A 144,179-nucleotide genomic window follows, 5' to 3' on the forward strand; every position below is an offset into this window, starting at 1 on the left:
ACGATTTGTACTGCTTAGTTATAAACTCTATTTATTTATTTACCAAACTAAACACAGCATGAAAATAACAGTTATATATTGCTAGACTAGATTGTCAAGGAGAAGGTTTGAGTTTCAGAAAACATAATAAAGAACTAAATTCAGTACTCCATACACAACTGCCTCAAGGTTAGAAGCAGGACAGGAACAGCTGGATTAATTACTACTAGGGTTATGGATCTGCATAGGAGGGGCTGTAAAGACAGAATTATTATTGGATGAGTCTTTTATTTTGGACAAAATTTACTTGGCTAGCTACCTAGAGAATCAGGTTTGTATCACCGGCTAGGCTTATGTCCTGGGTTCAGCAGTAGCAGTCATTTTTTCCTCCTTCTTAGTAGCTGGTGCAGTGCTGTGTTTTTGACTTTCGGTCTGGGAACAGCACTGATAACACCGATGTTTGGTCTGACCAAGGACTTTCTGAGCCTTATGCTCTGCCAGGGAGGAGGGGAAGCTCGGAGGAAGCAGGGACAGGACACTTGACCCAACCTAGCCAAAGAGGTATTCCATACCACAGCATGTCATGCCCAGGATGTAACTGAGAGTTACCCAGAAGGGCTAGTTCGTTGCTGGGTGGGGGCGAGGTATCGATCAACGGGACGTGAGGTGTTGTATTCTCTTCCGTTGTTATTTCCTTTATCATTATTGGTGGCAGCAGTAGTGGTTTGCGTTATACCTTAGTTACTGGACAGCTCTTATCTCAACCCGTGGGAGTTACATTCTTTTTGATTCTCCTTCCCGTCCCTCTGGCAGTAGGGGGAGGGAAAGAAGGGGGGGAGTGAGAGAGAGACTGCGTGGCTAACTTGATGACAGGGTTTAAACCACAACAGCTTATTGTTTGAAATAAGGCTCAGACCAAGCTATGAACAGGAATTAGGAAAGCACAGGCTAAAGACCTACAACAATGCTTGATGCTAGCAACGATAAATGGAAATTCCTTTGTATAGGAATCTGAAGTATGCTTAATCTAGACTCATTGCTGCAGCTGGATATCTTCCAGAGAACAATGTTCCAAAATGTAACTCTAATTCCAGTTCCAACCTGAGTAAGAGATACAGTTTTCTTCCATCTGATACATTTATGGTGAAAGCACAAGTTAATGATTTATAATATAAATGGGAAGTGGTCATATGGCCAGGGATCTGTTCAGGGATGAGGGAGAAAGAATCTTTAGTGCTAGATTTTCGAAACAGTTACATAGCATTATTACAGAATCATAGAAGGGTTCGGGTTGACAAGGATCGTAGGATTATTGTCGTGGTTTAAGTCCAGCCATTAACTCAAAACCACTCAGCTGCTTGCTCACTCACTCCACCCTCGCTCCCGGATGGATGGGGAGGAGAATCAAAAGAATGTAAATCCCATTGGGTGAGATAAGAACAGTCCAGTAACTAAGGTATAACACAAAACTACTACTGCTACCATAATAATAATGATAAGGGCAATAAAAAGGAGAGAGAATATTAAAGGGGAAAATGAAAAAAAAACAATAAACCCAAATGATGCACAATGCAATTGCTATGACCAGCTGACAGATACCCACCCCAACCTGAGCAGCAGTCTGGGCCTTCTGGGTAATTCCCCCCTGTTTATATGCTGGGCATGACGTGCTGTGGTATGGAATACCCCTTTAACTAGTTTGGGTCAGGTGTCCTGTCTCTGCTTCCTCCCAGCTTCTTGTGCCCCTCCTCACTGGCAGAACATGAGACTGAAAAAGTCCTTGGTCAAGGTGAACATTACTTAGCAACAACTAAAAACATTTGTGTGTTATCAGCACTGTTCTCAGGCTAAAGTCAAAAATGTAGCACTGCACCATCTACTAAGAAGGAGAAAAGCAACTGTTACAGCTGAACCCAGGACAATTATCTAGTTTCAACCCCCTGCCATGATCACACCTTCCACTAGACCAGGTCTCTCCAAGCCCCATCCAACCTGGCCTTGAACATTGCCAGGGATGGGGCAGCCACAGCTTTTCTGGGCACCCTGTGTCAGGGCCTCACCACCCTTACAGGGAAGAATTTCTTCCTAAAATCTCATCTCAGTCTCCTCTCTGTCAGGGTAAAGCCGTTCCCGCTTGTCCTGTCACTACAGGCCCTTGTAAAAAGCTTGTCTCCAGATTTCTTGTCAGCCCCTTTAGGCACAGGAAGCTGCTCTAAGGTCTCCCCAGAGCTTTCTCTTCTCCAGGCTGAACAAGCCCAGCTCTCTCAGCCTGTCTCCAGAGCAGAGCTGCTCCAGACCTCAGAACATCTCCATGGCCTCCTCTGGACTTGCTCCAAGAGGTCTACGTCTCTCTTGTGTTGGGGGCCCCACAGCTGGATGCAGCACTGTGAGAGAGTCTTATCAGAGCTGAGCAGAGGTGGAGAATCCCCTCCCTCAACTTGCTGGTCACGTTGCTGGCGATGCAGCCCAGTACAGGGTTGGCTTTCTGGTCTGCAAGAGCAAACTGCCAGGTCATGCTGAGCTTCTCATCACCAAATATCCTCCAGTCCTAGAAAGTTAAGTTTCTAGTATGGGAAGACAATTAACAGCCCAACAGTCATGACTTAGACTGTAGCTAGGGACTGCTCAAGAAAGGAGAACCTATGAAGCTGACATGGGCGTCAGATCACTAAATACAAGCAAAACCACAGGTAAAAGGATAATAAAAATGTATTAATAAGGTTGGAAGTTAAACCAGATGTATACCTGCTCCATTTTAGCCCTTTAGATCTTTAAATACCCAGCACACGTTTCACCTTCTCCCAAGTCCTGCAAACTGTATTGTATTTTCCTCTCCTGTCCATAGAACTCACTTCAGACCTCCAAGCCCTTCAAGATTCAGCACTACCTTCAGTTCTGCAGATGCTCCCAAAATGAGAGTTGGAGGAAGCACGGCTAAATGAGCTGTCACTCCAGTTAAGGCAAGTACTAACTAGCCTGCAAGCCTACATTCAGAGTTAGCTTACAGGAAAGTAGAGAAGCAGGAGTGAAATGAATGCTGCAGGTTAAGAGCCTTCAGGGTGATGTGAGGACTGTGGAACAGAGGTGTAAACATGCTGCCACTGGCTGTCGGGTATGTCAAGTCCCACTGCATTGCTGAAAAATGGGATTAAGGTTAAGGCCAGAGCTTGAAAAAGGAGAGCATATGCAGCTGAGCGATAGAACTTGACATGCTCACACAGCTAAAATAAGAGCTTGAAGAAATAGGAAGAAATGTAATGTCACTCCTTCTAAAACCTGCATAAGACTCATGGGTACAGTTCAGGCTGTGACTAGTCAGGAAAAGAAAAACTCTAGAGGTGAAACTAGTCATGGATCACGTACGACTTAAAATGAAGACACATGGAAGAAACTGTAAAGGAGTTACTACTCCTGCTAAAGCAGGCAACAATCCAGAGGAGAGGCTGAGTTGGTGTAAAATTGGAAATGGGTAGCTGGAATGCCAAAATTAATGGTGCTCCTTTAAAACCTCACAGGGATAAAATGACGCATGGAAGAAGCAGAGGGAATTAAGCTACCACTCCTTCTAAGACAGATACCAGTTCATGCTTGGGATAAGACTGGATTTTGGAATTAAATCTAAGGAAATAAGAGCCCACTGAGGGCTGATTGAGTGCTAAGCAAGGCATAAGGCCTGTTCAGTCAGCATTTGTCCAACAGCATAGGCCCTGCCTTCTCGAAGATCAGCTAGACTGGGAAAATTCTAAAGGGCTGTCAGAAATATCTGCCATAAAATACTGAAACTTTAAATTCAAGTAATGCTGCACATGAACATCACACACACTGAAATATGTATCTGTGCTTCAAACCTCCAGTAATCATCAATAGCCTTCAATAGAGTGCTCTTGCTTTTACCATTTAACAGATGTCTTAATACATCTTAAGTAGTGTAGATGGTAGAAAAAATACTGGCCTCAGATTTCAAGTACTACCTCTCTATAATGCGTAAGCCTTTCTTGAAAGGCAGAGTTTTAAGTTTTGCAAGGGCAGGTTTTGGCTTAGATGGAAGAAAACCTCCCTCTCATAGCAGCCTTGAACCATTTTTTCTTTTAAACACTGCTAAAAGATGGTTGACATCAAGATCTGCAGATGGTCATACAGTACATGAGAATTGCCTGTAATCTTAGGATTCTATGAACTCATGAAGATGATTGATGAATGCTTTTGTTCAGGTAGAGACTAAAGAGTAAGTTAGCTATAATTTGGCTAAAATCAGGTTAGTGGTTATGGTTACATCCCTCACAATTTAGTAAAGTTAATGGTAAGAAAACATAATGTAAAGGCCCAGCTGTTCTCTGAAAATGCATGATAGACTATTTTTGGTGCTTCCTAATGAGGAAAAAAAAAAACAACCAACAGAGCATTTGTATCACCTTACATCTCAGCAAGAGAATTTATATTAATGGGGAAAATATAGGAGTTAAAGAATCTTCTTTAAAAGTGCATATTACGAAGTCTTGTCAGAATCCATTAGCTTTCTGCATACAGAAGCAGATACACAGTGACAATTCCCATTCTAAGGTTTCACACTTTTATCTGACCCCACATGAGGGTATTACAGTACCATGATGTTTTAAGTCTTTTCTCTTGGCATTCACAGTTCTAGTGATGATCTACACCTTCTCCTTCCACAGCTTCTATGTACCAGTGCTCACATCGGGTTATAATCCAGTCTACTGTTTTTAATTTCACTGTTTTTAATTTCATAACAGTTTCTTTCATACTTTCAATGCTTTTAGACTTACAGTACTTCCTCCACATTGCTTTGCGTTGCCCCGCACACTCTCTGTTGTTACTGATTTTATTCAGAGTTGATGCTCACCATCTTTCAGAACATTACCTTATTTTATAGACATAGGCTGTAATACTTCCTTAGGGCTTGTCTGGTCATTGCTATGTTCCTTGGTTGACATGAACATAAAATGCTCAAAAAGTCAATGATGTGGCACCCCTGAGCCTCTCCTGCAGCAGGTATAATCAGAACCTAGGATAGGTGAACTGTGACAGTAACTGAAGGTTAAGCAGTTTGTCACCCCCCTCATCCTGTCACACAGAAAATCTGCTGAATCTGCTGAACTGGACATTAATGGCAATTAGCCCTTCAGTGCCTCCTGAAGGAGATTACAAATCTTCCAGTTCAACCATAATTCCAATTACCTTAACTGTGGGCAAAGTAGAACTATTTTACCCCAGATACCCCAGCCTCTTTGAGTTCAAGTCATCCTGAGTTAAGGAACCTCTCCCACTTCTGCAAATACAACCTTTTTCAAAGCAGCTAGAGTGCCATTTTTCCTAACCTCTATTGATTAAGCTGGTTTGGACCACTCGGGGGAATATCAGAGATGGCTTTCAAAGACTAAATTACAGTGTTGAAAGATTGTGCAGACTTGAGATGGACAACCACATTTTCGGGAACAAGAACAACATTGCATAATCCTGCCCTCAAGTATTCTTTCAGGTAAGACTGTGACATCATCTGGCTGGGAAAAGAGAATTCTGTACACTACTCAATTGAAATGAGATATATTGGCATTGTTATGCTTACAACATAAGTAAACTATTTTACGATTGTCCATAGGCAAGCATGAAATGCATCGGTAAGTCTGGAAATACTACAAAATGTGATCAATGAAAGACAAAATACTGTATCTAAATTCCACCCTGTAAAAGCCATCAACTTTCTGAGGCTGTGTAAAGGTATTATCAACTATACAAAGAATGCTAGAAACTATAAAAACGGTTAAAAAATATATTTGAAACTGCTTTGTGTGGAACCCTGATTAATTTTTTTTTTTTCCCATGACATAAACAAATATTAGGACATTTCAGGACTTCAGTTTAAAACAAACAAACAAAAAACTACAAACTGCACAATACTTATTATGTTGCCTTAGATCTACAGGGTATATCAAAAAGCCACAAACTCCACAAGGCAATTAAAGTTTAAGGTAAGATGGAGATGTAGAAGCATGATGCATACCGAACTGAATCTTCACTAGTACTTGCTAAATTAAACCAAGGTGTATTGGAAGAGGCCTACCTGTTATGTTTGATTTTTTGCCCTGACAACAATAATGAAGGTGTTATTCCATTCACTTATGGAATTATAAAGAATTGGTCTGGCTGGTGTTTTAGAATATTTAATCTGTTTACATCAGCAGAGGGATTCATTGGCAAAGAAAGCAGGCAGCAGAATGAATGCTGTAATCTTTTTCTTTAAAAATGCAGTTGGCACAGAAATTGTCCGTTTTACTCAGGAGGATGCAATTACATTTCAGCCTTCATGCAAAGCTGGCTTCATGAAATTGAAAAGCCTGTGTATGAAAAGAAACATAACAGCAGGGGAAAAAACAAAGACTATAGCTGGCTATGGATCATTTCTCCTTCTCCACATGGCTTGAGGGAAAAAATAGCTGGAAGCACTGGGTGAAGCCAATCTGCAGTAAGCAAGCTTGTACCAGCCCTGCCGACCTAATGGCAACAAGGAGTTGAGGACTGAAGAGTACAGACTCCTGGGGAAAGCAGATAATCAGCCCTTCGTATCTTTAAGAAAAGATTTTATGAGCTGCACAAGAGAAAAAAACAAACAAAAAACCAAAACCAAAAACCCCAACAAACAACAATCTGAAAACCCAACCCACAAAAACCACCAACAAAAAGACACAGAAATGGAAAGTCATCCTAGGTCTCAAGAGAGGAAGAAGAATCTTGCTAATCAACTCAAGTCTAGCAGCTGAGGCCAGAATAGAGAAGCCCCCCACTTATCCCTCACTCTGCCAAAGCCTTTGAGAAACTGCAACACAAATTGCAGGAATGCTTGAACAGAACATGTTTCCGTAAGGAAGTGCCAATATGTTTCTTTGGTTTAGGAATGTTAATAAGAAAAATCAACTTTCTGAGCAAGCGGGGAAGACAAAAAATGTATAAGGTAGATTTTCTTCCTTCCTTTCAGCTGGATATAGCAAAACTGACTGTGAGAAAACTCACAGAGAAGGAGGTATTAGGCATTTGATTCAGGGTGCTCTGTTCCCAAGATGTGCTCCTACCACCAAAGTCTTTGGCTAAATGAAGACAGTCCCAATTTTATTAGCAAAACAAAACAAACAAACAAAAAAAACAACCACGCTCCAAAACACTCTGAAAAAAGCACGTTCTCTGCACACACCGGAACAGAAGTTACTATGAAATTCCTCAAAATTTCAAAAAACTGGAAAGACATTTCTCATCCAACTCTGGCTCTACCATAATGAACAGAAGGAAAGTTTGGACTCAGATACAAACTATAAATACAACTTTTAGGTCCGAAACTGTCAGCTTAAGAAGTTGCACTCCAATTACGTAAGGCTACAGTAAGTTAATTGACATTTATTAAGCAATGTTAGTTCCCAAAGTGAGAAGCAGCAAATCCAGTCAGAAGACTGCTTCTACATTCACACAGATACAGCTTATGCGGTGAGACAAGAACTGAATGCAAATATTGGCCTGTAAATTACTGAGGTCATTACCGCATGGATTTAGATACTTTGATTAATGTTAAGGACTATGACAGATAGATGCGCACTGAGAAATGTGCTCACATTTTATCAGCATTTATCCTTTTTTTATGAGCATGAAGTTGTTGGACAGAAGAAAAAGTTTGAAGACCCTTTTGATGAGCACCTTAAAAGTGTCTACTTGCTATCAATAGTAAGACTAAAATTCCGTACCCTTGATAATTTGGCATGCCTGTCAAGAAAAAGGCAAGTTATTAATAATAACCTCTTTAAGTGAAGAAATTTAAGTCACCTTTGACAGTTCAGTGAGGAAAACTACCAAAAAAAAATCATATCACACATTTCATAGTTTGTGCACATTCATACTGGCATAAAATATACACTGAAAAGTTGGCATATCTGTCTGCTGTAACAACTTTGTATTTTTTAAATAAAAACAAAAGATGAAGTGTGATAAATTAAGATTGTCCACTGTGTGATTCAGGAGGAACTGTAAAAGTTTCATATCCCAATCCTTTCATTCAATGCAACACTGCAGTACTAAAATAATCCCCTAATTATCCATGCTTATACTACACCAGGACAGTTCAAACATCATGTGAATGAAATAAATTTGTTTCTGAGGGAAGTGAAATATGCTCCAGCTACCCATTAAATGCTCTTCAACCCCAGTGGGAGTTTGAAACCATGACTGGTTCATTGGTCAGCTTTGAATTGCATTTACAATTGGAAACCTGTAAATAGATAAACTAAACCTTGAACTAAGATCCCACACACAAACAAATTTCAGAACCAATTCTGCAAGATACTGAAATGTTCCTATTGTACCAAATCAGATCAAACACCCATACAGATTACTTTGGTTTTATCAAATTTTATGAGTAAAGGCCGTTCTTCAGTATAAATATACTCACCATAGTCTTCACAATGACTTTGGTGGGAATTTCACTGGATGTTAAATGGTCTGAGGTGGGCTGCTTTTGAAATAAGACAAGCTTTTATGTTCTATCTAAGCTTAATATTAAACAGCAACTGCAAAGGTATACTTATTTACTTCAGAAAAAATATTTTAAATCAAATTTTTTTTTTGTTTAAACCACTTCTAAGACAACAAGACAAAATGCTTTTGCATGACTTGCATTAAAGATAAAAATTCATTGCTCACTTGAATTTCTTCCTTATCCAGCTAGATACCCTACTGTTCCATAAAAACTTTATTTTCTTTACTATTTGTAGAGTTGATTATATTCTGTCCCACTTTTCTATGTAATCATACTCACCTTCTATTTAAACAAGCCAGAAAACCTAACAAACTTTTCCACAGTCACAAGATCATTCTCTTCCTTTAGAAAAGCTTATGCAAACGTTTATTTCTTTTAGCATTTGCTTACAGGTCATGCTTACAAAACATAGTTTTCTAAGACTTTTTTTTTTTTTTTTTTTTCTTTGGTTTCTCTTTTATGGAGACCCTTCAGCTTGTCTATATCTGAGACTGCAGTATCCAAAACTTGCATGAGATGAAGCCTCAACAATTTAAAACCAGGAAAATTCTATCCTTAGGGTGGATAATTCATTCTTCACCTTCCACTTCCTAATGTGGGGGGAAGGTGTAATCTACTTTCACACATAATCCTTGGGGACAGGCAGATGCCTCAACAAAATTCAAAACAGCTCAGTTACTGACCAAGGAGCTTGCTGGAGTCAGCCCCCTCCAAGTACAGCCCAGGGGAATGTTGAGACCAGCACAGTATTTTACCTTTTCCCTGTGTCCTGCGGACTGAAAGGTGGATACTATCATCAACCTGCAGTACTGCTTAGAATCCTACTCCAAAGATAGACACTCTTCCAGGAGGTTAGCATCTAAAGATACAGCAGATAAAATGACAGAACCTCAGTATAAGAGCATCTCATTTAGATCACATTCCAAAAAGGCAAGACTAGGAATCAATTCTTCACAGAAAAGATTTTTGTCCACAGGTTCTGGCTCACAGGAAAACTTAATAGCCAAGTTACAGACACCCTGTGCCCTCTGCCTTACTGAAGCAACCTTAACCCTTCTATCTGAAAAGATAATGCTCTATTGAAAAGAATTGAAAATTCACAGTGCCAAAAGAATGCACATGACGCTTAAGGCTAAAAGTAGCTGACATAGGATGGGGAACATTTCTGTGACAGCTTCAATACTTAAGAAGAAAAGCATGGAAAATTGAATCTCAATTTCCTATATAGTGGTCTACAGTGGATTTTTCTTCCTGCAGTAACTAATAGCAAAAGCAAACCCTTCTCACATAGCAAACTAGGTGCTTACCATCCTTTGTTTCTTAGCAAACAACCCATATGTTCTCCAGACAGTGATAATTTGTAAGAGTTTATTTTTTTAACATGAACTCTGGCACAATATGAAAGTTCAACTGCTAGCAATTGCCAATCTTCCCTACATTTAGGCAACAATGTATTTTGGGAGTATGACTCAATGAAGCATTCACATGAGCAAGTAAAGCAGGTGGCCAGGACCTAGCACATAGCATCAGCTTCATCAGAACATCCTCAGAGAAGGAAAATAGCTCTTAACTCTTTGGGGAGATGATCAGAGGGTGGAAGAAAAACTGGTCTATATTGTAACTATTACCAATTACACAAACAATAAATCAAACTTCAAAGTCTATTGCCTCAGGATTGAAAAAAGATATATAAAAGCCCAAACTCTACTCTTCTGATCAAAGTGTTTATCATGCTGTTGCCATTAAGTCTCAAAGAAACTCATTTACACACAGGGCCTCAGTCATAAGTTATGCCTGCACCAAAGGAACAGCTTTCCTGAGTTTCTGTCAGAAGTATCTCATACAGCCGCACAATTCATTTATTCACCTGTTTCAGCTGCAGTAGAAGAAATTGTTTGTTAGTCTGTTGGGAAGGGAGATGTCCAAGCTAGCCATAAAACTCCTGCTGTCTTTATGCAGATTTACGCTGAGCACTGGGTCCTGTGGTTGCAGAGGACAGAAGACCAGCAGTCACTGCACTGAAGTACCGCAAGTCACACTGCAGTCAAAATGGCACGTTCAGCTGGGATTCCTTAACCTCCTTCTTCAAGTGAATTAAACAGAAGAGGAAATTGAACAATGTTATTTCTGTCATTTGTTTGCTTAGTAACAAGGCTGTGACCAAGTTATAAAAGCTGGGTAGTTTCAGGATAAAGTTTTTCATCTCTAGCCAGAGATTTGAGAAAAGAATCCTACCATCTTTACTCACACAAGCAGTCCAGGAACATTATTGGAGGCAGTTCTGATTCAGAGTGAAAAATTGGGAAGTGTCTAACTTTAGGGATATGGATTGTCCCATTTAATTAAAACCAGAAGTATTCTGGTGGTTGAATCAAAAATGTACGTACATGTGCTTCAACCCTGATTTGAGTTCACGCCTGTGGGAAAAAGGATTACATGCCCAAACCCTGCCTTGAGCCCAGAACAACAATGCATATGACACATGCTCCAGAGGGATTACGAAAAGAGCCAAGGCAATGTAACTTCCAGAAAGAAGTTGCCATTCTGACCTCCAACACAAGGGCTTGATCCCAAAGGTCCAACATGACTGTTGGGACACCATACTTGCAACAACATTACTGCTGTGGTAAGACTTTCTCCAAAATTTAGTTAACATATAAAAATAACAGGTACAAGTGATACACAGATATTCACTGTCAGAACCCAAATTCGTAACTTCCTCTCCCCTTACTTTTCCAGATTTTTTCCCTTTTTAGGCATGTCAAATAAAATACAGAAAGAAGGCAACAAATTTATGTCAAAAAAATTGAAGCATTCCAATGAGACTGAAATTAAATGATCATAAAGTCTTCCTGTTTAAAATAAAAAGATAGGAATAATTTGAGAAAGAAAATGCTGCTCTTAACAGACCTGAAGAGGAAGAGATCAACATTTGACCTCTATCCCTGTATTTTCTATAGCATCAATCCACATCTGTTCATGAGTGTACTAGCTAGAAACCACAGAGCTGAAGCAGAATGTGACAAATGAGGCCAACTGGACTTTTCAGATTTTTGCAATACAAAAGTTGAACTTTCTGACCAAGTGAATCCTCAATTCTGTTGAGGATGTATACTATTATTTCAGTTAGCATTTCTGACTTCCCACTTCAAGAACACCTAGCAGAAAGGATATTCTTGTTGCAATTAATTTACTATTTTTAACCAATACTGCCTTCTGCATGGCCTCTACCTTATCTGATTATATGTTAACCAAAAGTAAAGACAGATCTAAAAGGAATAAAACTTTTTATCAATCTACAAGGGCACTTGTGAATTTATTTTACTTGCAAGAAGATCCCATCTGATCTATCATTTAATTAAAAATGTTTTACAGACCTAATGACTTTTCAAAGAAGGCCATGACTATAGAAACACTAGTGATAATTATAATTTATAAGGCCTCAAATCACCAGGAATCAAAAAAGGATTTTCTTCTGCGTGTTTGGGTTTTTTTGGTCTTCTTGTTTAGCTGAAGGTTTTGTAACCTTTTAAGATTCAAAGATAAGGTACTATATCGTCCTCACCAAAAGGTACTTTCTTAGCATTCTCTTACATATTCATCAAATTGTAAAGCATAAAACCACAAAATATTTTTATTCCTTCTTTTGGTTAGGAAATAGTAACATGCAGCTGTAAGCAGCTGAGTGGAAATACATTAGCAGAACCTTCCTGCAGTCCACATTATGATTGAGGTCTTATATATTTATTTACATGAACTGAGAGAGACCATCGATTATATAAAGGTTCTTCCAGACAGTATGACACCAATTTTCAGATTAATTTTTATCACAGATGATTCTTGAACTAGAGAAAAAACAAAGCTTTGGAGGTAATAACATTTACATTATTCAGTGCCTTTAAGATTTGCTAAGCCTGGTCCAGGTTTTATATGCAGTCCTGCATATTAGCTAGGTTCTTATCTTTCTCTGTTTCTCTTTTCCTGACAAGCTACTTTCAGTGACATTTACCACATCATCATTACACCTTGCAGAAAATGGGATCTATTTTTCTATGTGTTTACAAATGCTCAAACGATACAAAGATTTTAATTTTTTTGTTTGATTTTTGTTTTGGGGTGGGGTTTTTTTTTGTGTGGGTTTTTTTTTTTTTTTTTTTGTGGTTTTTTTTTTGTTACTTGTTGGCTATAGATGCATAAAGTACAGGACCAATTCCTATCTCATCTGGCTCCCATTAGCATGTTAACATAAACAACAAACTTCATGGCTATATCTGGAATGAGCAACACATCCCATTTTCAGGAGGTTCTTTTTCGATACGAAGCTTCCATCTTCCTTAATCTTCAGCACGTGAGAGGAGGATAGTAGGAACAGTGCCTCAGAAAAGAACAGAGTGATGGTTGTCCAGGTTAATGTAGGAACACTTTTCAGCATATTCCCTTTTTCTAAAAAACAGTCCACCAAGCAATGTAAAGGTCGACACTACTCCTCTTTAACCAAGAATGACTAGCTATTAGAGAGGAAAACAGGGCTTTGCCTTCAACCTAGCTACAGCCATAGCACAGCTTAGGGGACACACTGTAGCAGTAAAAGACATCACAGATGATGCTTTGGTTATTGGATCATCCTTTTCTTGCAAGGTAAAACTAAAGTGATCATTTGATTGTTTCTGTCTGAGATGTCAATTTCCTTCTTTCACACCATGCCTTCATGTGTATTTGTAAGATTAAAACTTCAGTAATAAAAGCAGCATCAGCTAACAGGCAAACATTAGGGGAAAGTGTGATAATACCCAATAGCACAGGAACAAAACCACCAGAACTCAGAAAAGATGGCTTCATACTCAGCATGTTGACTCCATCAACTTCCACTTGACTTTCTTCAACATTTGGGTCCAGTGTCAAATTCTGATTTACAGTTGCATAGATAAATGCAGAACTTCAGCTAGAGAGGAGCTCAGCGTAGCTCATGCCATGGCTATGGCTCCTCTTGGTAGCAGGAAGCTTTTTTGACAGTTCTCCATATGTTTATTCACAATATCAGATTGCTGGCAGTAAGGGATGGAAAGCTGGACAAAATTGCAAAGGGGAGATAAAAACCACTGACTGTGGAGACAAGACTTTAAATCCATGTGAGCAGTCAATAACAAAAACCACAGACCACAGGCTTGGGAATTCAACAGTTCTCAAGCTCAATTCACTCTCAAGACTGAATTATTCAGTAAACTTTCTTTTTTTTTTTTTTTTTTTGTTTATTCCCCAGTAGTGTTTGCAAAAGCTGCTAAAGAAGAGATTGTCAAATTAGAATTAAAGTTAAATCAGAAGAGGTGTTTGCCTCCCTCTTTCTCTAGTTTTGAGGAAGCTTTCTTAAGATAGATGAAAATAGCAGGTGACAAGTTACAGCACCTATAGTCCTCTCTTAACAATGTGAGGTGTATGAAGATCAAGAAAAAAAACAACCTGGCTATCTGCTATAAAGGGGACATGAAAATGATTCATCATCTGAAATAGCTTGTCTTCACGTTACACTGTTTACAGTCTTCTGGGCAGTGTCTTCTACTTCGAGTTTGCATCTCTTTCTCTTCCCTAGGCAATAAAGCTTTGTCCAACAGCAACATGGGAAAAAAACCCTTCCCCTAAAATCCCGTTGATGAGCTACAGTAGACGCAAAGTAGCTGTCTTGCTTTTTCTCATAACCTTCATTCAAGCAACGTATTCACTATCCACATCCCTTCAACTCACTTCATAAAATCTAGCTGAGCCCCAGTTGTATCAGGACACTGGCTGTCAGATGGATATTCCTAATCCTCTAATGCAGATTCTAGTGACGCTTGATGGTATCTAAGAGATCTGGCATACTTTTTTTCTGCTCAGTGAAGGACAGACATTTTGCTGTTCCTCCAGGACCTGCTGTGAGAAAGCAACCAACCTACCTACCATAATTCAGAATACTCTGTAATGACATTTTACCAATTCTGACTTAGAAACAGCTTACAGGCCTCCTGCAGAGGAAAGAACAAAGCTGTGTACTATCCAGTGTTTAACACTGTTTTTATGCATTATGTTTTAAAAATCTGAACAGATGTCAATAAAAGACATGTGACTCTACATAAAAAGCCTTAAGATTTTATAAATACCATAATGAAAATACACCACCATCTCTTCTTATGTTCCTGTAACACAGTATTGAATATTGATCTCAGAATCTTTAAACGTCTCCATATTATTACCTCTATGCAAGAACAGATATGAAGGTTTCATAAGACATTCCCTCTAGTTAAACACTAACCGGTGTCCATATGACCTCTAGCAGTCAATGAGTCAAAAGCCCAAAGGGGGGGCATACCTATTTTCTAACTACCCCCTCCCCCTTAAAAGCATTCCTAAAACCTTCTGTGAAGAATAACTAATGAACCTTAAGAATAAAGCTGCCCAGAAAAGCACCAGCTCACAAACACTCGGTAGTCATTACTCATGTTACTATTTCTTGTATGTTCACCTAAGCATTTTTTACTTTCAAGAAGTATAAAATGTTATATCCATTAAGAACAGAAGGTAAAGATTATATGCATGTATTAAGGACAGTGAGGCAGAAAGTCTGGTGCAGCCAATAACAAAGATTTGATAGGTGTATCAATCTTTGGTCCTAGAATGGCATTTCCCTTCTTCAGCACAAGGGCATCCTTTAACCATAGCAATGTCCTCCTTGATTTCTGCCTTTTCTGTAATCACAGAGTTCATCCACTTTTATTTCTGGAAAAAAAACAAAACCAACCTTGTTTGTTGTGTTGTATTTAGTAAGTCGATTGCTCTACATGTTTCCCTGATTTCCCGGCATACACTGGCCTCTTTCTTTCCTTTTGTTAAAGAAAAAAGTATTAACATGATGAGCTATATCCACGTATTTGTGGCCAAATGTCATTCAACCAGTTATGAATAGTTGATACTAATCTTTGATATGTTCTGGTTGCAGCATAGCCATAATAAAAATTCTGATGCAAGTTGCCTCACTTTCTTCCAGAAAGGCATTTGTTTCATCAACACCTTAGCTTTGAAGACGATTTCATTGCCAAGCAACCCCTGTGTGACTGCCAAATACTGGGGGAAAGCTTTATTTCAAGAAAAGAAATTAGAACATGTCAATTGATGATGACAGAACTGTTGCAGGTCAAACAGTTAAACTTATTCTGACTTCATTGTAGCAGTCTTGGGGATTCTTTCTTTTCTAACTTCTGAGTACACTGTACTGTGTGAGGGCTGCTTTGAGCTAAACAGCAAAAAATAGACTTATGGTCAGTACAAGCTGTAACTTGCAAGATAAAGTTAACAGGAGGGATCCACTGCAATGCCCTTCTAGAACAAAAGTTAATTAGTACTACATTCAGTAGGAGTCTCAAACATAACACAAGCCCCTGAATCGGCAAAATCTGCAGCTGACCCAGGAGAAAACTCACCACAGCTAGGAGTGCCTGCAAGAACAGAAACATGCAATCGATGACAACAAAATGGCAGATAAGATCCAGCTCTCAGAACAGGAAGGAAAAGTTGCACTTGCTTTGAGACACAGCAGATTGCATTTGCTGCTTTTATCTCCAGAGAGAGACATGGGAAATTGCTTAGAAAGTACACTTAATACCTGCTCAGAGCTTTTGAGAATAGACGCCTTTGGTTACTAGCAGTAATGTCCAAACAATTGAATGGTCTTTCCTCCACCAGATTAAAAAATTTCCAACCCTCACCATCTGTATTACAAGCATCTCAGCATCTTCAAATTCCTGCTATTTAAAAAATTATGCAAGATATTTTAGTTAAAGGAGAAAGATACAGAAATTACTGCTTCATCATCAGCCTGTCCAGAGCTCATTCTGCCGCAAGCCAGATTCCCAAGCTAGTGATGGGCTTGTGGTCCCACAGGATAAAAACCACAGTCTAGTAAATGCATTAATATCACATTGTAGTTGATCTATTGTCTATCCTGGATAGAGTACAAGCTATATAGAACAGCACAGCCACCTAGATCAGGGCCAAACTACCAAAATATAGCCAAATAAGCTACATGAATAAGTCAGAATGCACAAATTGTACAGTAATTCCAAACCTGGTCACATGTGCTTGCTGGACGACTTGGACTGTAATTCACTAATGTCTCTGTCTGTGGCCTTTGATAGCTCCTCTGTCTTTCCTCCTCTTTATTAGGCATTACCCGCACTGTCCAAGACTTAGATTTTGTGCTACAGATGAAAATGTTCCTATTCCTAGAAAACTTACATATGCACAAGTAATTCACCAGCCCTCTTGAAACTGGTTTTTCCAAAAATGTATTCTGGTATCTTTGGTTCTACCAAGTTCTCTAAATTTTACCCTTTCTTCACTGAAGCAGGAAGAGCAGCAGTACTGCTAAAGCCCGCTCCTTAGTTTCAGAGAAAGAGCTGTGGTTGACAACACCTTTGCAGAACTGTACCTGCTCATGCTCAGAGAAGTAAGCATACTGAGAGAAGTAAGCCAATCACACAGGTATTTCCAGCACCAAATAAATATTTGTGCAGTACTTATTGAGACTAATAGGGATTTCCTCATGTCTAGATGTGAAAACATATACTTAACATTATAATAATCTCTCAGCTTCAGAAATATGACAGCAACAATTTTAACAGCTACACACCATTTTATTACCTATTTTCTTCCCTAATAACAAGCCAGTGTGAAAGAGTTGACTGTTGACTGATGGAACTATACCTGGCTTATACAATCAAGTTTTACAGACATAATTTTTCTGTTAAAACTAAGGAAAAAAGTAATGGTTTTAAGACAGAAGCAGTGCTGCCGTATCACTAAGAGACAACAAGCTATACCAATATACAACTTCCATTAACATTTACTCCACTCACAGAATACACCTTAACTTATTTCAATGATGTACTTTTTCCTTAAAAGAAGGGAGAAAATAAAAAAAAAAGTTTCTACTAGAAGATGTTGCTGTCTACACACTTTCTAGAACTGTTATTCACCAGCCTTCAAACAGTAGGCTGAACATCCATACCAGTCTGAACTTTCCAAGCTCATCATGGCCTCTGACATTTGCTTAAACTATGACAAAAAAGTGTGTGTGGGGGGGAAATCACGTTTAATGGAGCAGCCATTTCTCAGCTTTTCCCCTCATGACACCCCCCAGCCTCCCTCCCTACAAACCCAGAAAGCCAAGCAGCACCTTACAAATCTCCTGCTTGTCAGGATAAACATGCTTAATGGCAGACAAGATTCTCGCCTTCAGCTCCTCCAGAAGGCTCTCCTGCCTTTCCCCTCAGGCTATGGCCGGTTGGCAGGTGCCTGAGATTTCTCATCGGTGCTTTAACTCTTTCTAACCCATCACCCAGGCCAAACTATGAACTCGCTTAAGAGCACCCTCCCGTCCAGAGTAAATTTCTAACGCTTTCCCCTCTTCTAGGTTCCCGACAGTGAGGACACGCATTATTTATCAACTGTAATTTCAAGACAATTAGCTGAGTGAATGGAATAAATTCTGAACAGGCAGTGGGACGCAAAGAACATACGGTATTTACCAGACTGTTAACATTAAACGCCCACCAGCAAGGCTGAGATCTGGGACTGGCCGGCAATGGAGGGGAGAATGCTGAGGATCCGCCTACAGGACCTGCGCTCAGGACCATCTTCCATCAGACCCTGCGCCGCTTCTCAAGTTTTCCTCCGCACCCCTTTCCAGACACGGCTGGGTCGCGGCTCGTGGGGTGCCGCGACCGGACCCCGTCGCAGACAGGGCTCCCAGGCAGAGCGCGTCTAGGGCTGGGGGCCGTGGGCCGGGGCAGCCCTGCCCTTGGGGGCGGAGGGGCGCGGCGCAGCCGGGCCGGGCGGAGGCACTGCCCGTCCCCGCCCGCTCCCGCCGCGGGGAAAAGCTGCGCCACCGTGGTCGCGGCCCTCCCCACCCTCGCGTTCAACTGGTGGGACCCTATCGTCGTCCCCCCCCCGCCCGCCTCCACCCCCGGCAGCGGCGCGCAGGAGGCGGCGGGACGAAGCCGGCGGCGCGGACGGGGACAAGCGACGGGCGGCCCGACTCGGCCCGGCAGGGCGGGCGCCGCTGGCTAAGGATGCGGGCGGCGGCCCGGCGGCGCGGGCGGCTGCAGACGGGCGGCGGGCAGCGGCGCAGCGCCTGACCGCAGGACTCGGCTCCGCTCCGCTCCCGAGGATGCTGCGGGGCGATGCCCGGCGACAGGGAGGACGAGATTTGCGAGAAAGCGCTGCAGCTCCTGGCCGAGCTATGCTCCGTCGGGGCGGTGGAGAACGAGAACTGCCGGGATTTCATCTACTACCTGCGGGACAGAGCCCGGCCCCGCCTCACCGATTCAGGTACGGCCGCCGCCGTTGGCCTGCAGGCACTGGCGGCCTTCCCCGTCCCCTGGATACCGGAGGACGGTGAACATCCCCCGGAGTCCCGTGGAGGCCGGGTGCTTCGGGGCGAGGCCTGCCGCGGGGTGCGAGCGAGCGGCAGGGGAGGGGGGCTCCCGGGAGTGTGTGGGGGGATTTGCCCCGGTCTGGCCGGCGGCGGATGCTCCTCCCGGCTCGGCTGCTTGCCGCTACGCCCTAAGCTGCCGGGTCTCCGTTAGGGGCGTCCGGCGAGCAGCTGTTGGAGGAGATGCAGAGCCCTCCTTTGGCAGCTCTCCCCGCCGCATCCCGATGCCGGCCGTGTGGGCTAGCCGGCAACTTTGTCCCGGCGCTGGGGTCGGCTCAGCTCCGCCTGGCCCGGAGCGGGCCCGTCCTCCCTGCCCAGCGCCGCCTCCTCGGAGCTTGCTGCAGTGCCACAAGCCCGGGTCTCTGCCTGGGTTCCTGCGGCCCTCCCCGCTACGCCGGGTTCAGTTGTAAAGACCATGGGGGGGGGTGGTGGTGGTGTTGGGAGTGGGTGTTATAGCTCAGTTTAGATGCAGCACAGTTTAACCGAACTTTCTAATTCTGTGTATTTCACAAGGAGAAAAAGACTGTTTCTTGGTTTCTGTAGCAGATGTGGGGTTGTAGGTCTGGTACGATGTACACCGAGTGCTTCTGGGTGTGTGCTTGGATTGCGATTGCCTTTTCATGTCTTGGTATAACGCAGAAACTTTAACTTAAGGAAGCTATATAACAAGAAAGCTGAGCTCCAGCTGCATGGAAATATTGAAAGATTGCTGATGTTCTGTACATCTCTGGCTGTAAGGAAAAGGCAAATGGCAATTTGAAGTAGGAGTTTGTTATATTTCTTTTTATACCGTCAGGTTGAGTTCGCTCAATTTGAGGAGAAATCTAGAGAGTGAAAGGCGAAGTTGATAAACATTTGCAGTGCTGGAAAGCCTGGCTCAGCTCAGCTGATCCTCACAGCATGGTATTAATTTATTTAATATTCTCTAACAAAAATTAGGTCATTTAGCATGGGGCAGTCTGATGACACACTAGTCTTAAATACTTTTTCTGTAATTTGTTGAGTCTGAACTAACCGTGCAGTTTACTGACAAATGCTTGGATGTGCTGAAAGACCTGGAAGAAACAAGTAAAATTAAGAAAAAATTGGTGACAAAATGATCTGCTATGACAATAAATGAATAAGGAATTTTCTGGCATTCAGTTTGCTTGTATCCAAAGCTATTGGCAACCATTCTGGTTTGTTTGGGTTTTTTTGGTTTGTTTTTTTTTTTTCAAAGTAAAGTGATTTATGCAATGTTTTATAAGGATTCTATAGAATTTGGTACATTTGTTTTGTTCATATAGGCAGATTGAATTGCTTTGTTCACATAAGCAGTCATTTTTGTGACAGACACCTGTGATTTTCTGTAATTTTCATTTATCAAGGGATCAATCATGTATTTGTATGTCAGGTGATGAGTCCAGAAATGTTTTAAATCAGTGCTGACTTTGAATACTAAATTACTTGAAATGTGGATGGAGACTTTAACCTCAGCTACTTGGATAACAGCTCTTCAGTTTTCTTTCAGAAACTCCTAGCCTTTTTTCTATCAACCTTGGGCAAAAAGTCTGCCCGGCATCTGTTTGGGAGCATGTTTAAAACACAGGCTGCTCAGTAAAAATTTATTACCTCTACCTAAAGATTACAGAAAAAAAAAAATAAAAAATCTGTGTTTATTTCTACCTGTTTTGCTTCAGCCACTATTATACAACAGCCTTCTGGTATTGTTGCAAACCTGCTCAATTACACAGAGCAGCGGTCCCTAACCTCTGCCAGCCAATGTGCAGCAACAGGGAGCAATTACGCTGCAGGCAGCATCTTCCTGTTGGCCTGAATTTTAACGTTTTTATTTTTTGCAGCTGCAGCCAGTCTCAGAGGGTCTAGCAGGCAACATGTTATCAGGAAGCCCTGACTGGCAACCACTTCTGTAGGGAAGCAATGTCAGGAATTTATTAATTTACCTTATCTTCTGTTTCTTTGATTAAAATACATAGATTGTCCCAGTAAACTGGCTGCCCATTGGTTTGTTTATCTGGTCCTTGGATATGATGGTATGGGCTGCAAGAAGGCAGTGTACGTGACTTCCAAAATGAAGTAATGCGATTCACAATCAAAGGGTAGTACATTGATCCATCTAAATTTACTTAGTGACTTTCATTGACTTAATGATGGCATTAAAAAACCCTGACAGCTAATCTGTTTGCTTTCCAGCCAGTAGTGGTCTAAACACAGGGGGATGAAGAAAATCTTCCCTGAAAGACAGCGTCTTCTTGTTAGAATTAGACAAAAGATGAAGCTAGCCTTGTCATAACTTTTTCCCCTTTGTGAAGGTGATGCGTGCTTGCCAAACTGAGCAACTTCCTCTTAGGCCAGCCAAAAGAGCTATCAAAAAATTTTTGGGCAACTTTGTTAGGGTTGAAAAAAGTGCAGCTAGAAAACACACACAATCAGCTTTTGTACAGGAATTAAAGCCTGTCCTTATGGGAGTTTTTCTGCAATAAGGTGGCTTAACCCAGCTATGTGATGGATACAGATGATTTTACAGCACATTTGGTTTGAGCCATTCCTGTATAGAGTTTCTCTTATGTGAGTGGAAAGGGGGCTGTACAAGTGCAGTAGTTATTGGAAAAATCAAACTCTGGTTGAAGGAGGGAGAGAGCTGAGGGGTTGCTGGGCCTTATACCAGGGTTCATCTACAAGCTCAACCTCCTGGCACCCCTCGGTCCCAGCATGAAGCAGCCAGATCCCTGGAGATCCACTCACTTCTTGCCTGACATCTGATGCAGTTGGCTGTGTGGCTCCCCAGCATCTGGTCTGAGTATTTGGTGTGTGACTGCCTGGGAGAGCAACAGAAGGGAACTAGGTGGTTGTGGTATGCACAGCATCTTCAGGTTTTGTAATTTGCCCTGTTATGGGAACTGCTGCACAGTGCTTAGAACGTAAGTTTAAGGGCTGATGATTTCTAGGTTTAATGTGCTGATCTGCTGGATTTACAGGGTGACCTGGGGAGTCAGATTTTAAAGGTTTTTGGAAAACTAAAAATGCTAATCAGGCATTTGGTGAAAAATCTTAACTTAGTTCCATAAGAGTTGTATGTCAGAGCACCCTTGAAAATCCCAAGAGGCATCCTAAGCATTTACATACCTTAATAAGCTGCTTCTTTTTCTGTTCCATTCCTCCATTCCCTATTTGTAAAACATTCATAATATTTCTATATTCTACCATTCTAGTCATACTGGTGTTTGAAAACCGTCACTCAAGATCGTGTAATATCACCCCATGGCGCTGGATAAAGCCAGTACTTGAGATGAGGAACAGAAGTTGCTTGACTAGAAGGATTATACTAATGTGTTAAAAGAAAAAAAAAAACAAAAACAAAAAAAAAAAAAAAAAAAAAAACAAAACCAAAATCAAACAACAAAACCAGCAAACAGGAAAAACAAAAGAACCCCAAACAAACAAAAACCCAAACAACAAACCAGAAGCAAATAAACTTACCCATGAAGGCAGAAAATCTTAATGGAGACTCTGACTATTAGAAGAAGTATTAAGAGCAAAACCAGTTGCATTTCTCTGTGGACCATTTGTCTAATAGATTGATCTTACAACTTCTTAACTGAAAAACTTGGTGTGGCATGAATCAAGCCTAACAGAAAAGGTGCATACTTGTTATTGCTGTTGTAGTTAGTCTGTGTTTATGAAACACCAGCTTCCTAGCAATTGCAGTGGGAGACTGGTATTGCTCTTTGTAGACCTGATGAATTTCTACGCTGCCTGTTGTTGTAGTGTTTTGCCAACTTTGCAGCAACTTGTGCTTCCTGCATACCTTCCAGTGACTGCTAGATAGGGCAATAAAATGTTCAAGCCATAGTTGCATGTTTGCTGGCATTTGCTGAATATCAGTAAAATTAAGTTATATATAGGAAAAGTATATGAGTTGCACACTGTGGTGCTTTGCACAAGACTTCATCGCCTTAGCACATTCTGCAGATTGAATTTTTCTTCCTTTAGTTAAAAAGCATGCAACCCTTGAAAACCCGGAATAAAAAATATAAAAAGATAAGAGGAAGCTGTTAGAAGCCCAATACTTACGAAGATAAGGAATATAAAAAAAGTCTAGGCCATTAATCATAATGAATTTTCATTAATTTCATAGCAGAAAAATTAATAGAAATAAAAGGTAAGCTAGGAAAAAAAAAGCTCTCCTTTTCTGTTGTGTTGGATTGCATGTCTTGAGGATAAGCCAGTAAGTCTTAAAATGTTCTTAATTATGTGCTTATAGATACTAAAACATGGTGAATCTTGTGGGCATAGTGATGGCCATTAGGCATAAAGAATGCTACGAGTTATAAGATCAGTACTGTACAGTGACAGAAAGTCAGCATTTAGTACTTGATGGAGGGTAAAGATAGTTGACAATCCAGAAACTTAAAAATGTGGGAATGGAAATGTGATGGATATTGAAGAAAATGTATGAGAAGGTGCAGTTATGGCCTTGCAATAGGATTAAAGAATCATAGTAATCAGTGCTGTATTTTTAAATATATACTTTTAACTACAGGAGAGAGAAGCATAAAGAAACAGAAAGGTCTGCCTGGCATAAATGTAGCCTCAGTCCAGCGGTGGAGTGCAAGAGCCAAGGCTGTAGCGAGTGTCGTTCCAGCAGACTTGTCATTCCCTAGGAAGCTAACAGTTGCAATTAAGAAGCATCCAAGCAAGCTTGTCTTTAATTCAGAGCTGAGTTTAAAAGAAAACCTTTTTTTCAAAGGTTTTCAGAAAGTGATCTAATTTCTTAAGAATTTTTTGTAACTCAGATGACTTAGTGATTTATTCCCCCCACAGCTTTCGGCAACATATCAAGCTGCAGTTTCATCAAGATGATAAGCACATCTAGATTTATCTAGATAAATGCAAGAAGCATTTTTGGGTTATAAAGACATGAAAAAGATCTGAGTGGGTGAAACAGCTTTCAGTATGTTTTTATTTTTATTTTACTCGTGATGAGCTCACTGTATTTTTAAATCTATTTTCCCCCTGCAAAATTAATGTAAAATGCTGCCACTTCAAATTGATAGTATTCTATATGTCGTGCTAGTGCAAAACTCTACAAGATAGAGGAGAAGCGTGAATTGTATTCACTGACATGATGTCAAATGAACAAAGGAGTGTGAGGCCCAAGTTCCTTTGGGTTTCAGGAACCAAAGTACTGTCAAGAGTTTAAAAAAAGTACAGTGATGTTATATATTTTAGGCTGAAAGTATGTATTCTTGTAAAGTCAAGAACATGTTTGCAGAAGGTAAAAATGATCTCCTATTGCTCTGCTAGTGTAATTCCCATCAAAGAAACAGGCTCTCAGAGGTTTTCCTGTCATATTGGAAGAGCTTTGTTTTTTCCCTGCAAATCTGTTTTCAGCAGATAACTAAACTTAGAAACGAAGTGTAGAAAAGAGCCAATTATGTTCAAAGAAAAGGGACTACCTGTGGGCTTAATAACAGTTTGAAGCTGTAGTTAAAATAAATTAATTTAAATATAAGTAAATTAAAGATTTTACTTTAACATCATTGCATATAACAGCTAACTTAAAGATGTATAGATCATTAAGTTATAATTGACACTTCAGAACCGGAGAAAAGGAAGGCTACAAAGATCATTCTTATAATAAAACTGATGGTGGGCTTTGATCAGGTTGGATCATAGTCATATTAAATACTGTTTAAATATGAAAGGAGCCTTGCACTACTGAAATCACTTTACAATTTTCAGTGATGCAGAACAACTTTAGTGTAGTAGTACTTTCCTCTGACTTGAGAAGACAAACATGAGTACGTTTTCTGTAGTTCCTCTGACCAAGACTCAGGCCACTGCTGTTCTGTGGCTGCTCTTGAATGTTGTGTGATGGAGAGCAAGTGTAACTATGAGAAAAAGACAAGAGGAAGGTGGCCTCCAGCCCTGCTTGGCCTCTGCATTTATACTCAGTATAGGCGTGGAAGCCAAGAACATCCTAGGGCTTCCATTTCCATTTTGGTTTCACTTCTTACCCATATGGGAATTGTACCAGATGTCTGTTGTTTAACAGTGTGTTCTTAGGCACTATAGCATGACATTTTATTATGCTTGTGTTAAATAGACTGATGCCAACTACACCACTTTGTATTTAGTAAAAAAGAGTATGTTTGCTCATATGCTATATTCATTATATATATATAAAAATAGTATGTATTTACTGAAGTGATTGCAAGCAGTTTTGTGAAATCATCCTAAAAGTCTGAATAACATAATTGACTTCTGGTTCAGTTGGTACCACAGTTTCTGGAAGTCTCATCCAATGTGCAGTGAACGTTCAAGGAAATGGTTATTTTGGACTGTAACAAAAATAGATATAGTTGAAAATAATGAGTAATGATAAAAACATAAACCTTTTAAGAATCAGGATAGCTAAATGGCATACAGTCTGTCTTACTCCTGAATTCTCATCTGAAATGCCAGTTTTGTAATGAAAAACATTAGGGTAAATGTAGCCCTTATACATGTGACTTTACTTGCCAGTAAAAGTTTATTCCTGCATTTATCATAGCTCTTATTTCAGTGGGATTTGTGCATTCCTTCTAGATAGAGGGGAGAGGGGAAAGAGTTTGCTAATTGTAGGTCCCTAAGAAATATGCCTAAGCTTTCCACAGGCAACAGTTTGTGTTTGAGGACCCAAAGCTCTGATCACTGAAGTAGAGGTGCTACTGTAATGGATTTATGGGTCATTAATTCCTAAAAAAACCATGAGCCTGTGTTACAATAATGCCATTTTTAGGAAGGGTGGAATTCTGTTGTTACATTTTTGTGATTCATTCCTTTAGTGACCCAAGTAGAGATGATTTGCCTTACTTCCACCCAGATAGCTTTCTGGAATTTTCCTTTATAAACTAATTAGTGAGAGTTTAATTACACTGACGATTCAGAGACCTAGATATGTAAGTCCAAAATGGTTGCTGTCGTAACAGCAGATGCGTTTAAATTCGGTCTTGAGGCTTTGCAGCTCTATGTCATCTTTGTAAAAAGTAGAGGTTGAACATAAACTGCAACTTACATATTTGTGTTTAAAACCACATTTTTAGGTTTCAGTTCTTCCTTCACTGAAAGTAATGATCGCTGTTGGTTTAGCGCTAAGCTGTACTTAAGAACATTGTATCGTGCATCTTACGCTATATTTTGTAATTAATTTAGGCGCTTCTGTGGTTTTATTTAGACCAAAGAGATAAAGAGGGATTATTTTGGTCTAAAGCTTTATGTCCGTTATCTGTTGCTAACAAAATTTTAGTTCAAAGGGTAGGAATTTATAATAATTAATTACAAATGGAAGGATTTTGCATAAAATGCTGTACATTGCAAGTTAAAGAATCTAATTCCTAAAATCTATCATTTTACAAGATAAGTCTTTTTTGCATGTTCCATAGGCTGTTAAGTAGTGAGTACTTGATCCAGTTATTGGAGAGTAGAGAAAAAATTCTGTCCCATTAAGAAAATGTTACATAGAACAGCTGATGGCTTGCACATTTGTTACATCAGCTGTTGTAATCACCCTGAATCTTTGATGCTCTAAGTTGCTTAGTATGTTCAGCTGCGTTTTTCTTTTTTGATTTGAGACATTCATTAGCCAAGTAAAATCAATTTGGCTTCCTTTGGCAGAAATGTACACTTCAGGATTTTATCTTGAATACTTCCTATGGTTAGTTGGAATTCGGAAAGACAGTAGATGCAGTTGAAACTGGCACATGCATTTGTGTGTCTCGAACCAATTTACAGTTGATGTGTGTCTACCAAAGATGAATGTTAGAATAGTTAGAATAGAATAGTTAGAATACATAATCAGTCAGAAAATGCTTTTAGACTATAGATGTAAATCCACAAAAAAAAAAAAAAAAAAATCAGACACTAATGATTTTGGAGCTAAAACTTTCAAAGGACATGTAAAATCATAAGAAATAGGATTTGAAGTAGGGTCATGCCAATGGAGTTAATGGTTTCACTAATACATATTAAGATATTACAAAAGGTGCTTATCGTATCAAAGTATATAAATAATTACAACCTGTAATTCAGTAAGAATTATCCTACTATAATATGTAGAAAGAAATGTACAATGCTAATTAAAAAATGATCAATGAGGTCTTGTGATCTGTTTCCATTTGTAGCAGATTTTTTTATCCACTTAAAAGAAGTTTATTCGTTTGGCTAAGGTCTCTCTGCACAGCATAAAAGAAGAGAGTGTTTCCTGAGTCTGGCTAGAAGGAAATAAAGCAGGTATTGAGTTTTTTCTCGGTGAGTGCTATTCTATTCCCTATAGTAGGGCTGATGTAGGATGTGTAGCAGTGGCATTATGGCAATTGTTACCTGCTGAAAAAAGCTTTTAGGTCCATTAGCAACCAAATACAAGAGAAAACAGATCTGATATTGCTTAAGAAAATATGGAAAGCACTGAACAGAAAATTCTCGTATCGGTACTGCTTGTTTTTTTAAGCTTTACCAATTTGTTTGGGGTAACATAAGACACAAGTCTAGACTAATAGCTCCAATTTTGTTTAATTTTATGATTGTCCTCTCTTTGCAGTAGATCATGCTATCAGAAAAGGCTCCTATTTCTGCAGTTGTCACTAAGGCAGCCATGGTATCAAAAGTCTAACTTCTCAAATTTTTTTGTTTACATTTACAGTTACTAATGATGATTAGTGTTTGTTCTGAATTTTCTAGCTGTTGCACAAAGAAAGAGGTGAGAGACCTCATGGTGCAGCAGGCATAAGCATGAAGCCTGTCACTTGTGCGACATAGGAGATGGGCATGAGGAGCAGGACAGGCAGCCAAGCCTCTGACAAGGGAAAAGTCACTCATGTTCCTAAGGGACCAAAGAGCACCAAGCAGATTTGCTGTCACTCAGAAATTAGTTAACAGAGTTGAAGCCTGGGATTTTGAGGACCTGGCTAAAGAGATTTAATAGTCAGGGAAAGTTGTAGATACTCCTTGTTATACCTTTGTGTGAAGTTACATTTCTGTCTTATATTGCACTAAAATTTGCCAGTTTTCTGAATTTCAAAGCCTTTTGAGCTTCTTCTATAGAAAAAAGTAAAAGCATATCTGTCCAAGTGCTTTGACTGTCTCAAAGTCATATCAGATGCTCAGTGCTTTTTTTGTTTGCTTGGTGGTTTGGGATTTTGTGAGGATTGGATAGTTTGGTAAGCCTGCCTGAGGAAGCATGATTTGACAGTGACAGCAGGGCTGTAGCTAGGCAGGAAAGAAAAAGCTTGGCCATTGTGTCTTCACCTCATAAGGAAAACCTGTCACCTTGGCTCTTCCTTGTGCAGCAGCATCACTGTTCCCACCAGCTTCTGTTAACTGCAGAAGGTGTAACATTTTTATACCTGCTCCTGTTCTCAAGTTAATGTCTTGTTACTGCCTACCTTTTTCATTCTCTACATGTCTTGTGTTGTAGTTATGTTACAAAAAATTATTTGACTAGTCAAGATGATTTCTTTCATACTGCTGTATTTCATATACTGCTTCTATGACCAGTGATGATAAAATAGCTAAAAGCAGTACCCAAAATAGCACTGCACAGGTACAGGTTTGCCAGAGTGATTTGATAGTAATTATTATATCTGTCCTGTGGTGTAGTGTTACAAGTGAGACTCAGCACTGTGAACAAAACCTGCTCTTTCTTCCTTCAGTGTATTTTTCTTCTTTCTTTTCTGTTTTTCTTGGGAGTTGGAAACCAGAACAGACCTTAATATCAAGAGAACCAGAAATATCTTCAGACACCTCAACTTTTTTGCTTTCCCAAATTGGGGGAAAGCAATTTTTCACCTTAAGGAACATCTAAATTCAGTCCTAGGATTCACTTCTCATCCTAAAGGCTCTGTGCACCAAGAGAAGAAGGAACAGATATTTTGTTAAAATGGAATCCTTGGGATTTGACATTTTCAGTGTTTTGGCTGTTTTGCCTCCTTTTTTTCTGTACCCCTTTTTATGAGGAAAATTTCTTGTAGGAGTTGTTGCCATAGTACTAAGCGAGGTGTCATGTTTTACTAAACAAGGTGTCTACTCCAATCTTAAAACTGTGTTTATGGTCATATTGTGAAAAATTATCTCTTCTGACAAGTCAGGCTTGTTTACGCAGAATTAATGCAGCACCACTTCTCTTATTCCAAAGTGGAGGAAGGTTCTTCAGGTCATTCCCTGTGTGTCAAGGCAAACGCGAGCTTCAGCAGTGCTGGAAAAGCCTTAGAATTAGCTCTGTCCTTCCACTCCCTCGTTAGCTGTTCAAATGAACAACCGCTTCACGCCCTGCTGAGCAGCTGATTGGCCTTGGAGGGAAGAAGCATCTGAAGCAGTATTAATGTTTCATTCAAAATCATGACAGTCAGGGAGGAGAGAAAGGGAATTAGAGAATTCAAACCCCCAAATCAGTACTGCTTTTTATTTCACCAGGCTCTTTTCTCTTAAGCAGCATCTCTAATTGTCTCCCACAATGGATTTCCTTTCGTGACAGTCCTGCTGACTTTGTGAGATTTTTTTGCCAGAGGTAAATTTAACAGTGCACAGGGAGGAGTTCAGCCCTCTCTCTTCCCTTTGCTTGTCTCTCTCCATTCTGTGTTCCTTCTCCCCAACCCTGTTAACAGTACCTAGTATGAGGTATGCTGTAGCAAAGGAGCTGTGCAGTCTGTCCATCCTCTGCTATTTTCCTTTCTCAAATCATCACTGTTGCATCAAGACCTAGTATGTTTGCCATTTAAAAATCCCTTTTTATTTCGTCAGAAAGCAAAGCAGATCAGAAATCGTAAAATTAGTGTCTTAAAATGCTATCTCAAAGATACAGAAGCAAGCTAGATGTGATAGAGCAATTAGTAAAGGAATGCATGACAGCAAGATCAGCCAGCTGCATCTGGGAAATATACAAGTCGTTGGACTCCAACAGTAAAAAATGTCCAGAACTGTAAAAGAGGAGCAATTCTTACTTTTCTGTAGCAGTCCCAGCAGTTTGAAACATTGTTGTCAGCTATTCCAGTGTATTTATTGCAGTCATAATATCATTGATGTTAAAATAAACATCACCTCAAACTGAGTTTTCACATAAGATCTTGGATTAATTGTAAATAATAGACCAGGTGCCAGGGTTATTAAATCGGGAAATGTTGCTAATAGATAAAAGCAGTTGTCTTAGGACAGGAGTAGAAAAAGTGTTAGATACGTAAGTGTTGCATCACTATCCCTTGATTAACAAGGGTGGACCACTTTTACAATGTTTTGAGCACTACTCTTGCCAATAAATGACAGCAAATAGATGCTAAATCCTTAAGTACTTCTGAAATAAACATTAATATTGTTGAGTTTAAAAGTCTAAACGTTGCTTTTTTTGTTTACTTATTAGTATTTGGAGAAAAGAAGGGACAAAAGCAAGCTTTTAGTGAGTATTTCCAGACTCAGCAATTAAATGAAAGGAATGATGCTGACACACTTTATTCAAGGTAATGGGAGGACTTAGCCCCAGCTAAGAGGAAATAGAGACATACAAGACTGCACAGGAGATGTCTGCCTGTAAGCCCTGCAAATCAGTTATTACTCTATAGTATGTTACTACTAAACTTGTTTGATTCAAGAATGTTGTCTAGACACAGTGTGGTTTAGTTGACTGGAAAAGATTACTAGTTGGGACTGTGAAAACTTAGGCTCTCTTTTCAACTGTGCCAGTCACTTGGGGTGTGATCTTGGAGGAATCTCTCAGTGCTGTTTTTCCCGTCCTTTCAGTTGCCTTTTCAGCACTGATACGCAGTTAAAATTCCAGCTAATCCTCTGTGATCATTGGTGAAAGCAGGGCACGTCTCAAGCATGATGTCAGTAAAGTACTGAGCAGAAAACTGTCTAAAAGACAGGCAAGAGAAAAGAGTGGGTCCAAGGACTTAGGTGGAAAGTAGTCTTCCTGAATATGACGTGCTCTGTTTTCAGAGTGAACAGGTAGCGAGAGCCTGTACTATGCTGGGGCCTCTCAGCACTTTACTCTTATAAATAATAGACAGAATATATTTTCCTCCTGTGTAGTTTAGCAAATAGAAATGTGCCTCTCTTATCAGCAAGGAAGCCATTATTGAGAGGCAGAAATTTGATGGAATGCACATTCAGCTGGAAATAAATAAAAGCATAAGAAGGATTTCAAAACTTCTGTTTCTGTGCCACCAGGCTTAATCTGAATGCTTAGCTATAGAATTTATTCATGATGTCTGTTTGCAAGCTTAGATTTATGTTTCAGACCTAAATCCCACCCCACACTGTAGCTTGCTTCTGTCTGTGCGACAGTACTAAAAGGGTAACTTTTAGTTATCTTTCACGTAGCCCAGCATTTTGCCATTTACTACCTCTTTTTCAGCATGAGAGTTTCAGACATTTTCTTTCCTGGCCTGTGTTGGACTGCAAATTCACATATCAGCATGATACCATTTGAGACTGAAAGTAAAAGGACTGCTATGCTGGTAATCCTGTTTACATTATTGTAGCAGAAATGCACAATACAAAGTATGTTTCTTGAAGGGAGAAGCCTTTTAATGTGCCCCCATTCTCCAGTTTCACAGACACACATGCACGCACGCTTGGGATTAAACAATGTATTTTTACTGACTCAGTTTACTTGTCATTAAGGATATATATTTGTTTACTAATGTCAGTATACCTCAACAAGCAGGTTTTGCTCATGTTAGGAAACTTATAAAACTAATCACCCACCCCTTACATGTAAGTCTGCGACAGAAATCGTTTAACAGTGGGGTAGCTCTACTCAGAAACCCGCTAATAGCCTCACTTGCACAAGTCTGGAAGCTTGGAACATGCAGCTCTTCAAAGTGCGTGGTCCTTTTCTCTTTTTCTTCCTTTCCTCCCCTTTTTAGTTCCTTTTTGACAGTTGTTTGTTTTTTTTTTTCCTGAAGTGAATGTAATCTTACCCTTACAAGTGAAATGTTTCATGGTCTTAGCATTCACATTTTAGTCATTCAAAAAGTTATTCCTTTTTCCTACATTGTCCTGGGTTCAGCAGTAGCAGTCAGTTTTTCTCCTTCTTAGTAGCTGGTGCAGTGCTGTGTTTTGACTTTCGGCCTGGGGATAATACTGATAAAGCCGATGTTTTCAGTTGCTGGTCAGAATGTTTACCCTGACCAAGGACTTTGTGAGTCTCATGCTCTGCCAGGGAGGAGGAGAAGCCGGGAGGAAGCAGAGACAGGACACCTGACCCAAACTAGCCAAAGAGGTATTCCATACCACAGCACGTCATGGCCAGGATGTAGAACGGAGAGTTCCCGGAAGGGCTGGAACGCTGTGGGGTGGGGGCGAGGTACCGGTTGGTGAGCGGTTCTATTCTCTTCCCTTGTTATTTCCTTTATCATTATTATTATTGGTGGTAGCAGTAGTGATTTGTGTTATACCTTAGTTATTAAACTGTTCTTATCTCAACCCGTGGGAGTTGCATTCTTTCGATTCTCCTCCCCATCCCTCTGGGAGGGGTGGGGGGGGAAGTGGACTGCGTGGTTCTAATTTACGGCCTGGGCTTAAACCACGACAGTTCTTTTCGGCGCCCAACGTGGGGCATGAAGGGTTGAGATAACAACAGATCAGACCAAGGCACAATGCTGATTTATTGGCTCTCAAAGTTGTTTCTCTTGATGTCACAGTTTCAGTATGCTGTAGCTTACTTAGAGCCGGTATTTGCTGTGTTAGTGTTTATCAAGTGTGGGCCTTGGGCTAAGGTTCTTGTTTCATTGTATTTTATGGTAATGACTTGCAATATGGGTGGGCTCCGGCAGCAGGGCGGGATGGACGTGGCCGTGGACTTGTACCTGCCCGTCCCGCTGCTCTTCGCTGTCTTGGCCCTCGTCCTCGCCTCCGTCTTCGTGAGGCTGTGGGGAGCCGAGGGGGAGCGGCCCTGGGAGCAGGCAGCGGCCGAAGCGGCCCGGGAGAGGGGCCCCGGGGACCAAGCGGCGGCGGGAGCGGGGCCGGAGGCCGGGAAGGAGGCGGCTGCCGAGCAGCGGGAGGAGGCGGCGGAGGAGCCGAGCCCCACGGCCGAGCCCAGCCCCGCGGAGGCCGAGAGCATCCCCCAGCAGCCTCCTGCTGAGCCTTGCGAGCCCGAGCCCCAGGAGGATGCAGGAGACCCCGCAGCACTTTCCAGCAAGGCAGAGGAGGAAGATCTGGACTCAGAAAAAGGGAAGCTGGTGGTGAGAGAGCCGGCAAGCACAGCAGCTACACCAGCCCCAGTGACAAGTACAGCAGCAGCATTTGAGAGTTCTGAAGGTTTTGAATGGCCTTTGGGTACCCTTGGGACCTGCCTGCTGATTGTGATGGGGATCACCATGTTGGCACACACACAGAGTGTGTTCTACCCACGACCATTTTGTCTGATTCCAAGAGTTAAGCAGAGTCAGGTTTGGGTCTTGTCTGGGGTTAGACGGCAATATAGGGAAACCAAGAGGTTTTCCCCAAGGCTGGACAGTCATGAGTGTCACGGTGTGTGGGACAGTATGGGCGAGTATCTAGTCCACTGGGCCCCTCCAGTGCTTTGGAAGCACCGGATATGGAAGGCAGCCGTATGAAGTCCTCAACAACAAGTTGCAGAAACTGCTGAAGGGGAGGGTGAATTATTTTGAGCCTAGTGGGCCAGTGACACTTCAGGCCATCAGGGCAGAGATGCAACATAGAGATGGACTCATGATCGAGGGGTGGACTTAGCAATGGACACTATTGCCCAGGTTATACATGAGTGTGAACACTGCACACAGCCTCTCCTGCTCTGAAAGACTATTACAAGAGATGGAGCCCAACATCATGGACAGAATGGACTCAGCAGCTTTATAGGGATTGGTCCGTGCACTAAGATAAGAGTGCACTGAGATGAGACTGATGGTATATTGAAAATGTGGGATCTGAGCATGACGTGAATGGTATGGAATAAGGGGTGGATACTGTCCTGGGTTCAGCAGTAGCAGTCAGTTTTTCTTCTTCTTAGTAGCTGGTGCAGCACTGTGGTTTTGACTTTCGGCCTGGGAATAATACTGATAAAACTGATGTTTTCAGTTGCTGGTCAGAATGTTTACCCTGACCAAGGACTTTGTGAGTCTCATGCTCTGCCAGGGAGGAGGAGAAGCCGGGAGGAAGCAGGGACAGGACACCTGACCCAAACTAGCCAAAGAGGTATTCCATACCACAGCACGTCATGCCCAGGATGTAGAACTGAGAGTGGCCCGGAAGGGCTGGAACGCTGCGGGGTGGGGGCGAGGTACCGATCGGTGAGCAGTTGTATTCTCTTCCCTTGTTATTTCCCTTATTATTATTATTATTGGTGGTAGCAGTAGTGATTTGTGTTATACCTTAGTTATTAAACTGTTCTTATCTCAACCCATGGGAGTTGCATTCTTTTGATTCTCCTCACCAACCCCCCGGGGGGGGTGGGGGGGGAGGTAGACTGCGTGGTTCTAATGTACGGCCTGGGCTTAAACCACAACATACATTCATCTGAGTTTCTATAATTTGGGGGTAAAACTTGATCCAGCTGTCAGATTTCAAAACCAGCTAAACTAAACTTGACCTCATGGCTTCTGTAGCACTACTTTCACTCAAAATAATCTCTGAGAATAAAATTTTCAAAGAAATATCTGTGAGTATAACTGCTCATGCCCCACTGAAACTGAGTGGGAATTTGATGTATAAGCCCTTCACATATTTTTTAAAATCCAAGCCCCATAGTTTGTGGTTGCATAAAATAAGAAAGGACTGCTGTTCGAAATACTTTACCCAGTGTTATAGCAATCCATTTTGAATGATCATGTATTCCATGTCATCTGACTTAAATAATAAATGTATGCTATAGCAAGCATAATGGCAGTAATTGACAAATTGTTCCTTAAAAATATAAGAATGTGACCAGCTTTCACCTCAGTGCTATGAAATATCAGCAAAAGTTAGAAATCTGCAGTGTGAAAGGTAATCTTTGCAAACTTAGTGAGGCAAATACAGGTTGTTAAATGTCAGATTAATGATAGGAAGAGTGTTAATTTAAGGGAAATAGGACTGCAGACACTTCCTGAGAGAAGGATGTATACAAGCACCTGATTCCAGAGAGAGGTTTTAAAATAATGTTCATGTAACATTATGTAACATTAAAATAATGTTCATGTACAGTTTTAGGTAATTTTTTTTCCTAATATAGTCAAACGATCAGAAGTGTGGGGTTGGGTTTGGTTTTTGGCCATATGGGACCACGATAAGCAGCAGAAATTGATGAGTGCGTTATCTACCTACAGATGTTGGATGACAAAGAAAAAAGTACCCAATGTTCAAAAAAAATATCCTGAAATCATTGAGCTGAAGTAGCTGAAAAATTAGCAAGTCCCATCAGTGCATTCCAGTTAGCAAGGAAAGTGGGCTGTAGCTGTCTCTGGGGAGCTGAGAAGAAACCCCAATTACTATTTTTAGTTGCACTTTTTTTCTAGGCAAGAATAAAAACTGTAGAGATGAGAAGATGGAAAAACAGTGACTAGAAATTTACCATCAGTTTAGTCGGTTACGTATGTTCTTTTTTCCCTTAGAAGTGGGAGAATTCTTGGAGTTCTTCAAAACCCAAGAAGTTCCCCAGATCTGAGAGCAGTCCAGCTGAGCAATGCCTCGGTGAGAAGACATGAAAGCTGTGGCTCAATGTTTCCAAACTGTTTTCTTAAGTGTCCCACTGCTGTGGTGTTAATGGTTCCTGGGAACAAGGGGCTGCTGCCAACATTTTCTTCTTCACACTGTTTTTGTAATTCTGAGGGGGAAGTCAGGAGAGGAGCTGTTTTCCCCTTGGAACAGGCCTGAGGAAGAGCAGCTGGGAGTCTGCAAGAAGAATGCTGAAAAGTTGATAGTCCCTTCTCTACATCCCATTTGTTTATGTGCACCCACCTGGAAAGGCCAGTGTGCAACGGGGAGGGTATATCAATGATTGTAATTGAAGTATTCTTAAAAAACCCCTGTACTGTATACCGTGATTATAATTTCTCTCTCTGGTAAGGTGGTTTTTCCTCTGTTTCTTATTTATTGCTTGAGTGAATCTAATACATTTGAAATTATGTTTCGAAAGAAGTAAGATAGTATGCAACTGGTGGTATTTCACTGCAGAATAACTCCCGAAGGGATTTGTAATCTCTTGGCACTAACGTCATCTAACAGTGAGCCAAATTGAATAATAAGCTCAGCTCTATGAACACAGGTTTGTAATCAGCCTCATTCTGTGCCAGCTAGCGTTGCCTAGTAATTAATTATTCCATATTTATGCTATCAATGACACGCAGAGGCTGGCCTAAGCATGCTCAAGCCACTGGCAGCAGCTGCAGCAGTGTATGTACATAAGGATATGTTGTTCTTCCACTGTAAACGTATGCTGTAGACAGTCTCGTAAAAGATTTGTCAGTAAGTCTTCCCTGTAGCTAAACATGAGACAGTACATGCTGGACATCAGTCAGAGATGCACAGTGACATGTAGTTTACTAATTACTATTAATGTTTACAGGATTTGGAATGTCCTAATTGGTTTTGGCACAGAAAGTGCAGTCTACTAAATTGCTTGTCACCTTTGTTTCATTCTAGGGCTCACTGAGAATCTCATAGGCAATTAACTGTAATTGCTATACTGTATTTATTCTAAAGTACACAATAGTTTATTATTTTGTTGTTTGGATCTCAAAATTGGGGAGTTAATGGCTTATAAAGATACAACTCAAAATAAGGGGATCTTTGTGGTGAGGGATTTTTTTTCTGATTAGAAGCTCATAGTCCTCCTGTACTTGAAATCTCATTGACTTCAGGGAGAGTAACTTGTGCATAAAGACATGTCAGGTGACTCTTTTTACCAACTTGTGTGGCATAAGGAGAGGAGTTTGATGTGCTGCACACCATTCTGGTTATAGTACTGAACGTTCCCGTTGTGCTGCTACCGGGAGTGGAATTTGATCCAGTTGAAGGACACACCAGGTGGGCCTAGAACACTAACAGCAAAGAGGATGCTGAACTTGCTGAACCCTTGCTGAACCCTGTTGTCTAGCTTCAGCCTTGATTGTACTGGGAAGAAAACTACTTAAAACATACCCACCTGTGGTGTGTCTCACTCAAATGAGTACTACCAGGCTCCAAGGATAGATATAAGGCAAAACTGCAGCAAAAAGAATCCTTCCCTCTCCTCCAGTGCTGTGTTACTAACGTGGACATATCCTATATTATTTAGAAAGACTCCAGCTAAAGACGCTGGAACAAACTGTTATGCTGTCTGTAAGACAGAGAAGTTGTTTTCTGCATATAGAACTGTGCTGTAAGTCTTGAAAGGAATGCATTTCCTCCACATATTCTAGGTTACAAGGTGCAAGAAGCACTGAATTGCTCACATGAATATAGCTGCCAGCTTAGGCTGGCAGCGTTTTCTATTTAAACTGCCAGAGCTCCAAAATGAACATGGACTGCCTAGAAACCTCAATAAAAGAGGGAGCTTTGCCAAGAAGTAGTCCAGCAAAAAAAGTGAAGCCCTTCATACAGATAAAGGACAGGAATTTGAAAAAGTTTCCTTTACAGGAATGGAAAGCTGCATAGTCTTCTGGTGTCACACAGGGTTTGAATGGTGGAACACAGGTCTGGTTTTCAAGTTCAGACTGACAGCACCTGCTCTTTTCATTTCATAGTGGGTTGTTCAAGGACTAGCTAATCATAAGTTTCCTTGCTGTCCTTGTTAGAACAGAGGATAGATACCCTTTAGTTCCTCATATTAAGAAACTAGCTGTTCTCATTTTTCTGGGGAAAATAATTTCAGAAGATACAGATCTATCTAAATTAATTAAAGAAAATGCAAATCCAGTAGAATGAGAATGCAGGATCTACTTGCTGCAAGCACAAAATTTCTCCAAGAGTCTGAATATGACAAGTAATGACAATAGTTTTACATCTAAAATATTAGAAATATCTTCTATCAGGATGCAGGATGAAAACAGAGACTGTGATTCCAATTTGCTTTACCTGCTGCAAGTGGAAAGGTAAGCCTAAATATGGACTGATTTCCAGCACCCTCAAACTACTTTAGAGCTTATTTTTAATCCAGTTAATTATTTTGCTATTCCCCATTCAATTAGTTATCAGATTAAACATTTTCTATAATATGTAAAATGGTGTTTTGATAATAAAAATTATAAAAGCCGTACTGCTGAGTTTGCATAAGAAGAAAGCATAGCAAGATTGGGATATGCAGAATTCCAAGTTTAAAGAGGCTATTAACTTTGGTAGTAATTACATATATATGTATATACCACAAGAATCATAGAATCATAGAATAGTTAGGGTTGGAAAGGACCTTAAGATCATCTAGTTCCAACACCCCTGCCATGGGCAGGGACACCTCACACTAAACCATGCCACCCAAGGCCTCATCCAACCTGGCCTTGAACACCGCCAGAGGCAGAACATTCACAGCATCCCTAGGCAACCCATTCCAGTGCCTCACCACCCTAACAGTAAAGAATTTCTTCCTTATATCCAATCTAAACTTCCCCTGTTTAAGTTTTAACCCGTTACCCCTTGCCCTATCACTACAGTCACTGATGAAGAGTCCATCCCCAGCATCCCTATAGCCCCCCTTCAGATGCTGGAAGGCTGCTATGAGGTCTCCATGCAGCCTTCTCTTCTCCAGGCTGAACAGCCCCAACTTTCTCAGCCTATCTTCATAGGGGAGGTGCTCCAGTCCCCTGATCATCCTTGTGCCCCTCCTCTGGACTTGTTCCAACAGTTCCATGTCCTTTTTATGTTGAGAACACCAGAACTGCACACAATACTCCAAGTGAGGTCTCACGAGAGCAGAGCAGAGGGGCAGGATCACCTCCTTCAACCTGCTGGTCACGCTCCTTTTGATGCAGCCCAGGATACGGTTGGCTTTCTGGGCTGTGAGCACACACTGAAGCCGGCTCATGTTCATTTTCTCATCGACCAACACCCCCAAGTCCTTCTCTGCAGGGCTGCTCTGAATCACTCCTCTGCCCAACCTGTAGCTGTGCCTGGGATTGCTCCGACCCAGGTGTAGGACCTTGCACTTGGCATGGTTAAACTTCATGAGGTTGGCATCAGCCCACCTCACAAGCGTGTCAAGGTCCCTCTGGATGGCATCCCTTCCCTCCGGCGTATCAACCAAACCACACAGCTTGGTGTCATCGGCAAACTTGCTGAGGGCGCACTCAATCCCACTGTCCATGTCACCGACAAAGACGTTGAACAAGACCGGTCCCTACACCGATCCTTGAGGGACACCACTCGTTACCGGTCTCCAGCTGGACATTGAGCCATTGACCACAACTCTTTGTGTGCGTGTGGCCATCCAGCCAGTTCTTTATCCACTGAGTGGTCCACCCATCAAATTGATGTCTCTCCAATTTAGAGACAAGGATGTCATGGCAGGGGGGTTGGAACTAGATGATCTCAAGGTCCTTTCCAACTCTAACTATTCTATGATTCTGTGTCGTATGGGACAGTGTCAAATGCTTTGCACAAGTCCAGGTAGATGACATCAACTGCTCTACCCCGTCCATCAGTTCTGTAGCCCCATCATAGAAGGCCACCACATTGGTCAGGCAGGACTTCCCCTTAGTGAAGCCATGCTGGCTGTCACCAAGCACCTTGTTGTTTTTCATGTGCCTTAGCATGCCTTCCAGGAGAATGTGCTCCAAGATTTTGCCAGGCACAGAGGTGAGACTGACTGGTCTGTAATTCCCCAGGTCATCCATTTTCCCCTTCTTGAAGAAGGTGGGATTATATTACATGGGGTATGAAAGACTGCTACAAATCTTTAGGAATCATTTAGCATTTTCCATGAATACCATTGCTTGGATTATCTGCTCGGATCTTCCAGCATATTGACATTTACGAAAGCCTATATTTCTTTTTGGTTTTTATTACAGATGTTGACTGTAGTTGCTTTTTGTGATATTTCAGGCTTTCTGGGATCTACTCTGAAAAAAATATGTTTTTATTTACAATCAAAGTATTTATGCTTGGCAGTCCGTATGTGCTGCAGAGCACAGTGACATGGCTCTCAGTTATCTGTACCACTTCGTTTCTGCACAGGTCTGTTCGTTGTGGGTTGGTACTTTATGTGTTGGCAGTATGCCTGCTGCCTCACAGAGAGCAGGTGCAGTGGGAGAGATGACAGCTTTCTCAGAACTCAGTTATTTAATTAACTCATTTATAACTAGATTATTTGAAAAAGCCATACCATCTGTCTAGTGGTCAAAATCTTGCTTGTGTGCTAAGTAATGCTTATTAAACTCTTTGCATCCCTTCTATATAGTCACATGTTGTTTCACTAGAAGCAACTGGAAAGTTGCTAGACTCAATATTAGAAGTGAGAAAATCCAGGTTCCATTTTCAACTTTTCAACTGATTTACCTAATTTCGCCTTGTATCTGTGCTGCATCTTGGTTTCTGTTGCCTGCTTATAAAAAGACATTTAAATAACATTGACATTTATAGAAGGAGGGGAAAAGCTACTTAGTGATAAACAGTTTAATCATTGTCATAATTTAACAGCTTTGTTCTAAAAGCTACTTGGTAATGTGTGTTGAAAAACACTACAAACAATTCTTCAAATGTCCTTTAGGGTTTCTAAACACATTGCTTGCACTGTTTACATTCCATTAACATTTGTCAGACCCAGATTTACTCCCAGTGGTTTTAACTGTGTATGTCCAGACAATTGGAGAGCACACAGAAAAATTGTAATGCTTTCTAGCAGCTTTCATGAATAAACCTCAATTAAAAAAAAAAAAAAAAAGATAATTTACTCATTCTATCAACAATGGCAATATTACTAATGAGTTAAGGACAGAAGGCTGTGATTTATGTCTCAGATGTATAGCAGAGGTCTCTAAGCTGGTAAATAAAAACAAAATCTGAAAAAATATAGCTTGCAAATTTCTCTTAAAAATCCTTTAAATTACATCTTTCTCTGAAAAATCTGGATTTGCATTGCTTTTCCCATTCATATGATATTTGAAATTACTGTAGGAAAATATTTTGAATGGACCTTGTCATCCTCCAACAGGGCAGAAGGCATACTGTTTGTTGATGGACAGTAATGATACATGGTGTGTCAGAGGTAGGCTGAAGATTTTGACAAGAAAGGTGTTAGATAGCCACTTATCTTAGTCACTCCTGAATAGTTTCACTCCTGGGCATACACTAAGCCTATGTCTAGCTGCTAGGAAAAATCAGGGTCCATAGGTGCACAGAGGGTTTATTTTTGTAATTCTGAGGTCACTGTGATGAGCCATCAACTGATGACTGTCATAGAACAAAGTCATTTAGGTTGGAAAAGACCTTAAAGATCATTGAGTCCAACAGTTAACACTGCCAAGTCCACCACTAGAGCATGTCCCTAAGTGCTGTATCTATACGTCTTTTAAATGCCTCCAGCGATGGCGGCTCAGTACCTGTCTGGCCAAGGAGGGCAGCTTGCGTTTGGCACCGCTTTCTCACACAACTTGTCACAATTCAGTTACAATAGAGCAGTAAACAGTAAACTGTGGCTCCAGCCTTACAGATCTGAGAGTTGTTATCCCTAGTGAGAACTTACTCATTTTTTTTAAACACCAAATCCCTAGAAGCAACATCATTCATTAAGCTTATATCAGTGATAACTTTCTATGAATTTAATGTATACTTCAGAATCTTAGCTTTCCGCCCATGCTGATTTATCTTAGGTTTGGGATGTACATATGTGAGTGTGTATCAAAGGGGAGAAATGGAGTGAGGGAGAGCAGAAAGCAAAGGAGAAACCCCTGAACACAGCAAACAATGTAAATCGGTGTGGAGCCATCTGCCTAAGTCTGAAATGTTTGCAAAATGGAGTGTCTGAACTGCTTCTGTTCATTATCGTCAAGGGAAGTAGGTAATCTTTGGGATGTTCTTAAAATTAACTGTTAATTTTTTAATTGCTGAACATTTTTAGGTGTATTGAAGTACCTCTTGCTGTATGTTAGATACATCAGACCTCTTCACAGTGATTGATACTGGGTTCAACAGGCAGTCATTGCTATAAATTACTTCTGGTATAAAACGTAAGACATTCTGATCTTTCCACTGACCTCAGTCCCTGGTGCTCACAAGTGGATGTTTCCTTATTTGTGCAGAAAGGCTCACAGTGTTTCTTAAATACCTAAAATATAAAACATTTCCTGCTTTTCTTAGGTACAAAATGTACTATGAGGCCCCTTGCAGCTTTTGAAATCTCCAGACAGATGCAAAGCTAATGATTCACCTAAGTTACTATCAGATTTAAACCTCTGAAATGCTCTAGCATTAGTATCTTGACCTTTATGTCAAGATGAATGGAAAACAATTTAACTCCTGACTCAGCAGGCCTTCCTGATTTGTTTTTACATATAGTAGGTAAGGGCAAAAATAAGCTGTTTTTCCTAAAAGCTGAAACATCTCAATCTCAACAGTTGTCAGAATTTCTAGCCTTAATGAATTATTTATTGATACTATTATTAGCAATTTATATTTTTAATAATCTATATTTATAATTTATCTGATTGTTTCTCTAGTCCACAGCTATGTGTATTGTTGACAGGAAGGTACAAGAGTGATCAGCAAACTTGGAAGTTAACAGCACGTAGCGTTATATCAATCCTTTTGGTTTTGTTGCTTGTCCCCCACCTGTCTCCTTCTAACAGTTGTCCCTATGAATCCAACAGAATATAAGAAACTCCTGACCTTTAACAGTAACTGATTTGTTGAGCATGTCCCTTTGACCGTATGGTAGGGCCATGTTTCTCCAAGTATAACTCAAGGAATTTAAGGGCACGTGAGCATACTAATCTTTACCAGTCACTGACAACAGTTTGCATGACAACTGTAAACACTTGCATCTAGGTTTTGGGAAGTAGCAATCCCATTGGTACTTCACTGATGCTAAAATGCTCTGTTCTGATTTATTATCTTGATTTTTTTTTCTTTTTTGAATCTATTTTAGCTCAATAAAAATGCTTAGATCAGCAATTGTAAAGCCCTGAATTGATCCCTACAGTAATCTATATTACAGCAAGCTCCTGCCGGTTTACTGTTCAGTGAGAAAGCAGCATGTTTGGATGCCTCCTGCATGATATTGAGCAAGAATACTGGCAAACCTCAGAAAGTAACTATTGGATGTGAATATTATTACCATCCTTCTCAGTACTGAAACTTAAGTGCATTCATTTTTGGGACCCAGTGTGCAGTTTGAGTACACTCACTGGAATGACAGGATTAGATTCCACTGCCAAATACTGGTCAGGGTGGGTGCATTAATTGGGGGTGGGTGGGCATCTGTCACTACTACATGGTGTTCAATATTTGCTTTGTTGATCATAATTACAGTATAATAGCATTCTTCTCCATAAAACTGGTTGAACACAGGAAGAAAAACCCCTCAAGCTCTCCAGTTTCAATTTTACGTTCACAAAGTGCAACATGAAATTGTGTAGTTTATAATTATAGTTCAAAGAGTTGTTGCTACTATTTCCTCTTACAGATTATTTTAAGGAATGTCTTGCATGACTACAATTACACCCAGGAAAGCAGAAATCCAGATATGTTCAATTCTCACTCAAAGCATACATAAGCAAGTTTATATTCTCCTTTATATTTGGATTTTCCAAAATTAGGAGGGCTTTCAAGAGCATCTCAGCTTTAAATTGATCACTTTCTAGGAATGAAAAAGCAGAAGAGCAGTCTGAATGATAATTTTTATCAAATCTGTTTCTCAGTTCTATTCTTCAGCTGTTACGTCTTTAAGTGATTTCATTTTAGGTTTCTCTTGATTTGTTGCACTTACGTTTTTCTGGTTTCATATCTGTTCTACAGTTTTCTCTTAGTATTTCAGACAGACAGGATTTCTAGAATTACCCACTCATAAATTTGTAAAGGCCTTGAACTTGTTTCTTTTGCTCTCTGGAGATGAAGAGGAATGTGAAAGAAGTATATTCTGTGTATTTATTCTAACAGTAGACTAGATCTGATTTTAAATTAGTAATTCATAATCTTTCTTAGTAATAAATATCCCAGTTAGTAAGACTTCTGTTAGACCCTGATACATATGGATCAGACCAAAAAGTTTTATTTTATAAAATGGGAACCCTACATTCACAAAGAACAGATGCATAATACATTCAACATGGCTGATTTTCTGAAGTACTTCTCTTAAAAAGTCAATGTATTACAGTGCATCTGGCTCCTCATGTAATAAGGATAAATGCTTTCAAAGCTGTCTTTATTTCCCTTTATGCCACCAGCTCCCTTCTAAAAGAAAAATCAGGTTATTTAATGTGTTTAAGATGCTAGTGGTTTGTGAGAGGTTACTTTTAAGGAAGAATAATGTGTAACAAGTCCATGACAATATGATGAAGTCCCAATCAAAGCAGTTTGAAAAGATTATAATCTTTCGAGTCTAGGTATTATGTAGGGATGAGAGTGCATTCATTTATTAAAAAAAAAAAAACCGTAAAGACCAGCCACACTTAAAACCAGATATAAACATCTCATTAGATTCATGAAGGTCAAAATAAGTAATAAATTCCCTCTCTATCCAGAGCAGTTTATGCAGGCAGTTTCCCTGAATTCCCTTGTGAAGTTTCAGCACTTGTGGCAACCATTTTGTGATCTGCCAGTATACACAAAGCAGATGAATTTTGGCTCTTCCTTAAATGTAAAGCAAGGATTGTAAATATTGAACCACTGTGATGTGCCAAATTCCATGATATAGGCTTCGAGTAGCTGATTCTGAAAAGGAAGCTAATGAAATAATTGACCTTATTTCCATTCCAAGCAATCTGACTTTAAAGAGAAGCTTGCACTTTTATTCTACATAAATTGCCCAGAAAAGTAGTACTGCCTTTTTATGTCTTACATTTTTATTTCCTTTAAAAAATCCCTAAACTAAGAAAGGTTCAAAAATAGACAATTTTTTTTTAGGTTATTCAAATTTAGAAAGACTCATGGTTTCCACTGGGCTTGTGAAACTTAAAGAGACAAGTAGCCAACTGGTAGATTAAATTCAGTGCTTCCAATGGAAAAGAAAATGGAAACTTGAAAGAAAAATACGTTGTATAGAGTTGTTGTAGAACTATATGAGCGACACAACTCCTATTAATCATTACAGCTAGTTCTGTGAAAATATTTTTTCATCATATAACATCATAGTCATTGCATTATGGATGTCTCTGTGTATTTATAAATATTTACATATACATGTCTTTAGATATGAATGTGAAACTTAAATTTTGCTAAAGATCAAGTAGGTCTTTGAGCACTTCAGTGGTCTGTCCACATCTCCTGTGGCCCTTTAAAGTCATTTAATTCCACAAATTTCCCCACCAAAAGAAAGGCATTGAATGAAACATGTGGGTAATTTTTTTTTTTTTTTTCTTGCCTGTAAGATTGTGCCCTAAAAGGAATCAAAATTAACAGGATTTTGTTAAAAATTTACAGAAAATCCTGCTACCTCATTATTATTTTTATTATTCTGTATTTTTTATTATTTATTATTCTGTATATTTTGCTATTTTCGTTATTCTGAATTGTCTTGAACACTTTGGTACAGTATTGCTGTACAGTTTATACAAGTGGTAAATTAAATGCTTCTTATTTACTTTAGTGCTCTCAAATGCTTCTTTACTATTTATTGTAACTTACTGGGCTTTCAAGGAGTATAACGGAATTTAGAGTTTATTGACATGATTCATTTAAGCTGTTTGCTCTTCTGTAACCTGGGGACTTCCTGCTACTGGCTATACTTTGCAGAAGTAAATGGCAATTTCTCTTCATTGTTATTCATAGCATCATAACATACAAGATTAATGTGTGCCCTGGTGGCTTATTCAGAAAAATACTCACAAATCTTGGAAGTTTCGTACTTTCAGCTACTGCTGAACCCAGGACAGTATCCACCACTTATTCCATACCATTCACATCATGCTCAGATCCCACATTTTCAATATATTGTCACTCTTATCTCACATATATACATATATATACATCCACACAGAGAGAGAGAGATCATTCCTTAGTGCATGGACCAATCCCTATAAAGCTGCTGAGTCCATCCGGTTCGTGATGTCAGGCTCCATCTCTTGTAACAGTCTTTCAAGCAGGAGAAAGAGTGTGATGTAGTCAATCTGCCAGGCCTCCCCATATTTGTACTTCAGCCATCTTCCTCCATACCAAAGAGGCTTTAACCGCTTGGCTTGCTTAATCGCAGCATGTTTCACACTTGAAATAACCTGGGCAATAGTGAATATTGAATAGTGAATAGTGAATAACCTGGGCAATAGTGTCCATTGCTAAGTCCACACCTCTATCATGAGTCCATCTGTATGTTGCATCTCTGCCCTGATGGCTTGAGGTGTCATGGGCCCACCAGGCTCAAAATAATTCACCCTCCCCTTCAACAGTCTCTGCAACTTGTCGCTGGGGACTCCATACAGCTGCCTTCCATCTCCAACGCTTCCAAAGCACTGGAGGGGCCCAGTGGACTAGATACTCGCCCATACTGTCCCACACACCCTGCTACTCATGACTGTCCAGCCTCAGGGAAAATCTCTTGGTCCTCCTATATCGTCGTCTAATCCTACACAAGACCCAAACATGACTCCGCTTAACTTTCAAGATCAGACAAAATGGTCGTGGGTAAAACACACTCTGTATGTGCGTCAACATGCTGATCCCCGTCACAATCAGCAGGCAGGTCTCAGGGGTACCCAAAGACCATTCAAAACCTTCAGAACTCAAATGATGCTGCTGTACTTGTTACTGAGGCTGGTGTAGATGGTGTGCTTGGAGCTGGAGTAGCTGCGCTGTCTGTTGCAGTCGGAGTTTGAGTAGCTGCTGTAATTGTCACTGGGGTTGGTGTAGCTGCTGTGCTTGGAGTTGGATTAGCTGCATTATCTGTTGTAGTCAGAGTTTGAGTAGGTGCTGTACTGGGATGTGTAGGAATGTCTCCCTCGTAGGCTGTCCACCCGAGGAGGGGAAAAAAAAAATGTGTCATTTCTATACACTTCTATTATATACCTCCCAAAGTATAGAGGTGATGACCACACTGGGAACGCAAGCCTTATCAGTTTCATGATCAATGATTCTATTGTATTACAAGTCATTACCATAAAGTACAATGAAACAAGAACCTTAGACCAAGGCCCCCAGCCGATAAACACTAACACAGCAAATACCAGCTGTAAGTAAGGTACAACATGCTGAAACTGTAAGATCAAGAGCAACAACTTTGAGAGCCAATAAATCAGCATCATGATGCGTGACTATTAATCCAAAACAATAAATGCTTATCACAAATATGATTAGACACACTGTGGTCATATCTGTTGTTATCTCAACCCTTCATGCCCCACGTTGGGAGCCAGAAAGAGTTGTTGTGGTTTAAACTCAGTTAGCCATGCAGTCTCTCTCTCACTCTCCCCACCTTCCTCCCCCCAGCTCCCAGAGGGATGGGGAGGAGAATGGAAAGAATGTAACCCCCACAGGTTGAGATAAGAACAGTTTAATAACTAAGGTATAACACAAACCACCACTGCTACCACCAATAATAATAATGATAAGGGAAATAACAAGGGAAGAGAATACAACTGCTCACCACTCGCCAACTGATACCCAGCCTGACCCAAGCAGTGATCTAGCCCTTCTGGGTAACTGCTCCCAGTTTATATAATATAGTGGGCATGACGTGCTGTGGTATGGAATACCTCTTTGGCTAGTTTGGGTCAGGTGTCCTGTCTCTGCTTCCTCCCAGCTTCCCCTCCTCCCTGGCAGAGCATGAGACTCAGAAAGTCCTTGGTCAGGGTAAACATTCTGACCAGCAACTGAAAACATCAGTTTTATCAGTATTATTCCCAGGCCGAAAGTCAAAACCACAGCACTGCACCAGCTACTAAGAAGGAGAAAAATGACTGCTACTGCTGAACCCAGGACAATAACACACAATTTGTCCAAAAGTTTCTACTAGAAAACATGGTTGTTCTTTACTCATACTTCATCATTCATGTCTCTATTCAAACTTTACATTCTGCCAATGAGGGAACATACACAGTATGTGCCAAAAGTGTCTAGTCACTTCCTATGACTAGATGAGAACTTAAATTCTTCAATAACCCCATAAACTATTTTCCATCCGCTAAAAGAACTCAGGGTAAACATTTCCGAATTATTAATTAGTAACTCAGTTCACTTTGTGAGTGATCCTACAAGAAAAAGAAAAGCCTTAATTGTATCATATTGTTTAGTCCAGTCAGATAATTAATCTGATTCTCTTTAACATGTCTCAACATAGCAGAAAGAGTAGGTGAGTGGCAGTATGCATTACAGCTCTTGAGTACAGTTGTGGGAACTGTAACTCTTACGAAGCATCACTGCTCAGTTTTTACACTCTGAAGGACCTAACAGGTCTGATGGTTGTATGTGTTTGCAGTATAAATGTATACCTCCAAAATTTCTTTCAGTATATCACCAGCTTCCCTTTTAGCTAACATGATACAAGTGCATCTCAAATGCCAAATGGCTTTTAGAATATTTCATATTCATTTGCTCCAGCTACATTCCAGTCCTGTAAATGTAGCACTCTAACTGATTCTGCATAACAGGATGAAATAGAGCTGTTTAAGCCATCTCCATGTCATGTTGCACAGAGTACTTGGCAATCTGTAGTGGTATCTTTAAAAATGGTGTTCTCTCTTCTGTTATATTATTATTTATGCATTTTTTCCTGATTATAGTATTTTTCACTGGGTATTAGAAGACCAAATGTATATAGTAATTCTGCATATTTTATCAGCTGTGCAAAGTATGTATTCAAAGAAAATATGGAAATAACCAAAAAGAACCAAGTCTGAGATACGGGAACCTGGGTGGATCTTATTACAGTTGTGTACACGTAGTCCCAACAAATTTTATTTTCTACTATGCTTCATTTGCTTGTGAAACAGAAGCTTTAGTTTTTACAAGAGGAGCAACATAATTCTTTGTCAACAGATACTACTGCAAAATAGTCAGAAAGACAAATGCAAGCCCTTGAACATATGACTCCTCTCAACTGTGTCTTTAAGAGTCCCCGCTCATTCAGCCAGATTAGTAGATATTTTTTGTTGCTTAACAAACTCTAGCAGAATATTACATGTCAGATAAGTTGTCAAGGAAATTTGCATTAATGCAGACTAAATATATTAAGAGGAAATAGATGTGCAAATAAGAAATTATTCTTAGAACAAGTTTAATTTACTGTGTTACAGATGTTAGGCTTGATCATACTGAGTATGCTTTTGAATGTTGTGCTTATGTACAATTTTGGTTACAAATAATAATTAATTCATATCTCAATATGAAGTTACCTTACCTGAATTACAAACAAAACATACTGCTTCTATAACTTTTCTTCTTAATAACCAAATTATATATCACAACAATTGCTGCTGGAAAAATATGTTGAGCAAGTGAATCTCTATTGCTTATGCACTTTTAGTTATATTTTGTATGGCTATTTAGTAATTCTGATTTCATATTGAAATTGTGCTATGGAATGTATGTACATTTAAATTAATTAGTAATTACCTTGGTGAAGACCTAAGATTGTATTTCATTGATCTAGTTCATTTATGAAACTTAGTTAATTTTAAGCAATACATTACACACATTTGTAACCCGAGCAACACAGACGAAGAGAAAGCACACACTGACAAACTGGAATTCATAACACTGTTTAGGAATAAAAATATAAGCAAGTCACTCAGGGTATCAGAACAGTGTCTTAACCAACACAAAAGCTTTATGTACCCTAAGGCCTACCTATATAGAACACATAACATGAAAAAAAAAAAAAGTCACTAGAAGCTAATAGCAGCTTCAAATTCCAATAAAACTCCAGTTACAGATATATTTTTAGATCATAAAAATGTTTTTACTATATGAAACCCTGACACTGATCTCACTTAGGCCTGTTTTGTTGGTCCACATTCATAAATTTCAGTGTCGGAGTAAAAGTTGGATTAATATGTGTAATAAAACTAATATAATTGGAGATTCAGCCCCTTGGTTTTCAGCTGCTTTACTTTAAAGAATTTCCCAGAAAGTTTTTAAACACAGTATTAAACATAATTAACTGGTTCTGGAATATTTCAGAGAAGAATATATTAGCTGAGTCTCAGGAGTCTCTCAAAGACACACGTTTCATCCTGAACAAGTGCCAGCTATGTTAATTAAGAAAAAGTTGTGAAGCACAAATGAAACTACCCTGCAATATTAAGCTAAAACTGCTTCAGTAGGTACTTCAGATACTTCCTCCTAAGACTTCTCCTCTGGAAAGTTAGGCTCTTAGACTTCTGCTCTTACAATTATGGAGCTGAATTATGGCTAGCCCTCCATAGATGCATTTGTATTAAAGAACAAACAACGATTGCATCCATGGAGCCAACCACTTTATTACCCAAATAATTATATTACTGATCAGCAGTTCCTTTGATCAAATGTCCTGTCTATTCTTAGTTGATCAGGAATTCCCAGCTGGTTTTTCTTCTTCATATGTTTGTTCATATTTGCATCTTTTTAAGTCAGATTAATCCAAATAGTTTAGCCTTGTGCCTTTTAACTCTGTAACTCCAATTGCATATCTGGAGACATGCATTTTTCTGCATTAACTGTTGGTCTCTCCCATTGTTGGCTGATTCAGATACTTGATTTTGTATATTGTTTAACAATCCAAATAGTAACTTAATAAACACGAGAAGGAAAAAAAAAAATCATTCCTTGTTTCATATATGAACAAAGCCACCACTATTATTTCTGTATTTCATATCTTTTTCTACTATATAATGTACAAAGTGCAGTTATATCTTAGTGCTTTATTGACATTTTTGTATTGTGATTTAAAAAAGTGTTACTCATTTATTATCTTACCCCTAACAAAATAATTATTAGTCTATTTGAGGGCGGTCAAACAGTGAAATAGGTTGCTCACAAAGGTTGTGGGGTCTCCATATTTGGAGAAATTTTTTCTGGACACAGTCCCAGACAGTAGAGTCCCAGGCTACTCTAAGGTGTCCTTGCTTAAGCAGGGTGTTGAACTAAATGATCTGTAGGGTCCCTTCCCCAGCAATTCTGTTTAATTGGGTAATCTGAAGACAAGAGTATTTAAATTCATATCATACAGTCTCTTAACATAAAGAGTTGGGCCTTACTTTTTTGTATAACAGATCTACTTTAAAATGTAAGTAAAAGTTTAAAAAAGATCCAGCTATGGCTTCGTAACCAAACTGAGTCTTTTTGATAAAGCTGTCATAGAACTGATTGTAATAAAATCTGTCACAGGGAAAGGCCATGCTCATCTCTCCAGTCTGTGATAATACGTGGTGATGTGATCCATAGGCAGAAAATTCTGTATTGGTTTTAACCTTGTGATTGCTACCAAAAAATGAACAAATGTACAAATTATGCTGACAGGCATAGGAGACTAATAAGAAATTGGAAGTCAGTAGAGTAAAAAGGATTTGAACGTGAAAACCTGGTCAAAAATTGATTAATTGATTAGTACGTTAGAATATCTGTAAGACATGCCATGAGTAAGATATTCAGGGACCCTATGTATCTGTGGCCTTACTGCAAGCTACAGCTGAGTACCTGCATTGTTATAACTGCATGGAAATAATTACGTCTTCCATGCCCTCTAACAATGAAGTTACAGTCTTCATAGACAAAAAATTAGATGAAGCTCACTAGTCTCGAGAGTGTTTGATCTGAGGTCACTCTTGAAGTTCTGTCTTCTTATCTTCTGCCTCCTTTATTGGTATATGAAAGCACGCAGCAGAGAATGTGCTTGTAAAAATGAACTGCAGGTATATGCAATTATATTGATTGGTTCCTTTAACCTGTTTTAAAAGTGCATGTTTTTAACAGAAAGTTTGGACTTACTTTCTGTGAACACATTACCCATTATCAACACACTGTAATACTGTCCAGGTATTCTGACATGGAAGAATTTGGGAGTTCAGGTCACGCTGCAGCCATGATCAAGAAACTGTATTTGCGAAACTTTGACTTGGATTCATATCTTAAGACAGTTGGCTGGCCTTGTGGTTGCACCATGAAAGAGATCAATGCAAGTAGTGTGGCACAGGGGCCTTCCTTGTGTTCATGAGATTCTTCAGTGCAGAGATTCAAGACCTGTTATCAATGCAAAGTAGGAACAGAGTAGATACAGTAGTTAGCCACCAATGGAACTGGCCAAATGCTACAAGTGAGCACAGATGATCACCAAAACCATGGCACACTGAATTTATATGTTGCTTTTTCTTCAGTGCTACTGAAGAAAAAACCCTGTTCCTTCTGAAATAATGCCTTTCCTCACTGGTCCCAAAGCCCATGCTTGTTTGTAAGCTGCTCAGCTTTGCCTATAGTGCTTGCCTGCACTTTGATTCACAGTTGTAGTTTAGACTTACATCAGATACTGCTCTGTAAAACACATTGCCCTAATTCTTGTGAAAGCAGAGTGAATTGAGAAGTAGCTGGATTTTTGAGGAACACTTCCTGTGCTGCAGAACTCTGATTTTTGTGAGGACAAACAAGTAAAGACTTATCCTGCTTTCATTACAAAGCAGAGGAAATCACTGGCATCAGATGAGTACTGCTACCACATGGGAATACAGATAAACAGGCTTAGAAAAACTGAGACATATGGAAAGATGGGAGTAAAAGTTACAGAGAATACAGTATATAACAGTACAAAAGGCTAATGTAAAAGCAGCACCAGGATGCAGCCAAAAATCTCTTCACTTGGGACTGCACTCACCTCAGCTATTCAAGAATCCTAAATCAGTTTGGGTTGGAAGGGACCTTAAATACAGATCACTTAGTTCCAGCCCCCTGACACGGGACATGTCCAGTTGCTGAAGATTGCCAGCGAGATGTGCAATATATGAAAAACACTGTCCAATGAAAGTACACAGTTTGGAGCAGTGCTCTTTAGCCCCACTGTCTTTCACAGAAGTAAGACAGATACATGATTGTCCCTTTCCACCCACAGAACTAAAAAGTTCAAATGAAAATGGTTCCTAAGGAGTCAGAAGGAAGTAAAATCGAGATGATGAAGAGTAATCCCTTCTTATTCTGTGACTTGGCAAGTTACCTGAACTGCTTATTACCCAGCTTCTCTGAAAGTAAACTGAGATAAAGAGTTCTCAGTGTTATGTTATTAAACACAGAGGTATATTATTAAAGCCCTTCAAACTTTCCAAATGAAAAGTTCTCCCTATTGTTCTCATGTATTTTATCTCGTGATGTCAGTTTTCTCAATGACTGTGTCCTCTGCTAAAGTTATCCTCAAGGTAGGGGACTGTACTGCTGGTCTACCTTTCAGCTGGTTCCTCACATTCACATATTCTTGGCATTGGGCAGTCTCCAGTTCTTACCTTGCAATCTTCTGGCTGGTTCATGACAGCTCTCAATTTCTCATTCTTTCAATGCTGGATCATTTACTTGAACCAGTTTTTTGAAAATGTTACCTTTTTGCAGACCTCTGACGTATTTCTTCCTTCCCCTCCAAGGAATCCAAGACAAATTGCTTCTTTCTGAAGGTCTTCTTTCACTACTGCATCCCAGTTCCTCTGGTTTTTAATCAGAGGGAGAGGTTGTGCTCTGCCTCTGCTGCCAGACTTGTTTACGAGTAAATATTCCAAAAATACCAAGAAGCACCATTCCCCTTTCTCTCATATTGCCTTTTATGCACAGGAGGAATTTCTTTAATTAATTTCAGCTCTGAAACTCTTCACTATAATTTGAAGCAGCTGCTGTTCTGTCCCCACTGTTAATGAGCTTTGTCTTCATATGTCTGGGAGAAGGACAGAAAGGGCCATGCTGGCTGAAATTGTTTTAAATTGGGTTTCAGTGTGCAAAATAAACCGGACAGCTCCTGGGTGAAACTGATTGTAGTTTCACTGCCCCCTCTGCAGACAGTTAATCTATCTGGCTGGTGAGGATGAGACTCACAGCAGGGACAGAAGATATTGACTTTCCCACTTTTTTGAAAAATATTGTTTTCTTCCCCACCCCTCCCCGCCCCCCCCCCCCCCCCAACTGACTGAGGCGGCTTCATCTGAATTGTCATTCTTAAAATAATTGTCCTAGTAGGAGCAGTACATTTCAACCTCATGCCATCCTTTGCAGATTTAGGCTAGAGAGATGCAGCCTGACATTCTGAGCCTATGCACACTGTGAAGGATTGCTTTGATCAGGTTGTGTTTGTAATTTGAGTCAGTAAAATGGAATTCTTACTAATTGTGTTTAAGGCATGATGCATTGTGTAATCCGCAGAGAAACTCATTTCAAAAGCACTCAAAAGGAAAATAAAAGACAAAATAAAAACAGCTGTTCCACTGAGTCATTTTCCCAATGTGCAACTTAAAACAAAGCAAAAGAGAGAAAAAGCCTCTCCCAGTTGTAAGTTACTTGTGTTGATATGATTATGGAGTAGGATAATGCTAGGAATGTGGGAAAAAACTACAGAAAACTCATCTCCATGTTCCTTTTTATGCCAGAAGTTTGGAAACAGAAAAAAAAAAAAAAAAACAACAAAACAAACCTTTGGGGTAAAAAACCCCAGAAAAATCTCAGTTTCTTAAGAGATACTGGTACCTAACTAAATTATAAATAGCAAGCCATGTATTGATAGTCCAATATAATCTGCAAAGATGAGTGTAAGATGAAAAGAAGGGAATTAAAATAACGAAATAAGATACTTCAGCTGAATACTTAAAAAAATCATGTCACATGTGCATGTGTGCATATTTTCGTGTGTTTGAATATAATACAGTCTCTAGAAAAGAATGTAGTAAGACCTGGTAAAGGAGATGGAGGTAACTGCACTACATGAAAATAAAGACAAGACAAAATGTACAGCAGGCACTGCTTTTTCATCAGCAGAAAGTTGAGTGAACAAGTGAACAGCCCTTTTCATACTTAAAATGGCCTTCATCCCACCCATCTTTCAGAGAGAAAATATAAACTAAGTTCTATCAAGATAAGCCTTGAAAATGCAGAGCTCCAAGGAGTACAAAGATGTGACATGCATATGTTTTTCTTGTTTCCAGATATCTCAATAAGCTTGCTCTCCTTAGTTGTCACAGCCTGTGGCCTTGCTCTGTTTGGTGTCTCTCTGTTCGTATCTTGGAAGCTTTGTTGGATCCCTTGGCGAGAGCGTGGTCTGCCATTTGGGAGCACAGACAACAAACAAGAATCGCTGAACTACACAGATACAGAGACCAATGACCATGACTACAGTGAGGATTATCTGAGACAGCCTACAGCCTATCCAGAGTCCTCCATGAAGATCAGCCACACCTCCCCTGATATTCCATTAGATGCTCAGGCAGGAACGAAGGAGAACTGTGTACAGAATGTGCGAATGCATCGTCAGGTCACTGAACCAACCTCTTCTGATCGGTCAGTAACTCCAATTTTTCTGTGATATTAATGAATACAGATACAGTCAAAAGAGCATAGCTTGATTATCCAGTACACTGAATGTATAATTTTTTTGCCACATTCTTTTTAAAATAAAATTGCACAAAAGTTATTCTTTGAGGTACGCAAACCTCTTAGGTTAGGACAGGATCACAATACTATTCCACTCTTCTATCAACTACTATCTCATTTGTGCCTCTCCCTCCGAAGCTAGACAAGACAGAGCACTGTGTGTCTCTTAAAGCACCAGAACAGCCTAGATTTAGCTTGTAAAGCATATTCATTTGCACTTAGCACTGTTGCTGAATACTCAGTGATATGTCCTCAAAAATTATACAACAGCCAAAGGAGAAAAGTAGGGCAAGCTAATACAGCACTAGGAAGTTAGAAATAGGATTAAAAATCACATATTTTAGCCACAATCATGGCTGTGGGGAAAATAGTGACTAAACAAGAGTCAGTGGGGTCTCCAGGGCAGCTGGAGAACCAGTACAGGAAGGAAGAGGAAAAAGAAAGGGTAAGCGTGTGTAGAGGAACAGGTGATGAAAGGATTATGTTTCACCCAGTAAGAAAAGGGATCAGCATGTGAAGAAACAGTAGATGTCTTGAGTCAAAGCAGATGTACTTCATCTGGAAAGGTACAGCACTAGCCTTAATGCTCTTTACTAGCCTCCTTCTTGGACATCTAGGAAAGCAAATTTAGCCAAGACTTGTGCCTGCAGGCACACCTGAACATGGGAATGATGACAACAGCCAGTTCGATAATTGCCAGTTGTCCAAAACATGTCTCAGAAAGAATTTGAGAAGGCCCCAGAACATTGTTAATGTTACACAGTAAAAGATCCAGGTGCCCTTCCTCTTTAGATTAGCATAAGAATGACTTGGGCTTATATTGTTGTAGGAATCTATGGGGAGGTCAAAGCCACAATTACGGGTACTGAAGCATGCACCCTGCCACACACAAGATTGAACTCCAGCTAAGGACTAATAGCCCACAAGTACAGTACAGGGCTAGGTGCTGCTGTTTTCAGGCTGCTGGGAAATACACATGTAAGACTCATTAACAACAGAAGATCCATGTCTGACATCTAACACCAAGAGCTCTTCGTGTGTCTTTGATACTGTGAAAGTATTGCGTCAGGTACAGACTTGTCTGCTACAACAGGGCAGCAATTCTGATACTTAATCAAATGACAGATGCAGAGTATCACCACAGCATAGTCATCTCGCAAGGAGTAGCAGCAATCCCAATCTGTAAAAGAGCATCCTCAGTGCATGCACAATGTCTTCAATCCTGTCAATCTCTGCAGACCTTGCTTCTGGCAGCTGTTCCCAGTCTGGCTCTTTCCAGCAGGTTTTTATTGCATTGGCTCTCTGCCCACAAGGGCATGCCTTGTCCAAGTCCCACCCATACCCTATATCATTTGCTGATACAGGCTTTGCTCTTTAGTACTCTCTTTCATTGCTCGTTACTTTTGATCAGGTCTTCTCCAAAAGACTCTTTCACTGATCAGGAGGGGCCCATCTTCCTTGCACTGCATCCTTTGTTCACCTTTGTCTCTGCTGCTTTCCTTCATAACTGGGTGGTTGTGGCTTTCCTCTGTGGCCACAGAGACCAGGCACCAGCCCCACCGCAATCCTTGCTAAACTGTCTCTCCAGCCTTTCTCCCTTCATTTTATTCCTCCCACTTTGGTGAGGAGCTTAAGAGTTGAATAATAACAATCTTTCTTTGTAACATAATAATATTTTATCCTGAAATGACTATTATATAGCTATAAAATTACGTACTTATACAAGAAAAAATAGGTTAGTATATAAGAGGCTATTCCTGTTTTAAGCATGCATAAACACATATTCACAAAGAGTGAATGAACAGTGATAGCAGAGGAATTATTGCTGATTATATTCAACATAAATAGCTTCAGACTAATCCTGTGCTAGCATTTTCCACATATTTTTTATATGTACAACCACAGCTTATGGTACTCCAAGACTCTGGATGATTGCTGCATATGAATAGGAAAAAAAGTGGAATCCAACTCATATAAGGTTAGGATTTTACCTAATCCAGCTTTCACATCCCACTACCCCAACAGGGTTTGCAAATTTGATTTCTGTTACTATCTCATGAAGTGGAAATTTCAATCACAGTAACTGAGTGACACCAGGTAATAAATTTCACTGGACCGAAGCTAAAAGCAACTTTCTCTCCTCAGAGTAATGAAAATAAAGGAGCTTTTCAGCCAAAGTACCACAGAGCTTATTACATCAGGTATGAGACAAAAAACAAAACAATTGTTGAGGAGGTCAACAAACCATTTCAAACCAGAAAAGCCCACTTGTAAATGAAATAGTCATAGTAATTAGGTAACTAAGTAACTAAAATGCAGAGGTGTCAGGAAGTTTCCTCCTTTGTCCAGCTTTGCCTTAGAACCAGAAATCAGCAAGCTCAGCTGGCAAAATAGGCCATATCCTACTCCCATTTACATAATGTAACTCATTTCATTGGCAATAATCCAAAGACCTCAGTTGAAAATGGTAAGTGATAAGAACATGTACAGTTCTTATATCACATTATACTTGCCAGTAAGGCAGATCCTTTGGATTTGCAATGGCTGTGAATTTGCCTTTGTCACTTTCTTCAGCCAGGTTTGGAGAGTACATACCACTAGGTTGAGACAGAGGAACAGAAAATTATGTGATATGAGCAGTCTAATGCTGAAGGTGAGCTCTCACAACTGTTGGGTATCATGCTTTATCACTTTATGCAAGTAAAAATCTGACCCCATTGTACATTACAAAAATATGTCAAATCATAACAGTATCTTTAGTGTGTGTGCACAGATTATCATAATATTCAACACAATCTGTTTCAATTCTTTCATTTCCACTTAAGGCATAATTCAATCCGAAGACAGCTCAACCTCTCCAACCCTGACTTCAACATCCAGCAGGTTCAGAAACAGGAGCAACTGACGGGGATTGGCCGCATTAAGCCAGAGCTGTATAAACAAAGATCAGTGGACACAGACGATGGCCGGAGGAGTAATAACAAGGCATGTGGAAAACTGAACTTTATTCTGAAATATGATTGTGATTTAGAGCAGTTAATAGTGAAGATACACAAGGCCATCAACCTGCCAGCAAAGGACTTCTCTGGAACTTCAGATCCATATGTGAAGATATATCTGCTTCCTGATAGGAAAACAAAACACCAGACTAAAGTGCACAGAAAGACCCTAAATCCAGTATTTGATGAAGTTTTTTTATTTACAGTCCCATACAATGATCTGAATGCAAGGAAGCTCCATTTCTCTGTGTATGACTTTGACAGATTCTCCAGGCATGACTTGATTGGCCAAGTGGTAGTGGATAATTTTTTAGATTTGGCGGATTTTCCCAGGGAATGTAATATTTGGAAGGATATTGAATATGTCACCAATGTAAGTATTACAATTTTCTTTTTTGAAGTTTTTTGTTTCTGATTTTATTTCCTTAGTCTGATAGTAACTGAAATTGTCTGATAAATTTGTGAAGGAAACTATTCTCTCTTTCTGGAGCTTTGACCTTAATCCGAGGAAATTGATGGTACATTTTCAGTCTTCATTTCTGATTCTTTGGATATATTAAAGAATGTCATATGTAGGAGATACTGGGTTTAGTCATTGCCCTGCTGATGAGGTAGAAAAGCTGGAGAATGTTTTCCTCTTAATCATACTTAATCTAAAACTTACTTAAGGAAATACTGCTTCTCTTATTTTGCCTGTCTTTCTGTGTTTTGCATGATTTGCCACATAAATTACAGCGTACTGATCAGCCAGAAGTGGAGATTCAAAATTGCTTATGTGGTGTTCTTCAGTCCTTCAGAACACTATATTCTCATAAAGCAAGATACCACCACTCTATAAACTGGGGAAATAGAGTTCAGACAGTGCTGTTCCATGAAAGCAATGAAAAACACTGAAGTGGTTTAACTCTTTGTTTGTATGTTTTTGTTACATAGGGAAATGGGAAACTTAGAAGTCCATATTCCTGCTATCCCAAAGTCTCTTTTATCAAACTCTATGCAGGAATCCAATTAGTGATTAGGCACAAACCCACAAAAATTACTTTTTGGAAAAGAAAGAGCTTTTTTCTCAAAGCATGAGCCAACCTCCATGTCATGCTCTTAGAAATTAATCACACTCATCCTATGGAGATCAGACCTTCAATGAGAATAATGCATTACAGAAATCCTCGAAGGTACTATTGCCAAAAGTCAGTAAATATTTCATTTGCTATGTCAAACTATACTCAAATGCAGTGCACATTTTAGAATCAAATAAACCAAACATCATTAACTGTAAGATCAAAGTGTGAGTTTGTTAGACCTTAGTTCAGGAAAGCATTTAAGCATATGCTTAGCTGAGTGTAAGAAGCCTTTGAAAAGTAAAGGATGTTCTGAGCCAAATAACTTTCCTGTATTCAGACCTTCACCTTACAGTCTCTGTGGTCTGGTAGCATGCCCATATTACTGACCAGATTGATTAAATCCATCTTTTTGTTTGGAATTTCTTTTTGAAAATTGATATTGTCCTTGTTTTAAGGTGACTTCTCAGTGTTCTTAGTTGGTGTTACATATATTCCTGTGTGAAATGTGCTGTGCACCCACTGCACAATCCTCTTCCATGCTAGAATGGAACTGCAGCAGCAGCAGCGCTAGCAGTTCCTTCGCTCAAGGTACAGGCAGGGTCATGGACACTCAGTGTCACAGGAGGATGAACCCGGCTTTTCTATGAAAAGTTACTGCTCTTCAACTGCAAGGGAAAAGTAAGAAACTGACAGAGGAGATGACAGTCATTCTAAGTGAAAGCCTGTCTTCATACAGCATTAAGTGTCCCAAGCTCAACTTCTCTTCAGTTTTAAAATCAGCTAAATGTTGAAGGCACATGCACACTGGAGTTACTTTGATACATACAAGGCCTTTTCCAATGCTTTAATTTAGGCAAGAGTGGCTCTGGTATTTTCTTTTTAATAGCTTCCCCTTCCAAAGTTCAGAAGTGATGCAGCATATACTTTGTAATCAGATTTCTTGTAATCTCTGAAATTAAATTCAGGATTGAAGTGATTTATTAATTCTGATGAATATTAATTCCTGTATGAAGTGTAACCCTGTTTATCCAAACAGAACACAGGAGCTGCCATCTAGACTCGTCACTGGATTTTCAGCTAACAGAGACCTTTTCAAAGCAAATGATGCATGGTACTTAGGAGACACAATCCAATTTTGGGTAATGTGAGTTCTGAGATAAGAGTATCATATAAATGAAAGTATGGAGTATTCTGCTTACTAATTAACATTTTCAAAATTTCAAAGGTTAGAACTTACTCCATGAAGTTATGAGAAACGCTCCAAGCATCATTTGAGAAACCCTCCAAGCATCATTTAAGAAACCAAGTTTCAGCACTTTTTCCTGTCTGTGTAGCTTAGATATCTTGCAGGCTGACAGCAGAAGCTGAACCCTACGGGCTACTCAGTGAAGCTGCTGAAGTGAAAACTCCTGTGGCTGCACTCCAAACCAGGCCAGCAGGCAATAGTAATGAATGTCTGAAATAAATCTCAGCAAAGTTTAGAGCACTGTTGAGCTGTTTATAATTGCAAACAGAAACTGTATCAACTGTAGCAAGTGTTCAATAATTTTATATTTGAATGTCTTGTTTTAAATAGTATTTACAGAACAGACCAATGTTGGGCAAACTTACTGAAGGAAATTCACTTGATATAGATCAACAAAGTGTGCAGCACAGGAGGGATAAACCAAGGAAACACTAGTAAAAGGGAAGGTTCACACAACTACACATGACAAGTTTGTCATACTTCTGAAGAGCACATTCATTTTAATTCCTTGTGCATCTTATTACACTGCATAACCAGCAATCCCAGAGGGCTTTATTTTACATTCCCCATTTTATTATGTTCTAATCCAATTTGATACAGTAATATAAAAAAATGCATTGAATCCTCCTTTGCCGAGCAAAATGGCCTACTTCAAGAGAGCACTGTGGGTATGCCTGAAACGTCAGCTTTACTGCAAACAATGCCATTCAATTGTCCTATTATGCCATATGTTTTCTTCTGTTTTCTAATAAGACTGGAAGATTTTTTTTATTCAAAACCAAGAGTTTTGATTCTTTGGACTATAACATCTGCTACCATCCCAGAGTTTGAAATTATTTCATAACACAGACGAGTGTCAGCATAAAAACTTTCTACACACTCAAAAGCAATCTGCCTCCAAACACAAATCTCTAACATAAAAATGATTGCTCTTCTAATCCCAGGTCATCTGAGCATAAAATCTCTTTCCTGTAACACTGGCACTTCTTCCAACCAGAAAAAAGCAGCAGTGGGCTGTTTAATGGAAGAAATAATTAAGTGGATCAAACTTAGATGAACATGAAATGAACTAGATAAGCTTTTTGTGTATTTACCAGACAGATTACACTGGTTTTTGGCTCATCAAGGAAAAAGATATATGTCATTTTTAGGCTGGGTTCCAGTAGTTGGCATGTTTTGTTTAGTAGCTTCTAAAACATGGTCAGGGTTTGGGGTGTTGTTTTTTTTGTTTGTTTGTTTCTGTAATGTTCACAGATTGATGGCATTTTTTGAAGAGGAAAAGAGTTGTTAATATTTCCTTGGTTGCCATCCTTAAACTCAGATGTGATCAGGCAAAAGTATGTGGCTTGTCACAAAATAAAATGTACTATGAAAGACAGGTTGTCGTCAGATGGTCCTTTTCAGGTAAAGGAGAACTTTCTCTTTAAGAAGATGCTAGGTATCCACTTACATAACTTGCTGTGCACCCAGAAAGGAAGATACTTTCTCAAGAACTGCTAGTTAAACACCAGCAGGCAGATATAGAGAGAAGGATTTCTGGAAACTGGAAATCTAGTTCTGGTTCATACTGGCTGTTTGGATTCTCAAAATGCTTTTTTGTCACTTGCTAAGCAAGTGGTCTTTCTAGATGAGTGTTTAAAAGTGGCCTCTACTTAGAGCAACGTGATAATCAGAGTAAAGAACAATGCACATTTCTATTCTTACCTGGGCCAGCATTTTCAAAAATGGCTACTTATTTTAGGAGGCAAGTTTGTTGCTTTGGTTTTACAGTATACACAGCTTTTGAAACTTATGCTATCTTTTCACATATAGTTATACTTGAGTTCTAGGCATGGTACAATGAAAACTGTTCTTTTTCTGAATGTCTAAACTTATATATACACTTTTTTAAAAAATCTCAATTTCATAACACCCCATTGGCACCGTTTTCTCATCTGACCCTAAGGCTGTACAGCACAGAGTAACCTGTTTTCGTGACTCTTTCAATTACATTCTAAAGGGATATTTACAGCAGGATTTGCAGTGATTATGCACCTAATAGTCTATAAATTGTAACTACCATATTGACTCCTACCACTTATCCTTATTGTGTGATTCCTTTGAGGCCTTTTGCTGTATCCACCTCCTGTAAAGGTGTGAAGTAAATCGAAACTGATAAAGGTAAAATCAGTTGCTCAGATTCAAACCATGGTTTACTCTTTTATTTGCCAACAATTGGAAAGCACAACAGAAAGAAAGGATTCAAAAGGTTACTTTGTTTGGAAATACTTCTGCTTTTGTGTTTAGATAAACATTGAAGAATGCAGCATCCAGCCCCCAAAATTAAGAGATAATATATGATTATATGATAATATATTCATATAGTCATTCAATATGATAATATATTTCACTCACAAAAGGAGAGTGAAAATACTTCTGAGAGAAAGAGGGATTATAGAAAGACAATGCTGGGTAATACACATAGAATTTGAGAAGTAACATGTCACAGGCTTTGGAGAATGTGTATGGTTTGCTGAATAACCAGAAGATAGTTATGGATAGTTTAAAACTATAAAGATGCATAAGCTCTAAATCAAGTTGTTTACTCGAACATCCAGAAAGAGCGAGCATGTGCTTGAAGTTGCAAAGGCAAGAGATTGATTGCGTCTGTTTTTAAGAATCTTCAAGCTCTTTTAGGGTATATGTAGTGGTCAGGAATACTATAGTGTGTCAGATCATGCTGAATTCCTTTCACACAGAACAATGAAGAAAACCAGATTTTTATTTTTTTTTTGTTACGAATTTAAGTTGCATGTTGGTATACAAGCTAATGTTTTGACAGAGAATTAAAAAGTAGGATGGCTCTAAGTATTTGAAATTCTGCATTCTAGAAATGCTAATTGTTCACTGTTGTTATTATCGAGTTTGCCCAAGAAAGAAAGATCTGAGAATTTGTATTTTTAGGCATTTATGTTGTATAACTGAGATGCAGCTGGAATCATAACATTACCAGAAGGAAGTTTCAAGTTCCCTGTTTCAGATATGTTAATGCCAACCACAGTATGTGTGGAAGAGAGACAAAAAGCAATTACATTATTTCAGTGGGTTGTTTATGGAAAGCATAATAAGTCTAAAATTCTGAAACCTGACCAAACCTACCAGGTTTTTTGAGTTCAAAACTATAAAAAAAAAAAAGAAGAAAAAATCTCAAAATTTGCGTTGCTCAGGAGCATTCCTGCTAAGAGGCTGTGAGCTGTGTAATGTGTGCCAAATGCGCATGCATAGCTGCAGGTCATAATCCTTACGGCTTATACCCTCAAAACTTCCTTCTTTGAAAGAAGTAGGTAAATACTGTCCCTAATACATGGGCAGTGGAACAGATGTGGACAAAAAGGATGTGACTTGCTCAAGACACGACACTATTAAATAGCAGAAATGAGACCAGGTCCAGAATCTGTAGATTCCTGGCACCAGCTTTAATCAACTCTATGTAGCACAGCTTATGTTCTTTGACAGATACTGTAGCTGGCAGTAAGTCAACAAAGTCCACCTACTCTGATTTTAAAAAATGTTTAGCTTGTCAAGATGTTTTAGCTAGTATTTCTAAAATTCCTCTTCTGGCAAGTTGCTGGGTGTGGAAGAGCAACGGCATTAAGCAAGATCTCAGGAAAGCATTTGAAGTGTTTACAATGGTTATCAAAAATTCTTGAGTCAACAGTTTGAGAAGAAACAGAATCAAACCAAATCTGTCTCTTTACGAAATCAAATCCAAGCCGTCCATGTTATGTGCCATATCTACTTTTTAGGACTATAGCGGTAAATGGGAAACACTAGTTGATTTTTTTTTCTTTTTTTTTTTTTTTTTTTTTTTTTATAATACAGAAATCAGATCCAGTATTAATCTGGTGTTCCATTGTGTACAACAATTAGCCTTTGGCATCAGGGAGGCAATCAGTTGTTGATGTGGACAAGTACCTGTTTAATTGATTTGCAAATACAAGTCCCTCTGGAAGAGAGAGAATTGCAAACCTACAAGTCTTGCCCACATTAAAGCATGCCAAAAGCTTAAGGAGCAACAACAATTATTTCATGGCTAGCCAAAGTAAGGCAGTAAACACAAGAGGTAAGATTCACCTCACTGAAATTTTAGATTTATTAAAAGAACCCCAAAAACAAAAACCACAACCAAACCCATAAGTACCCAAAATGGTACAAGAAGCATAATTGACTTCAGGTGGTATATCAGCATTCATCTTCTCCTAAGTCACAAAGGTCACTCTTTGCTTCATGATTTTACCTGAATCTTCTTACTTAATCAAATGTACAGAAAAAATAGAAGTCCACTTATAATGAATCATTTCACAGCCAGAAGGTGATAAAAAGTCATAGAGTTTTAATCCATCAGATTTCTAAGGATCACCACAGTAAGGATGAAAAAGCAAATAATTAGCCTTTAGCATCAGTACAACAGGTACAGTGGTCATCATACAGCTGCTGGTTTTCCTATGGTTTTTACATTATTTAATAACCACATATTTAAATGAGTTTGTTTCAAAACTGGGATTTTCCTTTTGTCTTTCTGTGTTTTCTTTTGTAATCTAATGATTTTGCTAATTACCTTGTAAGAGAAGATTTGTCAGAAATGACATGCATTTCAATGATGAGGAGAGCACTCAGCCTGGCTAACCAAAGGGCAGATACAATTATGTACAATTTATATAGGGTAAAGATAAAATATTGATGTGTTTTCAGAAAATTTAAAGACAGCAGATGCCTACTTATGTTTGGAGCAACTGTGAAAATGATATTCAATAAAACTGGGAAGGGTCTGAAGTAAAAAGGAGTCAAATGCCTTGAAGACATATGGTATGGGAGGCAGCTAGGCTGGTCTCAGTCAGTGGTACAAGCACTCCAAGCTTGGCTCTGAAACCAGTGGAGGTTATTCAGTGCAAGTGATTACCCAACAGCCTTGTAACTCCACAGGCATGCATGGACAGAACCAGGATGAATCTTGTAACATCACTGAAGCCTCAGCTAACATTTATTGGGGGTTTTGGGACTAGTTTAAGAAAATGTTAATTCAGAGAATTGTGTATATGTGTATGTACCACTGGAAGTTTGCAGAACCCGGGAGTATGGCCGTCAGAATTTACAAGTGAGCTTTTTCAGTCTGGATATTTCTCTACAAAAAGCATACAAATAAACAAACCAACAAAAGGGGCAAAAAGCATACAAATAAACAAACCAACAAAAGAGGCAAAGTCAAAACTAAAGCAGACAACAACACTCCAAGCAAACATTTAGGAGAAATGGGACCATTTCAGTTAAAGAATTTTAAAGTTCTGGGGTTTTTTTTGAAGTCAGGATTTTGAGAAATTTCAGAATAAGGTGTTTTGAGTTCTCATTTGAGATTTTCTTCTACTGCAATATTTTAAAACATTTTGAAGGTTGACATAGGAACAAAATGTCCTGTTTTCTATCAAAGCAAATGTTTCAAGTCAAGTGAGGCATATTGTGCTTCTAAATGGACATAGCTCAAAATTCCTTACGAAATTAAAAGTTGTTTCTACACTGATTCTTCCCCTGCCCATCATATGCTTGAGCTCTCTTTTGTATTTGTATCATACTTTTTTCCCTAGGGCAACAACCCCAGAACAGCAATAGTGTGCAAAGGATATTTTCATCTATGCATTAGCCTAATGCTAAAAATGGTTAGATCCAATCCTAAATTCATATTTTTCTATATGTAGAATCTGTAACTATCCCTGTTCTACACATTCTTCTTCTCCTTTCTTCTCACTCTCCTCTGCTAATTCTTTTTCTCAAGAAAACTCTCTCTAACCAAGGCTCTCAGGGGTAGCCTTCAGTGAAATAGCTCACAATAACATACACGCTGCACATAAAACAAAGCCAAAATGTGATCCTGGTCAGCCAAGCCTGTCCCTCAGTTATACCATCCAAAATTGTTTTGTGGGAGTTGCAAACACACAAAAAAAAATTGCTCTAGCATTTTACAATTCATAGGCAGCAATTCTTCCAGCTGAGCAAAGAGCACTCGCACAGCATTAAGGCTAAAATAGCTGTATTAAGGTAATCTTGGCTGTAACCATTCTGCACATAATTCAAGATTCCACTGTGCCACAGCCTTTTTTCTACAGAGTTATATAACTTTCAATTTAAACATCTATTTAGCCAGGCAGGGAAAAAAATCACTTCAAACATGCATTTAATTATTGAACAGTTTGAGGAATGCTTACTTTGTCTTTTTTTTTTTTTTCCTATCAGAGGTCATAGAAAACATTTTGAGAGCTTGTGCATTCATCCAAATTTCTGAAAAATCCTACTCTTTAAATTTAGTTTTAATATTTGAAGCCAAACTTGAAAGCATTCTTCCCTCTGAACATACTGTGCTTATGTGAAAAGCCTCAAGCCATTTTTAGTCTTTAATCCGCACAAGATATCACAACCATCAGGCTTCTTTCTCCACCAAACAGTATTTCAGAGTTTTACAGTTTTCCTCTGTGTACAGTATGTTTACCCACTTCTCATGTTATTTTCCATGGTCTTATATTTAAGCAGTAAGTGGGCTTTTTTGTTATTGTGTATTGTTTACTTAGGGATTAACTGTAACTGTGCTCCAAATTCTTACCAATACACAGTGGAGATTTCTTCAGGGGATAGCCTACTTACTTCGAAAGCACAATACTTGACATGCTGGCATCCCAACACAGCCCAAAATATGTGATTGCTGGGGTACAGTCTTGACTTCACCTTTTCTAGTACACGTGTGTCCCAGGTAAATAAGTAGAAAAGGAAATGCCACTATAAACAGGCTCTTCTCCTCATTAAAGATTTGTCTGCCCCCATTCAAACTCTTGTTAAACGATGTAACCTGTCTTACATTTAACCATTCAGGATTACAGGGTCTTTCCAGAGTCTTGTTGGAGAGGACAAAACATTGTCTGTACAGAAGGAAGGAATTACTGGATCATAGGATCATAGAATAGTTAGGGTTGGAAAGGACCTTAAGATCATCTAGTTCCAATCCCCCTGCCATGGGCAGGGACACCCCACACTAAACCATGCCACCCAAGGCCTCATCCAACCTGGCCTTGAACACCGCCAGAGGCAGAGCATTCACAGCATCCCTAGGCAACCCATTCCAGTGCCTCACCACCCTCACAGTAAAGAATTTCTTCCTTAGATCCAATCTAAACTTCCCCTGTTTAAGTTTTAACCCGTTACCCCTTGCCCTATCACTACAGTCACTGATGAAGAGTCCATCCCCAGCATCCCTATAGCCCCCCTTCAGATGCTGGAAGGCTGCTATGAGGTCTCCACGCAGCCTTCTCTTCTCCAGGCTGAACAGCCCCAACTTTCTCAGCCTATCTTCATAGGGGAGGTGCTCCAGTCCCCTGATCATCCTCGTGCCCCTCCTCTGGACTTGTTCCAACAGTTCCATGTCCTTTTTATGTGGAGGACACCAGAACTGCACACAATACTCCAAGTGAGGTCTCACGAGAGCAGAGTAGAGGGGCAGGATCACCTCCTTTGACCTGCTGGTCACGCTTCTTTTGATGCAGCCCAGGATACAGTTGGCTTTCTGGGCTGCGAGCACACACTGAAGCCGGCTCATGTTCATTTTTTCATCGACCAACACCCCCAAGTCCTTCTCTGCAGGGCTGCTCTGAATCTCTTCTCTGCCCAACCTGTAGCTGTGCCTGGGATTGCTCCGACCCAGGTGTAGGACCTTGCACATGCATGGTTAAACTTGCACAGGCATGGTTAAACTTCATGAGGTTGGCATCAGCCCACCTCACAAGTGTGTCGAGGTCCCTCTGGATGGCATCCCTTCCCTCCGGCGTATCAACTGAACCACACAGCTTGGTGTCATCGGCAAACTTGCTGAGGGCGCACTCAATCCCACTGTCCATGTCACCGACAAAGATGTTGAACAAGACTGGTCCCAGCACCAATCCCTGAGGGACACCACTCATTACTGGTCTCCAGCCGGACATTGAGCCATTGACCACAACTCTTTGTGTGCGTGTGGCCATCCAGCCAGTTCTTCATCCACCGAGTGGTCCACCCATCAAATTGATGTCTCTTCAATTTAGAGACAAGGATCTTGTGTGGGACAGTGTCAAACGCTTTGCACAAATCCAGGTAGATGACGTCAACTGTTCTACTGCTGTAGTGATTCAGAGGCATGGGTTTTCTGCTTACAGGCTAAATTCTAGTGCCTGTTGAAATTAAGATTAGGTTATACCATTTGCTAAATAATCACATTCTTCAGACCTCCCCACTGCCTTTGTGGCGGGGAAGCATTAGAATTTGCAGCTGAAGTTTGAGCTGACTGGTTCCCACAATATGGCCTGTATATGTATCTATAGCTTTTCTAACATTTCTCTTAGTCTAGGAGACTTTTAGCAGCAAATTATATAGGTTGAAAGAAATAAAAGATTAAACAACTGAATGGACATAAATGAGAGTCAAACTTTTAAAGACACACACTACGTTTTGCTAAGGTATGATCAACAAGTACACTTCCAGACACTGTAGAGACCCTAATTGTCCCTGGGAGGCCTCAGAGATGTACATGACAGCTTTTATCTCTTCACTCTCCAGCCTTTCAGAGCATTAGGGCCACTTTTGACACTCTGTAGAGAACCTTGCTCAGATTATTGAAGGAAAGATATATAGCTATGCTCTTCATTCTTTCACTTTGTAACAAAAATAGGTCGCTTGGCAGATAAACTTTCTGAGGGAAGAGGGACAGAAAGGCATCGCTCTTCCATGGTGAGCTATTTTTCTGAGAGCAGAGCCAAAGAAACAATGGCAAAACTGACTAGAAGTTTTTCCATCAAGATTTATTAGTCCCAAGTTTACTACCTTTTTACAGCAGAGATCTTAATTTTAACTTACTATTTAACTGAATTTTTACTCATTTCTCTAATCATTCAGGAAGATGTACCTGTATCAGAAGCAACATACAAAGTATGTTTCCTGGAAAAATCCAACAGGCCACTACCACATCCCTTTGTGCTTGCCTGGGTAGGATTAAGTGACAAACACATGCAAACCTTTAAATTCTGCTCCAGTCCTCACAAACACGGACAGACAATTTGCAATGCACACTCAAATTCTAGAATTATGGGTATGGTGACTTCCATAGTTAGTCTCACTAAAGTCACTGGAAGTATTCACAAGGTAAATGAAGCATACAGTTGTTTGCAGTGTCTGAGCCTTCCTGTGGCTCCCTAGCAGAGAATTAGAATGAGTATTTCACACCATGTACTTTGGTGAAGTGACAGGCTTAAATGACGAGACTCCATTAACAACGTCTGTGGTATCGTGACATTTTAGATGTGTATAGCTACATGTTTCTGGCACTTCATTGCTTGATTAAACACCTTGCTCTGTTTACTCAAGAAAACAGTAGTTACAAGCTACAGCTTACCTTAGTCAATGCTTAATCATTCACTACTCCTTTCATCAGACAAACTCAAAATTAAAGCTACATACACCATCTGGAAGAAGATTTCTAACTAGTGATGACATCTTGCTTGTGATGGGCAGGGAAGCAGAAAACAAGTGACAGCTGGAGGGTTTCACAGTTGATTATATGAACTATTGGGATAAAATTCCCCACTCAGATTCCTGGGCCAAATCTGGCATCTTAGAAATAAAGAGTTTATTGCAACATCAGAAAACATAGCCTTGCTTGCCAAGTAACCAAGTACTAACAGCCACAGTGGAAGTGGCAAAAATCCACCACTCCTCCTAACTCCTAACATTTGCTCTTCTGTTTCCTGCAGTAAAGTTACTTTAAAAGGAGTGGTGAATAGAAGACTTGCAATATCATCCAATGTCTAATATTTTCTAGTCAAATAGAAACTGCTACCCAAACACTATGAAAGTTAGCACAGAGGACTAAAAGAACAATTCCCCATACTGTATTTGGTATATTTGGTTTTGGAACTCATAGAAATCTTTATATGTTTTCTTTTTAAAAGCATGTTGGGGTTTTAAAAATACTTTTAAAAGCCAGCTGTGTTTTCATTAACCATCTGATCTACATTATGGTAACTTTTGAACTACCCCAGCAATAAAATAAATATGTATGCAGTAAAGGGAAACAAAAGTGTATACAAAAAAAGATAGGAAGAAAACAGCAGACTTTGGTTTTGAGCCCCCTAAAGAGTTATTTATGATCATCAGGAAGAAAGGAATCACTTTAAAAAATAAAAACCTTTCACTGTCTCTACTCCACTGAGCACTGAATCTTACAGTAAATGCTAATCGAACAATAAACTTCACTCTACTGGGACCACAACATTTTATGCAGGTAGAAATTAGTAGTACTCAGGATGAGATCTTGACTCTACTATAAAGTCAGGCAAAGAATTCCCACTTCGTGCATATCCTATTGCTATAGTTTGAAAATACTCTTGTAAACAGTACAAATAACTTGAGATATACAACCAAATTTCACTACGACAACAGAACAAGCAGATGACCATCCTTTTATTCCTGTCTGCAAAATAAATACATGGCAATGACCTTCTCAACAAAGATTTTAATCTTCTCCTCACCAAAAATTTGATGGCTAAAATATGAGCGAGTTATCGAATTTGGTCCTGGAGAAAGCAGATAAAAATCTCTCAGAAACTGCCCGCGTTCTGCATCCACATCTTCAACTTTGACTTGGGCAGCAGTCATAACAGAAAGAAACCAAAATAGATTATTTTCCCTCAAGGTTTCTGCTTGAGTCCCCCTAACCCATTTCTCTCAGTAGCTCAGCAGTGTTTCTCATTTGCCAGTTCCTTTTCCAAATCCTTCACTTAATATAATATATAGAGTGGCAGCGTTCTTGGGAAAGCTATGAGAAAAACTTAATTCAGTGCAAAGCTTTTATTATAAAACAATGTATTAAAAATCCTACCTATAACTGTAATACTTTGTTCATAAAAATCCGGGTATTTTCAAAAACACACCAGTAGATATAACACTAGATTTTCACTCTCTTCACCTCCATCCAGTCACTCTCTTGTTCATCTCAAAAGTAATTTCTGTCAGGAAAACTTCCAGAGCTAAAGCGGCACAGTTCTTTCCAGACAGTCTTGCTCCAAAAGTCAGGATGATCAGAGATAACTACACTAAATTCTTTCAGAATTTTGTTTCCTTCAAAAAAATTGAAGTCAGGCCCTTTTAAGGGTCAGAAAGTACCCAAAATTTGATGGGTAATCTGACCACACTTTTGTCATTCTCAAAGTAACAAAGGGTTCTAAAGTGAACTCACTGTGTAGGACAAATCAACTCACAGCTTTGATTTCTTTTCGACTATCAAATTATTTAAATTACAAGCAACTAAACCAAAATTTGGAGAAGGCATCTAAGTGACTGCAAGATACTGTTTACTAAATCACTCGCAGACTTTTTAAAAATGTACGTAATAACACTAGTTATCCTGAACAGAAACATAAGCAAGTTATAGCCTGGGCAGCTCACTGGACTATACCTCACACAAATGCATGTGATGCCATTGGAATGGCAATAAAACAATCCACAGAAAAAGATCGTTTTCCTCTCTAGGTACCTTTCACATGTAGCATGTGTAAAGTAAAACAAGTTAGAAGACAAGTATTCTAAGAGGAAGAAGTGCTGTTGACTCACTTTTATGGACTTAAAGCACTAAAGCACTTCTATATTTAGTGCTCCCTTTATCTCACATCTTACACTCCCCCCTGTGCATTCTTCAAGAGAGAAAACATGCTCACCAAAGTAGTCCTGAAATTGCCTGCAGTACACGTCTAAATATAATAGGGAGGCACAAGCATATTTGATAGAGAACAAGTATTACAGAAAAAGAACTGTTATCACACTCTGCACAATCACATCTTCCCCTGCTCATGCTGTATGCACCTGGATGGTACACTTGATTTCAGAGTCTGCATTTTCTAAAATGGATTTGCTTTCTTCTTTCCCCTTCCTTCAGCATCCTCACAGTATTCAGTTTCACTTTAAAGCTCTTTTTTCTATACAGCTCCTAAGTACATGTAGTAGTGTATTGGTAAACTGCCTAGCAGCTTCAAGATTAAAATTATTTGCAAGGTAGGTGAACAATACACAGCAACAACATAAATTCTCTTTCACCAAATTCACTTAGCCTAAGTGTCCTAATGGCAACAGTCCAGAACTGTCTGTGAAGAAAAGAGCGTAGCTGGATTTGCATGAGCTTTTGGGCAGCATCAGCAATTGAGATACTGAGAAACACTGAAATGTTCCTGGCATCACCTAAAAGAAGTGGTAAAAGTAATCCCTCGTTGCTAGATCACCACGGATTCCACAGCACTGATTCAGGAAGGTTTGCCCTGAGAGGGTTTGATACCAGCAGACTGTCAGCATGCTCGACAGTCAGGAAATTTTACACAATCTGTTATGAAATTGTCAGTAGCATCTCTGGGAGGAAACAGAGGAGCTTACCTTCTTGCCCATGTCCCATCCCATACCCCAAGAAAAGAGCCACCAAACCACCAAATTCTCTCCTGATTCAAATATGAAGTTTTCTTTGTAGCATGGTTTAAGAAATAAAGGATGAAAGCAGTTCTCTTTTTCACACTTCCGGAATGACGCTGTCTTGTTATCATTAATTCTATTGTCATTCTCATTCTTCTTTCCTTCCTCTATTATTTTAATTTCTTTTGTACTTGAAAACCAGAGAGTTTCTAAGGCTTAAAATGAGACAATTTAAAAAAAAAAAAATGAGACAGTATTAAAGATTTAGGGGGGTTGTCTATTTTGGCACATTTAATACATGTGTTTTATAGGATTAACCTTAGCATCTGTGATTATATTCTTCCATTTATCTTGCAATTAAAATGGAATTGCTGTGCAAGGACAATCAAAGCAGTACAACTGCGCACTTTTTCACCCAGTCTATTAGCAGAATATTGCTAGCAGTGAAGTAGTCTCTTTACCTTGATTGCTTTGCTTTGAAATTTGCAGGGATTTTCATTCCATATGACCCATTTAAATAAATTAAAAAGAAGTAAATGAAACTTCTGTGGAAATTGCTTTTCTGTTGTTAACAGTAGGTAATATTATAGAGAAGTGTTACTAGTAAAATACATGTTGTGAAATTTAGTTGTGCTTTCAACCTAACAGAAGTTACATGGAATGCTCTCAGACATGTTTTTGAGCCATAATGATCCCTTTTAACCATTTTTCTTATATTGGTAATTTCTGTGAATGGTGCATTTGAGTCTGATAAGGCACCAGTGTTACTGTTTATATAGGTCACATCACAAGCCAACTTTTTGTATTTAGCTGCACCACTAAATAGTAACCAAGTCTATCTCAAAGGTAACAGGATTTCAACATCAGGGAGTGCTAGAAAAAAAACCTACTTTTAACCAACAAAACCCCATGAAATATTAGCAGTGGTTTCTGACCTGAGGGGGTGCATGACACAATGCGACAGAATTGTCTGTAGAGAAACAAAACACATGGAGAATCTTCAACAGAAAGATACTTGATCCTTGGCTTTAAAATCATAAGGAAACCCAGGAAAGGTACCTTTTTGAAAGAAAGAATATCTTTAATCTAAATAACTTTAATCTAGAAAAAAAAAAAAAAAAGGAAGAAACAGATTCATAAAATGGTGCTTCTTTCCTCACCTGCAAAATGGGCCCTGAACTTAAAGTGAGTTGCACGTAGACAGTGTTACTTTTGAAGTCTGCCTTAGGTATACCTTATTAACAGAGGTAATAATTCTTTTATTACTTTTTAGTGGGATGAGAAGCCAAAAAGGATCAGAAAGAGAGGAAGAGCACACCAAAGATTTCATTGAACTTGGATTTGGTATCCAGATATCAGAGGAATTTTTAAAGGATTATACAGAGTTTGAATTAATGGCAATACACTGTTCACTGATAGCTATTTTAATGTCTGTGAAAGGAGCCCATTATGTTCAAGTGGTCAAAATCTACAGGCAAAATGCTTTTTTGCTGCCTGTTTATGATGAACAAAGCACATGTGCTTCTCCAGCTTCTGCATTCATTACACTGGAGCCCTGAGCAGAGTGAAGCCCTCCTGGCCTTCCCAGGGCATGTACCCAGATATGTGTATAGCAGACCACTGTATCTTCTCTACTGAAATTAGACCGGAGATGGAATTACACAGCAGATGAGAAAATACGACAAGAGATGTCTGTTTTAAAATAAAAAAAAAAAGAAAAAAAAAAAAGAAAAAAAGAAAAAAAGAAAGATATCTCAAAGAAAAGTTCTGGAAGGGCAAGAAAGACATGGTACTGCAGCTCAGATTGACAGTAGCTTTCTGGTTTTCAAGCACATTATATAATTTAGGCTGTTCTCTTTTTCATAGCAGCTTCTTCAAAAACAAAATCATAGAGCAAACTTTTACTTAGACTAAAAGTCGATTCAAATTTATGAAAGTGGCCTTTCTTTGTTATCCAATTTTACATACAACCTGTGCTAAGCCTGAGTAGCAAGGAAGTCAGTACAGAACAGCTAATGTAAGTGTCTTGAATATGTCCACAAAACACTATAGGTGATTACACGGACTGAAAAGAAAATGTTTGGTTGGTTGGTTTTCCCTTATACTGGGATTCTCTCCATCTTTTTTCATCACTACTCAGATACTTTGTTTCTCTCCTTTTCAGAATGATGTGCTCAGAATGCATGATACCAAAGGTGGCTGCTTTACACAACACAAAATGCCTGCACTGATAATGACATTCAGTGCTAAGAAAGGGTGAGGAACTGTTCACATGGTGCAAAGCTTTAGTATATCTCATTTCAGCACCATGCCTATATTAGCATTTTTAATATAGAATGGCCAATCTGTGAGCCATTATCTGTAATGAAGACTGTGTCAGCAGGGCACAAGGGCTGGCTGCTCCATGCACCAGGAGCATGGGGGTGCCCTGCTGCTGCTGGGCAGGACCTCGCCAGCCAGCTTCTATCCCCTTGCCCCAGCCAGGTGAACTGGGGGGCAGCATTTGGCATCAGTCAGCTCCCTGGGGATGGGCCAAGCCAGGTCAAGATGTTTGCCCACAAATGGACCCCGCTCAGCAAGGCCCATGGCCAGGCAGGGCAAGACTGGGGAGCTGGAGACCAGCATCCTACCGTGTCACTGGGGCAAGTTCCAACAGCCCTAGACAGGGCTGAAATGGGGACCTTTTGGGGGAAATGGTGCCATTGGTAGGGTGACCATAAAGTCCTGTGGGGTGGTCAGGGCCAGTAAGGCCTGTTAAAGCCCTCAGGTCCCTGACATGCTGATTGCTTTCAGTTTTGGTACGTTAACAGATAATTGAGTGGTGTTAGAAGATGGAGTATCTTTTGATATTTTAGTGGAGCTGGAAGTGCAGGTGCAGCCATTATAACTCAAGGTAGAGTGAAAGGCCAGTCCATTAATTTCCATACAGATTTAGTTTAAATTGACATTTTAATTTTAACACACTAGGAAGAAAATACTAACAGGTAAGATATTTTGGATTAAAATATTTTGATCAGTTAACTTATTTTTAAAACCAGTTTTCTGTCTTGCAATTTTCCTTGAATGTATTTGAGATTTTCATTATTAGTTGGATATTGAGATAATTAAACATTACTTTCAACTTATATCAGAATGGAAGCAAGAGGTAACTGTCAAATAATTCATGGTAGAAATAATTTTATGCATTAGAATGGATTTGCTGCTTCATTTTCTTCAACCTTACATTTGCCTAGAAGTAGTGAATACTTAACATATAATTTAGCCTTTCTTGTTACAATGAGCTATCATTTAACCTTGAAACCATGAGAGTTTATTTTCTCGTTGCTTTCCATCTGCATGATGTGATGTGAGCAAGATTGGCCCACCCACGTTAGCCTGCATGGTAAGGTATTGTGCACTACAGTGCCATTAACCTCCATTTTCCTTGGGTTTTTCAATCTCAGTATTTCACCAAAGATTGAGGTCTAATCCAAATCAGTTACCGCCTGCTGATAAATTACTGGGTTTGACATATCAGATACTAATGGACATTCATTAAAAGGTTTTATTCTCATTTTGGGAAACTATTGCCTATTTTTCCCGGTTGCACTGTTGGATTGTCTTGTGAAACTGCCCTCTGTGAGGCATCCCCTGTCTGCGTGACCTACTTGTCCTTCCATTTTTACCATCTTCACCTAACATCAAAACTCATGTTTCCTAGCGAAGCTCTCCCTTACATTTCCTTTTGAGAAAACTGTTGCCCTCCAAGATATATATATAGAGAGATTGATTTCTATTTAATTGCTGTTCCCAAGCTTGTCAACATTTCTAAAGTACCATGCCTTCTCTGCGGACGTTTGACTTAGTTCTGTGCTCAAGTACTCTCCCTTAAAACTTTAGCATTTTGAAATCAAACGCACCCTCAAGAGGCTTCCCTTTCAAAAGAAATTTGAAGCCCAATACCAAAGGTGGCAACCTGTAAATACTGACAAGGTAGGATACACTGAAGTGCGATATACTAGAAGATAAGGAGCAGCAAATCCGCCCAGAGCACATCGCTTGTAAACTCACATCTTACAGGTTATGACATTTTCATTTATAAATAATAGATCAGGAAGATGAAATTATTTTCTCTAGCTCTCAAGCATTCCCTGTCCTCCACACATGCACCTTCTGTCCCCAGGTAACAATCAACATGATAAAAGGCAGCCTGCAATGCCTGGAAAAGAAGAGTCGAAGCAGACTTTTCTGTATTATTACATCTATACTGAACTTCATATTATGTATAAAGCAACAAGTCATAGAAGACTTGCAAAAAGCAGTAACAAATCAAGAAAACGAGACAGTTTTCAGAGGAACAGTTTAACTTGAAGGGAGAAACTTAAACCTTAATTAATTTCTTTCTCTGACCAATGATGCCATCTAGCAAGCCTTCAGAAACAACTCTATGTGCACTCTTTCCTTTTCTCAATAACTGAAGTTACTACAGAAGTTTTATTTTCAGAATATCTCATTTCTGGTTTTCCTGTTAAATAAATTTCTGACACAGCCACACATACATAAACGGGACAAGTACTCTAACTTTTCCAATCACGTTTCTACTGTTTTTCGTTAGCTCAATTCAGACTGTCTCCCCAGTTCATCAATTTAGTTTGAACAAATGAAGACATTAACTGAATCTCAGTAGCTGTGGGATAATTCATTAGGTTCACTCTTAGGCCCATATTCAGCAAAGCACTTTAGTTGTTGAGAACTGAAAATGTGTGTAAAGGATTCAAGCCCGTAAAATCTATAGGACTTCAGCATAGGTTTAAAAATAAGTATGTATATGCAGTTTACTGAATGGAGGCTTTTTTTTAAAAAAAATTATTTTTAATAATTTAATTATTAAAATTATTACAGAATAATTTCTTATTACAGAATAATTTATCAATAAAGACTTAAATGACTTGATAGACTGAGGACAATCACTGCCATACTATTTACAGGACATAAGCTATGACAATGCAGATGTTGGGATTTTAGAGAGATAGGTACATTGACTGCCTGACTGGAAAAGGCCTCTGTCCTTGACTTACTAAAGACATTGTGGCAAGTGCAAGTTATAGAATCATAGAATAGTTAGGGTTGGAAAGGACCTTAAGATCATCTAGTTCCAACCCCCCTGCCATGGGCAGGGACACGCCACACTAAACCATGCCACCCAAGGCCTCATCCAACCTGGCCTTGAACACCACCAGGGATTGAGCATTCACAACCTCCCTGGGCAACCCATTCCAGTGCCTCACCACCCTCACAGTAAAGAATTTCTTCCTTAGATCCAATCTAAACTTCCCCTCTTTAAGTTTGAACCCGTTACCCCTTGCCCTATCACTACAGTCCCTGATGAAGAGTCCATCCCCAGCATCCTTGTAGGCCCCCTTCAGATACTGGAAGGCTGCTATGAGGTCTCCATGCAGCCTTCTCTTCTCCAGGCTGAACAGCCCCAACTTTCTTCATACAGGAGGTGCTTCAGCCCCCTGATCATCCTCGTGCCCCTCCTCTGGACTTGTTCCAACAGTTCCATGTCCTTTTTATGTGGAGGACACCAGAACTGCACACAAGACTCCAAGTGAGGTCTCATGAGAGCAGAGTAGAGGGGCAGGATCACCTCCTTCGACCTGCTGGTCACGCTCCTTTTGAAGCAGCCAAGGATACGGTTGGCTTTCTGGGCTGCGAGCGCACACTGCCAGCTCATGTTCATTTTCTCATCAATCAACACCCCCAAGTCCTTCTCTGCAGGGCTGCTCTGAATCTCTTCTCTGCCCAACCTGTAGCTGTGCCTGGGATTGCTCTGACTCAGCTGTAAAACCTTGCACTTGGCATGGTTAAACATCATAAGGTTGGCATCAGCCCACCTCACAAGCGTGTCGAGGTCCCTCTGGATGGCATTCCCTTCCCTCCAGCGTATCAACCGAACCACACAGCTTGGCGTCATCGGCAAACTTGGTGAGGGCGCACTGAATCCCACTGTCCATGTCACCGACAAAGATGGTGAACAAGACTGGTCCCAACACCGATCCCTGAGGGACACCACTCATTACCGGTCTCCAGACGGACATTGAGCCATTGACCACAACTCTTTGCGTGTGGCCATCCAACCAGTTCTTTATCCACCGAGTGGTCCATCCATCAAATTGATGTCTCTCCAATTTAGAGACAAGGATGACGTGTGGGACAGTAAGTCCAGTTCCTTAGCCCCATCATAGAAGGCTACCAAACTGGTCAGGCAGGACTTCCCCTTAGTGAAGCCATGCTGGCTGTCACCAACCACCTCCTTTTTTTCATGTGCCTTAGCATGCCTTCCAGGAGAATCTGCTTTGAGATCTTGCCAGGCACAGAGGTGAGACTGACTGGTCTGTAATTGCCCGGGTCATCCATTTTCCCCTTCTTGAAAATGGGGGTTATATTTCCCTTTCTCCAGTCGTCGGGAACTTCACCTGGCTGCCATGGTTTTTCAAATATGATGGACAGTGGCTTAGCAACTTCATTCACCAGCTCCTTCAGGACCCGCAGATGGATTTCATCAGGTCCCATGGACTTGTGCACGTTGTGGTTTTTAAGATGGTCTCAGACCAGATCCTCTCCTACAGTGGGCCCAAGGTCTTCGTTCTTACAGTCCCTGCGTCTGCCTTCCAAGACTTGGGTGGTGCGGTCAGAGCCTTTGCCAGTGAAGACTGAGGCAAAGAAGTCATTAAGAACCTCAGCCTTCTCCAAATCCAGGGTAGCCGGTTGTCCCAATAGCTTCCGGAGGGGGCCCACATTGTCCCTAGTCTGTCTTTTAATCGCTACGTACCTATAGAATCCCTTCCTGTTATCCTTAACATCCCTAGCCAAGTTTAAGACTAAGTGGGCCTTAGCTTTCCTAACCTGGTCCCTAGCTTCCCAGACAACATCCCTGTATTCTTCCCAGGCCGCCTGTCCCTGCTTCCACCTTTTATAGGCCTCTTTTTGCCTTTGAATTTTCCTCAGCAGCTCCTTATCCATCCAAGGAGGTCTCCTGGCCCTCCTGCTGCACTTCCTTCTAGTTGGGATGCAACACTCCTGAGCTTGTAGCAGGTGATCCTTGAATATCAACCAACATTCTTGGGCCCCCCTGCCCTTTAGGGCTATATCTCATGGAACCTTACTAAGCAGGTTCCTCAAGAGGCCAAAGTCTGCTCTCTTGAAGTCCAGGGCAGTGAGCTTGCTGCACACTCTTCTCACTGTCCTGAGGATCTCAGACTCGACCATCTCGTGGTCACTGCATCCAAGGCTGCCCTGGAGCGTCACATTTCCAACGAGCCCTTCCCTGTTGGTGAGCACGAGGTCAAGCATGGCACCTCTCCTTGTCGGCTCCTCTATTACTTGCAGAAGGAAGTTGTCTTCCACACAATCGAGGAACCTTCTGGATTGCTTGTGCCGGGCCATGCCGTCGCTCCAGCAGATATCAGGGTGGCTGAAGTCCCCTATGAGAACAAGGGCCTGTGAGCATGAGGCTTTTCCTATCTGTCTATAGAGTGCTTCATCCACAGATTCCTCTTGATCAGGCCGTTTGTAACAGATCCTCACAGTAATGTCTCCCATCGCTGTTCTCCCTTTAACCCTGACCCACAAACTCACTGTTGGCTGCTCACCCGTCCCCACACAGAGTTCCATACTCTCCAGCCTATTCCTAACATAAATGGCAACTCCCCCTCCCCGCCTGCCAGGCCTGTCTTTTCTAAAGAGCTTGTAACCTTCCATTCCAACACTCCAGTCGTAGGAGCCATCCCACCATGTTTCTGTGATGCCTATTATATCATACCCCCATACACATGAACACATCTCTAATTCCTCTTGTTTGTTCCCTGTGCTACGGGCATTTTTATAAGAGGCATCTGAGCCGAGCTCCAAATGAAGCCGGCTCATTGGCTGGAGCGGCTGGAATATGTCTGCATTGCTCCGAGCATTTATTATAGGTGCTGGCAACTGACTGGGTGTGTTGGGATGGAACGATGCCCCCCTCCCCCAACACATCTACTTTAAAGCATCCTTGACCAGTCTGGCAAGCCTCCTACCAAAGCCGCTCTTCCTCTTCTTTGTCAGATCAGCTCCACCAGCCCCCAGTAGACCTGGCTTACAAACTTGGGTCCCATGTTCAAGACACCCAAACCCCTGACTATGGCACCATCCTTTTAACCATTTATTAACCTGGCCAATCCTCCTAGCTTTTTTGGGGTCCTCCCCTGTATCCTTGAGAAGTGATGAAAAGACAGTCTGAGCTCCAGAGCCCCTAACCACCTCTCCCAGGGCTCTGTAGTCCTTCTTTATGTTCTCCAGCCTACTGCTATCAACATCACTAGCACCCACATGGATCACTAGAAGAGGTGAATAGTTCGTGGGGCTTACTAGAGCAGGCAGCCTCTCTGCAGCATCCCTGATCCCTGCCCCTGGTAGGCAACACACCTCCCTTGAGACGGTCAGGCCAACAGATGAGTGCCTCTGTCCCTTTCAAAGTACAGTCTCCTACTACTACGACCCAGCGCTTTTTCCTGGCAGCACCAGCAGAGATCTTCTTTAGCAGTGCCCCAGCCCGTTGTTTCTGGTGTGAGTGTGTTTCCTCATCAGCCCCCTGCAGGACAGCAAAGCGGTTCTGGGTGGGGACAACAGATTTAGGAGGAAGCCCCTTGCTTTTAATTGTCCTTTCTCTTTTTTTTTTTTTTTTTTTTTTTTTTTTTTTTTTGTTGTTGTTGTTTTCTTTGTTGCTGTTTCCCAGCTTCCTGGGTTAGCAGTCTCCTTCTCTCCTCCATGAGCTGCAGGGGACGCTTGAGGCCCCTGCACAGCTCGGGCCTGGAGGAGGCAGTCCTGCTGCCTCTCAGCTTCCCTGGCATCTTGCAGCCTATTGACAGCATCCCGCAGCTCAGCCCCTGCTGCAGGAGGACCTCCACCAGGGAGCACCGAGTGCAGCCCTGCCCATTGGGCACCGTTCCCTCAGGAGACCAGCGCAGGCACTCTCTACACTCCGAGCTCTGCACTGCAGCCTCCCCTCTCATCGGCTCTGTCTGGGTGCCTACGCTGGCCACCGCCGGGGCAGCCGGAGCAGAGCTCCCAGACCGGGCCCTGGTCATACGGCGAGTGCGAACCATCCCGCTCGCCCGCCCGCGCAAACTGCCTCGACCCGCCCTGTTCGCCGCGCTCCCTGGGCAGGTTTTTACCCAGTCAGGGCTGGTGCCGCTCCTCCTGGCTCCGCCCCCTGTGAGTCCCTGCTCGCGTCAGCTGAGCTGCCGGCTCCTGGGCAAGGCCTGGCCAGGACTTGAGGCTCCCTCGGTGGCTCTGGTTGCTCTGAGTTGAGGCTCCTGGACGCTGATCTCCCCCCCGCTCCAGTGTTGAAGGTGTCCTCTCTCGAGCTACTCACCTCAGCAATGGGTATGTTCTTCTCTAAAGCATTAACTTGATTTGTTCTTAAATATATAAAGGTGAAAGGCTTATCCCTTGACTCCAGCCATCACATTCTAAGGTATCTTGACTAACTGACACAACACAGTCATGTCTGGAAGATCCGCCTTATGTGGACTGCAATGATCTGCCTTAAAGCAGTCATGGCACAAGGATGATGGAAACAGGAGAGAAAAAAAAATCCATATCAAAAGATCTTCAGACTCTAAAGTGGAGATAGGGGATATGGTACCTGCCGAGTGCTTTACTTTTGATCCTATTTTATATAGAAATTGCCAAGATACTGGGCAAAACTATGAGTAAGTTAAAATGGGAAAATAAACTCCCTGAGCTCATACTGGCTCTCTACAACTCAGTCTGAAGGAAGGATTCATACTTCCTTTCAGCCCTTACAAAGTACAGCACAAAGTTGTGGTATTCAGATTTGGTCTGTCATGCGAGATTTCTGACTGAACATAAGGTGCTTCAGAATGCCTCAGAGATAAGGTAATAGAAACTCTGTTGTGGTATTACCTTAGCGTTACTAATATAAATTCTCATAGAGAAAAATCAAGCCACATAGTTAAGCATCAAAGTTGAAGTTAATCTTCACTGTCAAGAGGGTATGTTTTTTAAATTACAACACGCAATATCTGTTTGCTGGATGGCCTAAGTGCTTGCTTTCTCCCCTGCAAGGATTTTTTGCTTAGATTCTTTAGCTGATTAGTCATGCAAGAACCTTGCAGTTCCCCAGCATTTTTGTCAATGTGTAGCAGTAAATGCTCTAACACAGACGTGCCCATGGAGAGAGTACTAGGGATTCAAATGTTCATTTTCTTATCCTCCCTTTTTGTGCATCCCACCAGACTAGCTTCCCTATATATATACACTTTGTACAGTTGTGTAGGAATAATAGTTGATAACCAGTCTGTGACTTGACATGAAAATTATATTGTGTACCCAAAGCAGTATAAAATCCAGAATGAATTACATGCAAATACTTCCGCTTTCTTGTATTCCTTCACTATAGGGAAACCAATCTTCAGAATTTTTTTTAAATGTTCTTTCCTAGGAAGTGAAATCAGACTCATTTTAATATCTAGGTCTAAAAGCTTCTTTACTTACTTGCTTTCATTTTTTAAGAAAAACATGAAATAAAGACGGACAACAAAATGCAAAAAATGGAATCACTCTGAGAAAATAATACAATTTGCAAATTAACTTAAAACATGAAGTATAGCCTGGCATTGATGTATTGAAAGAATAATTGTAAAGGACCATTCCCATTTTTCCACAAACTTTACTTAGTCAGATCTCTGTAGATATATTTTGATTGTGGCATTAATAACCTACTTCACTAGAGTTCATTTATAGAATCATAGAATAGTTAGGGTTGGAAAGGACCTTAAGATCTTCTAGTTCCAGCTCCCCTGCCATGGGCAGGGACATCTCACACTAAAGGTGTGAGGGTTGACACACACATGACACACCATGTCACCCAAGGCTCTGTCCAACCTGGCCTTGAACACCACCAGGGATGGAGCATTCACAACCTCCCTGGGCAACCCATTCCAGTGCCTCACCACCCTCTCAGTAAAGAACTTCCTCCTTATATCCAATCTAAACTTCCCCTGTGTAAGTTTTAACCCATTACCCCTTGTGGTATCACTACAGTCCCTCATGAAGAGTCCCTTATAGGGACAGCATCCTTGTAGGCCCCCTTCAGATACTGGAAGGCTGCTATGAGGTCTCCATGCAGCCTTCTCTTCTCCAGGCTGAACAGCCCCAACTTTCTCAGCCTATCTTCATACGGGAGGTGCTCCAGTCCCCTGATCATCCTCGTGGCCCTCCTCTGGACTTGTTCCAACAGTTCCATGTCCTTTTTATGTTGATTCTAAGATGTCTTGAAAATAGGATTTTCTAGTCATACTTTCTCTATTCATCTTAAAATGTGCAATGAGAAAGCAGCTGGCACTCTTCTAGTCACACGCAAGTAAATTAAAATCAAACATTTCTAAAGAGTTTTTCTCAATGTACATTTCTCATAGATATAACTCAAAGTAACTCTATGATTAAATAATCAAAAATGTAGAGCTAATTTAATGAGTTCGTCATGTTAGATACTTTAGATTTACTATAATTCCCAAACAGATTAGATTCTCAAATTTGTTTAATATAGTATTTTGTGTATTATTTGTGTCCTGGACGTGTACTTCAACTGAATATTTCAGCTCACTTAGATCTGAATCTAGACTTCTTAACACAGATGAACAACTTAATAAATCTATATCCCCAAAACCAGATAGCACTCCTTAAAATGCTTTTAATTCATTTAGACTCCGCACTTATACCTAGTATACTTAAAATATCTTCAGCAGAGTAAAGCTTTTCTAACATAAATCCTTGCAAAATTAACCTCCCCACATTATCAAATATTAGAATGATGTTCACTAAAATTTGTCTTGCATTACAGAAGTATAATTCCATTAATTCCAAGAAAGATTATGAAATAACTAGGAAGATTTATTTTTTTGTTTAAAATAAAACTCATATTCTTCAGCTAGGAGGGAAAAAAATGAGAGAATTTAATTAAATACTGGTAATCAATCCTTTCTGTGCTTTAAAAGCTCAAATGATAACATCTTATTTCATGAAACCTTTGAAATTTTCCTGTTTTCAAGTGACCTTTGCAGAAATACATAGAACTGCAAAAGGAGGTCATATGCAAAGTTACCATTGCCTGAGCTGTACAGCTCTGACATAGCAATAAAAACTTACAAAGTCCCTAACATCACTAGTGCCTTAAAAACCTTTTTCAACAGCCACTTTAAAATAGGTGAGCAAGGGCACCACTGCCTGTGAATGCTCCCATTAATGGTAAGTTGATGAGATGCATAAAAATGCATCAGAGCACAATCCATAATTAGTGTTATTTTTGCAACATACCAGAAAAGTAAATAAGTAGTGTCTGTCTTTTTATGGCTGGGGAGCTGAGGAACCTGGTATATTTGAGACATATGCTTTAATTAGAATGGTGCAGGCACTACATGATAGCAAGCCTGTCACAGCTTGTCTGCTCCAGAAATAAAAAATGCAAGTTTCAGAAAACTGATTGCCTAACTGGTGAACAGCATACCTTCTCCTAGAGAAGAGGCAAAAGCAGAAGTTGGAACTTTTAATTTGTTTTGTTTCCTTCCATCCCTTGCTGCCTGTTTTGCATAATTTTAGATACCCGTTCTCTGCACTCAAATGTATTTGTGAGAAGGGAGAGGAGAAATCTGATCTCAAATATCATACCCATTTGTCAGAAACAGCTCAACAACCAGGTAACTCACGGGTTTCACTGAGAGGGTTTGATCAAGCCTGTGCTTCTTAACGCAGCCTCCAAGGAATCAGTGTGAAGCCATGTAAGGGCCCATTGTCATAGTCGTCTTTAAGATTATACATCTCCATGTTCAATGTGCTGGGTTAGACTCAGATGACCAGAAATGCTTTCTGGGAAAAGCAAGAACAATAAACCTTTAGGTAGAAGCCACTGAAAATTACTCGAGTAATATGATTTTTATGGTACATTAAATATTTCCACCAGAAATGGAACAAGAAAGAAGCATAATGGGATAGGGGATTCTTATCTCCATGCTCCTGATGGCAGTGAAAGGGTCCTATCTATCTTGAGGTTGCATTACAGGATTCGTTCCCTTTGTGAGGATGCGGTTTTCAGGCTAACCTTGTGATTTACCTCTCTGGTTTGAACTCTCCAGCTGACTTCTTACCCAGTACTGAATATATCTAACTCTTCCAGGTAACACCAGGAAAATTTTTAAGGAAGAAGCTTGATGCTCTTGCCCTGGTGAATAAAGGTCTGTGTTAACAGAACAAGGGCTCAGAGACAAATCTAAGAGGGATTATCAGAAATAAGATGTGCAGCTCACTGTAGGACACACCCAACAACATTGAAGCACTCAGCCATCACACACGCGTGAAGCTGAAGACTGAGACACTGGAAAAGCAGACACCAATCTTGTTCTACATTTTTAGAATACAGGAATGAGCAGGTTATAGAATAAAATGGAAGCAGTGCTTTCTTCCTCTCAATATGGACAGTTTTTGAGGACAATGGGAGAGGAGCCTGGACCTTAGGTACATTTATTCAGTTCTTACAATATGCTACCTGCTGAACAGGACTAGAAGAGAAATAATATAGGCCATACTCATATTGAAAAGATCATTGTTATAATCTATCTCCTGAATATTTTATTCAAGTTATTAATACTATTAACCAGCCTTTTGGTCTGATTATATTACGGCTGACCTGGTTGCTCTGTGACATGCAGAGTACAGTCTTACTGCCACACTAAATAAAGTTAGACACAAATTTGGAATGTACAAAATGCATGACTTGATAACCTACAATATTATGAAATCTTTTCCTAAGCAGGAATTTTAAAATGTGTCTCTGGCAGTGTAATATTTATATCACCACATTTTGTCAAGCATACACAGTAACATATAAGTACTCAATTCAAACGAAACATAATCCTTGCAGACAATCCTACATTCTGTGCTTTTTAATTCTGTTCCTTAAGGCTATTTCTTGGTAATACAGTACACCTTCAGTGACAATCCATGGCTTAAACCATGTGGCTCAGTGATTTTAAACCAGTGAAGATATGCAAAAATCCTCTCTGTGCTCTGTTACACAGACCTCAGTTCTGTTAAGAAACTAAATTTATTATAAAGGACCTGTGTTTACTGGGTGGAACAGTCATTCCTGCCTGCAGCACCACTAAACTCCAGCCAGAGCATGTTGCCTGTTTGTCGTGGCTTAAGCTCAGACATAAATCAGCCACTTAGTTTCTCTCTCACTCCCCTGCCTTCTTTCCTCCCCCCACTCCCGGAGGGATGGGGAGGAGAATCGAAAGAATGTAACTCCCACGGGTTGAGATAAGAGCAGTTTAATAACTAAGGTATAACACAAATCACTACTGCTACCACCAATAATAATAATGATAAGGGAAATAACAAGGGAAGAGAATACAGCCACTCACCACCCACCAACCGATACCCAGCCCGACTGAGCAGTGATCTAGCCCTTTCAGGTAACTCTCAGTTTATCTCCTAGGCATGACGTGCTGTGGTAAGGAATACCTCTTCGGGTAGTTTGCATCAAGTGTCTTGTCTCTGCTTCCTCCCTGCTTCCCCTCTTCCCTGGCAGAGCATGAGACTCAGAAAGTCCTTGGTCAGAGTAAACATTTGAGCAGTAACTAAAAATGTTGGTGTTATCAGCGCTGTTCCCAGGCTGAAAGTCAAAACCACAGCACTGCACCAGCTACTAAGAAGGAGAGAAAATGAACCCAGGACACTGTTCCACTGTAGTTACCCAGACAGATGAGCACTCACAAGCAAATTCTGTGGTGCAGTCACAGTTTTTGCTTCTATTTGAAGAATATTCCCTCCTTAAGTTGAACCTTCAAGCCCCAAAAGCAAAGTTTACAATGTTAGGAGCAGTTAATAATGTTGACCTTTCTTTACAGAAAATAGGGGTAAGCAGGGTGGAGCAGCCATAGCACTGCAAAAATCTATCTTTCCCAAATTAGAAGATCTGTCTTTCCCAAATTAAGAAAACATTTGCAAGTAACCAGTCTTATGGAGTAGTAGTTAATTCCCTACAAGTCAAAATGAAGTTGTGAGAAGACAGGGCTTCTTTTTCAGACTCAGAGAAGGATTTGCATGCCGAAAAGTATATTTCTTTCCTGCTTCTGCCTGCAAGCTTTACTTCAGTTTCATTCTCAGACTTCCATGGTTAGATTACTACTAGCATTGGCTCATGAACAGACTGAATCTCACAATCATCTGTGACCTAGGGCTGTGACACATCCAACTTCTAGAACTGGAAAAGACTGAAGAAATTACAGGCTCTGTTTCCACTTTAACAATATTTTCCCTGTACAATGCCCAGTGCAATTTTTAAAATTTTTAAAAAACATCAACGAAGTATTATTGTCGTTGCAACATTTGCTAAAAAAATGCATCACAGTGTAGGTGATGATTATTTTTCAAGCATAAGGCAAAGCTTGTGTATTATTATGACATAATTCCTAACACTACATTCAACACATATGATCTCTTCTTTCCTAACCAGTTCGTTTAGGCAGAGGGTTAATACTTTTTTCCTGGAATTTGTATCTCAAACAATTGCATAGTACTCCATTTACTTATGAACACCTTGATAAGAATTAAAGAAAGGTTTTAAAATGCTTATTCAGGATGATCAAGTCTGGCATGGAAACTCCTGTATTTGGTAGTAACCGCAAAGCATTTACAGTACTCACATAATGAATTATCTTGTCACCATGTGGAGCACTGGAATTGTATAGAGAATGAGTTTGCGGTGGTTGACAATATCTAAGTATATCAGATACAGAGTTAAAACAACAGTTGCCTGAGGGCTTCTTTATGTTCAGGGAAAACCTGAGTCAACAAAGCTATCTTCTCCTGAAAGTTTGTGGACAATTCATTAAAAATAACTTCTCAATCAAAATTTGCCAGTGACAAATTCCCCAAATTGCGAAAAGGAGGCTTCACTCAATGATGTCTTTAAATGTCTTAAGAAATTCTGCTCTCCTCAGAGTTCCTGCATGAGAGAATTCCACAGCTGCAGACCTCAGCACCTCAGAGTTGGATACGTACACTTAAATGCTGGAAGTTGTTCTTCCTCACAATGGGAAGGATAAGTGAAATCTCTCCTTCCTGTTCCCCAGGTTATAGGAACAAAGCTCCAGCTGACTGCTGGGAAAATTTCAGAGATTGGTTATTCCTCCTGTAATGTTAACTGCAGGTGTTAGTTAAGAGAACTTTCTCCTGGATGTGCTGACATGACTTTTGCCTGTAGGACGTCTTAGAGCATCACCTTCTCAAATAGCACTTTGATCCTTTCATAGCCCAAGCGAATCAGTGACACAGTTTGTTGCAGCAGGACTGCTTTCAGTTATGAGCCATCAAGAGACACTAAACAGGGTGAGTCATATCAGCCTTCTTGATATTGTCACAACCTTTATTGGCTTTTACAGCTCCCGTGAAGCACTGATCTTCAGAATGGAAAAGATGATAGTTGATGAGGTCAAGTCAGGGTTAAAAGCTGGTTATTACTGATAAAGGGCCTGTATCAGCTTTTTCTTTCTTTGTCAACATTTTTCTTCAGTAATAGCACAAGGAAAGTACCTATTTCTGTACTAATGTATGTGTTTCTGTTGTTTGGTTGTTTGGTTTTTTTCCTTGCATGAGCTGAGAACTAAAGTGAAGAAACTTCTCTTGAGCGAGGGACTGGGCCAAGTGATCTCTAGAAAACCCTTCCAACATAACATTTTTCTACAGCTCTGTGACAGGGATTCTTTCTGTCCTGCCTGTCTCTCCTGCTAACTCATGAAGCTACGTAAAGTGACTGTATAGGGTGTGGGCATTGGTCTGTACACCACCTAGCTTAGAGACAAACACTAACCTGTTAGGTGCATTTCAAGGTATTTTCATTCAACACCCTTCATTTTTTGGTGATTGACACAGAAAGAGCCAGCATGGGAAAGGAAGTGAAGCTATTGCACAAAGCTAAGTGGGCAAGATACACATATTCCACAACAGATTTATTCCCCTTCCTTGCAAAGCCTAGAATGTAGCTTTGAATTTGCTGGGCAGAGTAACTTTTTTCGACAAGAATGAAACATTGAGGTCACAGGAGGTAGGTCTATGAAAGTACGACTTCACTGCCTTGTCAAAAAGAAAATGCAAATCAAATCCCAAAAATCATTTAATACAGTCCTTTATTCACTATATTTTTATAAAAGAGGTGGATTTTATTTAAAAAAAAAATCACCACAAAAGAAAAAAAAAACCAAACAGATGCTTTTGGATGAGAAAACACGGTTTTCTCATTTTCTACTACCTTTCTGAAACCCTGATGCCACTGACACAGGAAAGGGTTGCAAACCATTCTGTCAGTGAAAGAGGTGGATAAGGTTACAAAAGGGAGCTTGTCTATGCATGGCACAGCACTCTACTTCTGGTGGAGACTGTCGCATTACCACAGTGACTTCACACCTACCATACCTCAGTTTATGCAAGCTTGAGAGTTGCATAAGGCTTTGACCTGCACAACCAACGTTTTTTTTCTGTGAACCTCTCTATGGGTATCCTTCTGCAGACCAGAAGGAGAGGCACAGAGATCTGGTGCAGCTTGTCAACGATACACGCAAATCACCACAAACATAAAATAGAACAAAGACTTTCTAGTGCCCCAAGTGTATCTCATCACTTAAATGTGTTTCATCTCCAAGTACTGAGTGCTAGAAACTGTAACCACATTTATGCTTGAGAATTTTGGTTGTCTATCAACAAATGTTGCAACCTTCTATGCAGATGGATGTCTGGTTTTCAGATATATTTCAGAATGAGAATTTAGCTTTTGCTTGCATAACTGTAGATCCCCAAAGGTATATTTTTGTCTTTAGCTCTTGTCATGGGTAGGAAAGTTGCTATTATTGCTTCACATTATCTTTCTTTCCTTGGAACAGGATAATGTGGATCTTGGTGACCTGATGTTTTCACTCTGCTACCTTCCAACAGCTGGTAGACTAACTATTACAATAATAAAGGCAAGAAATTTAAAAGCAATGGATATCACAGGAGCATCAGGTAGGAATGAATTTAATGGTCAATGTAGATTTCTGTCCTGTTTCCCTCCTGAGACACAGAATCAGCACTGTCAAATCCCAGAATGATTTTTGAGAAGAGGGTTCTACACTGCAAGCTCTTGAGTTACTGGAGCACAGGAATTTCAGAGAAATAAATAATATATTTCAGTTTGCTCCATTGCAACCAACAGTTTAAAATAACATGCGTATAACAAGACGTCAGGATTATTACTTCTAAAGTCATTGTGATTCAGAATAGCACAAGTTAGCCAAGCTGTGTTCATAACACTGGGAAATTGTACAGCAGACTATTTGTAACGGCTATGGCACAGAGGCAGACTGACCCTCTCTAACAGTCTCCCCAGAGCCATGGAGCCAGTGCTGCTGTTGCTGACGTGTGAACAAAACAGGATCATCCCAGATTCCTTTCAGCAACCCTTTCAAAACTTGATGATGAAACCAAGAAACTAATTTAAATAAGAGTTCATAGATGACTTTTAATTACTAGCAGGGAGTTGTAGAGCTCCCAGAAAGGAGCTACAAAGAAATACCTTTTTTTGCTACACTCAGGGGTTTAAACTTACTTATAATTCTCTTGAGAAATATAAGCCACTAATTGTTACACTCTTAATTATTTTAACTATACATCAGTAAATCCCACTGTGAAAAATATTGTCATATTCTGTCTGTCCTACAAATCTGAACAAGTAATTAGGCTGTTATAAATAGGCTGATACACAGGCTGTTGTATAAAACAGTCATGTATAACACGGTTCAGTGGACATTTTAATACCCTTTGAGAAGTTGGTACACAACAAAGAGTTTCTTGAACCTAAATTTTTCATTATAACCAGTCAATCAGGTAAAGCTTGCAAAGCTCTACTGCCTCCCAGGCATTCTGTGGTAATAAACGAGCTCAAATTCTGGTCAGGTCCAGGTGATTAATTCTGCAAGCAGGTATAGGCATACAAGAAGGCTGCTCCCTTGACTTTCCATTTATGTTTGCTTAAAAACAACAAAAGAAAACCAACTTTGTTCTTATGATTCACACAGATCCCTACGTGAAGGTTTCTTTAATGTGTGAAGGAAGGCGACTAAAGAAAAGAAAAACTTCCACCAAGAGGAATACCCTTAATCCTGTTTACAATGAAGCCATAGTTTTTGATGTCCCTCCAGAAAACATTGATCAAATTAACTTGTCGATAGCTGTTATGGATTACGACCGGTGAGATACCTGTAGCTGTAAAATAACATAATCTATTGACTTACAAAATCTTGCATAGTAGTTTTGCTTCCAGAAACAAAGCTATATTTTTTCTCAATAAACAGGAAATTAATGTCATGTTGAGTTTGGTAGAAGACTAAAATTTCTTGTAACACCAGGCAGAATTTCCTTCCTAAATTTTAAAATATAGATTTGCCTCCATAACTGATATAACTAAGCTGCATGTATATCTACCTGAAATAACTGAACGTATCAAGACAATCGACACACTGATGTTCTGTTTTTCCACATTTCTCCATTTCTAAAATTCTGGTTTATAGTTTATTTGTATTTGCAACTAATTACAGAACACAGGCAACTAACTTTTTATATCTTCAGGCAAAATTAAGAAACAAATGCACACAGACACACAGTGTATGCTATAATGGGGAAAATACAAATTGCTGTGACTAGTAGGAAATGCAAAGAGCAAACCTATGTATATTATAGTTCCTTATATTTTTCAGACAATAATTAATTCTAAAAATCTGTGATTATGTTTTTAATGAAATAAGTAAATTATATGGTTCTGAAGGTAAAATTTTAAGAAAAAAATATTATGGAACATTTTCACAGTGTAGGTCACAATGAGGTCATTGGAGTATGTCAAGTAGGCAACGATGCAGAAAGTCTAGGCCGTGACCACTGGAACGAAATGCTGTCATATCCTCGGAAACCCATTGCTCACTGGCATCCCCTTGCAGAGGTAAGATTTTTATTTCTTGCTTCCCCATTACTATAATTGCGAATATTCTTCTGTATGGCATTAGAAGTTGGATAAAATTTTATGAACAAAACCAAGATCCACATGCATGCACTAAAACATAGAAAAGGGCTCAGAAACACTGATATTAAAAATCAGACATAACACGCAAGTTAAGTCTGCTCCTTTCAGTTTTAGGGAGACAGTAATAAATGTATTTAACATATATACATGGGAAAGTGAGCATTTTACACTGGATTAAGGGTTTGGTTTTGCTTTTTAAATAAGTTCTTGGGTAGCTTTCACTGCTAATTGATATAAGGAAATGGAACTTGTTTACAGAACAACCAAGACCTATTTTTTTATATATAACAACCTAATATGACTTCTTCTCTCGTAACAATATATCATCCATGCCACTAGCACATCTCGAGGGATGCCTAACTGCACTGAAAAAAAAAATGTTTAAGTGTCTCTGGAGATCTGAGGTGCTGATAAGAAGCGACACGATCAGAAAAGTTTTTTAAGGTTCCTATGTTTTTGTTTTGTTTTGTTTTGTTTTGTTTTTTGTCTTTAGGGCCCTATTCAGCAGAAATGTTATGCAGGTCTTCTGCGCTTGGATGGCTGCCGAAGAGGCTTCCTCACCCTTTTAACCTATTCAGCAGAAATTTGGCATTCCTGTTGAACTCTTTCTTAGCCATATCCTCAGGGGCTATTCCACAGAGTCCAGTGGGGTAAAGATGTCCTTTTAATCCCTCTGTCTAATCCTCTCCCCAATACAGGGAATACTAATCCTGACTCATGATACACAAAAATTCGTCAAAGATCTAACTAAATTGCTTCCTAAGAGTTACCATCACTTACTTGCATTGTTGCTATCACTGGCTAAAGTCAGGCAGTAATCCCAGTCAAAAGAAACTACTATGTTTTAGCTACAATGTTACCCCCAATGCAGAAAGACAGGAAAGACCATAGTATTCATATCAGGCCACAAATGATGCCATAAGCACCTAATCTACAGAGGCAGAGAGTTTGAAGCCTCTCTGAGTATACTTTACACATCAGAGTGCAACCATGTTACTAGAACACAACTGAGGACTTCACCTACTTGTCTGTAAGCACTAACCCTAGGTAGCTGTATAAATAATTGTGGAGCAATAGGAAGATGCTAAAAAATAGCAAAAAAAATCACAGTCTTGCCCTGTGTCCATAAGCAATTGCCTTTACTGGTGCCTGGGACCACAGCAGCACAGATTCACTAGTGAGAACTTTGAGTTCTCAACAGGCTCTGTTGCAGTGGGAATGCACCATGCCTTTTCAGTACAAGGGTGCTGACAACAATTAAGTATGCTATGAAAGAAGATCGAGCAAAGTGAGGGAGATCTGCCTATATGATTGTGCCCTCAAAGATAAGCTAACTAAGAGCTGAAGTGCCACATTTGAAAAGCCTACCTGGGCATTTGGGAGCTGGGTTTAGAAAACTCATCACCAAGTTCTCAGTTGTAGCCAAGCATTGATAGGAATGGCTTGACATACACATGAGGAGTAGTGTAATTGTTACCATTTCCCAGAATACGAGAAGTGCTTCTTAGCAGAAGTTATCTACATCCTTACATCCAACCTGTCTTCCCTCTTTGATAAATTTTATTGCAGCCAGAGCCCACAATTAGGTTTTGACAGCTCTTCCCTTTTTACAGGCATCCTGTTCTTTTCATACATGCCTGGCTAACTTCTTTAGATTGCATTACTGTGGATTGTTTTTCATGTCACTGAGCTAAACAGAGACGTATTTTTTTCCTTCCCAGGAATCAAGTGGGGGAGGGTGTCCAGCGCATCCAGGCTGTGCAGAGAAATATATACACAGCATATCATTTTGGTTCCTGAATCAGGATTAGACTCAGCGAGAGCTTCTGGAACCTCTGTGGCCACAGCCATAGGACCCTGAATATTTGCTGAATAGGACCCTCAGTCTTCTACTGTGTGAAGAGCTATTGGTTTCAAGTAGCATAATGTTATCCATTTATAGCATTAATTCTCCAGCTGACAATATCGCTACTGAATAGATTATTTGTGTGGTCGTAAGCATTATCCAAATTCAGGTCATAATTTCTCTTCATTAAAATAACCCAGGTTTTACAAGCAGCATGATAGCAATGAAAGCCAACAAATATGGGAAGCAGAAATAAATATGGTTCTTGGATTTGCAAAAAAAAAGAGTGCAGTATTGTGAATGGATAGCTTTCTAAATATTTTTTCAAGAATTACTGATATTTATTTTTTTATGACGAGTTGTGCTCTCAGTCTCACTTGGTGCCTCCTTTCACCTTATAGGAAAGCTATACATTAATATGATTCTTTGCAGAAATCCTTCAAATCTGAAAAACTGAAAAAAGTTCTGTTGGGTGAGAACAAGATACATATGGTATTTGTAATGACAGTATGTTCTTTTAGAAAGGAGGTAACCATCTGTGTAGCAAGGAAGCTGTTAGTCCTCAACCTTTGTAGGTGATTTTCCAGTCAATGTTTCTTAATTGTGTCCATGACTCTGCAAAAAGTTGGAAACATATCACAGGTGGCTATGCTCTGTTATGCCAACAAGCACACACATGTGCGTGCATGTGCTCACACACACTGTCATTTTAAAATGCTGTTCCAAATACATAGTGCGTGTGAAGACTTTCTCTATTATTTGTAGTACAATTAACAGAGCTATTTTACATGATGGTATATTGTAAATGCCAACAAATTCTGACCATTAAAAAAAATAATCCAAGCACTGAATGCTTTCACATGATGAAATCTGTGCCCTGGAACAAGAGCCCCTGGGATAAATTTTTGCCACTTACTTGGCCATGCATGGAGTTCTCTCTTCCTTCAAATTTTTGTGGAGAGAATTTGATTGAAGTTTTTACATGGGAAATTTTATTTTAAAAATGGAAACTCAAAGTGTGAGTGTTTTATACAATCTCAGCATAGTTGCCTGCTACGTACTTAGCAGGTAGGGAGCCCCAATTCTCTATATAGTTTGGGTAGGTTGATGTGTACACCCATTACTTCATGTCTTGTATGAGTTGAATTGTCACCAAGCATTTTGGATTTACAATTTTCCCAACAAAAATATGCATGCACAGATAGAGTAAAATATTTGAAATTTTGATCCAAATTGTGAAAAATTAGTTTTATAACCTATCAATGAGGATCTTCAAGAAAATCAGAATCTCTGTTCAGTGAGCATTTACAGTAGCATCCAGCAAACCACAAAGGCTTAGGGATGAGGAAGAAAATATAATTTTTTATTAAAGTCTCCTAATTCTTGCTGACTCATGACTTGCAAATTGTCACTCAGGCTGTGGCATTACCACATGCTTTTTAAAAACATCTGCCTTTTCATTGCAGTTCATATATGAAACAATAGCTATTTTCTATATTTGGGTACTTTACTCTTCACCTTTATACTCCACTTAACCAAGGCTATTCCCTAGACCCAAAATACTTTCATGATATGGTTCTGGTGGGACAGTAGACTGCTACTGTCTTTGGACTGCAGCACATTGAAAGAACAGAGGATACGCTGCTACAAAATCACCTGGAAAACCAGAGAAAACTATGATCCCAATACTCTTCATTCTTTCTTTTCTGATCTATGAATCTCAAAGGTAAATTAGTAGAAGTCTCACAAGAATAATTTCTAAGCTGCAACCTTCATTTGTTTTCTTATTTCCTGTAAATACATAATTACACTGTATGACAAGTATCATAATTCTAACACAGAAAAGAAAATCCCTTAGAAATGCATCTCAAAGGTTTTAATCCCACTTCACTCATTAACAACATGCTATTAAACTGCTACTTTTAGTTTTCCATAAGAAACCACCATGTCAGATGAAATGAATTTTTTTTATGAAAAAAACAGCGACACTGATGCAGACTATAATAGACAATTGTGTGATACTCCCATGCCAAAATACTCACAGCACAACCCTTCTGCAGTTGAGTGCTCAAATATTTCTTTATCTATTTCCGCTGAAATCACCAGAAAGTGAAAGCATTTCTATTCTCTTTTGTTTAATTTTTCTCTGTAAATAATCCTGGCAGTGGGCAAACACACATGCATCTCAACATGGGGAAGCAGGGATTACCAGAACAGAAAGCAAATATGTAGCATAAAACCCCCAGTGCTCAAACTGTTCCTACCAATCAATACAGACCAGCTTTATATGCCAGCGGATCCATAAAGCAGTACATGTAAGAACCTTGTTATATAGAGGTCAACTTTAACTACCAGTAGAGGAACTGCTGGTTCAATCCAAAGTGAGACGACAGTAAAAGGCAATGCAAAGGAATGAAAATAGAGGTCCACCCCTCTTGGCTTGAGGGGATAGATGTTGCGGAGGGAGGTGTTGGTTGTTTTGGTTCTTTTCTTTTTGTTTGTTTTGGTTTCACTCACATGTTTTTAAACACCAAACACGACATGTAGCTGTATTAACATGAGCACTGAAAGTCAGAGGTACAAGAGAGATATTTACATGTTTGTCACTCAGCAACATTGGAGCACTGAAGGGACCTATTTGCCATTAAAAAAAAAAAAAATAGCTGCAAACTCTGTTATTGCTTTAAATGTAACAAACAGTAAACAGGAAGGGAGAAAGAGGAGTAGAAATTCAGTTGAAAAATGTTTGACAAAGTTAGGAATATCTGAAATCACTTTACTGTTAATGCATTTTGTTTGAACAGGAAAGTGAAAAAATCATGGACTAGGTGACTTGATCTGAAATGTAATCAAATTAAATGCTTTCTTCACTTTAAAACAGTGCATTGTCAAATGATTACATCTCAGTGTCAAGTGAAAAAGCAATTACTTTTGTATCTAGAAGGGAAAAAGCATGCAGAGAAAGTAATCCACAGTGCTGTAGAATTTAATAGAAGCCCTCTGTGCTGGGAAAAATGGCAGCAGAACAGACTTCGTAACAGCATCATCTTGCTGTAATTGGTGCAAGGCCTTGCTTGCAACCCTAATTGTGTTCTGAAGTGGTAGCCTTACAGTATGTGAACTGATCTGTGCAAGGTATGAATTATCTTCTAAGGGCACTGCACATTCAAGGCTGAGTAGTTTAAAGAGCTGCTTTTAGAGTTAATTTGTAATACAGTGGGTTGCTCAAGGGACTACAGCTGCAAGTTATCCAGGGTCCTGCAGTTCTCTGAAAGGACCTTCATCTCCTTGAAAGTCCGCAAAGTGCACTAGTCCAGATGGCAGTGATGGACACTGTTCAGGAAAGGTATCATCAGGGCATACCTCAACTGATGACTGAACACAGCACACATGGCAAAGAGGGGAAGCTGACATGAGGACTTGTAAGCATCTGGGGTGTTTGTTTCTTTGTTTGTTTGTTTGTTTTGTCTGGGTCTTTTAGTTCCTCCTTTTGCTCAATGTAGACATGGTAAAACTGGAATGTTTTACTCAGTTGCATGCTGGCCAGCTGTCATTTTTAATGCCCATTGCAAAGGTGCGTGAAGAGAGGTGTGTTGTTTTGGTATACTTTTGTTTTCAATAACACATGTACATTGTAGTATACTTTATGATTTCTTGTCCAATAAATAGAACTGCTATCTCTATGTTTCATGTCTAATTTTGGAGAGTAGAGCCATACCTGTATCAAGGCTCTCTCAATTAGGTGGGCATTTTGTTCATTTAGTAGAAATAATGCATGATTCCTTTTGCAGTGATGGTTTGAGGGACAAAAAATTTCTTAATTTTATAATATGTATTACAATCTTCTAAACACAAGTAAAAATGTACCGTGATTTATTTATATAAATCTAGTCTGAACAAATAAGTTTTGATCTAAATAAAAGCTCTGTAAGAAATTGTGCAATTGTAATTTATTACTATTTTGTATTTAAAATATTAAAGTTCAAGTCATTCGTCAGAAAGCCAGTAAACACTTTGGAAATGTTTTAACTCATTTTTTGTCCATAGGTGTTGTGTTTTGATAAAATAAATGAGACCAAAGAGACAAAGCCATTAACATGACAGTTGCTTGACAGCACTTAAACATAATTGGGGGGGTTGGGTGCTGAGATCTCCTCTTGTTTCATCCCAAAGCCACAATCATCATTACAGAATGAATTTTAAAGATACAAAACATGAATCTCATATATACTTAAGAAAATCAAGATGCCACAGAAGTGCTTCTACCAAGTGACAGTGTGTTAATTTACCAAAATTAGTATTTAGCATGGCAAGCTAGCAAAATTAGCAATCCTCCTGTCAACACCTGACATGTAGCTCAGGGAAATTCCCAGTGGTCCCCTGGCAGAGCCTGGAAACAAATGGAAAAGAAAGCACAGATGTGTCTGGTTTAACCACACAAACCGCACCCAGAAATGTGATACTCTTGTCCTTTTTTCTTGTCTTTTTTTCACACCAACTGAAATTACATGTCTGTCAGCAAGGGTTCCAGATGTGTGTGACATCTGATTAAGATTGTCTCTTTAGGAATATACTCAGTCTCTTGTCATTTGGAAGATATAGGCTAGCACATTAATAAAGGGCAGCTGACATACAAAATGTGGCACAAAATAATTTCTTGCAACTAAGAATCGAATATAGTTCTGTTCATTTCTTGGAACTATTTGATATTGCAGACACATGAAAAAGAAACAAGAACAGGCCAGTAGTTCTGAACTTGATGTTATCCTTAATAATGGTAGCACCTTTAGGTCCTACATAGATTCCTATTTTTCTGCGTTACATGCAGATACCTGTACATGGTGCTCCAGGCAGCTGTCATGCTAGGGTAACAAGAGAGGTGGAAGACTAATGAAAGATACATGTATAAGCATTTCATCCCCGGCAAGGAATGTAGTGCTAATTATCCCTCTCTGTCCCATAAGCTACTATAGGAATAGCTATAACACTACTACAGCAAAGGAGATGTATGAACTTCAAAACTGTTTTAAATGTATTTCAAAAATAGTTTTGCATGTTTCCATTTCTTTGTTAAAATGCAAGCAATACCCTTTCCTCTGTCAAAAGAGGTCCACATATGTCTCCTTCCGAGACGTTTTTCCTGCATAATCATCCTATATGTCTTTATGCATAGCCTACAGACTTGAAACAACTCCAGTAAAACTGGGACAGCTGAACAACTGATTGCAACAGCCTGATAATGAACTGAAAGTGAAAAGCCAAAGGTTGAGAATCCTCACTGAAAAAGCCTAATCAATATCAAATAATGTATCTCACATAACATTAAACCTGAGAAGCCGAGTGATCCTGCACAGCCAGTATCCAGTGAGATGAAAATTAAGGGAGGCACCTTGTTAATCATAAGCTTTACTAGCAGCTGACTGTGACTTTCCACAGAGGAATGCCTGGTGAGGGTATGCAACAAAGTCTAAAAAGTTCCTGAAGTGACAGGTGTGTGAGTGCACAGTAGTGTCCCTGAAGGGCTGAAGACAAAATGAGAAATCAGTAACTCAGAAAGCAGAGATGCAGAACAGGCTGAACCTCCACATCTAAAGACGTGATCAGGTTGGCAAACTTTGTGACTCCAAAAGTAACCTTTCCAGGGAAGGAAATCACGTAGTGTTTTGTACCACAAACTAATTGCATTCACGTCTGACAATATTGTCACTAAAATTTGTCATGGTGCATCCTGACAGTGTTCTATATGTAAGCAACATGAAAGTTTTTATAAGCCTTGTATAAATTCTAAGCAAAATAAAAAGCCACCTCGCTTTCCTGAAACAGTAGATTGGTCAGGGTTGAATTCTTCCCCTGCATGGGTTGTGCAAATAGGAAGTTCCAACACTCATAACCGAGACCCAAAATTGCCCCTTAGTAGTGACAAGAACAAAGTATTTCAAGTCACCATTTTTATCACCCTGATCAGTATTCTAATATTGCCATTTAAACACCACCAAATAATTTACTGGCTGTATCATTTCCAAATTAATTAACCACACCATCCAAAAGGTCATGGCCTGAAACCACTTAATGATCTGCAAATAACTGTTAGTGAATTTATGTTCTAATACAAGCTCAAGTAGGAAAAGCTGTAAATTTCCATAATGTAAGATAAGCCTCTACAGTCTGGTTCACAGACACTAAAGAGAGCAGCTTTAATATTAAAGAATCATTTTTAAGCGTGAGAAATGTTAATAAGCCTTACTCAGAAAAAACTGGCATTTTTTGTCAATTAATAAAATAAGTTTAGGCCATCATGAATGGTAAAAGACTTCCTTAAGTGGTACTATGCCTCAAGGGTAGCAGAAACCTACTGTACACCTGGGAGGGTGATTATACCTAGTTCAGTACCACACAGTGCAAGCAACAGAAACTGGGAACAAACACTTTACAACTTCGGATGGTTTTCTTGCTGTTGGTAGCAGGAGCTAAGGTTTTCTGTCATATTTTCTCAAATTAATGCATTTCTTGCCTTTTTATCCAGTTGTTTGTAAATGTTTCAAGACTTCTTCCCTTTCTATACTACTTGAACTACTTGAAAAGTTAAAGAAGTGGATTGAAACAGGAGGTACTCTCAGTTTGACACTGGAACTGAATCTCCTCTTGGTAAGAAAGAGCAGGAAGTTGTTTCCTCCTACTCTTAGTTTAGATCCATATTAAATCAAAATTAATTGTTCCAAACACTGTCAAACAAGCTCACTCAAAAAAAGAAATTCCTTCCTTTCCTCAGGAGCATCTTTAGGTGTGACTCTGCTGAACTACTTTTTTGTTTCCTCCAAGCTGAGACTTGGGGTGGCATTCTCTCCCTCTCCCTTTTCTGCTATCACCTTGCTAAGGCAGAATAGCACATTTCAGCTAAACCTTCAAAAGTTCTGGAACTTTTCGAACAAGATCTAAGATGCTTTGCTGTTGAAATTCTATTGCAAGTAGAACTAACATCTGAGTTGCATCTATGTGTATGCCTAACAGATTTTCATTTTAATTGTCCACTGGTTTTACTGTGGTTTATTTTTCCACTTCTGATAGCTGCCTTCTTTTCCCTCATCACCTTTCCCTCAGTGACTTTTACTAGACAGATTACTTCAGTCATTTTCATTCTTTGTATATGAGAAAACTTTCCCCCAACACATTGATTTCTCCTGCAATTTTCCCAGTAAGATCAGGTCCAACAGACAAGGCTGGTAATGAGCTGTTTCAGCCTTTACTCACGTATTGTCTGCTATTGCCTCTCAGAAATAACATTTTCATTAGAAATATTGTATTTTGTCTTCACATAATAGATCAAAAGTGTAGGGACATAAGGGCTGCTACAGAATGTCATAACATGGTAGAATAAATTTCCAGATTGCAATTTAATTAGTTAATAATAGTAATAGCCATGCCTGAAACACTTCTGATGAATGCTGCAAAATTGAAGGTGATAGCAAATCATAAAATCAATAGCTACTCATATCTGCTTCTAAGGACATCAAACATTTGTCGATAATATGAAGTTTGAAAAAGTCCATTTATAAAATACTTCAGGCCATGACATAGCCTGAAATGTCAGAGCATTCTGACACTTGTCCAAAGTAATGTTCAGGAACACAGAGAGCAAATGGACAGGCAAGAGAACTGTGTTTGGAAAAAGTGTTACCATAGGATTCAGGTGAACTGACATCGTACTTATGCTATCCAACTGCCCAAATAACAACAGTTAATTAATAAATACCTTCTGGAAGTTTCATTTAAACCAAATGCACAGCAATCTTCTAATACTACTGGCCTTAAGAGAAAGAGATTTGGATTTACTTCTCTATATTAATTTTCTTTACCCTTTCCCACATGCTGTACCTTCTTATGAGCTGTTGCAAAAAGGGTAATTACATGAGAAAAAGCAAAAAAACCCCAAGAAATCTCTAAATCATTATTTGTTTGGGATTTCTGAGTAAAAAGCACATTTTGGAGGGTAAGACAAGTCAGATCTTCAATCTGTGAGGAACGCAAAACATCGTGCATTTAGTACTAATAATTGCTAGCTACTCGCAGAAGTAAAGAATTAGCTCATTTTCTGTTCTTCTGTCAAGATCCCATCATACATCCTTTTAGATACAACCTTCTGAATCAGTTCTTGAAAACATGCATGGAAACGGCATGTGTACAATATGCATGCTCATATGCCATGCAAAAAGAACACTCCATATGTATATCAAAGAAACACCCAGGTACATAGTCAGCCATGGAAAACAGAACCAGGGAAATCCCAAGTCAGGCAGGCCAAGTCTATTTTGCCTTAGACAAAACTGTAGCTCCTGTGTGATATGGGAAATATCAAACTAGCTTACAGCCACCACTGCCCTTCTCTCCTAAAAACCTTTCCTGTAGAAATATAAATATAGTATCGGACATTTACTTACATCTTGTGTCTAACATACTATTACAGGAATAGCTTTCACAATGCGTTAACAAGCCTCAATTTTTATCATGAGTTTACCTTGACTCTTCCAACCCCCCAAATACCAACACACAGAGATTTTTATGCAACACAGTCTTCAACTGAAACCTGAGCTTTTGGACCCAAAAGATTGACAATAAAACTTTAAAAAAAATAGTCCTACCAAAACCACAGTCATGCTCCATGACAGTGAACCCAGATGGAGATTATTAGAAGTATACAGTGCTTCTATAGCAATTCATGTATCCATGCATGATGCCACATTACCTAAAGTGACTTTAGTTCATCTTTCTGCCTGAAGTGCTCCAACAGTGGGTTTGTTTGTTTTGAATTTCAAACTAAGTATCATGGATGTGATGTAGACTGTGCCTAAAATAGCATCCAGGTTGCAATTACTGTCTAAGATCCAAATTACAAAAACCTGTCACACCATGAAAAGATGTAATTATCGGAAAGATCTTGTATGCATAGTTTGTCCGCATGCTCAATCATCAATTAAATCATTACAATCTAATCCTGCTCATAAATAGAATTTCACAGATTCCCAAATTCCTGAGGCTACAAAAAATCTGTTTCCAAGAGAAAAGTTACCACATTTATTGTATGACTCAAGAGAAGTATACATCTGTGGAGATCAGGGATGCAAGCACAGTTTTTACGTCTTTCCTCAATGAAAGGACATAAAATTGCCAAGTTGCTAACTGAGGGGTAAAATCAAATATTGTTTATCCACTGCAGGTAAGTGGAATAAAAGCCAGTCCAACTCAAACCTATGTGCAATGCTGAATTTTGTAGAGCACCACACAAACCCCATCTGCATCTGCCATCACCACTTCAGTCTGACAGCATAGCTTTTTTACTTCTGAATTTTGCCCAGACTTCTAGTTTCTACCTTCACTAAAGTAAATCTTTTTTTTTTCCTGCAAATAGCCTGTCGTGGTTTAAGCCCAGTTGGCAACTCAGGCACGCAGCTGCTCCCTCACTCCCCCCCCTTACTCCCTCAGCTCCCAGAGGGATGGGAAGAAGAATCAAAATAATGTAACTCCCATGGGTTGAGATAAGAACAGCCCAGTAACTAAGGTAGAACACAAAACCACCACTGCTGCTACCACCAATAATAATAATAATGATAAGGGAAATAACAAGGGAAGAGAATACACCCGCTCACCACCAGCCGACCAATACCCAGCCCTACCGAGCAGTGATCTCACCCTTCTGGGTAACTGCCCCAGTTTATATAGTAGGCATGACATGCTATGGTATGGAATACCTCTTTGGCTAGTTTGGGTCAGGTGTCCTGTCTCTGCTTCCTCCTGGCTTCCGCTCCTCCCTGGCAGAGCATGAGGCTCAGAAAGCCCTTGATCAGAGTAAACATTACTGAGCAGCAACTAAGAACATCGGTGTTATAAGCACTGTTCCCAGGCCGAAAGTCAAAAACACAGCACTGCACCAGCTACTAAGGAGAAAAAATAACTGCTACTGCTGAACCCAGGACATAGCCACACATATCTGACACTTGTGGAACTTCAGATATGTTTACCAAATGAACAGAACAGTATAACTGAAACAGAAACACACAATAGTCCAGGGTTGCGTGTCAAACAAACTCAACGGAGTGGTATATATTTGAAGAGCCTAAAAAATATTGTTAGTCTCTTCTTGTTTTCTTTCCTCCTACTGACACCATTTCTATGCCAATTGTGACAGCTTAGAAGCAGTATTATGCCTTGAATGATCTGCAGGGAGTCAGTGGAGAACCCAATGCTCCCTTTTGGGGAATTCGTAGAAAGAACCCCCACACTAGAGCAGGTGTAGGAGACATTTATTCTTTTCTGATGGGTCTTTACAGCCTTCACTCTACTCTCAGTGCCTTGAAGCTGCTGGAAAAGCTGTGTGAGAGCTTTCTTTTCCCATTTTTTCCCCTTCTGATGCAATGTCTAAAATACAGATCTTCTCTGACACAAAGACTTCTTTTTCTCCAATGTAACATATTCTTCATCAGTTTACTGATGGTCAAAAGGGGCCACCTAGAAAGGGAACTATTATCCAACTTTCCTCCATCTCATTCTACTGATTTTAATTTTGCTGCAGTTATATTGTGGTAAGAAACCTGTGAAACAATTTCAAAGGAAGGCCAAGTGCAAGGTCCTGCACCTGGGTTAGGGCATTCCCGAGCACAACTACAAGATGGGTGGAGAATGGATTTAAAGCAGCCATGAGGAGAAGCACTTGGAGGTGTTGGGTGACAAGAAGCTCCCCATGACCCAGCAGTGTGTGCCTGCAGCCCAGAAACCACCTGTGTCCTGGGCTGCATCACCAGCAGAGTGAGCAGCAGGTCAAGGGAGGGGATTCTCATGCCCTACTCAGCTCTGGTGAGACACCCCCCCCCCACTCCTTCATTTAGCTGTAGGGCCCTCAACACAAGAGGGACGCGGACTTGTTGGAGGGAGTCTACAGGGTGCCATGAATATGCTCCAAGGGCTGGAGCACCTCTGCTCTGGAGACAGGCTGAGAGAGCTGGGCTTGTTTATCCTGGAGAAGAGAATGATCTGGGGAGACCTTAGAGCAGCCTTCCAATACATAAAGGGGTCTACAAGAAATATGGAGAAGGACTTTTTACAAGGGCATGTGGGGATAGGACAAGGGTGAATGGCTTTAAACTGATAGAGGGGATATTGAGATTAGTCATTAGGAAGAAATTCTTCACCTTGAGGGTGGTGAGGCACTGTCATGGGTTGCCAGAGACGCTGTGGATCCTATGATTCTATGAACCATGTAGACATTTTTATTAATTCATTTAAGATAAACCTAGCTACTCTGTTTACTCTTCCATAGCATGAAAAAGAGCCTGGGAAGTCTGGTTTGGGTTTTCACTTACCTAACGCACGTTGTACAGCTAAGAGAGACTAATGTTAAAAGATAGCACTGTTGAAGTCACTAAATTTCTGTTGTCTGTCAGCCAGCAAAGTACTTCAATGGAAACCAGGGACTACATACCCGTATTTGAAGAAAAGTTATTCTGATCCATTTTACTTCTTAAATCAAATATTCTCCAGCAATCTGCAGAGAAACTTGAAAAATACATTTACAACTGTGTCTCTTTTAGTAAGAGATCAAAAAGCTTTAACACTATTTCAAACTTCACATAATCATTATTATTATTCAGTGGTTACATTCTGATAATTCTGTGAGGCTTACCATGTTAGGCATGACAAAAATGCCTGACATTATTTCCAGCATGCTAGCTGAAGAAGCAATCACCAAACATCAGGAGAGTGAAAGACTGAGAATTGGATAACACAAATTGGATGAGACACTGGCTACTTACATGCACATGGAGGAAGAACTTGGACTGTACTTTTAACTATTATGGTATGGCCAAGAACCACCTAACTCTGGATCATTTTTCAGGGGGCAAGAACATGTATATGTTAGCCTGCATCATCAGTGGCCATTAATACTCATGAACCACAGATCTGAAATGCCTAGTCCTTTTAATCTGAGTTATAGACACTCACCCAAAAGCTGAATGAGTGGCTGGGGTTCTGAGTGGGGTTCTTTTAAAAAAGTACATCTATCCTTTGTATTATGCATGCCTGTTTTCTTTTGTTTTTCTTTTACTTTCCTCTAGATCTACAAAGAGAAATTTTCAGCTTGTAACAGTTCTGTTTACTTCAGGTTTTCCTGTACACTCAAAGATCACTGAATAGAAAACCACTGTGAAGAATCCAAAGCTGGGCACTCATAACATCTGCAGATTTCTTCTCTACTTATTTGTTCCCAAACCGTGATGAATGCTTCTAGGATTGGCTAGTAATGATAAAAGCAATAATAGCAGTAGCATATCTGACCTTTCAAATCTGAAGTATTTGTGTGCTCCCACAGCATGCATAGATATATATATGGATATATATACGTGGCATCACTGCAGGGGACTAGCATTCTAGAAGAATGCACTAGGCACAACAACAGGGACACAAAGTAATGCCGCATTTCCACTAAATACCACCAATACAGAGACCTCAGGGCTTTGCAGTATTTCTGTTGGTCTACCTTTAACTATTAATCACAATCTTTATTTGCTAGGTAATTCTATAACCAAATTCTCTTTAATGTTATCTTTTTTAATTAGATTAGTCATAAATCTGTTTTCAACTTCTTGGTGTCATGAGCGATGGCCTTCACTACTGATTATGTAGAGGACACTGAAGACAATAAAGGTCACCTTCTTCTATCATCCATTGTCATGCCGTTCACAAAGTCTCTGAAAAAAGCCTTTTGCTACATTTCTGAATGTAACAAAGAAGAATTCCTGAAAGGCAAATATTTGGCGTTTGCTGAACTGGTTGAATGAATTCCAGCATCAGTATAGACAAATGAATGCAATCTGATATGAGAATTATGTCTTCAGTCGCTGACCCTTTTTTCATGCTACCTACTCTGAGCCTTCCTTTTCTGTGCCATGATTTCTGTTCTGGAAATAGAAGTTAAATGCATTTCCCTTAAGCCAATAAAATGAAAAACACAGGACGTATCTAGGATATACTAAGAAAAATACTGTGTATGTCTGTTTCTCATCTCCAAGTAATCTTACATCCTTCATCCTTTTAAGTGTAATTTCCTCCTTCCTCTGTCTCCCTGTAACTCCTCTGGCTGCACATACTTGGAATATTCTCCCTGGGTATGCATATTTTCCATTAGAAGAATATTTCTCCTACAGACACATAGAATTTATTCAAAATCTGTCCCACTAATCATGTCTTCTCTAGCAAGATGTATTTCAAAGGATAGCCATTTTCCTTTATCTTCTCAGCAAGAAGTAATGCTGCCCTTGTTCCTCCTTACTGCATCAGAAAATGTCCCCCAGAATAACACCTTTATAGGATGAATTTTGCATGGATCATTCATACAAATGTGAATATTCATACAAATTCATAAAAATGTGTTTGAAGCTCTAAGTCTTAACCATAACCATGGAAATGAAGATCAATGACAGATCATTTCCAAGAGGCATAGCTGCAAGACTATTTCTAGTATTTCCTATCACTAAAACTGGATGTTAGATTAAAATCTCAAAGTTTAGCTCCAGATCCAAGCCTATCCATAAATGCTTTTGGCTATTTATACTGAGGTCGGACCTGGTGCTGCCTCATATGCATAAGCTGCTGTACATAACTTCAACTGGAATCCTGTTAGATGGTTTGAATTCTGTCAGGATGATGAAGCGGACAGGGTGTCAGTAACAGAACAAGAACACAGGTTTTATTCCTTCGTTTATGATGTTGGTTTCTGCAAGTGTAAGTCATAACCCATGCCTCAATTTCCCTCTCTGTAAATCAGGAATACGTATTTTCACCTGTGAAATATATCAAGCTGTGTAGATGGCAATGGCAACAATAGTTCAGTGACAGTTTATTCTATAATTAAAAAATATTATTTTTGCTTTATTAATCTAAATTACTCCTGAAACTAACTCACAGGAAATGGAGAAAGATTTTTAATAACCCACTATTACAGTGTTCCCAATTTTAAATAACCCACTATGAAATTTCAAAAAACATTTGAAAAGGGAACATTTACAAAAACATAATAAACATCTAAGAAATTATAAACTTCTGAATTGTTTGTAAGTGTGATAATCTAAATTACTGGCAATGTCAAAGGACAGTAATAGTAGAAATCATAAAAATACTTGTAAACTTATAAAGCAAAAAATAATTGTTAGAGAATTTTTGTTATTCAATATTATTTCCCAAATAAGCTTTCAAGGATTGAATGATGTCCATTGAGACCTCATAGCAGCCTTCCAGTATCTGAAGGGGGCCTACAAGGATTCTGGGGAGGGACTCTTCATCAGTGACTGTAGTGACAGGACAAGTGGAAATGGGTTTAAACTTAAACAGGGGAAGTTAGGTTGGATACAAGGAAGTTCTTTACTGTGACACTGGTGAGGCACTGGAACAAGTTGCCTAAGGATGCTGTGAATGCTCCATCCCTGGCAGTGTTCAAGGCCAGGTTGGATGGAGTCTTGGGTGACATGGTTTAGTGTGAGGTGTTCCTGCCCACAGCAGGGGGGGAGGAACTAGATGATCTTAAGGTCCTTTCCAACCCTAACTATTCTGCAGTTCTATGATTCTATGACTTCAGTAATTAATGTGAAAACATTCAAGATAAGTTACAGTTAAAATGAAATAGTAAAATGTAGCATAGCTTGTAATTTTCCTGAAGTAACAGCAATTTCTTTTGCTTCAGGTCTTTCGATATATCATCACACAGCTATTTGCCTCTTTTCAGCATTATGCTGTTCTTTGACATCAAATGACAAACACAACACTTGACAATTATGAAGCGTGTTGGAATGAATGATTACTTTCAACATTTCATGAAAACAGCCGCTTTGGAGTTAGGATGATGCACACTTCACAATGGGATGCTAATTAAAGATGAGTCAAACCAACCAGGTATAAACTAGATTTTGTAATAACAGTAGGTATTAACTAGCTATAGCCAGATCTTATGAAGAAAATGTGAACTTCTGATCTGAAGCAATAGCCGTACTCTTATAATTGGAGTAGATAGTAGAGAAATGAAAGAAAAAAAAAGTATATAGGATCTTCAAGTTCTTCATTATCTGGGGGTTGTAAAGCTACAAGCTGCCAGCTCCGAAAAGAATACAAAGCACCTAATTAATGTGGTAATAAGTTAGATTATAATGTAATAATAGGTTATGTGAGAAGAGTGTGGTGATGCTTTCTATTTTTCTGAAGGTAGCAGGGAAGAAATGGACTGAAATGGAGTGGCTTAATAAGTAACAGTCAAGGTTTTTGTTAATGGTAAGAGTCAAACCCATGTTCTGGTCCAAGGCTGTTTCTGAATTTTGTCCATTTTGTCCTTCATATTAAAGATAACTGGATATCCAGGGCTTCTTCAGGCACTGATTCTCTACATATAAATTTGGCAAGTCAATTAAAACCTTAGTATTTCACAGATCTAATGCTTTTGCAAACCTCACATAAATATCTTAATAGAGCAAAATATTCAAAACTGCAGCTTTGGGTTTAAGCACCTGAATTCCATCAAATGCCTGCTTCATGCCTTTAAAACGTTATAGTCATTACTGACAGAAACCATTACCTTTTTTTTATTGGTGTTACATATCCAGCATTTTTCCTTAAAATCAAGCTAGTACCAAGATGCTGAATGAGTATCTCAGCTTTCACTTAGTTTTGGAGAAGGTATCTGAAAAAATCTGAGTGTTCAGAAATCAGAGAGTAAATTAACCCTACCATATTAGGTTTTGGAGACCTTCAGGCCATCTGATGAGAAAGTGGAAAACCACAAAGGACTGCTAATTCCATCTAATTTCTGAAAGGAAGCCTTCTATCATCTCTGCTAGAAGGCATTTAGTCTAGACTAACACAGAGTTTCTGTCTCAAGCAACTGTTGCTTCCTAATTGCAGTGAACAGTCCCTGTCAGAGATTTACATTCCGTTACAGAGCACTGAGCTTGCTTGACACAGTCCTTCATTTTGCTTATAATCTAACAGATGAAGGCATTAGTACAGTCCCTTAGTGACTAATTAAAATATTTTAGTCAAGTTTTACTGCACTTTTCATGCAAAAAACAACTACATGTTGCTCTCTTACTAAAAAAAAAAAAAAAAAAAGAAAGGCACAAATATTCTGAATAGGCTCCAACTTTAGGAAAAAATAATCTATTGCCGCCCTCCTTAATTCAAGCAAAACCAGATTTTTGGCTTATTCTTGCACTGACTACCAGGAATATTGCCATTGACTACAGTGAGGAAAAAGTATGTCTAGTTTAATAATACATGCTTCAGTTTATAAAATACTAAGTCAACAAGTTAAGATGGTGCATTTCTGTTCATTTAGTTTTCATTTAGTGTTCATATAAAATACAAGGACCTCAACACCTAGGGTAGACAGAGCTGAGACATTAACAAAAGATGGCAGTGTTTCTTTTCATTCAGTATTAAAAAACCTAAATCCTTGTCTGAGGATGTTATTAACTTATTATTAACTTGCTAGTGTGCAAGCCATCCTTTTTGGAGGAATATGTTGCATTCATGGATGTCAGAATAGAAGTAGAATGACTGTATGGTAGCAAAGGAAAGTATTAATAGTCTCTGTCAGATTCCATCATGAACCACAGGCAATTCCTGCCACCTCACATTTTTAGCCATTCAACATCTATATTCTGTTGCCTCAGCACATCAGAGACTGGAATGGCAGTGTTCAACCACAAATTAATAACTTTCCCAAGGGCTTATCATTCCCAAGTTAGCAAACATGACTTACCATGCAATCTAATAGAAACAGCTCTGTTCTTTAGCAGTCATTCTACAATTAACTCACTTGCATTTTCAGATTAATTACCCTGGAGTCTGTGAAAACTGCATTGCAGAACTTTCTTGTCCATTTGTCCCATTGATAACATATTATTAAATGGAAACTTTTTTGCCCATATCCTGCCAAGCCAGTGCATGGACATTACTAAAGTGAAAGAGCAGTAATTAATACTGCTAATGATTCCTTTTACTAGTCTTGTTCTCCTATTATGAAACAAACCCTTCACCTTTTTGACCTTTCTGCATCAAAAGCCCCTATGTGAGAAGGATGAGAATGCTTTCTACCAGAATTCCTTTAAAGCAAAATTAACAGTTTTTCCTGATTAAGTATGTTTTCATTTTTGATGCCTAGCTGGGAACATGGGGATGACACTAATCTGCAGCAGAGGCTTAGCACAAGTCCTTTTGCAACACGAGAAAGTAGGCACTCAAGATTACTCACCACTTCTGAAAATCTTGTCCATATAAGAACAACAAATTCAGGGGTATCATTTTAAACGGCTCCAGTTGCTCAAGACATTTCACATCTGTATATCTTTTTGTCTATACTATATATATGAAGAATGTTTTTGATATATTTTAAAGTTATTCAAGAGATCATGAGTAAAAATATCTAAGTGTTGAGCTTCTGCAACACATGTCATAATAAATACATCCCCAGTTTTAAGTCTTTTTTATTTTAACAAGGCCTTGCTATTAAGGGACTTTATTTTGTTCCACTGTGCTTTCTCCTCACAGCAAATTCAGAATGGTCTTCTTGCTTATCTTTTCTACACTACAGACAGTCTTTTTAACTTTAAACAACATTTTAAATGTTCTGCTGAAACTTCAGGGATTCAACAGATACTCTTGAACCACATTACTCAAGGGCTTCTGCCCACAATTTGGAATAAATGTCTGTATTTGTAGAATGTTAATATCATGTAAATCATGCCTGTGATTCTTCGTCATATGGAGAAAAAATAAAAAATACTTTGAATAATGAATCAGAAAGCAAAACAGCTAGAGTAAAAACAACAACAACATTAAAAAAAAGCAGCAGGAGAGATGGAGAGGACAGGAGAATATGATGGAAAAAAAATGAGACAGGACTAAAATCAAATGCAGTGATGTATAAAAAGTTATGACAACTTTAATGGATTGTCAGAAAGATCTCCAAAGGCTCTAAAACAAATGAAACAAAAAAGCACAGCCATATAAATATAAATAGAAATGAAAATGAAGCAAAGTATTTAATCTGTTATTTCAGGATGTGAAAACAAACTACCCTACCTAAATAACTAAAAATGGGGCTTATGAAATGCTGCTTTAGTTTATCACATCTGCAGCCTGTATTGATTCTAAATATGTGCTGGTTTTGGCTGGGATTCTCTTCATAGAACCTAATATGGGGCTGTGTTTTGGATTTGTGCTGGGAACAGTGCTGATAACTGAGGGGTATTTCAGTTCCTGCTGCGCAGTGCTTACACAGAGCCTAGGTCTTTTCTGCCTCTCACCACACCCCACCAGTGAGCAGGATTGGGGGTGCACGGGTGCACAAGGAGTTGGGAGGGGCCACAGCCAGGACAAGCTGGCCCCAGCTGACCCAGGGTATATCCCAAACCATATGGTGCCATGCTTAGCATAAAAATCTGGGGAAGAAGAAGGAAGTGGGATGCTGGGAGTGATGGTGTTTGTCTTCCCAAGCAACAATTCCCAAGTTATGCATGATGGAGCCTGAACACCTGCCTGTCCGTGGCAACTGATGAATGAATTCCTTGATTTGCTTGCACGCATGGCTTTTACATTACCTATTGAACTGCCTTTATCTCAACCCATGAATTTTCTCACGTCTACCCTTCTGATTCTTTTCCCCATCCCACTCGGAGGGAATGAGTGAGTGGCTGGGTGATGCTTAAGTGCTGTCTGGGGTTAAACTATGATGAAAGATAAACTTGCATCAAAATCTCTCCTGTCTGTTTCTGCGGGAAAATATTCTTAGCTTCTATGGTATCTGATGCTAAGAAACCATAGTAATGTTATGCTTTCCATCTTTCTTGGATACAGTTGAGTTGATTATTTACCTCATTTAACTGCATTACACACAGTAAATATACACGCATGTGAGAGCATGTGTAAGCAGACAGAATATGTTTTCTTAATATTGCCAGTTGTAATCAATATATCTATAATGCCAAAGTATATAATTTCAGAAGACATGAAAAGTGCAAATCGTGTAGTCCTTAAACCCAGGCCTACGTCAGGAAGATGTGATACCATCAAAGGAATATGGGATAGACTGGATCTTCTGTTACTTCATTATATCCTCGGACATATCAGAGGGAGTACACTTGTTTCGTTACCCAAGAGGAGACTGGATAATCGCATCTGCTTTTATGACCCTCAATGGTACAGAATAACCAGCCCCAGGTAGATCTAAATTGGCAAATGATGTTTATAACTAATGAAAAAAATACAGCTTATTTTCTATTACCTTTCTAGAGATATTTAGCTTTAAAAGACAAGATCAGATAAAGTTTAAATGAGAATTAATGTATGTAATAAATGAAGCCATTATAAAAGTGATTCAGTATTAGCCATGTATCTATGTATATTTATACTGACACACACACTATACCATACTCAGTATTGGAAAAAAGATGTATGAGAGAAGCTCTTTTTCCAAAGTAATTGTCAGACACAAAAATCGCTAAAAATAGAGCCAGAAAAAGCAATCTGTTTCCATGAGTTCTGTATTTCCTTTCTTTCCTCTTCCCTACCCTTTTGTTTTAATTAAGGTCTTTTTATGGAAACTAGATTTTTTTTTTCTTATGAGTTAATCTATTCCTACTGCTCCTTCCCTATCTTTGGATGCAATCCCTATGTTATCTTGTATTTCTGCACCCATGAATTATATGAGGTAGTAGCAATAAAACTGAAAGTCCAGCAGGATTTCTGTTTCCAAGCTGACATCCTGATTTTAATCACATAACTGCATTTCTTCTAAACTTCTTCTTATATCTAATATTAAGTAGTCTTTTTATTTTAAGGTTCTTAGTCAATTAATGGCAAATATATGTACAAATTGTCTCAACATTTTAGTACACAGATGAAAGGAATGGAAAACTAATAAACTGATGAAGAAAAGAAATTGTATGCCTTTGTGCTTCATTTTCTGCATTTTCTTCAGTTTCTTTTTTCACAATCCCTCCCACAATTACTGCCCCAAAGTTTTCAGGTTTTTGCTTGTGTTCAAGCTCTGTAAAAAATTAAAAGAACATGAACCTATGTTAGACATTACTGACACCGTGGTTTTGTGCTTTGGGGTTTTTTAACTGACTTTGAGACTGTTAATAATTAGGGGCACCTTGGGCTGTAGGCAAGCTATGCAAAGAACCCCAGACCACGAATGTTACCATGTAAGTGCTAATTAACTGTTTGTTTCTTTGTTTCTATTCCACATAAGTTTTTGCTTAGGAAAAAATGAGGTTATATTTTTATTTAGGATCATTTGAATTTTTAAGTATCTGTAACCACAATTCCATCATTTTATATTTAGATTATTGGTCAATGATCATTGCTTCTTGTACTCTGCATATTTATGTTTAGATAGGTATCTAAATTCTTAATTTGAAACATTTTACCAGATAAAGATATTACTTAAGAAAGAGAGATTTCCACCAACTATTCAACTTCTATTAATTTCAAATTAAGCCTAGAGGGCTCAACACAGTGTAAAAGCCGTGCTCAAAATTCTCACTGAAGTCAATGTTTTTGTTTCTGAGACTTGACTTTCACCAAAGGAGTTAAAATTGCTGTTAGGAGAGGACTATGAATTCTTGAATGCTTTTCTTTTTCATTTCTGGTTTTTTTACAGTTTCATTTTTCTTTCTTTTTGGAAATATGTTGTATAATATAAGGGACAAACCCCATCATTTCTAGATATGTAGAATCCATTAGGATTGCTAAAAATATCAAAAGAGATATTACCATTAATTCTGAAGGCAAATTCTATATTGTTATCTTGTGCCATAGGAGCCCTGAGAACACACGAGAAAGCAGACGGACATTTTCTACCAGGGTTTCTGATTACAGAGATGAGTGTTTAGTAGTATACACCTGTTTAGGAGGTGTATAGTTACTATTATGATTTCTACAATAACCCATCTGACAAACAGCGTGCAATTCCCCTGTTCTCTTTGGGTTTCTTTAGGAGGCCCAAAACCACCTAAAGCAGATCATGCTCTTTTCTTTTTTTTAAAAAAGAAAAAGCTGAAGCCTTACGTCTGTATACTCCTGATGCAAAGAAAGGCTGTCCAAATATAAAAGATGTCAAATATAAGAAAGGTGATTTGTAATAAATAAGGAATATGAGCAAATAACGATTAGATTAAATAGACCATCCAAGAGTTTCAAGCAGGTACTATTGTTTATTATATATTTGTAATATTCCTAGAACATTAGATCTCATCTCTTTGGTGATATTAAAAGTAAACATTAAGTAAATACCACCAAGGCTATTGTGACTAGGTTTTAGAAAAAGCAATGCCATTATGAATAGTATGTTTTCACTCTATAGGGTCTTCTTGCTTATTACTGCTATTAGAAAAGCAAATCTAATAAGAATGAAATAAGCATGTTTTAAACCAATACATTTCTCTCCCATTAACTGTTTAACAACCAGTTTGTGTTCAGTTTCATGAAATTGAACACATTTGTAACTGGGCTATATGTGCAAATAAAAACCACAAGCAATTTGTTCAGCTGCTTCAATGTAAGTAACTTTGTTGTAAGTAACTGACATTAAATTGACATTAAATGTCAGTAAGTAACTGACATTGCTTCATTGTAAGTAACTGACATTCAGGCATACAGTATGCATGTCCTATTCTGCTTTCCACTATACTTCTCTAGGACTAGCACAGGAGGCTGAAATTTCTTGGTAGTACAAGCTAGAACACAGACAGGCAGTTTGTTATTATCAAGCTACTGATAAATGTGTTATTACTATTACACAGTTGGGGAAAGGTTGTTGTTTGTATGTTTTCCATACAAACAAATTACAAATTCTTTATAGATGTGATTATTACATGATGATTAGTCTAGGCCAACAATTTATACTCTCTAGGCTGCTGGGAACTGCTTCCTCTATATTAGGTATCTGAAGTGTGTTATTTTTAGTCAAGGTCACAGAGAAGTTTTGCAGTTCCCTGATTTATTAAAAATTAATTTAAACAATAGGAATTGTTCTTAAAAATATTGCTCGCTGATGCATCTAAACACTATCAAAACAGCAGGATTAGTCATCACCATGCTGGCCTCATATTTCTCAGAGAGAGGGTGAAAAAGGCAGAATGGGACACTAAGAGGGCATATTTCAATTCGTATCTAAATAAGTGTTTACATTTAAGCCTGTCATTAAGTCAAGTTTCACTCACACAAATTTTAAATGCAAATCTTTGAAGGAAGAAAAACCCTTTCAACAAATATTAAACCAAGAATTTTAAAAATAAAATAAAAATAAAACAAAATAAAATAAAATTAGATAAAATAAAGTAAAATAAAATACATACCTTATTGAAAAGTGGCATAAAGCTGTAGAAATATGTATAAAAAGGAGCCCAACAGGTCAAAGAGATGCCTTGCCCATCCTCATTTATACCACAGAATCAATCATGCCTAAAACATTCTTGACAGATGTTTGCCCAGAACTGCACACAAGCCTCACTACCACAGCTTCCCCAAACTGATTACTAAATTCAGTTGAGTCCAGGTATGAGCTCCAGAACAATTACAAGATTAGCAGTCATTCTCAGTTATCCCTCTTTGTTCAGTTCACAGATCCCTCCAGAAGACCACACAGAGAAGGTATAATGCTTCACAGTCACTTTAAGCTCACATGATATGATCTATGTTGGCATAAATTTTAGCTGTGCAGTAAAAGTACAGGTAGTAAAGGGTGCCCAGAAGCTCTGCAACTACATCTTTGTCAAATATGAAGAAATAAAATTAGGTACCCTTAGCAAATTACTGTGTTGATGAAAATGAGCTGAAAGCCAGAATTCAATTTGCTGAATAGCTCTCTTGAATACAGCTACAAAAGCTGTGCAGGTGACCAAAATGGCCATGGAGTCTTGGTATCATTAGCATAGATAAACACTAATGGGCAAGAACTGACAATGGTAAACTATTTCCAGAAAGCTAATTGGTTAATATTCATTAAGAGTGAAAAGCTTTGCATTCTAATTTATCTCTTTTCAAAAGTCCAGATGTTGTAGTGTTTTGCAAAACCTAATTGTTAATACCACCTGTAGATGCAGGAACTGAGTTACTGAAGTGAAATGAGATGTCCTCAGCCATTTAGCAAGTTTGTCTGGAAGGCAAATATATTCTAGGTGTTTATCTCCTGAACACGCCAGCCTGAACATCGGAGACAGCTTTTGCATGTTCCTATTCATTCTCAGGAACTTGAGTTCCCTTTTCAATTTCAGCATATTAGTCCTAATTCTATGCCAGTCTATAGTCAGTGAAATCGCCAGGTACCAATCATATGGTACAGACTGAAAAAATAAAGAGTCCGGTTTGTCATGCTCAGATTTGGTATTGATGCTAAATTAGCATGAAAATCGTACACAAATGAAGGGCAGTTAGGATCTGCTGAATTGTCTCTACAATAATGTCAGAATATATGACATAATTTTTTTATCAAATAAGTATTTTGCAGTGCAAAAATAAAATGTAATGATCACTTGATAAAAATCTAGTTAAGATCAGGAATCACAACTGTAGCATCTTGCACTAAGGGAAATACTGCAAAAGGAAAAGTTGCTGACTACAAAAATTCTCCAGTATTAGGTTTTATGTGATAATATGTGAAGTATGAAGCATAAATATTTTTCTAAATAAAAAAGTAAAGAGCAGCTGCCATGGAGAAATCATGAGTTGCCTTGGGGTTTGAGGAAACACAATTAGCCTACAGGATTGCTTTCAAAGACTTTAATTTGAACCTTTTGGAGTTTCAGCCATGTAGTGATCTGCTGAAATAATTATTTGTGCTCTCTGTATTTTTTCAGACAATATATATTACTGTGTGTTCAAAAGTAATTATTATGGAGGAATAGATTTCATTCTGATGTTTTGAATTGAGTTTATAGAAAAGAATCCTTCATCTTCAGCTGCTTAACACTAGGTTAAAAGTGTAACTAGTTAGCCCAGAAATCTTTTTTCTCTTCAAACCTTTCAAATTTTTCAACCGTGCAAATTGATTTTTCTTTCACATAGGCTGCTCCTAGGAAGAAAAAGAAATAATAATGAAAAAAAAGTTTTCCACACTGGCTCAAATATTACCTGAAAATTTGCTGCTTGTTAGTTTTCAGTCTGTGACTTGTGATCCTTCTTCAACAGGATACAACAAAGGGCAACAGTGAAACTTGAGTTCTATAAAAGTGTAAATTCCACGTGCTGAAGACTTTATTCTTTGGAAATGTTTGCAACTTTTATATTTATAAAACTTAGTAACTTTGGGGTTTTTTAAATGGAGATGGGACTAGATGATTTGTAGAGATGCTTTCCAACCTCAATGACTCTGTGATTGTAAGACATGCAGTATAAATAAATCTAGTTGAGATTTCTGAAACTGTCACCTGCATGCACATGTGTTCTGTAAGAACAGAAGCACATGTATGTATAAGAGGAAGCAAATAATAGAAAGTAAGTTAACCCAGTACTCACTACCAAACCGCATTGTCAGACTAACCTTGAAAATTAGGGATATGCTTTTCTCAGATCTTCTGACACCGGCAAATCTAAATGTGAGCTCATTGCTCACCTAGCAAAACATTCAAATGTAATCCTCCTATCCATTATCTTGCTTATGCAACATTGCTAAATTCTTGTGCCCTACTCTGGCAATTGTGAAGTGTGTAAAAGGGCTATAATTCTCAAAACCGGAGAGGATTAATTCAGTACACGAGCTGAGAATATTTCTGAGGGTGCACAAAAGGTCACCCTGCAGGACCTTCACACATGAAGGTGCTGTAGGTTAATAGGAGGATGAAAATGCTATAGGACAATAACACTAGTTCTATGACTGCTGGAGAGAGTTACCTGAACTTTAATCACAAACTGAACCAATGTCCTAAGCTCATTGGCACATTGTACGTGGAGTCCGAAGGACCAAACTCTCAGGCATTTCATTAGTTGAAAATGAGTCAGAGAGAGACAGTTTCTAGTTTCTGAAGCTTTAGAGAGTACAACTGGCCTCATCAAGGATGTTTTGGTTATGGGCTGGCAATGACAAGCAGTCCCTGGTCACATTTCCTCTGTCAAGCTCTGCCAAAGACCATGTCATTCATAATTTACTGCTTTAGAGAAAGGGGATTCTGTAAGCATAGGACTTTCGATCTGCATAGCATTAGTAAGGCTCAATAGGAGTGGCTTTGTAGAGCAAAATCTACTGTTGAGGACCTAACACCTGCACTGTTTGACCGTCATTTGAGTTCTGTTCTTCATAACATGCTTTATACATTTATGAATTATTTAGATCCCCATTGCACCTATATAATATCAGCATGTAAAAAGTAACGTATCATATTCTTCTCATAAAGTGCTATAAAGAATTATATTCAAATGCATTCCTACCTGTTGTCCATTTTCCCAGACTGAGAAGACCTTTAGCTGATTTAGATGACAACCTTGGGAAAAAACAAACCACAATTAATTTAGAAAGTCTGATCAATGAAACTATCTGTAAAAAATATTAGGTACAAGAGAAATGTACAATTGGCAAAGCATTAATAGAAATTGTGAAAGCGGCACTATACTGAACACAAAAGATATGGATAGAATCATAGAATCATAGAATAGTTAGGGTTGGAAAGGACCTTGAGATCATCTAGTTCCAATCCCCCTGCCATGGGCAGGGACACCTCACACTAAACCAGGTCACCCAAGGCCTCATCCAACCTGGCCTTCAACACCGTCAAGGATGGAGTATTCACAACCTCCCTGGGCAACCCATTCCAGTGCCTCACCACCCTCTCAGTAAAGAATTTCTTCCTTAGATCCAATCTAAACTTCCCCTGTTTAAGTTTTAACCCGTTACCCCTTGCCCTATCACTACAGTCCCTCATGAAGAGTCCATCCCCAGCATCCTTGTAGGCCCCCTTCAGATACTGGAAGGCTGCTATGAGGTCTCCATGCAGCCTTCTCTTCTCCAGGCTGAACAGCCCCAACTTTCTCAGCCTGTCTCCATACGAGAGGTGCTCCAGTCCCCTGATCATCCTCGTGCCCCTCCTCTGGACTTGTTCCAACAGTTCCATGGCCTTTTTATGTGGAGGACACCAGAACTGCACACAATACTCCAAGTGAGGTCTCACAGGAGCAGAGTAGAGGGGCAGGATCACCTCCTTCGACCTGCTGGTCACGCTCCTTTTGATGCAGCCCAGGATACGGTTGGCTTTCTGGGCTGCGAGCGCACACTGAAGCCGGCTCATGTTCATTTTCTCATCCACCAACACCCCCAAGTCCTTCTCTGCAGGGCTGCTCTGAATCTCTTCTCTGCCCAAACTGTAGCTGTGCCTGAGATAGCTCCAACCCAGATAGTACATATTAATAGAAGTCAAAGCAGACAAATGTAATACAGCTGTAATATTCCTTTGCAGAAACATCACTAGACTTAAACTTCCTGCTTTTTTATTTTATCAAGCCCCATGTTCATTTAGAGCACCTTGCAAATAACCTTCTTTAGGACAGATTGTCTCAGTTTCACAGAAAATTATTGAACAATGTTATTAATTTAAATAAAGTAATTATCTTAGACAACTTTCAATTACACAAAAGCAAGCAGGTGCAGAAGAAGCATTAGGATTTTAGGTGAATCTCACATGATTTTTAAAGGACATTTTTTAATATGACAACTCTGCCTCCTTTATTATCATAGAGGGGTTCTCAGCATGCTGATTTCAGCCTTCCACATGATTCCTATGAACTTAGCACTTACTAAACCTCCAGCATCTAGTAGCAGATGCTCATATCTGCATTGAGATCATGGCAAGTTCATATTCCTCCACAAATGTCCTTGGTAGTGAAAAGTAAAAATTCAAAAAGGACCACCACAGTGCTCTCTTCATGATTATACAGATCAAAGCTGAATTTTGCAGACTTCAAGGATCTATGCATCTTTCCTTCACTAGGGGGTGCATGGAAGTAATTCTAATACTATTTTAACCTAAATGTCTCTGTATTGAGGTGTGAATCTAATAACATACTATTATTAGCAATATCTTTTGGAAAAAATATATGCTTCCAAACAGAAACCTAAAGAAATTAATCACTCAGGCTAAAAGATGTTATGTGCTTTTAACACTTCAAATGAAATGAGCTAGTCCTTACTGTCAGATATACTGAAAATCTTAGTATTTTTAATAATTTACGGCTTCCTTTTATTGTCTGAACCTATTTCTCAAGGGAAGCCAATTAGCTTTAATACATCTTCGCATATCATTTAATATAAATAAAAGAAACATATTTCTTGGTAGGTTTTCAATGTAATGACAACTTCATCTCATTTTCCCCCTTTTCTTTAAAACAAGCTGGTAGGTCATATTGGAGATTAATGCTCTGATCTGAATGATGTCTGGAGACACAGGTCTCCAGAAATAATTCTGATTAGTAGAAATATGGATAAACTTTTTATTTGTGCACTGGAATAAATTCATGTTACAAAATGTTTTAGGATCCTGCGCAGGAAAGCAGTATTAAATCTACAATAATTACTTTTAAAGTGCAAATATAATCTCAGACAATCGTTTGTAATGGCTCTATACAATTGTTTGACAGCAAAAATTATTTTGAAATAACAAACAATTAACCACACACATTAGAGTGTGTCTGACTAAAGGACCAAACAGTCTGCCTTTACTTGTGGTGCTGTGACTAACCCATTCCTCATACCCCAAATAACTTCTTATGGTTGCACTGAATTGCATCATTCAGTGTTAGCAATCACAACCACTCTCAAGCCTGTAATCGAAATAGTATTCTACTTATTAGCAGAAGCTGAAGAAAATTTCAGTAATGTAGCAAACGGAATGAACAGCTCAGGAATTCAGAAAAATAGAGGTTTGCAAAGAAGTCAGTAAAACCTGAAAATATGCTCCGTTATACTTTGATTGCTACTAGCTTCTTGCCTATTCATATTACATATGTGCAGAATGTTGGAGACAACATTGTATTTGGTTAATCATCAGTAGTAACTAACAGTCAGTTCCACTGTGAAGGAGTTTTCAGCCCTGTTGTCTGTCTAAGCCCCCAGCGATGTAATGCACATTCAGGGAAGATGGGCCAAGCCTCTAAAATGGATGACTGCTCTGCAGAAGTGCTGGATTTGTCGATTGACCTATGCTTGCCTTAGACACAGCTTCCTTAATTTCTTCTAGTAAAACACACAGTATGAACCTACCAAATATTTTACTCTTTGAGAGGTAAGATCTGATCAAAACAAGTATTAGCAGTGAAAGCCAAGTACCTAGACACCAAAGCTATAAACCAGTACATTCACCATCAATAAGGGAAAATTATTTCTTGAAATAATATTCGCAAAAGATATTAAATGGATAATGCTGGAACAGAACTGTGACTTTAATACTGTGAACAGCAATTTGGATATCCTCTCTAACCAAAGTATCATCTTTTCTAAACTGACATGTTTCAAGATAAATTATATCAACCATTAGAAAATATACTTTTTCATCTCTTAGCAGTTGGACAGGAGAGCTGTCTTCTTCCTTAGCCTATAAAACTCATTAGATGTTTTTTCCATGCAATAGAGTTCAATTGTAGGACATTTGAAAAACAAAAGACTTTCTGAAAACACAATCATCCTATAAAGAGATTTCATGAAGTTGAACCTGGAAATATTGTGTCTTTTATATACTGATCATTTTCCCTCCTACACGTACAACCATTCAACCATGTAGCACACTCCTGTAACATATGGAAGTGTATTAAATTACATTAAATTTATATTCAATTTATTTAGATTCTGTAACTCTCTAATGAAGTTTCATACATGCATTATGACTTGAGTTTCTGAGACAGGTTATTTGCTATAATTTAACCACAGAACACTAAAATTCTGGAATATAACAATCTATAAGTTCTACTTTACCAATTAATGCAATTTTTAAAGAGCATAATTAAAATTCCTTTGCATTTACAATTCCATACCATTTGAACATGTTTTCATAAAACAGAAAACTGTGAATCTGATAGTCTTAAACTGTGAATTAAAAGGTAATTTCAAGTCCTTTTTAAGCTGTATCTAATAAGAAGTCATTACACTTATTCATCAATAATACCAGCAGTGATGAAGAGTGTCAGATAATTTAAAAGTGCATTTATGGCTTTCACATCTTATTTTCATGTATCTTACCTTATTAAAACCATTGATCCCAAATTTACATCTGTGAAATTTTGATAAGTCAATTTGTGAGTCCAAACAGAAAATAATGTGCAAAGAAAACACATAAAGCAAGCATGAAACAAAATTGTTTCCACAAAATGTTATTCTGATTGAGGTGAAATAAGAAGAAAAAAAAGAGAAATAAAACAACACAAAGTGTAAATTCTAGCAGTAATTCATTTTTGAACACAGCCCAGTTCTTACAAGCCAGTAAGAAATCGTACCAAAGAAATACGAGTCATCTGTTATCCCTGACTGGGTGGTACCTACCAAATTTGTTCCTTGCCATGCTGCACAGTATGCCTTGTTTCTTCTATGGTTATATGATTCTCTTAACATACTCTTTTGTTAGGAAAATTTCAAGAATAATGTTGAATCACAGGACGTAGGAAAACCATCTTTATGTATAAAGGTATGTATGTACAATCAACTATTTTATCAAAGAATAAACACATTTGGGAAGCAGGAGTTCAGGTTTTTCCTCTTCTACAGACTGATTAATAACTACTAATCTTGAGCAATATATATTTACTGAGCAAGACATCATATGGCACAGAAGGTCTACATGTAACAAATTCTGCCATCCATCAGGCTTCTTGTTATTCTGCAATACTACTGATGCAAAGTTTATTCCTTTACTGCAAATTTCATTGCAGAATCTCAGCCTAAAATAAAAGTACTAATAATGGTGTGAACCAAATGAAAACCAGTGCAGGAGGACTTTCATGAGTCTGTAAAAGGTCCGAAACAAAAAGTGTTAAGAGATGTGCCCTTACTGAAGAAAGCTACAGCGTAAAAGAACTACCACAAATTTCCTCTAAGCCAACTGCTTAGGAACTGCCAGATGTAATTCCTTTGTCTTATTTCTGAAACTGGGCTAGAAGATCATACGCTATAGTGATCACTAAAAGTGTGCTGAGATGAATGAGGGTCTTGCAACACTGTGCTACTTCTAGCATAGCATGTCTAGTGGATAGCAACTAAGCACGGACAAAAGACTGACTTACATAAATGCTGTGCCTATCAAATGTCTGTACAAAGACTTTATTTTTTTCCACAGAAAGATCTATAGGATATTATCTTGTCATAGATAATGACCCTGAACATGACAAAGCAGGTCTACTATGATTTTAACATGCCAGGACTACAAGCCAGCAGCATATGCTACCTTAAGTAGCATATCTTATGGCAGCATTGTCATCAGCCTGTTTCTTTTGAAAAATATGGGTCAATATTCTTTTAAAAATTCTATCCTATTAGCAGGCAATGCTAATAGAACAAATTAAATTTAAAGCCTCAAAATACACTTAAACCCAAGAAATTGTCTACATATGACCTACAAAAAATGCAAGTAAAAATTTGATGAAAAAAATAATGTGAGAAACAAAACCTGGTACAGTTATTGAAACACACATTTAAGATGAATCATTGTGACTCAAAGAGTCCAGTGAAACCTGAAAAAATATTTTAGAACATTACAAGCCATTGTCTTACATGAGAGTCTTCAGAATTAGAAACGAAATTGTGTTCTCTCGCAAAGGATACCAATTGTTTAATTGCCACCAACTAAAGTTTAAAAACAGAAACCTGAACTAGGGCACCACCTATGCCACTATCCTAATTTGGTTAACAATGACCATCAGATAACTACAAAGAGAAAATGCATGAAACTGAATTTTTAAAATAAGATCATTAATGAGATGACAATGTAAGTAATAGCTAAAAACATTAAAAAAATATTATATAGCCTGCATATTTACCAACAGTCCTTATCTTGAAACATGCAAAGCTGCTCGCTAGGCTTAGTGACAGTTAGTCTAAAAGATTAAATGCTTGCTCAAGAAATTGCTCCATAATATGTAGATAGGGAGGTCTGTAAATTAATTCTTCGTCAGTAGCCCCTTGAAAAAATATTCCTCCATATTTCTGCTGAAGTCAAGTTTCCTGATGATGCGTTAGCAACACTCCCTGGAAGAAACATGGGAATTTGCATGCTTTGGGGAAACTTATCACATCAATGAGAAAATCCTGCTCTGAAAGCTTTAATCTTTCTCCTTGAACGACAGTTGTACTTCTAAGCTATCATCTGGAAAATAGCTTTCTGGTATTCTCACTTCTTCTCTTTAGGTTTCTCATAACAGACTGCCAGCTGAGAAGGGTTTGAGTATCCGCTTCTGAATGCTTCTTCACGTACTTACTCTCTTCATATCACAGTGTATTTGTAACAAATTTAGTTGATCCCAGGTTTCATTTCCATTCCAGCATATTTTCTGAAGAAAGCATACACCATCATATAGCTACCTTTGAAAGAACTCATCAGTGCTTGCCAGAGACTCTAGTGCTTTGCTATGCATAAATGAATGACTTCTGTGAAAACTAAAGAGCTGCTTAATGAATAAATTTATAGAAAGTTCTGGGAACGATAATGACTGTAGACTCAAAAGATTGCTAGGTCTCCTGTGAAACAGCTGTAACCATTCCCAGCCTTCTTTGGTTTTTGTTGGGTTTGGTTGTTTTGTTTTGTTTTGTTTTTGGCTCATTTGTTTGTTTCTGGTTTTGTTAAATGTCACAACAGTGTAGCTTTTTCCTGGGAAACTGCATTACAGTAACGCAAGGGGCAGATTTACTGTTTGAACCTCATGGGTTTGACTATGAAAATCAGAAATTGGTAAAATCCTCTTGAAACATGTCAAATGTAGAAGTGAGAAGTCAGAAAAAATCACAACAGGATAGAAATCCTGTGTTGTTGCTTTTTCTTCCTGAAATATGTAATGTTATTGTACTGGTAATCATTAGAACACTTTTGAAAGTCAATTAAATATTCTAAACAGTGAACAGAGTCCTCAGCCATGACAACTAAGGTTGATTATTCAGCTCAGATCTTTTTGATAATACTGCTTTACGTACAAGAACTGCAGTTCAATTACATATTTTTATATATTTTATTGAAATATTTTGCTTTGAATAAAATATATTGGAGCAAGTTGCAGCCTAATCTACCTCATTTCTTTAATGTGATGTCAAGATACTTGATTTCAATGATATACAGGCACTTTCTTCTGACACAGTAAAAAGGCGTGACTTTATCTTTTTCCTGTTTGCATTTTTATATAAAGTATTGTAATAATCTATTCAGAAGTTCTAGTCACTGCAGCAAAAGTCACAGTTGTAATTACTTTGAAACATGCTAAATAATATTATAATCTGTGGTATAGAACGCAAAATATTGTAAAATTATTTGTACCGTAGGGTACCAAGAGCAGTAGAGAGAGGGCTTTGTGCTTTTCCAGTATGTTGATTTTACACTGATGGCAATTGTAGTTATACACAAGTATTAGAGGAAGTAACAAAGACACGGTAGATTGTAGCCATAAAACCATAATTTTTCCATTCCTCAAACAGATAGAAATATGCACTCTGATGAATCCTTAGAGATCTGGTCTACAGCCTCCTTTACTATTGCAAACATGAACCTTCCTTTTGTACGTAGTTCAGACAGACGGCAAGAAACCACAGTACATTAAAACTTTTGCTGTGTGAGGCGAAGCTGTCTGAGTTAGACACCTCCAGAAAGCTTTCAAACCTGTCTGAGAACAGGATTCTCCCACCTTAAAGAAATCCTCAGATGTCACAAAACTGGCAGGGCAAATTTCATGACAGTCATTTAAGTACTTACAAATGTGATTAGACCTTTAAATCTCTGCACAAATTTCTTTGCCCTTAATAATTTCCTTGCAAGTTATATACTGCTATTCTATCAGTGTGATTGTGCCACGTTACTGAAATGTGTGCTCCAAAGAGCAATTTAGCCCCATCTACCTTTTTACAGTGTTATAATAAAAAGTTCTAGTCTCTCTCCTGCAGTTTAATCATATCCATACCATTTTAAAAGACAGGAATAATATGAGTCTCCTATCCTGGTCTATTTTACACTGTAATACCTGCTGATATTTTAGAAATTAATCTTTCCCAGGCTGATAATGGAATGTGAAAGAAAAAACACAGTTATCATCAATTATCTGTGCAAAAAATACTAACTTTAGTACTCTTTATACATTCATTTGTCCTTTAAACAACAGACCATCAAGACCTTACCTTGGAACTGCAATATTAATCTTACTTCAGTTATTTGATTCAATTTAAAGTGTTACAGATAATTTTAGAGTTGGATATTGAGATTTTACATGAAGCTAAATTACCATATTCTCTAGAATTATACATGACTGTTTTTGAAGAAGGTGCCTTCTGCTTTCTTATAGCATGGTTCTAGGAGAACAAGAACATAGATAACCCCATTTTTCTAGGCCAGAATATGTCAGATTAGCATATTTCTCCTCCCATTAGGCCTTTTTATGAGTGGACAGATAAGCCAGACAACTTTCCCACAACCATAAAGAAAGTCAATTTTATGATGAGGGTTTCAACCAGCATTGCAATATCTTGGACTGGACAACCCTTTCTCTTCCTCTGTTCCCCAGCTCTGTAGGAAGGCCTTGAGCCATGAATATCTACACAGTTCTCCTCATGCCTTTTCAGAGTTCTCTTTCAACCTCATTTCAAAGAATAAGAAGTCTAATGACACTGGTAAGCTACACTTTGCCTCTTTTTTTCTTCTGAAAGTAGGCAACAGGCAAAGGGATAGCAACCAACACTGTGTCCCAAGTACTAAAGGCAAACTGAGTACAACTGAGGGAAAAAAAGAACCACACACACAACCCCCCCACCCCCAAACAAACCAACCAACCAACCAATAAAACCAACAACCCAAAACAAAACAAAAATCCAAAACAAGATAAAAGCCCAAACTCTACCAAAAAAGCCCACGGGATAATAAGAAGACAATCAAAATCCCTAGGCACTACCTTCTGTTCTGAATTGTTCAGTTGAAACCCATATTCATGAAATACCTGTCTGTCTCCTGAAAAAGGAGTTAAACTCCATTTAACTGAGTTTAACTCAGATAAAAATTGAGGTAATCAATTTTTTCTTAAATTAAGATGACTTTTCATATCTAAAGCATGCAACATACTCATCAAATACCTTTTGTATCCCAAAGAACACGAACAAGATGTTAAAAGTAATGAAATGGCCTAAAGGAACCAGCTAAAGGATTCATGAGAAAGGACTCACTTCCCTCAAAAATATTACAAAACTTCTTTGTATTTTATTTGTATCTACAGCTCTTTCAAAAAGCAAAGTTATTTCCCACACTGATTTTTTCCCAATCAGAAGTTATCAATTTTATTTTAAGTGCCTCATGTAACGGATCTTCCATAATTTCCAGGAGAAGCTGCTCCATGGTCTAACAGCTGAAGACAGAAAAAACACGTCCAGCTTAAGAATGCTCTCTACCTGGTACCTGTTCATACAAAGTAATTATACTTTTTCTGAAATTTAGTCCTCAAATGAACTTAATCTGACTTCAGTCCTATTAGAGGGTTGGAAGAAACCTTAAAAAGATGACAGGAGATGACAGGCAACATACCCTTTTTCATAGAGAAATGCTATATGAATTATTAATCTGACCCAGAAAATATCATAATCAAAGACTCGCAGGGGCCCCTTGAGCACTGTTGGTGCATAATTCTACCCTCTGAATCTTGAAAGCTTAGGGAACTGATACATGAAGGAGCAGAGCAATAAAGCAAAGTGTATGTCACTGATAGGAATTTTAAAGGACTATCGTAACATCTACTCTAGTGTTACTTACAAATAAGGATGTATTTTTAATTTTTCCTCTATGAACATTTCTTTTAAAAAACACGAGATACTTATAATGACCTAAAGATACTATTGAGCATTTCCACAATGTTGAAGAGTTAGAGACCCAAAATGTACCCCTAGAATTTAAAATTTCTTAATTAAAGAACCATCTCTTTAGAATGAACAAAACAGTTACAACCATGTACAAGAAAGACTTCAAGGGATCTTCGCTTTTTCCAGTGCTGGTATTCAGCACTATGGACATCCTCAGACATGGAAAGTGCCAAGTCATGGCTTTGCATGAGTGAAAAACTGAACAAAATAAGTAACTATAGATTTTATCTCAAGCATATTCAGCAGCTACAGTAAAGTTGACTCTGCATTTGTCTACTATAAAAATAAAATGCTAATATGGGTTGCTACTGTGGGATACACACACAGCATAGCAATTACAGAACCCTCAGGCTTGCTCTTTCTGATATACATTATTATTTACGCAACAGATATAGAATTAATTATTTGCACTACATTTTTGCTCAGGTACACATCACCTTCTCTTTAAAACAAGCTTTCTGTTTAACTAATTTCTCTTTTTTTTTTTTTTGACTCCATGTTTCCTCGTAACCAGATTTTGAAAGATAAATTTTGTTCTGTAAGTTCAAAAACAAAAAGGAGAGGTATGTATGAATGAGCTTGAAGCCCTCATTGTTCAGAGGAACATCTTAGGAGACTTTAAGAGAATAAAACATAAATTACTAGAAAAGACTTCAGAGCATCCAGCACTATTAGGTCAGTCAAAACTTAGCTACTTCAGTATGCATTGTATGAAGATGAAAAGTTTTGGTGTGTATCGAAATCATCCTCATATTACATAGAGTTTTGTTTCGAAACATGTCAGAGGGTATACATAGGTAACCTTTATAACAGTAGTTTCTGAGCATGCCACAAGCCTTTATGATTGTCACTTGCTAAGCAAGTACTTTCACAGAAGGAAAGAGCTTGAAGGTCCAGAAACTTAAAAGACTGCAAGTACCTCACTGCCTTCTTAAAAGTGATTTTCCAACAGCAACTCAGACCTGCAGCCTTGAAATCTCCAGCACACCAAGGGTGCAGCATACATTAGAGAATGGAACTCATTTTCTTGTTCTAATCACTTTCCCTTAATGATAATAGAAAAGTTTAAAAGACAGGATACATACACAGATGTGGATGGTTATTGGTTTTGAAGTATTTTTAAATAACTTTCTGCAGACTGTCATCAATGTTTTTGTTGTTTGAGTTGCTCAAGAATTGCTCTAGACAAACACAAAGATCAGTCCTGCAAGGTGCTGACTTGTGGTCCTGATCCAACATATTAAAAAATCACAAGCAGAACTTCATACATTCAGCTGAAGCTAAGCACATATGTTACAAAGTGTTTTGCTCAGCTGGCACAAAAATATTTAGCATCTCACATGATTCAGCCACTATGTTTAAAATTTCTGTATGGATATTTATTTGTGATGCAAAAGTCTCTGTTAAGAAGAAGAAGCTAACCTGAATAGACTTGAACATTCCTGGCACACAGTTTCTGTGCAAACATCCCTTCCCATGCTTTGCATGGTATCTCTGACATCCACTGCTGTTTACTAGATTTATTTTTAAATGCTGCAAATTGCTTTTGGAGTTCCAGTCCCAGATACTGATTTCTAAAACGCAAAGCTTCTGAAAGAGCTTTGTGTACAACTAACTCTCAACCATGTTATGTAATTTTTTTTTAAACTCCATGATCTTTCTGGCACAAAAGGAACTTGTTTTTAAAGGAATCTGCAGCCTATTGTGTATAGACAGAGACAGGACAGCAGCAAATGCAAACGAAACATTCAGAGGAATATTACTTGCACAGTTTTTGGAATTCTAATATAACTTTCACTTTTCTAACACAATTTTATAGCACATTTAGATATGGGCAACAAAACACCAAGCCTAAAAATGTTACCGTTGACTTCAACAGGTTCCATAGCAATTGAATAACCCAGCATCTTTATGGCTTCCAACATCTGAGGTCATAAGAATTCCAGCAATTACAGAAAACATTCTTTAAATTTGAAATCAAAATCATTTGGGCACTTATGTCTGAAATCTCATAAATATAAATTCCCATTTACCATGAGAAGTATTCCAGGCAAGGAGGGGAAATCTGCTATGTTGGCTTTATAACCTCACTGTAAACACTGTTGAAACCCACTGTATTGTTTCAGCTATCAAACGGTGTTACTTTAGCGAGACCCACAAACTGTCACATGTCACATAATAGGCTCATTTTGGCTATTCCTGCAGCTCCAGCACAGTTCAGACCAGCTCTAGGAGCAGTCTACACTCACAGCAACAGCTGCCTCAGGCCTCTCAGGCATGTGTTGAACAAGGATCTTGGTATTCTCTGAAGGTGTACAGGCTCACACTCCCAAGAGCCCTTCTGTCATGTCTCCCTAATCAAAGCTGTCACCTTCCATCTGATCTCAAGAAGTCTTCTAAAAGCCACTGTTTGTTAGCTTTTCTGCACCTGAATACCTGTGCTGACCCCCTGCCCTTGTGTTTCCTGCACTCAATTAGAAATTCAGTTTCCCTCAGCTCTTCCCAGATAGACACTGCAGAAGCATAGCTGTCCCTAAGGTTTTTTCTCCCACAGCCTTTTCAAGGAAAAGACTTACATTCCCTTAGTAACAGCTTTCCACATTGATTTTAGGAGCAGCATTTCTAATAGGCATCTGTTACCAGTTTCTTCTAGGGCATCTAGAACCCACCTTACCTGAACAGTACCATAATGTAATTACCCCATTACCTGCAACACAGCCAAACACATACAGAGACAAAACCACTATTCAGTTACCTCTGGTCACCCATACAACTAGCTTGAGCAGTTTTCAAGTGTTTTTTTCTGTCTTGTTTTGTAATATACATTTAACAGCACACCTGCTGTTACATTTATTTTCCCAGAAGACCTCACATGGCTATAAGAGTTTGTGAACAATGCCAGCCTCCTCACTGGTCATGTTTTGCATCGGCTCTTGCCTAGCCACTGTGAAGTTTACAGTGATCGACATACAATTTGCCAACATAGGCCTTTTCTTGTGTGATAATGTGAAAACAGAATGACACATGGGGCGTCGCAAAGCCCCACCATTAGATAGGCAGGTGAATGTTCGGTAAGTCCGCTGGAAAAGCTGTTTTGAGGCAAAAAGCCCATGGGAAGAAGCCTGTTTCTCAATTTTTGCTCTTAATCTCCATGGTCTTTAGTTTTCTCCTTATCTCACCAGAACAGAGAGAACAACACAGTTGTGCTGTGAAAGACAAGAAATTAAAGGTTCTGAAAATACTGAGATCATCATCCAAAACTGCAGAATATTAATCTGTGATATCTCAATTTTCAACAAAACTCATTACTAAGAACATATTTACAAGTGAATTACTCACCTCAATGATGCGTAATATAAAGAATGGGAAAATAGTTGTGACCACTGAAGAAGAAAATCAGTATGAACTACACATTTCTGATAGATTTTCAGCAAACCAACCTCAGACAGTATAAAAAGCAAATAGTCACTAATAGGTTCTAAAAATCATCTTATTATATAATGTTATATTACTTTCTGCAATTACTTTTCTGAATTTTTAAATGGAAAATATTTTCTCACATCCCTGCCACAAATGCAGCTATGTTTTTTGTGCCAGGAGACAGGTTGTCCCAAAGGATGTACACAAGCAGAGACTAACGTACACAGACACATGCTCCTTGTTTTTTCACAGAACTCTTTAATTTTATTTTTTTCCTTTGTTGCTCTCAGTAAAAGTAAAATGCAGCCTCCAATAATTTAACTTTTTCTGTTTATTGCAAATTTGAGCTTTAATGCATTCTTCCCAATTACTTCAATCTTTGGCATTAAATTGAGTTTAATTAAACTCTTGAGTATAAACCTGTGTGGTTGCTTTGAGGGGTTTTATTTTCTTTTAGAACATCTTTTCTCATTGGGCAATGTGAGTAAAAAAATGAAAATATTTTGCATGCTGGAAAACAATGCACAGAAAGAAGGTATGTGGATACGTGTAGACTCTAGAGTCTGATGCAGTCATCAAAAATTTGAGAGATTAAGCTGCCCATCTGCAATTTTTATGCAGCTGGTACGATAGCTCCTTGGCCTTCAACCTATTTACTAGCCCCCCTAAATCTGTGAATTTCCAGCTCAAATGTTTGTTCAGACTGTTGCCATAGCCCCTCTGACTCTGGAATTCTTGGGAGTTTCTGTGCCAAGATTTTTACAGCCAACTGTATTTCAGTTACTTGACTTGCATAACCTCTTCTGTCTTGTTTTATAATATACATTTAACACTCACAACCCCCCAATCCCTTATGACCGTGTTGAGAACAGTTAGAACAGGGTTTTATTGACTAGATTTCATACTCATTGGTGAACATAACTGAAGACATTTATTTCTGCTTCCTGGATAAAAGTGGTTAAGAAACTTTCTAACTTTTAAATTTACATTAATTTTTTGATTTTATTTCTAATTCTTTGTGCTCTTCTGCAGTTCATGTTTTTTATCACAGAAGTGAACAAATGTTGTGGAGAAATCTAGTGGTGATGGAAGATATATTAACTGCAGCTGATACTACAAGTAGTACAAGAAAGCAAAGTCAATAACAAATTCACGTCAGATGAAATAAGACAGTGCTTTGGTAACATATCTCAAGCTATATGCAATATATATGACAGCAGTTAATTTCTCTCATTATGTTTTAAGTATGATATTTAAAATATTTAAACTTCCAGATCAAATTAAGTAGTATGCATCAGGTGGTAGAAATTCTGTATTGGTAACTGAACAGAAAAAAGCTTCCTGCAGGTTGTTAGAAAGCTTCTTTGCACCTACCAGATGTGCTAGATCATATCATCATGGTAAATAATTTCATGTTTCCCACTAAGGGAATTCTGAATGTATTTTAACTCACCAATATTATTACTCCTAGGTCTATCAATCACAAAATGAACCAGTGTTCTGGATTCAGCAGCAGCAGTCACTTTTTTTCTCCTTCTCAGTAGCTGGTGCAGCCTGTGGTTTTGACTTTTGGCCTGGAAACAGCGCTGATAACACAGACGTTTTTAGTTAGTGCTCAAATGTTTAGTCTGACCAAGGACTTTGTGAGTCTCATGCTCTGCCGGGGAGGAGGGGAAGCCGGGAGGAAGCAGAGACAGGACACCTGACCCAAACTAGACAAAGAGGTATTCCATACCACAGCACGTCATGCCCAGGATGTAACTGAGAGTTACCCGGAAGGGCTGGCTCACTGCTCAGTCGGGATGGGTATCAACGGGTGGTATTGTATTCTCTTCCCTTGTTATTTCCTTTATCATTATTATTATTGGTGGTAGCAGTAGTGATTTGTGTTATACCTTAGTTATTAAACTGTTCTTATCTCAACCCGTGGGAGTTACATTCTTTCAATTCTCCTCCCCATCCCTCCGGGGTGGGGGGGGTGGGGGGGTGGCGGGGAGTGAGTGAGAGGGCTGCGTGGCTGACTTAGGGCCTGGCCTTAAACCGTGACAATCAGTGACTCTTCAGACCCAACAAAAAGAACATCTGACAGCTATCTTGTGTTTGTGCACCTCAGGAACTGCAGTGTCATTTTCTCCTTCCCAGTAACTCAGTCCCAGTGAAACACACTATCCTGAGTCATATAAATCTAGATATAGTCAAATTGCATGCATTCATCAGAACTTCTGATAATGGCAGTCATGCATGCACTGGCACTGTTGAACCTCACAATGTTAGCAGTGAACCTTTCCAAAGCTAAATGTACACAGAGATCAAATCAGAAGGCAAAATTAAAAGAAAAACCTCATTTTTTTCGAAAAAAGAAGGGAAATCAGACAAGCTCAGTCTTTGCTGAGCTGTTTTTAAAACAATACAAAATCAGTTGACTACAACATTGCTCTAACATGAATTCAGTCTTAAGTGACATAAAGAAAGATAATAATATAAACTTGCAATTGGTATAAATTGGATGAAAAATAAAAAAGCTGAAGCAGGAAGGAATTATACCTTCATTTATTGCAATTTATTAAGATAAAAAGAGAACTACAGTTTAATGTAGTTCTGTAGTAGTTCTTTTAAAAGCTGACAGAAAAATTATTCTCTAAAGACATTGTGTGGTTTATGTGGGAGATGAATTAAATTAAGTAAGGAAACTTGCAGACTTGCAAAAGAAAGCTTGCAAAAACTTGCAGAAGTGAACCAAATTACTGCACTTAAAAATAGACATATCAAATGCCATTTCAGTTACACCAGACTCATGATTCTAACTTGCACTGGAAATCTTAGTGGGATGCTGGAAGTACATAAGAACACAGATGCCCAGAGCTGTGAAATTCTTTATGTATTTTTAGAGGAAGTACTGAAAACTGTAAAAGAGTTCATGGCACTGTATCTTATAGTCTGCTTGGATCTCTGCTTATCAAATGGCACTAAAGAGGTCACTGGTTCTGTCCTGAAAAAACATCAAAACCCTACTAGCTGGAATACAATATTTAACGACTGGGAAGGTGATACAAATTCTGTCACTGTAAAACAGACATTATTACATTCATTCAGTTCAAAAATAGAAGCAGAATCTAGTTATTTTTTCATCTAAAACTATTTTAAGTGGCTTTGACATTACAGTATGTTGTGGTTTGACCCCAGCTGGCAATTAAGCACCACCCAGCCACTCACTCATTCCCCCTGAGTGGGATAGGGGAAAGAATCAGAAGGGTAGATGTGAGAAAACTCGTTGAGTTGAGATAAAGGCAGTTCAATAGGTAATGCAAAAGCCGTACGTGCAAGCAAATCAAGGAATTCATTCATCAGTTGCCATGGGCAGGCAGGTGTTCAGCCATCTCCAGGAAAGCAGGGCTCCATCATGCATAACTGTTGCTTGGGAAGACAAACACCACCACTCCCAGCATCCCACTTCCTTCTTCTTCCCCAGATTTTTATGCTAAGCATGGCACCATATGGTTTGGGATATACCCTGGGTCAGCTGGGGCCAGCTTGTCCTGGCTGTGGCCCCTCCCAACTCCTTGTGCACCCGTGCACCCCCATCCTGCTCACTGGTGGGGTGTGGTGAGAGGCAGAAAAGACCTAGGCTCTGTGTAAGCACTGCTCAGCAGGAACTGAAATACTCCTCAGTTATCAGCACTGTTCCCAGCACAAATCCAAAACACAGCCCCATATTAGCTACTATAAGGAAAATTAACTCTACCCCAGCCAAAACCAGCTCACAGTATCATAACACTGAATTGTCATCATTGTTTATACACATTATACACATATATTTCTCATGTAGCCTGGCAAATTAGAATTTTTCTCCCTCAGCAGTTCTATATATAACTGGGCTTAATTATTTCATAAAGACCTGAGAAAAAAGGTAGGTTTGGGAAAGGACTTTGAAAGCAGGTTTTGGTTGGCCTGTTGAGTTATTTTATGAGTGCTACAATAGACAAAAACAGTTATGGAGATCTCTAACAAGGCTGAAAGTAGCACTCACCAGCGCTGCACAGTTAATTCAAGCAGAGTCAAATGAAAAAGCGATCTCTGTATCAGAGTTAATGGGGACTCTGAACCTAGAGGAGGTTCAGAAATTAGCTTTGAATCAGCAGCTTGTTTTAAAAAGCCATAGGCTTACAAATATTTAATGCTTTCTACTGACAAAAGAAGACAGTGGGAATCCCCTGCATAAAATTCCATCTTCAGTCATAATAGTATGAAGTGTAAAAGCTTGAAAGTATGTCCACAAAGTGTTTGTCAAAAAAAAAAATAGCTTTCCTTCCCCCAGAACAAATCTTTTCTCAAAGTTGTCAACATGTTCTGATGAAACAAAATAGAATTGCAAGCTTTTTTAGGACAGGGCCATAACTCTAGATGTTACAGGTAAATTGGATAAATCATATGAAATTAATAATGTGGCATTCCATGAATGAAACCACAACTGATTGTGGAACTGTTAACACTTGACACGTCAAAGTTGAGCTAAAATCTCACTCAACTGAGAATTCCTGTCTCAAAGTAAAATTGAGCTTAATTTTCTTAAAATCAAGATAAAATCACCGTGCTACTCTATCAAAAAAATAAAATTCACTGTCAGCTACAAGTGCTTCCAGGTCAAACTAGTACTGTGGAGGGACACCTCCGAAAAACTTTGCAACCTGCATTTTATTCACTGCTAATTTCTGCAGTATGCACTCCCCTAGTTTGTCTCAGCAAGTCATGATCTGAATAACCTGTTCCTCTTCTGATGCCACATATAGCACAAGACATGTCCTGATCTGGTTTCTATTCTTTTGAAATACTTGGGAATTTTTATCTGGGTTAAATAGTGTCAACTTAAAACTCTCTTGCCTTCTCTTGAACACATGAAGACACGGTGCATACTTAGAAATACTTTTTTATGATGACTGAGATATACAATGGAATGATAATCAAATAACAAATGATATAAAACTTCATTACAACATAACAACATGATAATCAAGTAACAAATTAGATAAAACTTCATTATTTACTCCTTAGTCTATAAGGGACTGCAGTACTGGTAAGACACAATGAGTGATACATACTGAAAACTTCAGCACTTATAAATTTTTCCTTTGTGACAAATGCTCTTTCTGCACTTGATGATGATTCTACTTTATACAAAAGTTTTTAATTACCCCTGTTCAAGTCCCTTTTGCTCAACACTACAGAAGGAATTATTTTCTACTTGTTTTTCAGATAGCCTGAGGGATTTTTGAAGATCATAACTACTGAGATTACTAAACGGACAATACTATTTACAGTAATGAACTACTGCTGTAGCACCACAGTTAGTGGAAATCTGAAAAAGTATGACAGATTTACATTGCACTTCATAACCTTACTAAGTCATGTTTCTATGAAGATTGCTTCTCAGAAAGAACACTGTAAAACTGTGTTTTCCCTCTGTAAAACTGAATAATTGCATTCCAATAAACCACACACAGGGACAGCATCACCTAGCTACTCTTCCTGTACATAATCGGGCTAAAGAATACAATGACATGCACACAACAGCTTAGATTGTATCATATAAAATATTATCTATGTAATATTGGCTGCTGTTCTCTCTCGAACAGCAGTGTACCTGTGTATTTTTTAATCTATGCAAAAAAACCAAAAAAATCCTATAATTTTCCTTCAAAACTCTCATTCAAACTTTCTTTTACTGCAATATCTAGAACAGCTTTGGTCTCTTTTGACCAGTGCTAGTCAAACCATTTGGAGCCACTCTTCTATCATGACTTTGGGCCTCCTGCCTGTTTACCTCACTGGGCTTTTGACTGCTTTATCCCAGAAGCTTCTCAAAAGCAAGGGCTATAATACTGTGCCATGTATAGATTACCACATGCATCACTTCATGACTAATTAAGGACACCAAGCTGGGTTACAGCTTGGACGCAAGACTGATTTATGGCAGATTCTCAGTTAACTGTGGTGACGGACTGGGAGGTAAAATAGATCACTTTAAATTTCCTTCAGTGCTATGGGCTAAAAGCATGTACGTTATCTTACTATTGGCCAGCTGACATGCTGTAACTTAATCAAGTATCTCAGTCCTTAATTTTGATGTTACAGCAAGCATTTTAAGAATACAGTGGAAAACTGAGGGGAGACACACATCTTTTCCATGACGCATTTTCCTTTTTTTTCTTCTTGCCATCTGTTCTGATTGTATGTTATGGTTGGTGCAGGAGGACATTGTTCAACTGCAGGGGCTGAAGGGGAATGTTCGCTCCAATGCCTGGAGCACGTGCTCCTCCTTCTTCACAGACCTTGGTGCCTGCTGAGCTGTTTCTCTTATATGTTCTAACTCTTCTCTCTACTCCTGCACATAAACTTTTTCCTCTTCTTAAATACACTATCACAGAGGCACTACCACTGTTGCATATGGGCTCAGCCTTGGCTGGTGGCAGGTCTGTCTTGGAGCCAGCTGGCATTTCCTCTATTGACCCATAGGGGAAGTTTCTAGCAGCTTCTCACAGAAGCCACTCCTGTAGCCCCCCTGCTACTAAAACCTTGCCACAGAACCCCATTGCAAGTGGAAAAATTACCTCAAAATTTTCATATCTTAAGCATTCATATTTTGCTTTATTTTTTCTGTGATAGCTTAAGCTTTCACTTGCTATTTCTGTCTTCAGTATATTATTTGGTAATATAAAACCTGGTTTTTTTTCTTTTTTTTCCTAGTATGAATTTCCCTTGCCTCCATATTTCTTCCTGATAATAACTTCAGATTTCTGAGGTGGCAATACCAGAAAAATATATTCATTGTTTCCAGTAGGGAAAAGATAAATTCTGAATGAACAAAGATACTAGCCTTGCAATGGAATCAGAAGACAGGGTCTTTACAAGCCAGTGTCCTTTCTAGTTCAGTGTTTACTCCAGTTTACTCCAGGCGTTATACCATTAATGGGGCATTAGAAACTTCTAGAAGGATGATAGTGGACAACTTTATTAAAACTAATTGACTGCATAGTAGGCAGTCTTAAGAACATCTCCTCAAAATACCCTCGTTATCTCTCGGTGTTCATTCAAATCACTACTTCACTGAGAAGTCATTGGGCTTGAATGTGGACTGAATTCTAAACAAATATTGATGGCAGTGATTTTATGATTAACAGGAGCAAAATATTAATTTACATAAGTAGTTTAATAATGTTCAAAACTCTGCTGATCTTATTCTAGACTTTTGAAGATTAGTATGACCACCAGAAATACCGAGCAGATCTAACTCCCAAGAGCTTCATGAAAGCCTTAAGCTCTAAGTTATTCTGAGGGTCAAGATTCAGACCAGGGTGAATTCAGAGGTTGTGGCTGTCATCATGAAAAAATCACGAGCACAGATAAAGAGTGCACAAGTACAAAGATGAGGCCTTGGTAGTTTTAAAGTGCATGCAATCCTGACCTGGAGAAATCAAAATAGCACTGTTCGTCCTGAGCTTACAAAAAAGATGGACTCACTAATTAGAATAGAGTTGCAAAGCATGTGTGAAGTAATAACCTGAAAGAGAATAGCCAATATGGATTTCAAAGGGAAAAATTTCCTCCACAAAGATAGTTATAAAAGGTTATGGAGTTGATTATGGCAACTCATTTAAACTGTTTGATATTCAAAAGGCATTTGATGACACATCTCCTGCTGAAAACCATAAAAAAAATAAATTTGGGTCACGTAGAAGGAAATATCCTGTGGTGAGTGCTAATTGCATTCATCTTTTATTTATATATGGAAACCTCATAAAACATTCCCTAGCCCAGTGTCATCTAAATACTTTCCAGATTGAGCTATATTTAGGACTCTGCTCCACTTCCTGGAGATGGAGGTTCTGCCATGCTCTAGGATCTGGCTTACTAAAAATCCTAAAACTCTTAAGAGCAAAAGGATTTGCTGTTCTTCATTATAAAAATAGGAAGTAGTAGATTTTCACCTTACCTTACCCATCTGCATCTTTCTGTCAGCTCTTGCCTGACACAAAGAAGCATTTTCTGGGGCAAAGATGGACTTTTTATTCTGACTTCACAAAAGCAGGGTCATATTTCAGAACTTGGACATCTGCACATACTTGTGTATATATATATACATGCTAATGCTGTATTTCAAGTCATGGCTTATCATCATCAGTTACCAACAAGTACAGTTTCAAGTACAAGTCCTAAGCATTATTTTCATTATCCATCTCCCAGATATTGGGTAAACTAAATGCAACCTCTATTTCTGTCATTTTCTTAATTTCTTTTTCGTTAGTACGGATTCTGCTGGTTCCATGCAATGTGTCTACTATTTAATAGGACCAGCAATATCTTTCTGAATTTGTCATTTTACTAACGATCAGTGTTACAGAAAATCATAGAAAAATTTCTTTTTTTTTAATCACTCCATACAGCAAATTATAAACAGAAAGTATTGTTTCTTCCTTATACGTCAAGTTATAGGCACTCACATACTGCAGCTATATGCAAATGCATAAGTAGCCCAATTTGCAGAGATCATAATTAGCACTTATAATCCCAAATGTCTTCACTGTCAGTTCTGGGTAATATGTAACTTTTGTTAACAGTAAAAGAGAGAGTTAAAGAATATGTGGATATCTCAAGAACACATTTATATTAGCACAGAAGATCTGAGCTATTCAGTTTTAACACTTCATTCATTACAATACCTGGTGAAATAGAGAAGCTATCATTGGTTTGTAAAAGCTGGAAAATTTAAAAATACATGTAATAAATCTCATTATGTAAATCTATTAACTAAAAGTGTTTGCTCTTCTCAAATTTAAGTATTTTTTCACAGACAGTTTAATTAGAAAGAGGAAAATTAGGTAAATTCTTTTTCAAAAATCTTATTGCAAAACATATTCCTGGAAACGTATTGCAAGGAATATTTTATCTGTTTTATTTGAAAACCCAGAAATTTTTATTACATTATTAATATTATTGCATATTATTAATAATTATTATTATTAATAATTATTTTTATTTTTATTTTAGTATTAAAATAATTACATATTAATAATAATTACATATTAATATTGTTACACTAAATAATAAAGTCAAAGTTACAAAAAGAAAAAAATAAAAAATAGAACATTGCAACATTCTTACACATTCAGAATATTGAAAAAAGGTCATACACGCATCTAACTACCTGACTAGCTGCCATTTAAACCAACAGAAAAGCATTATATGTTTGGTACTGCAGACATGATACTTATTGCCTGCATATCTCTGCTTGTCTAGGTCAATTTTCCATACATATATATTGCCACGCATCTCTAAATAGAACCCTCCAGCTAGGAGCTGGACACATGAATCCTATCCAACTGCTGTGGGAGAACATTTCAAAAGAACATTAAGCACTGAAACTGGAAAAACTTCTTTTCAAACCATTCAGAAGAAGAAGAGTTTTTGTTTGCACACAAATGAATTTTTGAGTTATTTCAGCAAAGAAGAAATAGCTGTTGTGTATTAATGTTGAAACATTTCATTTTGGCATTTTCAAACAAAGGGCCTTGACTTTTCATTTTGAAATAAAAATTTGAAAATTAATTCCATTGCAACTAATTTTACAAAACAAAACAAAACAAAACACACAAACCTCTTTTTTCTAGAAGTAGGTCTTGGCTAAGCTAGTAAATTAATATGCACAAACCTGTTGGTTGACCCCAGGCCAGCTGGCACAGAATGGCTCATGTCCACATTATTAAACTTTCTTCCTCACCAAAACAGGCTTCAGTGAAACTGCGTATCAGGAAGGCTTCCTGACCAACGCTTACACCTGTATCACACCCATCTCTTGTTTGTGAAAGTGGAAGTAGCCTCAGGCCAAAATAAAGCAGGACACCTTTTTAAGAGTGTGACTATACAGACAATGAAGCTCCAATTTGTGCCAATGTTCCCTGGCACTATTTAATTTACTAGAATCTATATACCCTGAATGTTCTTGAATTTAAAAATTAGTTCATTGTAGAAAAATACCTGGACCACGACTAGGTATTGTATACATATTTAAGCATTGTGGAATCTGAGTATATTTGCTGACATGAAATAGCAGTTGCACGGGAACCAGCTGGTCTAGCTAGTTTTGGGCTCAAGTGGCATAATCATTTCATTTTAAGTATTCTACCTCAGGATGAAGGCTCAGACAAGGGAGAATGGCAACACAGTTCTTTTACTCCACTTCCTCACATGCTAGTCCTAACAGTTTTATTACAGTACTTTTGAA

At 38.9% G+C, this 144,179-nt stretch overlaps 1 protein-coding gene across 1 annotated transcript; it reads left to right on the forward strand.

The window, feature by feature from the left end:
* Positions 1-18,696: 18,696 nt before the first annotated feature.
* Positions 18,697-94,445, forward strand: LOC308222196 (synaptotagmin-9). The gene is made up of 7 exons (XM_080619891.1): positions 18,697-18,871; positions 55,139-55,490; positions 58,409-58,955; positions 91,366-91,486; positions 92,539-92,710; positions 93,326-93,455; positions 94,030-94,445. Exons 1-7 carry the CDS (start codon positions 18,724-18,726, stop codon positions 94,135-94,137), a joined length of 1,578 nt encoding a protein of 525 aa, XP_080476017.1. The 5' UTR covers positions 18,697-18,723; the 3' UTR covers positions 94,138-94,445.
* The last annotated feature ends 49,734 nt before the right edge of the window (positions 94,446-144,179 follow it).

Source organism: Psittacula echo (assembly GCF_963264785.1).
Source record: "Psittacula echo genome assembly, chromosome: 5".
Lineage (NCBI taxonomy): Eukaryota > Metazoa > Chordata > Aves > Psittaciformes > Psittacidae > Psittacula > Psittacula echo.

What these genes read in the sequence shown, in the direction of transcription:
- LOC308222196 (XM_080619891.1), top strand. Translation starts at nt 18,724, where the DNA reads ATGCCCGGCGACAGGGAGGACGAGATTTGCGAGAAAGCGCTGCAGCTC. An exon ending in GCCCCGCCTCACCGATTCAG is followed by an intron (nt 18,872 to 55,138) that starts GTACGGCCGCCG and finishes TCTTGTTTCCAG; the next exon opens with ATATCTCAATAAGCTTGCTC. An exon ending in GAACCAACCTCTTCTGATCG is followed by an intron (nt 55,491 to 58,408) that starts GTCAGTAACTCC and finishes TTTCCACTTAAG; the next exon opens with GCATAATTCAATCCGAAGAC.